Raw genomic sequence first — 144,179 nt, forward strand, 5'->3', positions numbered from 1 at the left:
AAACAAAGAAGGGCTCTAGTAGTAGTAGTAGTACCAAAAGATTCAAAGGCCATTTTCTCAAAAAGTGAGTTTACAAGTTTATCAACTTTCAAAGCAAAATTACTTTCCCATTCTTCCTCAACTGTAGTGTATGATATACCATTTTGTAGCTCTGAGTCTCTTTTTATTCAATGTAAAAAACACAATTTCAAATGTTGCTACATAAGACCGATTTGAGCTGGTGGGTCACATTTTCACTTCTCCAGAAATAGCAATTGAATTGCATTCAAGCCATGTACATTTTCACTATAAACCCATGGACGGTGAATCTTTTTAATACGTTTGGTTTATAATCAAATTAAACGAAAAACAATCTGCAACAGCAATGTTTCTAAATAGGATCGGGTCAGAAGCATATCATAAATCGCTTCTCTCATTCCATGCGCACACGTAGGCTTAAATGTCTTTATGCATAACAGTCACGTCTATACAAAATACTAGGCTCCTGTCAATTGTATCGTGGCCTGTGTGAGGCAGATCCTCAACAAAAATCTGCAGTTGATATTGAGGACTGAATAGTTTGGAGGAGCGTGTCTTTGGAAATCAGACGAGGGGCGCTCTTTGAAAATGGGGATGGTTAGCCTACTTGAACAAGCGAAATGTAGGTATGTGAATTGTGAATAATGAAAAAGCATGAGGGCAAAAACCTCAAATATTTCAAAGCACTCTCAGTAGACCATTTAAAACCCCTTAATTCATAGGCTAGTTTTGGCTAACCCCGCTCTATCCCAAATGTAAATTCTATTACTCCAATGTTTACAAACAAGAATTTCCGTAGCCCCATGATTCAGCTGTACACCAAAACAAGTAGTGGGCTGCCATTTTGCTGAAAGATGAATCCCAGACTGTAGCTTTAAATCTTTGAACAGATGAGGGGCTCTAAATTGAAGGACAGACTCACTCTTCCATATATGACTTGTGAGAGAAACCTCTACCTTGCAACTGTGCTCTGCTTGACCATTTTCTGGCGTGCACTCCTGGAACCTGAGGCATCAACCACAGAGAAACCCCCGGAAGAGTTGGGGAATCCATGAGCTGCCACATATTTGCGGTAGGCTTCACGAATAATACGAAAGGCTTGTGTGTTGGCATAGGGGATGTCTGTAACTGGGTCTCTGTACAGTGCAGCCTTGTGGGTGACAGGACAGACTTCCTGGGTGGGGGGCTGGGAGCCGGTCCGCACTGCCTGGGGGAAGGCAGCCTCAAAGGCCTCCTCATCGCTAAAGGTGATGTAAGTGCGGGAGCAAAGACCTCCCAAGGGTTGCTGGGAAGGCATGGGACTTGGTGCCACAGCAGCAATGGGCAGCGGTGTGTCCTGGTCTAACCTTTAAAAAAACAAATACAAACATTTGAGTTAGTGGTACATAGACTCCCTGGCTAAATAAAGGTTAAATATGTAATAAAACATCAGCCTACCGACAAAGGGCAATAATAGCTTTATTGTAAACAATGCTGTACTCTACTCCAGGTTTAGACTGTGCCCATTGCCAAGTAGCCTAGGATACAGTGGCTACTTGGGCATAAATAACAAATGAGACAAAAAAATACATCCAATATTATTTTCACATCCAAACTTGATTTCAGCAAAACGGCTGCTGCATCCTGTCTGCGTGTTCGTTTGATTTAAGATAGCAACGTTGCTTTTCATTCTAAATATGGTGTTCCAAAATCAATGGAAATAAGGTACGCAGTTAGGGCTGTGGCGGTCATGAAATTGTCAGCCGGTTGTCATGCCGGTCTCACAGTAATTGACCGGTAATTAACATAAACACGTTTAGCATCTCCAAACCTCCATGCATACAAGCCGCTGTCTAATAAATCAATTGAATATACACCATCACAATAAATCCAGTATTTATTTCAGGCAGGTCTAAAGAAACATGAAGAACAGAATATAATGAGTTGGCCTACCGTATGTTATCTGGCTATGCGCTTGTTCATGTAGCTGACAAGATATGCAAATAAGTCCTTTATTTGATATTATATGATTTTATAGTAAGAAGATAATTGAACTTAGCTCAATAAAATAGAAATAATATTTTTCACATTCTGGAGCGAGAGTGCGCATTCTGTAGCTCAGCTGGTAGAGCACGGCACTTGTAACGCCAGGGTAGTGGGTTCGATCCCCGGGACCACCCATACACAAAAATGTATGCACACATCACTGTAAGTCGCTTTGGATAAAAGCGTCTGCTAAATGGCATATTATTTGAAGTGGCTACGTTGAGCGTAAAAGTGATCATTTGAAACAGGTCCTATATGCTAGTTTTAGAGTTATTTGGCAACTTTAGCTGTGAATGATAAACCATAGAATAGAATAGAATGCCTTAGAAATCAAAATATATTTGGGCTGCATGACGCGACTATAGGCTATTGATCATTTGAGAAAGTCGCAAAAAAAAGCTTGCGCTCTGTTCCTTGCGAGCTGTCCTCTCATCAAGTGATAATATTTTCATCCATCAGACTATTCTCAATTTAATCTTGTCTTTACGAATATGTAAAATTAGTTTAGATTTAGAATGGCCCATTATCAAATGGGCAGGAAGAGGGGCAAAAGAAAAAAAGAATGTAATCCGTATGCACTCGAAGAGCGAAAGGAGGCCACTTTATCCGCTGGATCGTTTTACTCATGTCGAGTAGGCTACTCCAGTTGTTTCTCGGTGCGACAGGTGATATTCTGCCCAAACTCTGTATGCCATGTGCTCTCCAACCCTGTTCCTGCAGCTACTCAGTGCTTAATTTGGGAAACCAAGTGAAATCTGTTCAGGGACATCGATAGTAAAATGTTTTCACAACTAAACATATTCCATTAAACTGTTAACAGCCCCTCTCTCTGTGCACTGGAGAAAGGAATGAAAGAGAGAGGAGGAGATGGAAATGCACGGTGGTGAGATTACCTTTAGCTAAAGGTAATGTGTCAGCCTATTAATTATGAAAATAAAAAAGCCCAATTACGAGGCTATTCTAAATCAAATACAAATTCACTATAATTGTAGGCTAACTCTGAATTAGTTTAATTTAGGCTAGACCAATTATGTACCAAAGATATCTTAAATCTGTATGTTTTTCTTCCATGTGTAATATGCAGTAGGCTATGTATTGTTTAACGGCACAATTATTTTAATTCAGGGGTCTCTCAGGCTTGGGCTCATATTGGCCTATGCATATGCATAAGCTTTAATATGCATATGGTTGTTGTTAATTAATCATCACCTTAGAAAGCACTGTCTATTTCGTTGTGTTAGGCTTTGAAACATCCACAATGACCATGTTTTCCACTCAGTTTCAACCGGTTGTTTAACTTCTTTCTTCAAATTGATTAATCACAGTGAGGTGGGTTTTAAAAGCACGTACTGTTTTGATAAGTGTTTGATGTGATTTTTGATTGCATTTGCATTGATGTCAGAATGGTTAGAGGGACAATAGAGCCCTTAGTACCAGGCCATTAGCGACCTGGTGATCATTAGTGAGTTGGGTACTACTAACATGTCTAGAGTGCATAAGAGATTACCGTGACTCACCGGTCACATAGAATTTCACTGCCAAATCACCATTAAGTAACGTCAACCAAATAATTGAGTTGTTTTATTTTTACTGGTACCGCATGCCTCCATCCCTTCCATATTTTTGCTAGTGGTGGCTAAAGTTAGTGGAAGTTTGTTGTGGCTGTTTAAAGAACACTGAACCTTAGATTACAGTTTCTCCTGGCCGAGGTTTCTTGGGTCCCAGGTCGGGTCTAGGGTATGGATGGACCCGTGAAGACCTCTAATTCACACAAAAGAATGCATCAAATGCATCGTTAAAAATGACGCAAACTTTTGAAGAAAATATTGTGTATTATGTATTTTCTAACCATTTATCCAGGGCAGGCATTATGGGCAGGCCTTAGGGGGCTGTACCTCCTTGCCCGTCCAAATAAAATATTGAAATATTGATCATTTATTTGTCCGAGTCTCTCGCCGACACAAAGACGCATCAATCTCAGATAACGCATCCGAGTGAGCGAAACAGCGCCCCTCTGTCTCAGTATGTGTAGACCATGTATCTGATGCTGTCTGGACAAAAAGAGTATGGTATGTCATACTATTTCTGGCCAGACAGGATCAGATACATGGGCTACATATAGTACGACAGAGGGGCGCTGTTTCGCTCGCTCGGATGCTTTGTCAGGTGATAGTTTCAGCAGAGAGGAAGAGGCGAAGCGAAAGGGCTCACTCACCAAAATCTTTACAGAATAAGCCCAATGAGTTTTTATGGACATATTACGCAGACCTAAACTTGTAGCCTGCCTTCCCGCCTTTGTGACAATGACTCCCATTGTCAGGACGGACACGTGCATCTCGTCATTATATACAGATCTCTGGTTTCAGCCTCATGCGAATTGGAAAGAAAAAGTTGTCGATTGCACAGTTCAGATGCTGGCTTCCCCTAAAGTAAATTGATGTTTTGCCAAAACTATATAATTGCCCATCTAAATAAAATAATTCACCAGAGCATGACTTAGCTTAGGATCATTGTTTTGAAAAAAATAGCTGTGGATTGTTTCAAATCACAAGTGCATAGTTCTGCAATTTGGGCAGCGAGTGTGGCAATAGGCCTAGCTGATTGAGTTGCTGCTGTCAGTGAAAAGCATCTAAAATGTATGTCAAGATAATGTTGCAACAAGAAGGGGAGGGGTGCGTTGCGAAGATATGGCACTTCTTTCTCCAGAATACATGCACTCAGCTCTCCAGAATGCGCTCAGCTGTTTCACGCCAATTCCTGCTCACTCATTCATCCTGCTCATTCAATTGTTTGCTCTTTGTATATTTTTTATAAATTCCCCATTACGTCACCAGTAGGTCTAGTAAATGTACCGTTAATCCTCCGTCATTTGGTTACATTCATTTCTGTTAATGCATGTATTAATTACAGTCATTTAGCCTACCATTCTTGTTATTGGAGTGGAAATGTTGTTTGCAGAGTTCACAACCTGCTACACTTGTGAGAAACAAGTTTTGGTTAATTTCATAACAATCATTTACGAGTTTTGTAATTTATTTTATTGTGTTTTGTTTGGAGTGCTTCATGTGAGCAATGAGCATGTGTCTGGTTTCTCTCTAGGAACATACAGCGGGAGCGCGCGTGCCTGAACACACATAGAAGTAGGCCTCCCTGGCCTGCTGCTTGCATATGTAGAAACGTGCCCATTTGGGATGTCTGATTTCTGATTGTCTTAACTCATGTGATAGAAAAATTACAAGACTGTGTTTAATACTATTTATGCATCAAATGGTTGTTTTATGCAATAGAATACGGTTCTTAGAACTCTCATCTGTGTCTGTGTGAACCGAGAGGAGCATCTGAAGCTTGGGCTGGCAACTGATTAAGTGATGGCTAGGTGATAAAACCAACAGCCACATTCCATTCTATGATTAGTGGTGCGTGAAAGGGAGATGTCTCCAGTCTGACTGAGTCTACATTTCCATAGACTGAATTGGTGTCTGTAAGGTACCAGGGACGAGATCTGTTATGGATAGTTGATAAGAACCTCGTCTTGGAGGCCAAACCCTGGTTTCCATTCAATAAGAACAGTCTTCACAGCAGATACTGTCTTCTGTGAATTATTCATTTATTTCATACAAGTCTCACCTTTTGACCCATTCCACACATCTGCTGTTTGTCATGTAGACTAAGAGGGTGTATCTTTGCTATAAAATATCTTTGTATTCTTTGTATGTCAGAGCTCTCGGCCCAACACTCAAGAGTGTTGGGTCGACCAGCCTCAGTATTACAGAGCACTCACTCCATTCACGTGTGTGGGTTATTAATACGTTTTGAATAAAGTAATATCCTGATTGGTGATTGACCTTGTCTCTCCTCATTATTGATTAGAATTTCCACGACACTCACCATGTCCACCACTAATAAGCTGAGCTTCTCAGCCATTTCTTCTTCACCTCACACAGTAAGTAATCAAAGTCCGTTTTTTGTTTTTACATCCTTTGCAAATAATAACAGTTCTTCGCAGTACTTGAACAATCTTTCCAACACTCTCCCAGCCTCGATGTGAAAGAAAACCATCTGATGATCCCCTATTTCCAGTGGAAACGTCAAAAAACAGTCTGTCCTGAGCTCACTGGTGCGGGAAACTCTAGGCAGACAGGCGTAGCAGAGCGAATCATGTTATTTGAAAGAATCCGAATTTTCATCAGGATATTTTCTTGTGTTTTTATTTGTCGGCATTAGGCTTATGTATTTTATTTAGTTGAAGATTGAAGTTATAGGCCTACTGCTGCATTGGCTATCTCGGAGTTCAATTTCTTTAGCCCCAATGGATCACAGTGTAGGCTATCAATGTGTCCATATGGCAGAGGCTGGTGCTCTCGCCTTAGTTGCATTTTAACTTTCAGATTTGTATCATTTTTAATTCAGATTCAGATGTGCAAGCGCGTGCACACAGGAGGTCCCTTGAAAAAACGTGCCCGCCTATGGAAATCAAAGGCCCGTCTGCCGCCAGCCCTGCATTTATCCAGATACCGGAATGATTTTAATGATCTGTTTCTAATAGCATTGCTACATTCTCCAAAAATGTTAGCCAGATTGTCTTGTAAAGAATACTGAAACTCAATGCAGACATTTTGCCTATTTTTTCAGCAAAGCAAAACACTCCCACCCTTAAAAATGAGTCTCCTTACCCTTCCACATCCACATTTTCCTCTTTTAAGATGGAGTGGGGCACCAGGGCCATGAGGACAGAGTGGTAGCGGATGGTGGGGCCCTCAAATCGCCGCTTCTTATGGACCTGTTTTTTCTTGTCGGCCTCAAGACGCTCGTAGTTCTCTTTAAAATAAAAACATACAGAAATGGTCAATTAACACGACCCTAGCCAAGCTACGGACATATTTTCTCACATTGTTCAGTATGCACAGCCATGTGTTGTGTCTTTTAGCACTAGGTATTTTTCCTAACCCTAACCCTATTCAGGTAGTCTAAACATCTGCAATTACGGTGTGCACTTCCTTGTATTTTTGCACAGTTTCTTGTTACTGTTTCACTGTGCCTATATATGATGGCCGCTATGGACCGTGATGTTATGAATCAGTAAACTTAGTTGAACTTGAACCACATCATCATTATTGGGAATTGACATGGCAACTCTTGACTATTGAGATTCCCCCTTTAGTCTTACCCAGTGATCGGAGGTTGACCTCAGCAGTTATTTTGGCCTCAGCCAGCAACTCTTCCTGGGTCAGGGGTCGGTCGTGGTGGGCTCCCCTCCGCCGTCGTGGGGCATCCTGTCTTTCTTGCAGTCGCAGGTTGGTCTTCCGCGTATGCTCGCTGGTCGACTGGCGCACAGACTTCCGAGCTGGGGAAGAGTTGCCAGTCAGTGACAAGGCTTACAGGGATGTTCCACTCAAAATACAATTTAACATGACTAAATTAGTTAATTCCCCAATAGCTGTCTGCATTAGATTTGACACTATTGGCTAAATCAGAGTTAGAAAAGGTAGAGGACGCACCTCCTATCTTTGCCATTAGTCGCTTCTGTGACAGCATGTGTAACCTTGTGGGTGGCTATCTCCCTTGTAAAGTAGTCAAATGCCTTATTATTTGGGGGTTTTAAATGGGCATTAAGCCAACGTTAATGATTTACTGCCCACAGCAGTGCTGGACTGTTGCTCAGGCGTATAATTAATTGGCTGTTCCCTCCTGGATGGAATTCTGTGATCCCCATAACCCATAGCAAGTTCCACCCAGCTGCAAGTTCCACCAAGTTATGTTGCATGCTATGAGTCTTTTGTCCCGAGTGTGCCCTGTACCATTTCTTACTATGTGTTCTTACATATGACTATTTTCACAAATTTAATGTAGCCACATTTTTCAGAAAGGGATACTGACAACATACAATATGACTATTAAATACCTAGAAACAGTCGAGGAATCGTCTACAGCGAAGGACAGTGGAAAAATCATGTTAGGTTGAATTTTGACTGGAACATCCCATTAAGAGACAACAGCACATACTTTAGACAATTATTTCACTTTCCTTTCTTGAGATTATTTAAAGCTACAATCTGCGATTGGTCCATCCATTTCAGAACTTTTAAATGAATGATTCTTAAAGCCATTGATTCTTGAAGAATATAACTTATAAATGCCTTTTGAGTACAATTGTCTTACCCTAATTGAACCCAAAATATATGCATGTCAAAATACAAACTATTTTGATCTCATGGATGGTCAGTCACACCCCTCAGCAAGTGGCAGGGTGGCCGTTTTTGTTTTTTCTTTGGATCCCATACTGTAGCTTTAAGTGTGGCAACAGCATTAAACATACCCTGAGGAAAGAGTCATTGCTTTTTACAATTATTGAACTTATGTGGCTACATTGACAAACCAAACGCAATAGTATATTTTGCAATGCCACATGATGCTATAGCTTAGGGGATGCAATACATGGAAATTGCATTAAAAAATATTGATAATTTTAATAGAGTTCTTGGCATTCAAAAGTTAAATTTTTTAAATCCCTTGCTGCAGCATACTACATTGCTCGTGTAAAAAAATCTATCGTAGAGCGATACAAAGTTAAATAGCCATCATCGAAAGCTGAATTTACAGTGCATCCGGAAAGTATTCAGACCCCTTCACTTATTCCACATTTTGTTACGTTACAGCCTTATTCTAAAATTGATTAAATCGTTTCCCCCCCCCATCAATCTACACACAATACCCCATAATAAAAAATCAAAAACAGGTATTTCGAAATGTTTGCAAATGTATAAAAAAATAAATAAACTGAAATATTACATTTACATAAGTATTCAGACCCTTCACTCAGTAATTTGTTGAAGCACCTTTGGCAGCGATTACAGCCTTGAGTCTTCTTGGGTATGACGCTACAAGCTTGGCACACCTGTATTTGGGGAGTTCCTCCCATTCTTCTCTGCAGATCATCTCAAGCTCTGTCAGGTTGGATGGGGAGCGTCGCTGTACAGCTATTTTCAGGTCTCTCCAGAGATATTCGATCGGGTTCAAGTCCGGGCTCTGGCTGGGTCACTCAAGGACATTCAGAGACTTGTCCCGAAGCCACTCCTGTGTTGTCTTGGCTGTGTGCTTAGGGTCGTTGTCCTGTTGGAAGGTGAACTGTCGCCCCAGTCTGAGGTCTTGAGCGCTCTGGAGCATGTTTTCATCAAGGATCTCTCTGTACTTTGCTCCGTTCATCTTTCCCTCGATCCTGACTAGTCTCCCAGTCCCTGCCACTGAAAACATCCCCACAGCATGATGCTGCCACCACGCTTCACCGTAGGGATGGTGCCAGGTTTCCTCCAGACGTGACGCTTGGCATTCAGGTCAAAGAGTTCAATCTTGGTTTCATCAGACCAGAGAATCATGGTCAGAGTCCTTTACGTGCTTTTGGCAATCTCCAAGCGGGCTATCATGTGCCTTTTACTGAGGAGTGGCTTCCGTCTGGCCACTACCATAAAGGCCTGATTGGTGGAGTGCTGCAGAGATGGTTGTCCTTCTGGAAGGTTCTCCCATCTCCACAGAGGAACTCTGGAGCTCTGTCAGAGTGACCATTGGTTTCTTGGTCACCTCCCTGACCAAGGCCCTTCTCCCCCGATTGCTCAGTTTGGCCGGGCGGCCAGCTCTAGGAAGAATATTGGTGGTTCTAAACTTCTTCCATTTAAGAATGATGGAGGCCACGGTGTTCTTGAGGACCTTCAATGCTGCAAAAATGTTTTGGTACCCTTCCCCAGATCTGTGCCTCGACACAATCCTGTCTCGGAGCTCTACGGACAATTCCTTCGACCTCATGGCTTGGTTTTTGCTCTGACATGCACTGTCAACTGTGGGACCTTATATAGACAGGTGTGTGCCTTTCCAAATCATGTCCAATCAATTGAATTTACCACAGGTGGACTCCGATCAAGTTGCAGAAACATCTCAAGGATGATCACTGGAAACAGGATGCACCTGAGTTCAATTTCGAGTCTCATAGCAAAGGGTCTGAATACTTATGTAAATAAATTTGCACAAATTTCAAAAAACCTGTTTTCGCTTTGTCATTATGGGGTATTGTGTGTATATTGATGAGGAAAACATTTAAATTTAACTTAGCTGAAAATAAAGCCCGTACAGATAGAGGCCTCTTACTCTCTCCAAACTCCTGAAACTCTTGCGGTGCCCTCCTCTCCACTTTGGCTTTCTCAGTCTTCTTCAGCTCCTCTGAGGGCCTCTTTGGTTTAGGCTTAGTCACCTTCAGAGGTTCCTTGGAATAAAACATTTATTATTTTTACAAACACTTGGCCTCATCTATCAACATGTGTATGAAAAATGCATGCAAAACCCACAAAATATATTCAAGTCCATTCACCTCGGAAGTTCATACGTTGATAAATCTCACTTTTCATAAATTGCATTATCTAAAACGATTAAGGCTGTCCCCAACAAAGAAAAAAACTTGGTTGACCAAGAGTCCGTTCTTTTGACCAAATTGTAAAACTTGTATTTTTCCATATATTGACATCCTATAGTGCACTCGGAAAGTATTCAGACCCCTTCACTTTTTCACATTTTGTTACGTTACAGCCTTATTCTAAAATGGAATAAATAAAGTATTTTCCTCATCAATCTACATACAATACCCCATAATTACAACGCGAAAACAGGTTTTTAGAATTTTTTCAAACCTAGCGCTCAGGCCCTCAGACTGGGGCGCAGGTTTACCTTCCAACAGGACAACGACCCTAAGCAAACAGCCAAGACAACACAGGTGTGGCTTTGGGACAAGTCTCTGAATGTCCTTGAGTGGCCCAGCCAGAGCCCGGACTTGAACATCTCTGGAGAGACCTGAAAATAGCTGTGCAGCGATGCTCCCCATCCAACCTGACAGAGCTTGAGTTGATCTGCAGAGAAGAATGGGAGAAACTCCCCAAATACAGGTGTGCCAAGCTTGTAGCGTCATACCCAAGAAGACTCGAGGCTGTAATTGCTTCAACAAAGTACTGAGTAAAGGGTCTGAATACTTATCACATTTACATATGTATTTTTTTGTTTATTTTTTTGTTGTTGCTACAATTCAAAAAACCTATTTTTGCTTTGTCATTATGGGGTAATGTGTGTAGATTTGAGGGAAAAAAACAATTTAATCAATTTTAAAATAAGGCTGTAACGTAACTAAATGTGGAAAACCTGAAGGGGTCTGAATACACTGTAGGTAATATAACCATATACAATTTCAATGTCTTAGACTGATGGACTGTGCCATCCCCACGGCCTCCACAATGGATCAGTCCACTCAGACAGGCGCGAATAAGACAGGTGTCTTGTACACCATGATATTTTGTTTTTTGGCTACTGCTCGACTAAAATAAATCTTGGTCGACCAACCGAATTGGGTAAGCCCTAAAAACGATAGCAAAATCAAACTATGCATATCAATGATGAGGATATTGATGTCTCATGGTAGGGTAGCGGGTCCAAAATGGGTTAACTTTGAGCATCTTCTGCTCTTGAATGGATGGTCATACTGGAGTTTTATGCCAAGATGATGTTCTATCAATGGGTTTGCTAAAGTCTGTTAGGCATACACGTGGCCCTGATTCTAACCATTTCTCTCATGGGTAAATGTGCATGGGAATTTTTGTTAAAATCAAAAGGTTATTAATACAATATGGAGTGATCCAATATGGACTTTTAGTTGTAGTCTAGTGGTTATCAACACTTTATGATTTAAAAGAAATGGTAGCTCACAGTAAACATGATTCAACAAGGTAAAATGGATCGCCTATGTTCGCTGAGTTAGCACACTCACTGTTAAGTTAGCTCATCCTGATAAGTCCTATTGTCAAAATATTGGCACTGCCTTTCACTGGAACTGGTTTTGAAAAGGTCTACTTTGTTTTCTCAGCAGAGCATACAAAGTTTGTAAAGAGCCTTTCTTTATACTAGTATTCTTCAAGCCTGTTTCTGAGGTCCCCCAGGGGTGCACATTATTGTGGATGTTCGGTAGAAGTAGTGAGGATGCAAGTGCATTAAGTTACCTTATAAGCTTTGGTGACAACTCGACTCTTCCTGCGAGGAGCATCGTCCTCCTGGTCACTATCAGGCTCGTCACCCTCATCTATGTCAAAGTCACTGTCGACCTCGTCCTCTGTGTCCGAGTGCTCCCCTCTGTACTCATCATCTCCTGATTCCTTGAGGGAGAGTCCAAATCAAACATACATATTAATAATGGTCGATAGCGAATTGGGAACAAGCATGGCCGAATACATTTATTAAAAAAAAAATTACATGGTACAAATGCACCCATAAAGCAACACATTCTACTTAAAGTTTTTTAAATTGCCGGTGTCCAGGAGTTATAATTGGGAGCATACATACTCTTTGCTAATGCAGTTACAAAAACAGAGAACCAGAGGGCAAGCTACAATACGGCAAAGAAAGCAAACAAGTAAGTGCATTGAGGCCTCCATCTTTATGCATGCCAGCTAGTAGAAATAAGCTCAAGAGAGAAATATCTAAATTTTCAGTGCGACCCTCCGGACCTTGTTGAAGACCGAATGCGGCCCCGGGGCAAAATGAGCTTGACACGCCTGCATTAGGCCTAAGTGCTTTAAATCGTTCTGTAGTTTAAGGAATGTCCATTTTGAAACATTTGCTGTATACTCACATCTGTCCTTTGTAGCTATATGTTGCTGTAATTGAACGTGAATGAACAAATGTTTGTTTGTGCTTTTCTAATAACCAATATCTGTGTTCATGCAAGTGACTGATTGAACGAATTCTCTCTATCAGCATCTGCAATTTTGCAGTACGCCTTGAACCTTGTTTTGAGAACGAAATATCTCAGTTTCGAGGTCTCAGCTTAGAGAGAAAAAGCCTTGTGGGGTATTGGTCTGACATGCATGAACCAGTATTGGTCGGTCACATGAATGAAGCAAACGTTAATGATGAATTAATTATAAATGAGCTAAATCATGCAAATATAACCCTAACTAACAGGACTGCCCCGGGAGAGCTCCTGATCGACATGTGTACATTGAGTTGGTTGGAACCTCTCCATCGTGCTGATAATAAAGAATGATTCATTTAAGATTGACTTCGAGTGTCCCTGTGTAGAATTTCCACGACAATGGCATAATGGGTGGACTGGTGGCCATTGCGAGTGTACCCATATGAGCAAAACAGGAAGTAAAATATGTGCTAAAATATGTGCTGTGATTTCTTGATTCACATTACAAAAAATACATTACATTGCATGAGCTAAATCAGTTATCATTTGAATTAACATTCTACATTACCATTGAAATTATTGCATCACGAGTGTAGCCATGACTTAACCAGTACAATTGCCAGGGTTAGAGGTTCCTAGCCTGTGTGCTGCTGCATTGTGGTCATTCGATCAGCTGTTCGTTCAACAAATATAAATAATCACACATGCCAGTTTATAAGGTACACCACCCTGTTCATGAAAAAAGGTAGCTCCTAAAGACAGTGAGTCACGTGGCCGTGGCTTGCTATATAAAGCAGGCAGACAGGCATCGAGGCATTCAGTTACCATTCGTTTGAACGTTAGAATGGGCAAAACGAGTAACCTAAGCGACTTTGAGCGTGGTATGACCATCGGTGCCAGGCACGCCAGATCCAGTATCTCAGAAACAGCCACCCTCCTGGGCTTTTAATGCACGACAGTGTCTAGGGTTTACCGAGAATGGTGCGACAAACAAACAAACATCCAGTCAACAGCAGTCCTGTGGGCGAAAACAGCTAGTTGATGAGAGGTCAAAGGAGAATGGCAAGAATCGTGCAAGCTAACAGGCGGGCCACAAAAGGCATCTCGGAACGCACAACTCGTCAATCCTTGTCACGGATGGGCTATTGCAGCAGACGACCACACCAGGTTCCACTCCTATCAACTAAAAACAAGAAGAAGCGGCTCCAGTGGGCACGCGATCACCAACACTGGACAATTGAGGAGTGGACAAACATCGCCTGGTCCAACGAATCCCGGTTCCTGTTGCGTCATGCTGATGGCAGAGTCAGGATTTGGAGTAGGCAGCATGAGCCCATGGACCCATCCTGCCTGTTCTCAACGTTACAGGCTGGTGGCAGTGGTATACCACTGTCCAATGTGCAGCAACTGCGTGATGCCATCATGTCAGCGTGAACCAACATCCCTGTGGAATGTTTCCGACTTGTAGAATCCATGCCCTGAAGAATTCAGGCTGTTCTGGAGGTAAAGGGTACTTGATTGGTGTACCTAAAAAATAAAAAACTGTCCAGTGAGTGCATAGATCCTACAAGTGTCTGGAACTCTATTGGAGGGATGGGACACCATTCTTCCACAAGAAATTCCATCATCAACCTACCATTAAAATTATAGACTGATCATGTCTTTGTCAGTGGGCAAACGTACAAAATCAGCAGGGGATCAAATACTTTTTCCCCTCACTGTGTATGTATGTATATATATATATACATATATATACACATACATACACACTTTTTAATTTTTTTAAGTAATTTAGCATATACACAAATATATACACACACATACATACATAACCAGTCAAAAGTTGACACACCTACTTAATCAAGGGTTTTTCTTAATTTTTACTATTTTCGACATTGTAGAATAATAGTGAAGATATCAAAACTTTGAAATAACACATATGGAATATGTTAAACAAATCAAAATATATTTTATATTTGAGATTCTTCAAAGTAGCCACCATTTGCCTTGATGACAGCTTTGCACAATCTTGGCATTCTCGCAACCAGCTTCATGAGGTAGTCACCTGGAATGCATTTCAATTAACAGGTGCGCCTTCTTAAAAGTTAATTTGTGGAATTTCTTTCCTTCTTAATGCGTTTGAGCCAATCAGTAGTGTTGTGACAAGGTAGGGGTGGTATACAGAAGTTAGCCCTATTTGGTATAAGACCAAGTCCATATTATGGCAAGAACAGCTCAAATAAGCAAATAGAAACGACAGTCCATCATTACTTTAAGACATGAAGGTCAGTCAATACGGAACATTTCAAGAACTTTGAGCGTTTCTTCAAGTGCAGTCGCAAAAACCATAAAGCGCTATGATGCAACTGGCTCTCATGAGGACGCCACAGGAATGGAAGACCCAGAGTTACCACTGCTGCAGAGGATAAGTTAATTAGAGTTACCATCGTCAGAAATTGCAGTCCAAATAAATGCTTGACAGAGTTCAAGTAACAGACATCTAAACATCAACTGTTCAGAGGAGACTGTGTGAATTAGGCCTTCATGGTCAAATTGCTGCAAAGAAACCACTACTAAAGGACACCAATAATAAGAAGAGACTTGCTTGGGCCAAGAAACACGAGCAATGGACATTAGACTGGTGGAAATATGTCCTTTGGAGTCCAAATTTGAGATTTTTGGTTCCAACCACCGTGTCTTTGTGAGACGCGGTGTGGGTGAACGGATGATCTCCGCATCTCCACTGTTTTGCTGGTGACACTGTGATTTATTTAGAATTCAAGGCACACATAACCAGCATGGCTACCACAGCATTCTGCAGCAATATGCCATCCCATCTTGTTTGGGCTTAGTGGGACTATTATTTGCTTTCCAACAGGACAATGACCCAACACACCTCCAGGCTGTGTAAGGGCTATTTTACCAAGAAGGAGAGTGATGAGGTGCTGCATCAGATGACCTGGCCTCCACAATCCCCCAACCTCAACCAAATTGAGGTGGTTTGGGATGAGTCGGACCGCAGAGTGAAGGAAATGCAGCCAACAGGTGCTCAGCATATATGGGAATTCCTTCAAGACTGTTGCAATTCCAGGTGAAGCTGGTTGAGAGAATGCCAAGCTGTCATCAAGGCAAAAGGGTTGCTATTTGAAGAATCTCAAATATAAAACACTTTTTTGGCTACTACATGATTCCATATGCGTTATTTCGTAGTTATGATGTCTTCACTATTTATTTATTTTTTATCTACCTGCCACAGTGGCTGGTGGACCAAACAGTTCATTTTAGGCCCTGTCACTAAAGATCACATGGCACTTATCTTAAGAGTAGTGGTGTTAACCCTGGTGTCCTGGCTAAATTCCCAATCCGGCCCTCATACCATTATGGCCACCTAATCATCCCCAGCTTCCAATTGGCTAATTCCTATCCCCTGTAACTATTCCTCAGGTCGTTGCTGTAAATGAGAAGGGTTAAATAAAATACAAAAGTATCTTTGTTTGAAGAACTGCAACCTCAACAGTTTCCCATGTGTATCAAGAATGGTTCACCAGCCAACTTGACACGACTGTGGGAAGCATTGGAGTCAACATGGGCCAGCATTAAGTGGAACGCTTTCGACACCTTGTAGTCCATGCCCAACGAATTGAGGCTGTTCTGATGGCAAACGGGGGTGCAACTCAATATTAGGAAGGTGTCCTTAAGTTTTCTACACTCAGATATGGAACAATTATTAAATATCTTAATTTAGGATGATAGTGAATGAAGCAAACTCACAGATTTGTTAAATAATCACATATTCCTCACTCAGTAGTTAAACCATTTAGAGATGTAAAAAATGCTCCTATGCACAATTTAACCAGGGGGTCTGTGCAGCAGCAGGATGAACGTTTGACGTCCCTACTCTATTCTCTGTCTCTTGAAATGAAAACACTGCAGCTGAAGTAGAAACCCCCTGAATTTAGAAAGCGGACCATCTCTTCCAAATCCTGTGATCTGGGGACTGTGTAGTGCTAGCTCCATTGTTACGGTAAGGTCCGTTTCCCGATCACTACTGCGACGCGACAGCTAGCCAGCTAAAGTAGCTACTTACGTCGTTGAATCCGCCGTATGTGGTCTTGTAGAATTCATCTTCTTCTTCAGCATCTAATAACTTAGACATGCGGTTCCCCGCCGTCTTACGGGGCTCTTTGCTAAATGCTACACTCATTATGACCTAGCTCAGCTAGATTAATAGGGAATGTGCTACCTAGCTCAGTAATATAACGTTTTTGTTGTTAGCTAGCTACCACAAAAGACAATGCATGCAGCTAATGACGTCGATATGGTGCGACATGCTTTTTCTTCTTCAGGTTAGACGGCACTACAGAACATTCTTCTTGTTCTTCTTCGAGGAAGTTTAACGGCGGTTGGCATCCAATTTGTTGCATTACCGCCACCTACTAGACTGGAGTATAATGCCCTTACATTTTGTTTGAAAAATAAAATAAAGAAATACCCTACCATCTAACACTACACTCACAAATTCAAAAATATTATTAATAATTAACACCACCCTACTCCACTATTTAAATATATGTATTCCTACCTCATGCCCTCAACCTGAAATGATGGGACATCACCACTTAACACTCCCTGTGACTCTTCTGATGTCAAGTCTCGCACACCCAAATACCTCTCTGCAGCTGCCAACACAACCTCAATTTTCTTCGACTTACATTCCATCCCTGCAGTACAATTAATAACCATTGCTATGAATGCTAAAAATCCAATCTTACTGAAACATACACTACTGTTCAAAAGTTTGGGGTCACTTAGAAATGTCCTTGTTTTCGATTAAAATAACATCAAATTGATCAGAAGTACAGTGTAGACATTGTTAATGTTGTAAATGGCTATTGTAGCTGGAAACGGCTGATTTTTAATGGAATATCTACATAAGTGTACAGAGGCCCATTATCAGCAACCATCAGTCCTGTGTTCCAATGGCACGTTGTGTTTGCTAATCCAAGTTTATCATTTTAAAAGGCTAATTGATCATTAGAAAACCCTTTTGCAATTATGTTAGCACAGCTGAAAACACTGAAAACCCCAGTCTCAATGTCAACAGTGAAGAGGCGACTCCAGGATGCTGACCTTCTAGGCAGAGGTGCAAAGAAAAAGCCATATCTCAGACTGCCAATCTTAATCTTTTATTTTTATTGGCCTGTCTGAGATATGGCTTTTTCTTTGCAACTCTGCCTAGAAGGTCAGCATCCCGGAGTCGCCTCTTCACTGTTGACTTTGAGACTGGTGTTTTGCGGGTACTATTTAATGAAGCTGCCAGTTGAGAACCTGTGAGGCGCCTGTTTCTCAAACTAGACACTCTAATGTATTTGTCCTCTTGCTCAGTTGTGCACCGGGGCCTCCCACTCCTCTTTCTATTCTGGTTAGAGACAGTTTGCGCTGTTCTGTGAAGGGAGTAGTACACAGCGTTGTACGAGATCTTCAGTTTCTTGGCAATGTCTCGCATGGAATAGCCTTCATTTCTCAGAACAAGAATAGACTGACGAGTTTCAGAAGAAAGTTCTTTGTTTCTGGCCATTTTGAGCCTATAATCGAACCCACACTAGTCTCAAGAAGGCCAGTTTTATTGCTTCTTTAATCAGCACAACAGTTTTCAGCTGTGCTAAGATAATTGCAAAAGGGTTTTCTAATGATCAATTAGCCTTTTAAAATGATAAACTTGGATTAGCAAACACAACGTGCCATTGGAACACAGGACTGATGGTTGCTGATAATGGGCCTCTGTACACTTATGTAGATATTCCATTAAAAATCAGCCGTTTCCAGCTACAATAGCCATTTACAACATTAACAATGTCTACAGTGTATTTCTGATCAATTTGATGTTATTTTAATGGATTTTTTTTGTTGCTTTTCTTTCGAAAACAAGGAAATTGCTAAGTGACCCCAATACTTTTGAACAGTAGTGTAAATCACTTGTTGGCCTATCCCACTGTACTGGTACATATCTACTACTCTCACCACTCCTCCCCCTTGACCCATCTTCCTCTACTTTCTTCACTGCCTCAGCATATGACAACATCTTCACTACTCTTACCCTGGAAACCTCAACCTGCCTCTCTCGCACGGGACATTTCTGATCCCCAATGCTACACATTCCTTTGTCTCATGCCCTTCTGCACACTTCTCACACATTGGAACCTCCCTCCTACACACTGCTGCCACATGCCCATAAGTTTGACACCTGTAACATCGTAATGTATTCGGAACATAAGCTCGAACAGGATAACTTATATATCCTAACTTCACTTTGTCAGGTAAAGACTCAACTTCAAAACTCAAAAGAACAGACAATGACTCTTCTGTTTCCCCACTCTCGCCACCCTGTTTGCGTCGCACCAAACGACGAGCATCACAAACACCGGGAATCTTCCCCTTCAGTTGGTAAACTTTTACATTTACTGCTACCCCAGTAATCACTCCTTTCAATGGCGCCCTTTTCTTGAGAGCGAAACAATTCACAATTCTTTCCCCCATTTGTTTAACTCTGAGCACCTTCTCCCTCTGACCAACAGAAACACAAACAATTATCACTAGACCACTCCTGGTTACTGTCACACCCTGACTTATGGGACTCATGTATGTTGAGTCAGGGTGTGGAAATCTATGTTGTATATTCTATCTTTAGTTCTAGTTGTTCTATTTCTATGTTTGGCCGGGTGTGATTCCCAATCAGAGTCAGCTGTCGCTCGTTGTCTCTGATTGGGGATCATACTTTAGTAGCTTGTTTGGTATCATTAGTTGTGGGATCTTGTTCCGTGTAGAAGCTTGTATTGTGTTTATCCTGAGGACTTCACGTTACGTTGTTTTTGTTTGTGTGTTTAGTTTATAAATAAACATGTATGCATTTCACGCTGTGTCTTGGTCTGACCCATCCTTCAACGAACGTGACAGAAGATCCCACCAAAAATGGACCAAGCAGCGTGCCCAGGAGCAGACATCCTGGACATGGGAGGAGATCCTGGACGGAAAGGGATCCTGGACATGGGAGGAGATTCAGGCTGGGATGGATCGCCATCCTTGGGAGGAGACAGTGGAGGCCCGGTTTAGAGAGGAGCAACGGCAACACAGAAGGCGCCGGCCGAGGAGGAAGCCCGAGAGACGGCCCCAATAAAAAAAAATTGGGGGGCTAAAAGGGTGGTCGGGGATCGATGGAGAAGAGCCCCGACCACTGCACTCGTGGGGGCTCAGGTAGGAGTCCTCACGGGAGGAGGACTGGGCGCGGAGAGTGAAAGACTGGTACAGTCGGAGATCTCTAACGTCAGTTCCCAGTCCGGTACACCTCCTGCCTGTGTCTCGCACCAAGCTAGTGGTGCGTGTGCCCAGTCCGGCCCGTTCCTGTTCCTCGCACCAAGCCAGTGGTGCGTGTTCCCAGTCCGGTACGGCCCGTGCCTGCTCCCCGCACCAAGCCAGTGGTGCGTGTTACCAGTCCCGTACGGCCCGTTCCTGTTCCTCGCACCAGGCCAGTGGTACGTGTCTCCAGTCTGGCCCGGCCCGTTCCTGCTTCTCGCACCAGACCAGTGGTGCGTGTTCCCAGTCCGGCCCATTCCTGCTCCTCGCACCAGACCAGTGGTGCGTGTTCCCAGTCCGGCCCGTTCCTGTTCCTCGCACCAAGCCAGTGGTGCGTGTCGCCAGCCCGGTACGACCCGTACCGGCTCCCCGCACCAAGCCAGTGGTGTGTGTCCCCAGTCCGGCCCGGCCCGTTCCTGCTCCTCGCACCAGACCAGTGGTGCGTGTTCCCAGTCCGGCCCGGCCCGTTCCTCGCACCAAGCCAGTGGTGCGTGTTCCTAGTCCGGTCTGGCCCATGCCTGCTCCTCGCACCAGACCAGTGGTGCGTGTGTCCAGTCCGGCACAGCCCGTGCCCGTTCCACCGGTGCCTGGTCCGGCTCCGGTCAGCAGCTCCACTCCGGAGTCAGAGCAGTCCGCTCCACCTGGGTCTAGTCCAGCTCCGGTCGGCAGCTCCACTCCGGAGTCAGAGCAGTCCGCTCCACCGGGGTCCAGTCCAGCTCCGGTCAGCAGCTCCACTCCGGAGTCAGAGCAGTCCGCTCCACCGGGGTCCAGTCCAGCTCCACTCCGGAGCCAGAGCAGTCCAGCAGTGCGCCGAGGTCCAGACCAGACCAGGGGCGCAACGGGGAATGCCCGCCCGGACCCTACCCTGTTATGTCAGGTTTGTGCGGTCGGAGTCCGCACCTTTGGGGGGGGGGGGTACTGTCACACCCTGTCTTATGGGACTCTTGTATGTTGAGTCAGGGTGTGGAAATCTATGTTGTATATTCTATGTTTAGTTCTAGTTGTTCTACTTCAATGTTTGGCTGGGTGTGATTCCCAATCAGAGGCAGGTATGCATTTCACGCTGCGCCTTGGTCTGACCCATCCTTCAACGAACGTGACAGTTACCCTCATCGATTCCACTATACCCAACGCTTTTTTCACCCATCCTGAAACCACAAATGGATCAGCCAAAAGGCCAGGGTCCACTCTTTCCAAAAACTTCACTCTTACTGTCAGACTCATCTTTATCCTGACCCTCTGTGCAAGCGTCGGTCTCCGATACTTCACCCTCCTTCACTTACATTTCTCCTCCTGTCTTCAGCTCACTTTGCTTACATTTTCTACCATTCTTCTTTAACAAACCTTCTCCCTTTCTGCCATTTTCTACTGACTCAAGCTCTGTCTTCCCCCCTCTCTCTCTTAGACCTCCTCTGCCTCTCTTTTTCCCTCCATTCCTCCTCCATCATCCAAGTATACGTCTCCTGATAATACTGCACTTCTCCTGACATACATCTGTTTCTTGCTTTCTCAAGGGACGCCATTTACGAGGCACCGCAAGTCCTGTGATCTGTTGGTTGAGTTTCGAAAACTCTTTCTCTCGACAAAACAGAATCCAAGGAGAAGGGGAGTGTCGTCACTGATCCAGATTCACTTTCCCGTCTTGGCTTGCGTCTTGTTGATGTTCTTGCCCCCCAAAAAACTACAGAACCTTCTTCTTCTTCTGTGGTTTTTATGGCCGACTGCAACCCAAAAAGGTGTATGGCCGCCACCAACTGGACAGGGTGAAAAAAATAAACAAGGTAAAAATCTAATCCATACTTGATAGGGAAACTTAATCCACCCAAATAAAAATAGTAAATTGAAAAAAACAAAACCAAACTCCCACTTCTTCCTTCTTTCAAATCTCCATATCTCCCTTCTCAGACTCTAGGGCCTGAGAGGGTGGTCCGGCTTGTGACAATATTCCATGTAACTCCTCCGCTGAGAAATCTTTGAGTTCCAGAAACTGCTCCGCCGCATTCACAATATCTATTTTCCTGGACCTTCTCTCCACCTTGGCAGTGCCATTAATCACCATAGCTATAAAGGCCACAAAGTCCACCGTCTTAACCTTTAAAATATCAGGGTCCTGCTGGTGAAAGGCAACCTCTGCAGCCTGCAGTAAAGGCCTATCCACCACCATGGACTCTTCAGGAGCACCATTCAAACCCTCAACCCTTTTAACAGCTGGTGCATATGAAATGCTTTGGACAACCCTGACTTTGGCCACCTCATTCTCTTTCACTCGTTAAGCATTTCGAAGACCTGGCTTCATGGTTCCCACCACAATTGCAACATGTCACATTTTCATCACTTTTAAAACACATGAAATGATCTTTTACACAATTTGGACATCTCAGTTTCTCCCTTCTGCAAACACTTGAAACATGACCAAAAGCTTTACAGTGATCACACTAGACCGCTAGTTCTTGTCCCGGAATCCTGCTTAACTGATAGGTTAGTCTGCTTGAAAGAGCCCCTAAGCTTCTAACATTAGCCATCAAGCTAACTAAGTTAGTCCCAGATGAGTTTTCCAATGGAGCCCTCTTTGTCTGGAGAAGTAAATTAACGGTTCCAGCGCTGTAGGAGCTGTATCTACTACGCTTTATTTCGGGACAAACTGGATCACTCAAAGTTCCAATTGTTTGCTTGCCGAGGATTATAGGCTTGAGGTGGCTTCCTTGATCACACAGGTCACCAGCCTACGTAAGAAACTGGGGGAAACGCAGAGTGGAATGTTAACCTTTTCTACGCTGGTGGCTGGACGGTGTTCGCGGATGTTGGATGCATCTCTGTCTTGACGTTTCTCGTTATCAGACTGGCCGGTGTTGCCCAGAGTTCGTCCGCCAGGGGAGCCATCTCCTGCCTCTCCTCATCTGACAGCGGAGTCGAAGTAGCACAGCAAGAGGAGGATGGCAATAAACGATGGTCGCATGTCACGAGCCGTGGAAGCCAAAGACAGCGGCCTCCCGCAAAGCAGTCTACACTCCCAATGAGAGGCCCAGAGCGGATACAAACGACAAATAGTTTCGCCGCCCTAGAGCCTGACTTTCCTGCACCTTCTTCGCTGGGGGTACCTGTGTCTGCGGCCGCTGTGCCTACTCCTACTCCTTCCCCTACGATTTCGAAGTCGACGTCAGACCTTCCGTCCCTGCACTGGATCGTGCGGGGCTTCTCCATCTGTCTTAGGCCTGCACCATCCTGTGAAGCGTCGGAGTGGGCGGATTTCCTCGTCCTTCTCGCCAGCCGTGATTTTGGGCAGCTCAATGGTAAGAAATGTGACTGTTCCTGGTGCAAAAACAATGTCCTATCCCGGAGCACGAGTAAATGACATTACTAAGTTGCTCCCGAATGTACTACGGCAGGACATGGACATCGATTCTATCGTAGTCCATGTGGGTTTTAATGACATTATGAAGAGCAGCTCTGAACAGTTGAAACTTGATTTCAAAGAGCTGATTGACTCTCTGCTAGACACTAATAAAATACCCATCATATCTGGCCCTGTTCCCTCTCTGAATTGTGGCATTGAACGCTTTAGCAGGATTATTTCTCTTCACAAATGGCTACGTGATTATTGCAGCTCAATGGGTGTAACTTTTGTTGACAATTTCGATACATTTTGGAAAATAAACACGTTTTATAAGGAGGATGGAATCCACCCAAATCATTTGGGTTCCTGGATCCTTTCACAGCATTATAAGGCTGCATTGAGACAATGACTTATCAATGACCCAAGCCCAGCTCAGTTAATCCCTACCATTGTGTCGCTGAGTCATCCTTATGCTTTAGTAAATGTACATTATACCACAGGCATTGGTAGACACAATGTAAGTAACCTAATGTATGTCCCTCTAACTGCCCTGAATGCCTCTGCTGGTCCTCTGTAGCTCAGCTGGTAGAGCACGGCGCTTGTAACACCAAGGTAGTGGGTTCGATCCCCGGGACCACCCATACACAAAAATGTATGCACGCATGACTGTAAGTCGCTTTGGATAAAAGCGTCTGCTAAATGGCATATTATTATTATTATTATATCCTACAGCTATCGTATGCAGCAATCATGTGCATATGAACCAGATTTATGCTGTTAGCACTGAGGTGGTGTGCCTTAGTAGGAAGTCCACTGTGTGTGCTCACCCTGCACTAACATAAATAACATGAGAATATCTACTTCTGCTAATCTTCCCAGTAAAGCAATGAAAACAAGCAAGCATCCCAGAAAAACCCACGTTAACATATGTGACCGACCGGCTTGATTCGTTCATATGTGACCCACCGGTTCGATTCCCTCAGGCCCCTACTCCACTATCATATATGTGACCGACCGGCTCGATCATATGTAGCAAAATTTGAAATTTGTGTTTTTTATATTTTATAAAAGTAGAGACTCAGAGCTAGAAAATTGTATCATATAGTTGAGGAACAATGGGAAAGTAATTCTGCTTTGAAAGTTGATCAACTTCTAACCTCACTTTTGAGAAGATGGCCTTTGAATGTTTTGGTACCTACTGGATAGCTCTTCTTTGTCTACACCCATTCAGCATCGTTCACACCCTCTTAAGCTTTAGCCCCACCCATCTCTTTAAGAGTTGATCTGAGCATTCTGTCTTAAAAACATCAGTCAAGCACCCAAGCTAACTGGCTAACGTTGGCTAGCTTGGTAGATACTTCCAGACACAAATGAGAGAACAGCTCACTCTGACCATTTTACTTGCACTAGCAGAGCTGGTTAGGCTGTTTTTATGTTATCCAGAGCGTTGGTGACTGCAACTGTGCTGCTGGCAACAATTTAATTACGCTTTTTTGCCAACTTTTACTGACACCGGCCATATTCAACGGGTGTTGAGCGTTCGTAAATTTGTCAGTAATTCTGTGCTCTGGCACACTCAGATGAGAGTGCTCTGAAATCGTAGTAGTTAGCCAGAGCGAATTTACCAGCTAAGCTGTCATGTCACAGTGACATCATGAACATTCTATTGAAATGGATACTTGCATAGTGGAGTCTTTTGTTAAGACATGTAGCTAGCTAGCTAAACAATGAACTCATGACGTTACTACCCTGCATGAATCTGCAGGTAGCTATCCAACCAGGTTCAATGTTAGCTAGCTAACATTAGGCTTTAACTAGCAAAGCAAATGGCTCTGAGATACGAATAATATTACTACACAGATCATACACCTAACGTTAGCTAGCGAGCCAGCCAGCTAACGTTAGCTAGCTTTCTAACAGTACACTTTATCTTGAAATGAAAACTACTTTCTGACAAAATTAGAAACGTGTAATATCTGATAATGTAGCTAGCTAGACAATCTTACCCGTATACATGGATGGACGCTTCTAGCTCTCTGTCACGGATGCCATAGTTGCCCTTAGTTTAAAGATGTAATCTGGAGACAGGTGTTCTCTCCATCTCCTTAGCTATCATACTCTAATTCCACTGATTTCAAAACTCGGTCCTCCAGAAAGTGGAGAGCAACACTTATGCAGTTCTACTACGCAATATATCTTTTTTGAAGCCGCATTAGACAGCATTACCTACACATACTGACTAGCTTAAATAGACAGAAGCGTGCTACATGGCAGACCAATCCGAACTCATCTCTCGGCATGTCCAGCCCACTCATTATCTCAGCCAATCATGGCTAGCGGGAAGGTTGCTGTCTTCTTCTGTGGCTAAACCAACTAGACTCGAAATTTTACCATTTTATTCGTATTTACAGATGGCATCCAAGGTTGTTATTAAGGCACATGAAAGTTCACATGTTCCAGAAGGCATTTCTAACAAAAAAGTTTACGTTCAAATGACTCTCCTGTGAAGTAGTGACACGCGACATATGCCTAGTTTCCTGAAACAAGTCACATATGTAGCTCAAGAAACAAGGTTCATGAAATTAATAGCTTGCTAACAGATGACATTCATTTTCTGACTATATCTGAAACTCACTTAGACAATACCTTTGATGATATAAGGTTATAACATTTACAAAAAATACAGAAATGCCAGTGGTGGAGGTATTGCTGTTTATATTCAGAACCAGATTCCTGTAAAGATTAGAGAGGATCTCATGTTAAATACTGTTGAAGTAATATGGCTACAGGTTCATCTGCCTCACCTAAAGCCCATTCTTGTGGGAAGCTGCGATAGACCACCAAGTGCTAACAGTCAGTATCTGGATAATATGTGTGAAATGCTTGATAATGTATGTGATATCAACAGAGAAGTATATTTTCTGGGTGATTTTAAATATTGACTGGCTTTCATCAAGCTGCCCACTCAAGGAAAAGATTCAAACTGTAACCGGTACCTGTTACCTGGTTCAGGTTTTCAGTCAACCTTCCAGGGTAATTACAAACAGCATAGGAATGAAATCATCAACATGTATTGATCACATCTTTACTAATGCTGCAGAAATGTGCTTGAAAGCAGTATCCAGATCCATCGGACGTAGTGATCACAATATAGTAGCCATATCTAGGAAAACCAAAGTTCCAAGGGCTGGGCCTAATATAGTGTATAAGAGGTCATACAATACCTTTTGTAGTGATTCCTATGTTGTTGATGTAAAGAATATTTGTTGGTCCGTGGTGTGTAATGAGGAGCAAACAGACGTTGCACTTGACACATTTATGAAATTGCTTATCCCAGTTACTAATAAGCATGCACACATCAAGAACATGACTTTAAAAACTGTTAAATCATATTGGATTGATGAGGAATTGAAAAATTGTATGGTTGAGAGGGATGAGGCAAAAGGAATGGAAAATAAGTCTGGCTCCACAACCAATTGGCAAACGTACTGCAAATTGAGAAATCATGTGACTAATCTGAATAAAAAGAAGAAGAAACTACACTATGAAACAATGATAGTAAAACGCTTTTTCATTAGCAAACTTAGGCAGCAAGAAACACTGACTCTACACATCCAAGTATATCTGACCAAATTATGAAAGACAATAATTGTAATTTTGAATTCCATAATGTGAGCGTGGAAGAGGTGAAACAATTATTGTTGTCTATCAACAATGACAAGCCTCCGGGGTCTGACAACTTGGATGGAAAATTACTGAGGGTAATAGTGAACGATATTGCCACATCTTCAAATTAAGCCTACTAGAAAGTATGTGCCCTCAGGCCTGGAGGGAAGCAAAAGTCATTCCGCTACCTAAGAATAGTAAAGCCCCCTTTACTGGCTCATATAGCTGACCAATCAGCCTGTTACCAACCCTTAGTAAAGTTTTGGAAAAAATTGTTTGACCAGATACAATGCTATTTTACAGTAAACAACTTTCAGCACGCTTATAGGGAAGGACATTCAACAAGCACAGCACTTACACAATTTACTGATGATTGGCTGAGAGAAATTAATGATAAAAAGATTGTGGGGGCTGTTTTGTTAGACTTCAGTGCGGCTTTTGACATTATCGATCATAGTCTGCTGCTGGAAAAAACGTACGTGCTATGGCTTTACACCCCCTGCTATATTGTGGATAAGGAGTTACCTTTCTAACAGAACACAGAGGGTTTTACTTTGTTTCTGAAATCATCTGACGTATGTTGTTTGTTGTTGAACGCAGAAAGCTGAACGAGAGACCACGGTGGATTGTTTTTGTAAAGGTGACAGTGTTTTGATATACTTTTATTTTATTTTGGATACTGCGGTTCTGTTGGGCTTAGTTGCTGTGAGCGCTGCTGTCAGTCCCGGGATCCTGCCAGATTCCGCATAGGGGGAGAGACACTGAAACCTGGCTAACCTAGCTGGCTCGGCGGTCTCAAATGGAGGTCGCTATTGAATGTTTCCAGCGCTGCAGGAGCTGTGTTTATTTTGCTTTGTTCCGGGACAATGTGGACCGTGCTGACTTTCAATGTAGCAACTGCTTGCTTGCGGAGGACTACAGGGGCGAAGTGGCTACTCTTATCAAGCAAGTAGCAAACCTACACAAGCTACTGGGGAATCCACGCCCGCCTACTTTTTATTTTTCTTCCACCCCAGTAGCCGGACGCCGCTCTGGTGGAAGTGTCGCCGCCGTGTCGGCTCTCCACAGCCGACTGGCCGGCAGCAGGGATCCATCTCCCCCTTCCCTGGAGAAAGGAGCTGTTCTCGGCCCAACCAACCAGCCATGGAGATACGTCACTCGCCGTGGATATCGAAGAAAGCATCCTCTGGCAACGGGCGTCTCCAAAGAGATGTTAAGCCCGGACCTGACACAGACCAGAAATGGCTTTGCCGCCCTGGATCCAGAGCTTCCGGCACCTTCTTCCTTAGGGGCTTCCCATTCAAGATCGGATCTCTCCGGGGGCTTCTACCTCGGGTTCAGATCCTCAGAGTTCCCACCCTCAACAAACCGTGAGGCTGCCTGAGAGACCGGCCCATTCAACATCACCAGGTGTCATCATCGGCAGCTTTATGGTGAGAAACTTCTCGGTTCCCAATGCAAAAACCCTGTGCTACCCAGGAGCACGAGTACAGGACATCACAAGGCTGCTTCCGACTATTCTTCGACAGACACCGGGAGCTGCCGCTGTCATAGTCCATGTGGGGTTAAACGACATCAGGAGGGCTAGCTCGGAACATCTGAAAATTGATTTTAAAGAACTGATTTTGGCATTAAAAGACTAAAAAAAACGGCCAATCATTTAATCGAGGGTGTGAAAGATTTAGCAAGCTACTGGCATTACACATCTGGCTAAAAGATTACTGTAGCTCTGCTGGAATCACTTTTATAGATAACTTTGACGCCTTCTGGAAACAAAATATACTCTATAGGAATGACGGAGTCCATCCAAATCATCTTGGCTCCTGGACTCTGTCCACGCATTTCAAGACTGCGTTGAAACAATTACTTATCATTGACCCAAGACCAGCTCAGTTAATCCCTAACATTGTGACAATGAGTCGTCATAATGCTGCATCAAATGTACATTATCCTAGGGGCGTTGGTAGACACAATGTAAGTAACTTAATTTATGTCCCCCTAGCTGTCCTGAATACCTCTGTTGATCCGACAGCTATTGTATGCAATAATCATGAGCCTATGAACCAGAGCCTCACCTAAAGCCCATTCTTGTCAGAAGCTGCTATAGACCACCAAGTGCTAACAGTCAGTATCTGGATAATATGTGTGAAATGCTTGATAATGTATGTGATATCAACAGAGAAGTATATTTTCTGGATGATTTAAATATTGACTGGCTCTCATCAAGCTGTCCACTCAAGAAAAAACATCAAACTGTAACCAGTGCCTGCAACCTGGTTCCGGTTGTCAGTCAACCCACCAGGGTATTTATAAACAGCACAGGAATGAAATCATCTACATGTATTGATCACATCTTTACAAATGTCTGCAGACATTTGCTTTAAAGCAGTATCCAAATCCATAGGATGTAGTGATCACTATATAGTAGCCATATCTAGGAAAACCAAAGTTCCAAAGGCTGGGCCTAATATAGTGTATAAGAGGTCATACAATAACTTTTGTAGTGATTCATATGTTGATGATGTAAAGAATATTTGCTGGTCTGTGGTGTGTCATGAGGAGCAACCAGACGCTGCACTTGGCACATTTATGAAATTGCTTATTCCAGTTACTAATAAGCATGCACCCATTAAGAAAATGACTGTAAAAACCGTTAAATCCCCTTGGATTGATAAGGAATTGAAAATTGAGAGGGATGAGGCAAAAGGTATGGCAAATAAGTCTGGCAGCCCAACTGATTGGCAAACGTACTGCAAATTATGAAATAATGTGACTAAACTAAATAAAAATAAACTATATTATGAAGAAAAAAAATACATAAAGAATGACAGTAAAAAGCTTTGGAGCACCTTAAATGACATTTTGGAGAAAAAGGCAAACTCAGCTCCATCATTCATTGAATCAGATTGTTCACTCATCACAAAACCCACTGATATTGCCAACTACTTTAATGACTTCTTCATTGGCAAGATAAGCAAACTTAGTTATGACATGCCAGCAACATCCAAGTATATCTGACCAAATTATTAAAGACAAGAATTGTACTTTTGAATTACGTAAAGTCAGTTTGGAAGAGTTGAAAAAAGTATTGTTGTCTATCAACAATGACAAGCCACGGGGTCTGACAATCTGAATGGAAAATTACTGAGGATAATAGCGGACGATACTGCCACTCCTTTTTGCCACATCTTCAATTTAAGCCTAGTAGAAAGTGTGTGCCTGGAGGGAAGCTAAAGTAATTCCAATACCCAAGAATAGTAAAGCCCCCTTTACTGGCTCAAATAGCCGACCAATCAGCTTGTTACCAACCCTTAGAAAACTTCTGGAAAAAATGGTGTTTGACCAGATACAACGCTATTTCACAATAAACAAACTGACAACAGACTTTTGGCATGCTTATAGGGATGGACACTCAACAAGCAATTACACAAATGACTGATTGGCTTAGAGAAATTGATGCTAAAATGATTGTAGGGGCTATCTTGTTAGACTTCAGTGGAGCTTTTGACATTATCGATCATATACACCCCCTGCTATATTGTGGATACAGAGTTACTTGTCTAACAGAACACAGATGGTGTTCTTTAATGGAAGCCTCTCAAACATAATCCAGCTTTGAGTAAAGCCAGTGTGTCTATGTATGCGGATGACTCAACACTATACACGTCAGCTACTACAGTACAGAAATAACTGCAACACTTAACAAAGAGCTGCAGTTCGTTTTGGAATGGGTAGTAAGGAATAAGTTTGTGTTAAATATTTCCAAAACTAAAAACATTGTATTTGGGACAAATCATTAATTAAACCTTAAACCTCAACTAAATCTAGTAATGAATAATGTGGAAATTGAGCAAGTTGAGGTGACTAAACCGCTTTGTGTAACCATGGATTGTAAACTGTCATGGTCAAAACATATTGATACAACAGTAGCTAAGATGGGGAGAAGTCTGTCCATAATAAAGCGCTACTCTGCCTTCTTAACAGCACTATCAACATGGAAGGTCCTACAGGCTCTAGTTTTGTCACACCTGGACTACTGTTCAGTCGTGTGGTCAGGTGCCACAAATAGGGACTTTGGAAAATTCAAATAGCTCAGAACAAGGCAGCATGGCTGGCCCTTGGATGTACACAGAGAGCTAACATTAATAATATGTACCGGTATGTCAATCTCTCATGGCTCAAAGTGGAGGAGAGATTGACTTGTATTTGTGAGAGGTATTGATATGTTGAAAGCACTGAGCTGTCTGTTTAAACGACTAGCACACAGCTCAGACACCCATGCACACCCCACAAAAAAAATATGTGGCAAATAAAATTTGATTTGATTTGATGCCACCAGAGGTCTCTTCACAGTCCCCAAGTCCAGAACAGACAATGGGAGGAGCACAGTACTACATAGAGCCATGACTACATGGAACTCTATTCCACATCAGGTAAGCAGTAGAATCAGATTTAAAAAACAGATAAAAATACACCTTATGGAACAGCGGGGACTGTGAAGCAACACAAATATATAGGCGCAGACACATGCATACACACACATGATAACATACACACTATACACACTATACACACACGTACACATGGATTTTGTGTTGTAGATATGTGGTAAGGGTCCTTAGGGCACACACATAGTGTGTTGTGAAATCTACATTGAATGTATTGTAATGTTTCACATTTTTTATAACTGCCTTAATTTTGACGGAACCTAGGAATCCATAATAAATACAAATACAAATAGAAACTGGTGTGTTAGTTTGCCCCGGTGCTCCTAGTTGGCCTATAGCCCTAAATCCCAGCCTTTTTATATACAGTTAAAGTCGGGAGTTTACATACACCTTAGCCAAATACATTTAAACTCAGTTTTTCACAATTCCTGACATTTAATCCTAGTACAAATTCCCTGTTTTAGGTCAGTTAGGATCACCACATTATTTTAAGAATGTGAAATGTCATAATAATAGTAGAGAGAATTATTTATTTAAGCTTTTATTTCTTTCATCACATTCCCAGTGGGTCAGAAGTTACACTCAATTAGTATTTGGTAGCATTGACTTTAAATTGTTTAACTTGGGTCAAACGTTTTGGGTAGCCTTCCACAAGCTTCCCACAATAAGTTGGGTGAATTTTGGCCCATTCCTCCTGACAGAGCTGGTGTAACTGAGTCAGGTTTGTAGGCCTCCTTGCTTGCACACACTTTTTCAGTTCTGCCCACAAATGCTCTATAGGATTGAGGTCAGGGCTTTGTGATGGCCACTCCAATACCTTTACTTTTTTGTCCTTAAGCCATTTTGCCACAACTTTGGAAGTATGCTTGGGGTCATTGTCCATTTGGAAGACCCATTTGCGACCAAGCTTTACCTTCCTGACTGATGTCTTGAGATGTTGCTTCAATATATCCACATAATTTTCCTTCCTCATAATGCCATCTATTTTGTGAAGTGCACCAGTCCCTCCTGCAGCAAAGCACCCCCACAGCATGATGCTGCCACCCCTTTCTTCACGGTTGGGATGGTGTTCTTCGGCTTGCAAGCCTTCGCTTTTTTCCTCCAAATATAACGATGGTCATTATGGCCAAACAGTTCTATTTTTGTTTCATCAGACCAGAGGACATTTCTCCAAAAAGTACAATCTTTGTCCTCATGTGCAGTTGCAAACCGTAGTCTGGCTTTTTTATGGCGGTTTTGGAGCAGTGGCTCCTTCCTTGCTGAGCGGCCTTTCAGGTTATGTCGATATAGGACTTGTTTTACTGTGGATATAGATACTTTTGTACCTGTTTCCTCCAGCATCTTCACAAGGTCCTTTGCTGTTGTTCTGGGATTTATTTGCACTTTTCGCACCAAAGTACGTTCATCTCTAGGAGACAGAACGCGTCTCCTTCCTGAGCGGTATGACAGCTGCGTGGTCCCATGGTGTTTATACTTGCGTACTATTGTTTATACAGATGAACGTGGTACCTTCAGGCATTTGGAAATTGCTCCCAAGGATGAACAAGACTTGTGGAGGTCTACAATTTTTTTTCTGAGGTCTTGGCTGATTTCTTTTGATTTTCCCATGATGTCAAGCAAAGAGGCACTGAGTTTGAAGGTAGGCCTTGAAATACATCCACAGGTACACCTCCAATTGACTCAAATGATGTCAATTAGCCTATCAGAAGCTTCTAAAGCCATGACATAATTTTCTGGAATTTTCCAAGCTGTTTAAAGGCACAGTCAATTTAGTGTATGTAAACTTCTGAATTGTGGAATTGTGATACAGTGAATTACACGTGAAATAATCTCTCTGTAAACAATTGTTGGAAAAATGACTTGTGTCATGCACAAAGTATATGTCCTAACTGACTTGCCAAAACTATAGTTTGTTAACAAGAAATGTGTGGAGTGGTTGAAAAACGAGTTTTAATGACTCCAACCTAAGTGTATGTAAACTTCCGACTTCAACTGTATCTTCTGTATACCACCCCTACCTTGACACAACACAACTGATTGCCTCAAACGCATTAAGAAGGAAAGAATTTCCACAAATTAACTTTTAACAAGGCACACCTGTTAATTGAAATACATTCCAGGTGACTACCTCATGAAGCTGGTTGAGAGAATGCCAAGTGGTGTTTTTGCAAATGGCATCAGCAACCACTGCCCTATTGCTTGCGTAAAAAAATGTTTTTTTGAAAAACTCGGATCCTCATATAATTGTAAAGAGAAATTTAAAAAATTATCTCACCCCAAGCGTTCCTTCATGGTCTATATTATTCCAAGCTTTTTTCTACTAGCTGCATACTAGACCCTGTTTTGGCACTTGAAATTTTCTCATCCATTTTTACCTCTCTGGCTGATAAACCTGCCCCTTTCATGCGATTCAGTCAAAAACCAAAGTAATCCAAGGTACTCTCCTGTACTCTAAGACCTCCTCTTGATAAGAAATCAAGCCTGGGGCAAAGCTAGACAAAATTGTTTGTTAGCTGATTGGCAGCTATTTAGGAAATTGAGAAATACAGTAGGTGCACTGCCTCAGTTAAACAGGCCAAATCAAACTACTTCCTTAGTGTTATGACAGATCAACTAGCAAGTTGGTGCTGTAAGAAGCAAGCAGTAAATTGAGGGCAGTGAGCCAAAACACTGCTTTATTGCCCCCTTGAGAAGATTCTAAAAAATTACAAGACAGTCTCGAACCTCTCAATCCGTATATAACGTGAGACACATTTGACAGAAGTACCGAAAGTAACTACAATTCTAGTACTGAACCGTTTTTCATGTTCTAGTATAAAAAAGTACAGAAGTTTCGGTATACCATGCAACACTAGTTTCTGGTGTCGTCCCTAAGATCTGGAAAGTGGCACATGTCCTCCCCATACATAAAGGAGGACATCCTTCTGACTTAGATAACGACAGTCCAATTTCCAAATTATCTTGCCTTTCCAAAGTTTTAGAATCCCTGGCCAACTCTCAGCTAGGAACAATTTTAACTTCTCACTCTATTCTTAATGTGCACCAATTCGGTTTTAGACCTGAACACAGCACTGTTTCACCTGCTACACTTGTTTTGGATGATGTGTTAAATGGCTTAGATCATAAAAATCATTGTGCTGCCTTATTTATAGACCTTTCCAAGGCCTTTGATACTTTGGCAATATTTTATTTAACCTTTTTTGACAAACAAAAACATACATAGACAAAAACAATAGACAACTTAACATACATTTCAACAAACATTAATGACATCACACTTGCTCAGACTCACATGTTCCCACCGTATCCACACACAATGTTGTTTCCAATGCTTGTAAGACTCTGCCCCATATGACTTCAGATTGTGTTATCTTGTTTCTGTCTGTAGCCAGATTTGTTTTCTCCAAAATGTTCAATAATAAAGTATTTGATTCTTCCATTCTCATAACAATGGAGTATCATTTGACTTCCATTATTTAAATAATAGCTTCTTCTTGTAGTAGATGAGTGACACTCAATAATGGTTGGCAGCCGATGGACAGAAGTAGCTCGGAGAGCATAATATAAACTGAGAGATTTTCTATGGAAGTCATTCACATGACAAGAGGCTACGCACGTACCGCCTGTCATTGAATCCAGTACTGTTACCAATAAATAAAGATGAATCAACTCTCCAGCTGTGTGTCGAATACTCTCTTGTATCCTGAACTTCTCGATACCAGAGAAACTCGTCATAACAGCATGATACAGGAGAATGATCCGTAGAGCATGGCTTTTGTAGAGCCTGGCTACTACAAAATATGAACAATCTATCATTTCCAATGAACCTGGCTAATTTGACTTCACCTATCTCTTTCTTTACAGCATTGGTTAGTTGGATAGGGTGTAAATGAGGCCTTGTGGTCTCATGAAACACCATCACCACTTTCCACTCCAACACATTATTACGCTTGCTTCCTACCTTGGCCCTCTTTATGCTTCCTTTACTAGACACTCCACTGCTTTCTGTATCATGATCTCGCTTCTTCCTATGTCTTTCCACTACAGACTATTCTGGTCCTTGACCCACATCCTCCCGCTCCATATCATCAGAACTGACACCCATATTGTTCACATTTCAGAACAGCTGTTGCTTCTCCAACCTTTTATCCATTTCCTCCATTTAGTCCGCACTACTCGCCACTCGCTAGATACGTCTGTAAGCTGAAGTTGACAAGTGCAAAGTACCGTCATCTCTTGTTGAATGACAAAGACTTTATTGAAGGATCCCTATTGTTGACCAATCACAGACGAAGCGGTGTAGACTTCGGCTCTGGACTTCGGCCTTCCTCCAGAAAAAAATGTGTGTGCCCAAACAGCAAAAAAAACAACTAACCTAAGTCCAAAACGAACAAAAACATTACAGAATGTCATCATAATATATGCACAAACTCCCGCCCCCACCAACCGTCAACTAATCATGTCAATGCGGAGCACTGGTACAACATTTGTCCGGCGCATGGTGATGCGGTACGGAGCTCAATTTGGCCTCTGCATGCCTCCAGAGGCTCTGCAATTGCATCATACCATCCATACGGCTCCTCCGACCACATTTTCGGATCAAGCATAAATTGGCTTTAAGACAGATAGGCCTAACATTATCACAACAGCATGTTTCCAATACAAGACGCATCAAACTGGTTCTGCTATTGAACAATTCACGTTGAACAGGCCCAAATAAACATGTTCTTTAGTGATTTACTTTTGTTTATATTGCTTATGAAAGTAGACATGGAATGGAAAGTAGTCGATAGAAGATTCCCACGACTTGTGCACGCTAGACTAAACAGAAAAAAATAGATACTCAACTTTGACTCAAAATAAGATTGCTTCCAGTAGCTTAGAACGTGACCATTTTCCATCTACTTCTGCCTGAATCTTCAATGCGCAAGCGCAAATTACAGGAAGTAATGGAATTGTTGATTACATGTCAGACGCAGTGTTATATAATATATTTCACAGGTCGAGATACATTTTTGTAATCAAGGTGACAGACATTGACACGTTCTATACCGCCTTGCACACTTTTGCCTGCATCTAGCTGATCTAGAGTGTAATCCTTAGTCCAACAGTTGCAAACGAGAGAAAGGTTTTTCAACAGAATCGGCGGAATGAATACACCCCTGATCACACACAAACACAGTTAACTTTCATAGCAGCCACATACAAACAGCATGATCCCTTTGATCGTTGTATAATTCCTTCTCGCATATACAGTGGGGAGAACAAGTATTTGATACACTGCCGATTTTGCAGGTTTTCCTACTTACAAAGCATGTAGAGGTCTGTAATTTTTATCATAGGTACACTTCAACTGTGAGAGATGGAATCTAAAACAAAATCCAGAAAATCACATTGTATGATTTTTAAGTAATTAATTTGCATTTTATTGCATGACATATGTATTTGATCACCTACCAACCAGTAAGAATTCCAGCTCTCACAGACCTGTTAGTTTTTCTTTAAGAAGCCCTCCTGTTCTCCACTCATTACCTGTATTAACTGCACCTGTTTGAACTCATTACCTGTATAAAAGACACTTGTCCACACGCTCAATCAAACAGACTCCAACCTCTCCACAATGGCCAAGACCAGAGAGCTGTGTAAGGACATCAGGGATAAAATTGTAGACCTGCACAAGGCTGGGATGGGTTACAGGACAATAGGCAAGCAGCTTGGTGAGAAGGCAACAACTGTTGGCGCAATTATTAGAAAATGGAAGAAGTTCAAGATGACGGTCAATCACCCTCGGTCTGGGGCTCCATGCAAGATCTCACCTCGTGGGGCATCAATGATCATGAGGAAGTTGAGGGATCAGCCCAGAACTACACGGCAGGACCTGGTCAATGACTTGAAGAGAGCTGGGACCACAGTCTCAAAGAAAACTATTAGTAACACACTACGCCGTCATGGATTAAAATCCTGCAGCGCACGCAAGGTCCCCCTGCTCAAGCCAGCGCATGTCTAGGCCCATCTGAAGTTTGCCAATGACCATCTGGATGATCCAGAGGAGGAATGGGAGAAGGTCATGTGGTCTGATGAGACAAAAGGAGGATGAGTACAACCCCAAGAACACCATCCCAACCGTGAAGCATGGAGGTGGAAACATCATTCTTTGGGGATGCTTTTCTGCAAAGGGGACAGGACGACTGCACCGTATTGAGGGGAGGATGGATGGGGCCATGTATCGCGAGATCTTGGCCAACAACCTCCTTCCCTCAGTAAGAGCATTGAAGATGGGTCGTGGCTGGGTCTTCCAGCATGACAACGACCCGAAAACACACAGCCAGGGCAACTAAGGAGTGGCTCCGTAAGAAGCATCTCAAGGTCCTGGAGTGGCCTAGCCAGTCTCCAGACCTGAACCCAATAGAAAATCTTTGGAGGGAGCTGAAAGTCCGTATTGCCCAGCGACAGCCCCGAAACCTGAAGGATCTGGAGAAGGTCCGTATGGAGGAGTGGGCCAAAATCCCTGCTGCAGTGTGTGCAAACCTGGTCAAGACCTACAGGAAACGTATGATCTCTGTAATTGCAAACAAAGGTTTCTGTACCAAATATTAAGTTCTGCTTTTTCTGATGTATCAAATACTTATGTCATGCAATAAAATGCAAATTAATTACAATGTGATTTTTTGGATTTTTGTTTTAGATTCCGTTTCTCACAGTTGAAGTGTACCTATGATAACAATTACAACCTCTACATGCTTTGTAAGTAGGACAACCTGCAAAATCGGCAGTGTATCAAATACTTGTTCTCCCCACTGTACGCGCTTTCCTCCTCTCACCTTTTCCCTTCACTTGTGGACTTCAGTGCACAACACTTCAGCTGTCTGTGACCAGGCCAAAAAAACTTTCCAAGCCAAACCTTCATATCATCACCGCTAACCACTACACACAGCCTACATTGTCACCATATTAACGTCATAGTCAACATAGCTACTAGAACTAACATGTTAGTAAACCCGCTACAGTCATGCTGTACAGTCAGCAGCAAGCAGTTTAGCAGTTACACCGGCGGGCCCCGGTGACAATACATTAATAAAACCAAATGCTTACCTTGACTTGGAAGAGTTCCAGTGTTGGATAGCCATAGCCAGCTAGCTAACATAGCATCCCTCTCTGTTTGAGCCAGGTGTTTGAGTAATCTAAACTAGCTAGATGCATTCGTTAGCTAAGTAAGTGAAAATGACCCAAAAAAATACAATGAAATATAGCTAGCTCTTTCTCTTTTGCTTCTTCATTTTTGAAGAAATTAATTTTGATCAAAACTGTTCAACTATTGTCTTTCTCTTTGAGTCAACTACCCACCACATGTTATGCACTGCAGTGCTAGCTAGCTGAAGCTTATACTTTCAGTAATAGATTCATTCTCTGATCCTTTGATTATGTGGACAACATGTCAGTTCATGCTGCGAGAGCTCTGATAGGTTGGAGGATGTCCTCCAGAAGTTGTCATAATTACGGTGTAAGTCTATGGAAGGGGGTGAGAACCACAAGCCTCCTAGGTTTTGTATTGAACTCAATGTACCCAGAGGAGGACGGAAACTAACTGTCCTCCGGCTACACCATGGTGCTGTTGAGGCTACTGTAGACCTTCATTGCGAAACAGTGTGGTTTAATCAATTATTTGGTGACATGTGAATATACTGTATTTACTATAGTTTTATCTAAAAAGGATAACTTTAATGTTTCACTCATTTTTGGGGGGTGAAATTCACTGGGGAAGATGGTCCTCCCGTTCCTCCTCAGAGGAGCCTCCACTGGTGTATGAGGAACTTGGTGTGTCTCAGTTTCTTTTTAGTTTATAGTGTTGCTGTCCAGCGGTTCTGAAGTTGCGATGCACTCGACTGTCCACATTTTTCTGTGCAATAGCCTTTTGATTTGAACATTTGGTGTGTGTTATAGGTTATTTCATTTAATTTATATATGTTACAGCACTTTGGTTTCACTAATAAATATGATGAAATAGAACCAAATTCTGTTTCTGTCTTCAGTCCTTTTTAAATATGATAATAGGCTTTATGGACTACGGTATAGGTCGAATGTGGTAGTCTGCCTATAACCAGCCTGAGTAGGCCTATAACTCCATTCCTATTCTATGCAGAGTTTAGAGAAATTAATCAAATTGGAAATGAGCTATTATCAGGCTGGTTAATGTGACGCATGTCTGTTGAATTTGGAAAAATCCACCCGCACTCGACTTGCGAGTTCGAATCTCATCACAGAAAACTTTAGCATTTTAGCTAATTAGCAACTTTTCAACTACTCACTACTTTTTAACTACTTTGCAGCTACTTAACGTGTTTGTTAACCCTAACCTTAACCCTTTTAGCTAACCCTAACCTTAACCTAACTCCTAAACGTAACCCTAACCCCTAGACTAGCTGACGTTAGCCCCCTAGCTAGAAATCGTAACATATAATACGTTTTGCAATTTCATAACATATTGTACGTTTGGCAAATTCGTAACATAACACTTTAGTCAAATTTGTAACTTATTTTACATTTCGCAAATTCGTAACATAATACGCCTTGTAATTCGTAACATATAATATGAAATGGGTGATGGACATCCACAAATTAATACATACCATACCAAACGTAACATATCATACTAAATGGAGTATCTCCGATTTACGTACAGAATAATACTAAATGCTCTGAGACCAGGTTGCCTACTCAGCCAGTCACGAGCAGCTAGTGCAATGCGGCCATGGCATACTGCATACTTTTTACTAAACTGTACAGTGCTAAACATTATGTGACTATGAGTACATAGTATGCAGTTTAAGTATGTAGTACGCTGGTATGTGTATTCGGACATGGCTGCGGTCTGGATTCGGGCCCAGAACGGGGTCAATACAGACCGTGGGCCCGACAGAATGTGAATTACACTATGACAAATGGGGGGGTCTCTATATCGAGCACATGCATACATTTTTTTATGGGCCTAATAATAAAGACATAATTTCAAATGTACAAAAATAATTACCTTTTAATGTGGCATGACCACAACCAGTCATGATATTTTAATCTCATTGTCCAACAAATAACTTCAAAAAGTAGGCATGTTCGTCCACTCCAAAATAATTCCAGCATCCAAACTGCCATTTGATGAATGGAAATAGACATCTGTTGCAAAACACCAAGAAGTGTGCCTAATGACATTCAGCGATTACCATTGATTAGGCCTGCATTAATTGATGCGTCTTGCTGACAAATTGATATTTTTTTGTAGCCTGAAAAGCCGGGACACCTGAAATGGGGCTGAAATTGTCCCAGGAAAAACAGGATGGTCACCCTAATACATGGTGAACTTACAATACTAGGCTACAATGTGTATTACCATGAACTTCAAATAGGCCTACCGGTAGCCAGTGATGTAGTGTTAAAAATAATAGGTGGGTAAACTTTTTGCCGGTCGCGGTGAAAAAAGTAACGCTCCCTATACTTCCAATGCATTTTTTGGAACAAGGTGGGTAAACTGCGTTTGCTTGTGTTTACCCTCCACTTGGCCTGCAACACTGCCGGAAGCCTACCCTCTATAACACTTGAACTTACGCAGAATAGGTAGCCTACATTTAATATAATACATGTTTTGCACCCTAGTTCATGAATTGTCCATAATTCATGAGTTAAGGCTTGGAGTCTTCACAGATCATGTGATATAAAACACTACCTTTCTTTCATTACATGAATCACATTTATGACCGTGTTATTTAGCATTTAACAATTGAATTAAAATATTGAACTTAACCCCTGTAAGTTAACCCCATGGATCTTGGAGATCTCGGAAAATGAACTGGAAGTGTAACTATGCCTATGTAACATTTCATTATGTTTCGCCATGAAAACAGTACTCACACAAAAAATAATGTAGGCATATGCGATTGCAAAATCGAATGCTTCAAACCAAAAGAGTCAACTATAGGCCTACTGTCATTAACATATGACATACACTGAACAAAAACATAAACACAACATGTAAAGTGTTGGTCCTATGTTTCATGAGCTGAAATAAAAGATCCCAGACATTTTCCAAATGCACAAAAAGCTTATTTCTCTTAAGTTTAGTGCACTAATTTCTTTACATCCCTATTAGTGAGCATTTATCCATTACCAAAATAATCCATCCACATGATAAGTGTGGCATATCAAGAAGCTGATGTTGTAGAATTACAACATTATGTTAATCACATTACTTTTATATTACATTCATACTGTCTGTTCTTCTGAGAGGCAACATAATAGGGTTTTTAGAACTCTCCTGTGTCTGTGTGGAACTGAGATGAGCCTCAGAATATTTAAACGCTGACAGTTAATTTGCGATGACTTGGTGATAAGACAACATTCCATTCCATGATTAGTGTCTGTGTGCCTGTCTGTTGGTGACAGGGAGACCCAATCTCCAGTTGATTTATCCTATATGGATTAATTAACACTGAACTTCATAAATTAAGGCCAAGACTTAGTATCCTATGTTGCAATAGTATGTCTGTATAAACAAGCAGTAAATGAACTAGAGACAGAAATTTGGCTTTTGTAGAGGCACCTTTTTCAGCAATTACAGCTGCAAGTCTCTTGGGGTATGTCTCTATAAGCTTGCCACATCTAGCCACTGGGATTTTTGCCCATTCTTCAAGGCAAAACTGCTCCAACTCCTTCAAGTTGGATGGGTTCCGCTGGTGTACAGCAATCTTTAAGTCATAAAACAGATTCTCAATTGGATTGAGGTCTGGACTTTGACTAGGCCATTCTAGGACATTTAAATGTTTCCCCTTAAACCACTTGAGTGTTGCTTTAACAGTATGCTTAGGGTCATTGTCCTGCTGGAAGGTGAACCTCCGTCCCAGTCTCAAATCTCTGGAAGACTGAAACAGGTTTCCCTCAAGAATTTCCCTCTATTTAGCGCCATCCACCATTCCTTCAATTCTGACCAGTTTCCCAGTCCCTGCCGATGAAAAACATCCCCACAGCATGATGCTGCCACCACCATGCTTCACTGTGGGGATGGTGTTCTCCGGGTGATGAGAGGTGTTGGGTTTGTGCCAGACATAGCGTTTTCCTTGATGGCCAAAAAGCTCAATTTTAGTCTCATCTGACCAGAGTACCTTCTTCCATATGTTTGGGGAGTCTCCCACATAGCTTTTGGCAAACACCAAACGTGTTTGCTTATTCTTTTCTATAAGCAATGGCTTTTTTTCTGGCCACTCTTCCTTAAAGCCCAGCTCTGTGGAGTGTATGGCTTAAAGTGGTCCTATGGACAGATACTCCAATCTCCGCTGTGGAGCTTTGCAGCTCCTTCAGGGTTATCTTTGGTCTCTTTGTTGCCTCTCTGATTAATGCCCTCCTTGCCTGGTCCGTGAGTTTTGGTGGCGGCCCTCTCTTGGCAGGTTTGTTGTGGTGCCATATTATTTCAATTTAAACACTGACAGTTGATTTGCGATGACTTGGTGATAAGACAACATTCCATTCCATGATTAGTGTCTGTGTGCCTGTCTGTCGGTGCCAGGGAGACCCAATCTCCAGTTTATTTATCCTATATGGATTAATTAACACTGAACTTCATAAACTAAGGCCAATACTTAGTATCCTATGTTGCAATAGTATGTCTGTATAAACAAGCAGTAAATGAACTAGAGACAGACATTTGGCTCCATGTAAATCTTGATGTCTGTTGCATGAGAGCACAATGTACCTTTTGACCCATTCCACACATCTGCTGTTTGTCATGTATTCAGAAGGATGTGTCTTTGCTATAAAGAGCTGTAACCTCAGTTCTGCTCTTCTGAGTTCTCAGTGATCACCTCCAGGGTGGTTACCGACCAACTCCATTACTGCAGTAATTAATAAAGTTCAATTGTTTAGAGGAAATCTAGAAGTCTCTCCTTTGATTAGAATAGTGGGTAAGAGCGTTGTGCCAGTAACCAAAAGGTCGCTGGTTCTAATCCCCGAGCCGACTAGGTGAAAAATCTGTCGATGTGCCCTTAAGCAAGGAACTTAACCCTAATTGCTCCTGTAAGTCGCTCTGGATAAGAGCGTCTGCTAAATGACGTAAATGTAATTAAAATGTAAATCAATTTATAACATTTTTGACATGCGTTTTTCTGGATTTTTTTGTTGTTATTATGTCTCTCACTGTTCAAATAAACCTACCATTGAAATTATAGACTGATCATGTCTTTGTCAGTGGGCAAACATACAAAATCAGCAGGAGACCAAATACTTTTTTCCCTCACTGTACAAGTATCCCGGATTAGTCCGTAGAAGGGGCTCCCACATAAGTAAGGCCTGTTCGTGTGTGTTTTTGACCTACGATTTACCACACACACACACATACACAGACCAGTACGCACACACAACTTACAGGTTATGTCTATGGGTTAGTGCCGAGGTATCTTAAAGGGGCACACACATAGAATTTTCAGAAGTTTTTCTTTTCTGGGTTTTAATTGAACATGTGAATTATTTTGATAAGAAATGTACTGGCAACTTACTGTAAACCTGGGATATGAAATGTATGAAATGTTTGACTCTTTTTACATAATTAGTCTAATAGAGAAAGCAACAATTCTTTGAAGGGTTTGAATGACCTCTGACCTTTGACCTCTGTCCTGACTTTCTAGTTTGGTTTGATCGCCCTCACTGGAAAGCCGAGAGACATTGGATGATACATTTAAGGTAATTTGTAATACTGATTTGAAGGTAATTTGTAATATAGCCCTATGCCTTTCATTAAGAGTAGGCTGTCTTAAGTCTATATTCCTATGATCGTATGGGTACAAGATTTTTCTTTATGGAGTTATTAAGGGTAGTGATTATTATTCAATTCTTTTTTTTTTTTTACCAGTAGTACTGTTTATTTTTTTACACATTACTCACATTGTGAGTCGTATCAAAATGGGGGAATTACCAGTCCTTTGAAGTTTTGGGATTGAAGTTTAGACACCTTGAGTAATAGGGGGGAGTGCATCGAGTGATATATGAAGGAGTGTATTGTTGTATTTGTTCTGTTTTGTTTCGATACGAATCTCACCAGATTGGGTCTGCTGGATTGTTGGGATTTCTCCCGATGGGTTAGAGGTCTAGCTTCCTGATCCTGTGACTCTGCGGTGAAGCCGACAGTGTGATAAGGGGAGTATATTAGAAATTGGTATAAAGAATAATTGGTAAAAGTAATAATTTGTCATATAGTGAATGCTTGTCTGGATTTCCTGAATCAGAAATGAACTCAACTAAACTGTTGTTCTGATCTGTCCTCTCTCGATGTTACTACAGATGGAGTCTTGATGCATAGCAGGGATAATTCGGCCGAGAACGGTGTGAACCTCAAAAACCCCTCTAACCAGCTGAAGAAGAGAGACAAAGGCGTTCAATACGGCTCTGTCCGCACCACTTCTACCGAGAGACCTGAGTCAGAGCCAGAGACCTCTATTCAGCATCCAATCGAAGCTATCAACTGCTTTTTCTCTCATGCCTTTTCTCTCAGGGGTGTGACAGGAGTCCACGATGAGTGAGCATGGAGAGAGATCCGTTCCAAAACTTCTCTCATGTTGCTGATATACTGATTGGCAAATAGACAAGACATAATGGGTGGTAAAGGTGGTGGTGGCCCAGGTGCGACATTGAAATTGGGACATCATCATGGGCCATCCATTTTGAACTATAAAGCTGTCTGAAGAAGAAAATGGGGAGACGCCAGAAGATTGAGTGCCGGGGAAGCAAGGGGTTGGTCAACTGTGCCCATAATTGATTTAGACTTGCCCAGAATTGTTATTTGGGGTATCAGGTTGATGGAGGAGGTCTATACACTGCTAAATTTATAGTAATTTAGACTAAGAATGCATTGAGAAACTGATCTGTAATTATAATCGTGATGTGGAAGTTAATACTAGAATTATGGATATTTCTACTGTATGTTAATATAAATGTACATTCTGCCAGTGTCGATATGTGCTAAGTTGAGGGTTTTAACTTTGAGTGATAGGACCAATGTGAATCACTAAGAATTGTCATTCTAAATTTGGTTTGGATAATTAATTGGGTTTTGATTACGATTTGTAAACTGACTGATTGATTTGAGTAAGTTGTTAGTATGATAATAACTATATGAGTGAAGCAATTAATGTACAGTGGCTTGCGAAAGTATTTACCCCCCTTGGCATGTTTCTATTTTGTTGCCTTACAACCTAGAATTAAAATAGATTTTTTGGGGGGTTTGTATCATTTGATTTACACAACATGCCTACCACTTTGAAGATGCAAAATCTTTTTTTTTGGTGAAACAAACAAGAAATAAGACAAAAAAACTGAAAACATGAGCGTGCATAACTATTCACCCCCCCAAAGTCAATACTTTGTAGAGCCACCTTTTTCAGCAATTACAGCTGCAGGTCTCTTGGGGTATGTCTCTATAAGCTTGCCACATCTAGCCACTGGGATTTTTGCCCATTCTTCAAGGCAAAACTGCTCCAACTCCTTCAAGTTGGATGGGTTCCGCTGGTGTACAGCAATCTTTAAGTCATAAAACAGATTCTCAATTGGATTGAGGTCTGGACTTTGACTAGGCCATTCTAGGACATTTAAATGTTTCCCCTTAAACCACTTGAGTGTTGCTTTAGCAGTATGCTTAGGGTCATTGTCCTGCTGGAAGGTGAACCTCCGTCCCAGTCTCAAATCTCTGGAAGACTGAAACAGGTTTCCCTCAAGAATTTCCCTCTATTTAGCGCCATCCACCATTCCTTCAATTCTGACCAGTTTCCCAGTCCCTGCCGATGAAAAACATCCCCACAGCATGATGCTGCCACCACCACCATGCTTCACTGTGGGGATGGTGTTCTCCGGGTGATGAGAGGTGTTGGGTTTGTGCCAGACATAGCGTTTTCCTTGATGGCCAAAAAGCTCAATTTTAGTCTCATCTGACCAGAGTACCTTCTTCCATATGTTTGGGGAGTCTCCCACATAGCTTTTGGCAAACACCAAACGTGTTTGCTTATTCTTTTCTATAAGCAATGGCTTTTTTTCTGGCCACTCTTCCTTAAAGCCCAGCTCTGTGGAGTGTATGGCTTAAAGTGGTCCTATGGACAGATACTCCAATCTCCGCTGTGGAGCTTTGCAGCTCCTTCAGGGTTATCTTTGGTCTCTTTGTTGCCTCTCTGATTAATGCCCTCCTTGCCTGGTCCATGAGTTTTGGTGGCGGCCCTCTCTTGGCAGGTTTGTTGTGGTGCCAAATTATTTCAATTTAAACACTGACAGTTGATTTGCGATGACTTGGTGATAAGACAACATTCCATTCCATGATTAGTGTCCGTGTGCCTGTCTGTCGGTGCCAGGGAGAACCAATCTCCAGTTTATTTATCCTATATGGATTAATTAACACTGAGCTTCATAAATTAAGGCCAAGACTTAGTATCATATGTTGCAATAGTATGTCTGTATAAACAAGCAGTAAATGAACTAGAGACAGACATTTGGCTCCATGTAAATCTTTGATGTCTGTTGCATGAGAGCACAATGTACCTTTTGACCCATTCCACACATCTGCTGTTTGTCATGTATTCAGAAGGATGTGTCTTTGCTATAAAGAGCTTTAACCTCAGTTCTGCTCTTCTGAGTTCTCAGTGATCACCTCCAGGGTGGTTACCGACCAACTCCATTACTGCAGTAATTAATAAAGTTCAATTGTTTTGAGGAAATCTAAAAGTCTTGCCTTTGATTAGAATAATTACTACGACACTGATTAAACAGCATGATCAATACACAGGTGCACCTTGTCCTGGGGACAATAAAAGGCCACTCCAAAATGTGCAGTTTTGTCACACAACACAATGCCACAGATGTCTCAAGTTTTGAGGTAGCGTGCAATTGGCATGCTGACTGCAGGAATGTCAACCAGAGCTTTTGCCAGAGACAGCCTGACCAACTCTTGCAAAGGAGATGAGTCGCACTGCACGAGGCAAATGGTGGTCACACCAGATACTGACTGGTTTTCTGATTCACGCCCCTACCATTTAAAAAAAAAGGTATCTGTGACCGACAGATGCATATCTGTATTCCCAGTCATGTGAAATCCATAGATTAGGGCCTAATGTATCCATTTCAATTGACTGATTTTATTGTTTTTATATTTTTGTTCAGTATACTTGTTGGATGGATTGGATGCACAATGGTGTCTAGCAGCAGGCTAGTTGTCTAGTGAGATTGTCGACCATCATCAGGTGATCCAGTAAAGAAAACAAATATTGATAGCAATACAGGTACGAACATTAGTCCTGAATTGGTCAACAACAATGCTTACTGTTGACTTTGAGCATTACAAATTTCACCTCATATCCCAACGAAGAAACAAACAAGTTAGCAGGATGAATGCTTTATTTTGATTTTCTACATGCAGTAAACAGTTATGTTTATATAATAATTTTTTCAACATATCACTTTAACCAAAAAATAGCACAAGACAATTTGACATGCATCTTCTCACGTAACAGCTACTGAAATTGAAATAAATATACACAGTGGCACAAGTATTCTCAGTACCAAAACAGTAACAAAACAATAAATACAACAAACATCTGTGGATGTTATACAATGTTTCGTCTTCAGAAAGAGGTTCTCTGCAATTTACTTTTCCTTTTTATAAATAAAATGCTCTTGCTATGATCACGCATGAGAACACATCCGTACCTTTCAATAGGAAAGGAGTTACACAGCCTCCCATTGAACTGAAATGAAACAAACATACCATCACATGGTAAGCCACAGATACTCAGAGCCCTCACCCTCACCCTCACATTCCCTATAATGAAGGAGAAGAAACTGACATTAAATAACGCTGACAGACATCTTTAAATCTCGTCTAGCTTTTCACAGGCTCTAGATTGTTAATTTCGTCCGTACTCTATACTTGGTCTCTCTCGTACCATTATTCTTGAACATAAAAAGGCAGCTTATTTATTCTGCTTCATCCCAAATTAGTGTGAGAAGAAGAGGAACAGAACGGCAGGTGCTGTGGTTGTGTTGTATACAACTCAGTTCCACTCTGCTGCACGTGTCTTCTTGCTATGGAGTCCATTCAACTTTTCCTCGGCTAGACAAAGTCAAGGTTGAGTAGTTCTACTTCCCAGTTCCCAGGCTGAGCTGGAACTCCCAAGGGAAAAGTCTGGAACTGGAACATGGAGGGGAAGAGGGGGGAGGTTGGGCAGAGAATGTACCATCTGATGAATACACCAAGAAGACTGCAATACAGTACGAACTACAGGCTTTTCAAAAACACACTTGATCTTAAAACGGGGCATAAAAATGACATTTACCACCCGCCCTCTTCCAGATAAAATAAATGGCAAGCTTTGACAGGGACGGTCCATGTTGACAGTCAGTTGAGTCATACCGTAACGTCCCTTAGGTTAGAGCTATTAGCAGAGCAGAAGTAACTCGTCATCACTATTGGTCTCCGTCTTGCCTGTGGCCTCCAGACAGGCGTCTGGGATCTGTGCGGTATGAACCATGCTACAGTGTTCACAGGGCCCGTTCCGGCACAGGGACACCCGGCCTGACCTGAGGGAGGCTGGGGACGATAGGTGAGGGGCAGCCTGATCCAGGCCTACCACCAGGTTGAGGAGCCTGGAGGTCTCGCTGGTGGAGTCAGTGTCTGAGGCAGCATCCAACACAGGGATAAGCAGCTCCACGTCGTCTTCGTCCTCCCTGGTCCCTGCTCCATGCTCTAGGTGCCTCAGAGGGCTGTGGTTCTGGGTTCCCCCACCTGAGGAGCTTCCAGAGCGGCCCAGGGATAAACGTACCCAGCGCAGGCTGCGGGTGACCCTGCTCAGGGCACTGCTCAGCTGGCTCCTCCCGGTCGCAGTACACTGAGGCTCTGCTGCCTCTCCCCCTGGGGTCTCCACGGTGTGTGTCTCCACCACTGCCGGGCTGGCCCTGTCCCTGGCCCGGTGGCTGTCCCTACGGCTGGGCAGCAGGGCGGGGGTGGTGGAGCTCGTCGACACAGAGACAATGACCTCCACTGCGGTTGCAGGAGGGGTCTTTACGGGGAGGGGGGCTACAAGGCCCCCCACGGCCCCAGGCACGTCCCGGCGCTCGCTCTCCGTATCTGTGTCGTCTGAGTCGAGGGGCAGCAACCCCCGGAGGGGTCCAGTCCTGTCGGGCTCGCGGGCCGAGCAGCCGCCGTTACCGCGGCTGGTGCTGTTGTCCTCGCCGTCGGCAGATACCAGGGCCAGCGAGCCGGAGCGCCGCGAGCGTGTGAAGTTGAAGAGGCGACGCCAGATGTTGCTGTGGCGACCGGAGGTGGGCAGGTGGATGGAGGTGAAACCCAGCTGGGAGCGAACCGCCAACCTCAGGTTCTCCAACACAGACACCTGGACAACACACAGTGAGAACAGCAAGACTGTTAGTATCATCAATCAAATAATAAAACCCTTTTTAAATCAACAGTTTTCACACAGTCCTTTACAGTAAGTAACCCAATTTATTATAGACGACAATAAACATGAAACTCCTGAGATGTGTATATGAAGGTCATTGGGAAATGTGTCTCCCAACAGAAACCAGGAAAGACTACAGTTAATCCCACATAGCTGTAAACTAGCGGCAAACGGGACTGTTTGTTTGGAAAAGAAGAGAAAAGTTGTTGCTGAACGAAGTTGTTGGAGGAGTGGCTACATACAGTGGGGAGAACAAGTATTTGATACACTGCCGATTTTGCAGGGTTTCCTACTTACAAAGCATGTAGAGGTCTGTAATTTTTATCATAGGTACACTTCAACTGTGAGAGACGGAATCTAAAACAAAAATCCAGAAAATCACATTGTATGATTTTTAAGTAATTAATTTGCTTTTTATTGCATGACATAAGTATTTGATACATCAGAAAAGCAGAACGTAATATTTGGTACAGAAACCTTTGTTTGCAATTACAGAGATCATACGTTTCCTGTAGGTCTTGACCAGGTTTGCAAACTGCAGCAGGGATTTTGGCCCACTCCTCCATACAGACCTTCTCCAGATCCTTCAGGTTTTGGGGCTGTCGCTGGGCAATACGACTTTCAGCTCCCTCCAAAGGTTTTCTATTGGGTTCAGGTCTGGAGACTGGCTAGGCCACTCCAGGACCTTGAGATGCTTCTTACGGAGCCACTCCTTAGTTGCCCTGGCTGTGTTTCGGGTCGTTGTCATGCTGGAAGACCCAGCCACGACCCATCTTCAATGCTCTTACTGAGGGAAGGAGGTTGTTGGCCAAGATCTCACGATACATGGCCCCATCCATCCTCCCCTCAATACGGTGCAGTCGTCCTGTCCCCTTTGCAGAAAAGCATCCCCCAAAGAATGATGTTTCCACCTCCATGCTTCACGGTTGGGATGGTGTTCTTGGGGTTGTACTCATCCTTCTTCTTCCTCCAAACACGGCGAGTGGAGTTTAGACCAAAAAGCTCTATTTTTGTCTCATCAGACCACATGACCTTCTCCCATTCCTCCTCTGGATCATCCAGATGGTCATTGGCAAACTTCAGACGGGCCTGGATATGCGCTGGCTTGAGCAGGGGGACCTTGCGTGTGCTGCAGGATTTTAATCCATGACGGCGTAGTGTGTTACTAATGGTTTTCTTTGAGACTGTGGTCCCAGCTCTCTTCAAGTCATTGACCAGGTCCTGCCGTGTAGTTCTGGGCTGATCCCTCAACTTCCTCATGATCATTGATGCCCCACGAGGTGAGATCTTGCATGGAGCCCCAGACCGAGGGTGATTGACCATCATCTTGAACTTCTTCCATTTTCTAATAATTGCGCCAACAGTTGTTGCCTTCTCACCAAGCTGCTTGCCTATTGTCCTGTAGCCCATCCCAGCCTTGTGCAGGTCTACAATTTTATCCCTGATGTGCTTACACAGCTCTCTGGTCTTGGCCATTGTGGAGAGGTTGGAGTCTGTTTGATTGAGTGTGTGGACAGGTGTCTTTTATACAGGTAACGAGTTCAAACATGTGCAGTTAATACAGGTAATGAGTGGAGAACAGGAGGGCTTCTTAAAGAAAAACTAACAGGTCTGTGAGAGCCGGAATTCTTACTGGTTGGTAGGTGATCAAATACTTATGTCATGCAATAAAATGCAAATGAATTACTTAAAAATCATACAATGTGATTTTCTGGATTTTTGTTTTAGATTCCGTCTCTCACAGTTGAAGTGTACCTATGATAAAAATTACAGACCTCTACATGCTTTGTAAGTGGGAAAACCTGCAAAATCGGCAGTGTATCAAATACTTGTTCTCCCCACTGTACGTATACTAAGCCAAGTGGCTATACAGAGAAGCAGGCAGGACAGCTTGATGCGTGGCTGAGGCTCCGGACCTGTCCGTGTTTGGCTTACTGACTGTGACTCCCCTGGCTGCTACCGTGATCCTCCCTCCACTCAGAGACAAACGATGCTTCCTCCCGCCACGCCAGTCCCAAACTGCTTTAATAAATTATTTAATCAACACTTAATTTCACCCTAAAATCTTATCTTTCTTTTCTTTCCTTTTTGTCTGTAGACTGTAATTCAGCTTTCAGCTGTGAATGTGTACAAGCTCAAATAAACCTTACTATATATAAACGTTGATATACTGCAAACAGCCATAATGTTCTCCATGAAGCAGTTACTGTTTAACTAAACAATCCCAGTCACTGAGTAACTCACTTCACAGTGCTTCAGAAGGAAGTTCAAAAGAACTTCCTCATAATGAATCACAGTTAAACCGCTTCAACATCTCTTTTGTTACTGAAGTCAGGTTGTTAGACATTACACAGTTGATTATGTGGTCCTCTGTAGCTCAGCTGGTAGAGCACGGCGCTTGTAACGCCAAGGTAGTGGGTTCGATCCCCGGGACCACCCATACACAAAAATGTATGCACGCATGACTGTAAGTCGCTTTGGATAAAAGCGTCTGCTAAATGGCATATTATATTATTATATATTATTATTATTGGTGTCTACAATCCCATGACAAAGATAGGCATTCACGGCTGGACTTGAAATGTGCACTCTTAACACAGACTTAAGCTTAAGTCATGCATGGACAAGAGGATCACATCTTCTGAGGAGAACAAGAGGGCAGTGTGATCTAGCTGTAGACTTGCCTGGTTGCCGGAGCACACAGGGAAGTCCTCCACAGAGGGTATAAGGCCCTGGGCGATCAGCTGGCCATAAGACGGGGGAGCCTCCCTCCTCAGGAGCTCAGCCTCAACCCTGGACAGCTGGGTCTCAAATGACCTGAGGAAACAGTTAGAGGGACTCAAAGGAATGGAAGAAACACACACAACCAGATCAGTTAGAGGCACAAAAAAAAAATGCATTTCAAAGTTCATTCAGTGTCCTTTGATGGAGATCAAAGACAGAAATCAGAGAGCTAACTAGCTATATGAATCCAAAGATAAAGGCCTAAAGACTAGTCTGGATTACCAATCATCTCTCGTAGTAGGTGTGAAACATACTAAAGCGGTCCTAGCAAACCACACAGACAGAAACAAAGTCTTATGACTTATGTGGGCACCATATAATTGTTTAACAACTGTGTAATAACAAGAGTAATAGCATGGGGTCTGAGTTTATTACCTGCGTTCAAACATCCGGAGAGAGTAGAGTTTGCAGGTGCAGCCCAGAGCGATGACCAGCAGCAGGCCGCAGATGAGACTTCCTATAACCGCCGCCGTGATGACCCGTGTGGGCACGATGACCGGACAACTCTCCTCGTCGCTCCCGTCGCCGCAGTCGTCCTGCGCGTCACACACCCAGCTCTCGAACACACAGCGGTTGTTCTTGCAGTGGAAGTTGCCCGGCTGGCAGAAGAAGCAGTTCTTCTCGTCCGAGCCGTTGGGGCAGCGGTTCTGGTAGTTGCAGCGGTCCGAGCGTGGGTAGCAGGCGCCATTCCTGGAGCAGGGGAACTCATCCTCCTGGCAGGTGCTGCAGTTGACCTCGTCGCGGCCATTGGGGCAGTGCCAGTAACCGTCGCAGCGTTGCTGCTCCGTGTAGCAGCCCCAGTTGCCCCCACACGGGATCTCCCAGGGCAGACAGAAACCGTCCACCTGGCAGGAGAGATGAGGTAGATTCAATTAGTCGATTTGAGGGCGTCCGTAATGATTCCAAAATAAAGAAATGGATACATCTATGAAAGGGTTTAAAGGGAAATGTCAGAAGCACTTCTAGGTCAGTGAGATGTGTTTTACACATAATTGGTCTCAAAGAAAGCGGGTCTGGGTTTCATGCGGCGAATGATACACACAATGACAACAATACGGTATTGATGGGGTGGACGAGATCAGAAAAGGAAAGTCGTCCTGCTTTGTGGCATTTCGCAAAGCCTCTGATATATCAAGTGCACTATACATTTGTGTGCGTGTAGATATTGTTGTACTTGTTCGATAGAGCCATTGGACATCTTTCAGCAATGTTCCTATCAGCGGATTCATTGCTATATATACACACACGACTACACATTTTTTCAGGTCTCTGAAATACTACAGCTCAGTGTGCGGCGGTGCTTCCTGCTCTGGTCCCGTTGTGCATTCGGTATGAATGCTGGGTCTTGTGGTACAGTATGAGCAGAGAAATAGAAGTTGAAACGTCCTGATATTACCGGTGAAATTAGAACAAGCTCGTTCAAGCTTTTGGCAAGGATATTTTTTATGTTTATGAAAAAACGTAACGTTGATAATATTGTTATGACTATATTCAGTGGCAGCGCTAAGGTGAAATTTCACTTTAAATAAACAAGATTGTTTGTTTTGATTAAAAAATTGTAGCTTTTCTCCCCCCGCAATAAATAAGCAGCTAGTATGCAACAATGTAAGTACCTCTTACTATATATTTCCAGGAAAACTATTCATTGAATCACTCGGCCCTAGCAACCAAACCAACAGCAACTAATCGATTCAGAGAAACTTGGGTTGAACTCATGCGACTACCTGGTAGGTGACGTTGAAGCCCCTTGCCGCATTGATCTTGTCAGCGTAGAAGTGAACGCGCAGCTGGCCCGAGGACGAGACCACGGCCACGGGGGCGTGGGAGTCGAAGGCAGTGAGGACGCGGAGTAGATGGCGAGGGTTCTCCTCCAAGCCGTCATACACCTTGACGTAGTCCCCGTAGCCCGTCCCGTCCAGCTTGAAGTCCATGAAACGCAGGATCACCTGGAATCAATCCATTAAAGAATGAATTAATGAAGATTTTAAAATACGTATAGTCTACGTCTGGTGAGCCTGTCAAAAATAGTTTACCATATAGGGATAGCGTGTCATTTCAGACAAACCCATTGTTGTCTCAGCCATGTGAATACCGTACAACAATACACACATAAACAAAAACATTGAGGATTTTTTAAACACAAAATCTACATCCATTTTGGTCGGTTCTCGTTTGTTCTCAGACAGGCAAAAGAACCAGAGTACCAACCTTGCGGTGGTCGCCCGTGTCGATGAGCCAGGTGCAGTTGCTGCCTGGTGGGTAGAAGTCAGGGTAGTTGGGCGAGCTGAAGGTGCCGTAGAAGTTCCGCAGCCACTCGCCGCAGGTGGGCACGTCACAGTCGATCTCGTCACCAAGGTCCTGGCAGTCGATGCTGCCGTCACATTTGAGCGACTCGGGCAGGCAGGTGTAGACGCGGGTGTAGCGGGACAGGCAGGGAAACTGAATGAATAAATTAATGAAATAATTGTATTTGACAAATTTAAAATACATATAGTTGCCTCGGCTAATGGGAGTACAACAACACATACAACAAAAATCGTAGAGGATTCAAAACACAAAGTCTACAAACTTATTTCCATTGTGGTCCTTGTTTTTATCAGGTGTGCAAATTAATGGACAGCTTGCGCAAGATTGTCTGTACATTAGACACCCCAAAAGGACTTTATATTCAATAAAATTGGAAAATACATACAGAAAGTATTCACAGGCCTTGACGTTTTCCACATTTTGTTGTGTTACAGCCTTAATTTAAAATCGACTAAATTGAGATTGTCACTGGTCTACACACACACACACACAAACACAAACAATACCCCATAATGTTAAAGTGGAATTATGTGAAAAACTTTTTCTACAAACTAATTTAAAATGAAAAGCTAACAATTCTTGAGTCGATAAGTATTCAACCCCTCTGTTATGGCAAGCCTAAATAAGTTCTGGAGTACAAACTTGCTTAACAAGTCACATAAGTTGCATGGACTCACTCTGTGCAATAATAGTGTTTAACATGGTTTTTGATTGACTACCTCATCTCTGTACCCCACACATACAATTATCTGTAAGGTCCCTCAGTCGAGCAGTGAATTTCAAACACAGATTCAACCACAAAGACCAGGGAGGTTTTCCAATGCCTCGCAAAGAAGGGCACCTATTGGTAGATGGGTAAAAATACAGACATTGAATATCCTTTTGAGCATGGTGAAGTTATTAATTACCCTTTAAATACACCCAGTCACTACAAAGATACAGGCGTCCTTCCTAACTCAGTTGCCGAAGAGGAAGGAAACTTCTCAAGGATTTCACCATGAGGCCATGGTTACAGAGTTCAATGGCAGTGATAGGAGAAAACTGAGGATGGATCAACAACATTGTAGTTGTAGGTCCCATGTGGCTCAGTTCGTAGAGCATGGCGCTTGCAATGCCAGGGTTATGGGTTCGATTCTCACGGGGGACCAGTACGAAATAGTATGAAAAATGTATGCACTCAATACTGTAAGTCGCTCTGGAGAAGAGCGTCTGCTAAATGACTAAAATGTTAAATTTAGTTACTCCACAATACTAACCTAAATGACAGAGTGAAAAGGAGGAAGCCTGTACAGAATCAAAATATTCCATAACATGCATCCTGTTTGCAATAAGGCATTTAAGTAAAACACCAAAAAATGTGGCAAATAAATTAACTTTCTGTCCTGAATACAAAGTGTTATGTTTAGGGCAAATCAAGCACAACACGTCAATGAGTACGACTCTTCATATTTTCAAGCATGGTGGTGGCTGCATCATGTTATGGGTATGCTTGTCATCAGCAAGGACTAGGGAGTGAAAAGCTCTTAGAGACTTACTCAAAAAGACTCAGCTGTAATCGCTGCCAAAGGTAATTCTAACATGTATTGACTCGGGGTGTGAATACTTATGTAAATGAGATACTTGACCTAGACTACAAAAAGTTAGCAATCTCTACCTGGTTGAAGGCACAGGGCTGGAAGGAGAAGGCTGCCGAGGGGTTGGGCTGGACGCACAGCTCCTCGTCAGAGTTGTCACCACACTCGTCCATGGCGTTGCACTTCCATGACTCCGGGATGCACTTTCCGTTGGAGCAGTGGAACTGGTCTGAGTCGCAGCTGATCATCTCCGATTTTCCTGAAATTAGGAATATTAGGAAATACTAGGGCTGTGGCGGTCACGAAATTTCGGCAGCCGGTGATTGTCAAGCAAATAACTCATGGTAATTGACCATTAATTAACATAAGCACATTTAGCATCTCCTGGCTTCCACACACAGCCTACAAGCCACTGATGCAGACCTTTGGAACACCTACATAAAAAAAAGTCTAATAAATCCATGTAATATAGCCTACGCCTTCACAATAAATCCATTATTTATTTTAGACAGGTCAAAGAAACATGATATGAAGAAAATGTAGTCTATTTCAGAAGAACAGAATAGCATACTTTGAGTTGTCCTTATGTTAGCCATTTTGCATAGCCAGATCAGGACCTGTGGATTACACTAGTTCATTTAGCAAACAAGATTTGCTTAGAATTCCGTGACATTATTTTATAGTATGAAGAATACAATTGAACAAAGCTGAATAATATAAAGGATATTTTCTCCAAACGATTTGAGGGAGTGCGCACATGCGGCTATTCTGTGTTGAGCGGTTAACAAACAAATATTCCTATATGCTTAATTTAGAGTTATTAATGCAACTTTAGTTGTTCTACAAACGTTGGGCTACATGTTTTGATTTTTAATACATTGTAAGGCTGCATGATGCGACTCTAAAAAGTTGCTTGAAAGGCATGAGCTCTGCTTTGTTTAATGCGCAGGCTGTACACACTACATCAGTAACTCATTCACAATTTGACAAGCACTTGATAATGCCTAGAATTTCACGGCAGCATCCTATGTGTGGCCGTAATGCACCCTTAAAAAAATCTGTGCCATTTGCGCCCAGTGGCTGTTGTGCCCTTCTCCCTGAGTGCAGGACGCTCCGAATCACCTCTCACTCACATGGCTCTCCATCACGTGTTCGGGTCTTTCTCACAGGCTACAAGTGAAGACAGGCACATCGGGGACGCAACTGCGTGCGTCCTTATCCAATTCCGAGGTGCATATTGAAGATATTGGAAGAACTGTCCACATTTACTTTTCGTCTGCTAACAAGATGAGTAGGCATAACGAACAGCAAAAGCACTAGCCTATGTCAATCTTCTATCCCCCATAGTACAAAAGTCGATCTATTCTATTTTGTGCGAGACTAAACGGTCACGTGGAATTTGACTGCCTTCATGACTCGTGACCGCCGGTGTGGCGGTAATATGGTCACTGCAACAGCCCTAGGAAATACCACCATTTAATGTACTGTGTGACCATTTAAAAATGTTTTACCATTAGTGATAATCGAGGGAAAACGATGTGGGATCATTTAGTTAAATTATGTACAATGATAGTGCCTATTGATCAAGCTGTGCACCATCAACATTATATAAGCAGCCCAAATTTCTTCATAAGTTCATTTATAGACCTACACAGTCCATGAGCCTCTGATCCTCTGTCATAGAAACATTTGAAAATCCAATGCTTGGAGACAACAGAGAGAAAAGCATAGCGAGAGGACAAAAAAACAAAAAGCTGCTTTCTCTTTTCTCTTGGGGGAGGGGACATCCTCACCACCAGTAGACGTCCGTCCACATGACACCGGGTGTCATCTTTGACCAGACCGTACAGTAGCCCTCGCTGACAGATATAAATAGCATGACTCTGCGAGCTGTGCTACCTGTTATATAAGACAGCCTGAAGCCCTTGCCGGTCATGATGTTGTCCGAGTGGAACTTGATCCACACGTGGTCCTGGGAGGAAATGTAAGGGGCTGGGATGGACGAGCCACATGCCCGGTAGCCGTCCAGGTTCTTGTAGGTGCCAATGGAGATCCAGTCCAGGCTGCAACGGTGAGAGCTCTGGATCTCAAAGTCCTGGAAGCTGGGGGGAGAAATGGCAAAGGGTTAAAAGAGGTTTCCAGGCAGTAAAAATGAATAATGTACTGTACATATCACATTTTAGCAAGTTAAAGATCGAAGCCGCATTTTGGGAAACAGCACCACTGTTCGCCCCAGCGTCTTTGTTATTGTTTTGGTTTTGCTGATGAAACAATGGAGAGGAGTGTCTAGCAGTGTGGTAAAATAAAATGTGCAGTACATATTCTGCTGTTCTATTGTGCGTGCATTGATGTTCAAGTGTTTGTTGTTTGCAGTAACTTGTTGAAATATCCCAAAAGGACGTGGCAGTTTCACCAATAAGGATTCTAGCTTTATACACACTCTTGAATTACAATAAGTGCATTCAACTGAGGTAGGTAAGAAATCCATTCATTGCTAGTCGAAGTCTGTAAATTGGATGTCATCGATATGAGCGACTTTCATAGGGTACATGCTGGAAAAAAGCAAACAGTTGAAAGAAGTTCCCCCAACAATAAAGAGGATCAATGTATTTCACTGATATGACTGAGTGACTTTCCTCCAGGGTTAGAGTACATTGAATGAGACATAATTACAATAAGTGCATTCACGGTTGACAACTCTGTTGTGTCCTCCTCCCAGAGTGCGAAGAGCCTTGGCGTGACCCTGGACAACACCCTGTCGTTCTCCGCTAACATCAAGGCGGTGACCCGATCCTGTAGGTTCATGCTCTACAACATTCGGAGAGTACGACCCTGCCTTACACAGGAAGCGGCACAGGTCCTAATCCAGGCACTTGTCATCTCCCGTCTGGATTACTGCAACTCGCTGTTGGCTGGGCTCCCTGCCTGTGCCATTAAAACCCCTACAACTCATCCAGAATGCCGCAGCCCGTCTGGTGTTCAACCTTCCCAAGTTCTCTCACGTCACCCCGCTCCTCCGCACACTCCACTGGCTTCCAGTTGAAGCTCGCATCTGCTACAAGACCATGGTGCTTGCCTACGGAGCTGTGAGGGGAACGGCACCTCCGTACCTTCAGGCTCTGATCAGTCCCTACACCCAAGCGAGGGCACTGCGTTCATCCACCTCTGGCCTGCTGGCTCCCCTACCTCTGCGGAAGCATAGTTCCCGCTCAGCCCAGTCAAAACTGTTCGCTGCTCTGGCACCCCAATGGTGGAACAAGCTCCCTCACGACGCCAGGACAGCGGAGTCACTCACCACCTTCCGGAGACATTTGAAACCCCACCTCTTTAAGGAATACCTGGGATAGGATAAAGTAATCCTTCTACCCCCTCCCTTTACTCCAACCCCCCCACTGGCTATAAGGTGAATGCACCTATTTGTAAGTCACTCTGGATAAGAGCGTCTGCTAAATGACGTAAATGTAATGTAAATGTAATAACCAATAACTCAACTTCTTTTACTTAAAAATAAAGCTGGAGTATAACCACATATATTACTAATGTGTAGAACCACGACTTACTTAAACATAAAGCAGGAGTATAACCACTTATATTACTAATGTGTATAACCACCACTTGAGTATAAACACTTACTAACCTATTACTAACACATTCGCTAATTTAGTGAATTTATCAAGTGTTGTTTGCGTACAAGCTCTGTTGCCCATTAATGGTCATTTGCATTTTCAGTTTGTTCTTAGCCACTAAACACGGAGGGTCTATTTCTGTGCTGGTAACCATGGACACAGCACTGGCATAAAGAAATGGCAAGTTCCTGTCAGCGCTCTGGTCGTTCCAGACAGAAAACACAACACATGAACCGATGTGTCGCAAACAAATAGGACACTACAAGCACAATGAGTGCAAATCTGAAGAGCATTATCAAAATGAATAAAAAACACATTACTTCAAAGGACAGGCCAAGACATATAAATCGTATAGAACACGCAATGAGCGCGAGAGAGGGCATTATCATGTGCAGTATACAGCACATGAAGAAAAATCTTTCTGCACACTGAAATTTCATGAGCGAAGCATTTGGTTTAAACAGACCTTCGTCAGATCATTAAACAGCAGCACCTAGGTCTATAGCCTACAGTACAGCAAACCCAAGCCCTAACCATTTCAGCTGGGCTAGTACTCTGAGGCGAACCTAGTGCGCAGGGCTAACAAATCTGTTTGAATGGAGATTATTTTTTTAACCATTTATCACATCCCTACCATGTAGTAATCATGGCAGGGCGCGTGCCCAGGGGCCCGGACTTCCAGGGGGCCCCCATTGATTTTGTTAGTCACTCTTACTCATATAATTGACATAGCTTTAAAACTGAAAAAAATGTGTAGAATTGCAGGAAATGTTATTGTGTAGTTTATTCTCCAGTGATTGCACGTTGGCAAATAGAACGGATGGTAGGGGGTCGACTAAAGTCTTCTGCCTTGCTTAGTGCCCCCAAAAGGCTAGGGCCCGCCCTGAATCAGTTACCCAACCCCACAGGGCCCCCTACCTCCTCTCCTCCCCCATCTGATGATTAGCAGAGCAGCAGCAGGCTATCTACACTTATTGAGCGCAGGCTCCTGTAGTTGGCGGTTGCAGTAAAAAAATTAAAAGAATACATACACTACCAGTCAAAAGTTTGGACACACCTGCTCATTCAAGGGTTTTTCTTTATTTTTACATTGTAGAATAATAGTGAAGACATCAAAACTAGGAACTAACACATATGGAATCATGGAGTAAAAAAAGTGTTGAACAAATTTGAGATTCTTCAAATAGCCACCCTTTGCCTTGATGACAGCTTTGACATTCTCTCAACCAGCTTCACCTGGAATGCTTTTCCAACAGTCTTGAAGGAGTTCCCACCTACAGTGGGGGAAAAAAGTATTTAGTCAGCCACCAATTGTGCAAGTTCTCCCACTTAAAAAGACGAGAGAGGCCTGTAATTTTCATCATAGGTACACGTCAACTATGACAGACAAAATTAGAAAAGAAAATCCAGAAAATCACATTGTAGGATTTTTTATGAATTTATTTGCAAATTATGGTGGAAAATAAGTATTTGGTCAATAACAAAAGTTTCTCAATACTTTGTTATATACCCTTTGTTGGCAATGACACAGGTCAAACGTTTTCTGTAAGTCTTCACAAGGTTTTCACACACTGTTGCTGCTATTTTGGCCCATTCCTCCATGCAGATCTCCTCTAGAGCAGTGATGTTTTGGGGCTGTCGCTGGGCAACACAGACTTTCAACTCCCTCCAAAGATTTTCTATGGGGTTGAGATCTGGAGACTGGCTAGGCCACTCCAGGACCTTGAAATGCTTCTTACGAAGCCACTCCTTCGTTGCCCGGGCGGTGTGTTTGGGATCATTGTCATGCTGAAAGACCCAGCCACGTTTCATCTTCAATGCCCTTGCTGATGGAAGGAGGTTTTCACTCAAAATCTCACGATACATGGCCCCATTCATTCTTTCATTTACACGGATCAGTCGCCCTGGTCCCTTTGCAGAAAAACAGCCCCAAAGCATGATGTTTCCACCCCATGCTTCACAGTAGGTATGGTGTTCTTTGGATGCAACTCAGCATTCATTGTCCTCCAAACACGACGAGTTGAGTTTTTACCAAAAAGTTATATTTTGGTTTCATCTGACCATATGACATTCTCCCAATCCTCTTCTGGATCATCCAAATGCACTCTAGCAAACTTCAGACGGGCCTGGACATGTACTGGCTTAAGCAGGGGGACACGTCTGGCACTGCAGGATTTGAGTCCCTGGCGGCGTAGTGTGTTACTGATGGTAGGCTTTGTTACTTTGGTCCCAGCTCTCTGCAGGTCATTCACTAGGTCCCCCCGTGTGGTTCTGGGATTTTTGCTCACCGTTCTTGTGATCATTTTGATCCCACGGGGTGAGATCTTGCGTGGAGCCCCAGATCGAGGGAGATTATCAGTGGTCTTGTATGTCTTCCATTTCCTAATAATTGCTCCCACAGTTGATTTCTTCAAACCAAGCTGCTTACCTATTGCAGATTCAGTCTTCCCAGCCTGGTGCAGGTCTACAATTTTGTTTCTGGTGTCCTTTGACAGCTCTTTGGTCTTGGCCATAGTGGAGTTTGGAGTGTGACTGTTTGAGGTTGTGGACAGGTGTCTTTTATACTGATAACAAGTTCAAACAGGTGCCATTAATACAGGTAACGAGTGGAGGACAGAGGAGCCTCTTAAAGAAGAAGTTACAGGTCTGTGAGAGCCAGAAATCTTGCTTGTTTGTAGGTGACCAAATACTTATTTTCCACCATAATTTGCAAATAAATTCATTAAAAATCCTACAATGTGATTTTCTGGAATTTTTTTCCTCAATTTGTCTGTCATAGTTGACGTGTACCTCTGATGAAAATTACAGGCCTCATCTTTTTAAGTGGGAGAACTTGCACAATTGGTGGCAGACTAAATACTTTTTTTCCCCACTGTATGCTGAGCACTTGTTGGCTGATTTTCCTTCACTCTGCGGTCTGACTCATCCCAAACCATCTCTATTGGGTTGAGGTCGGGGGATTGTGGGGGCCAGGTCATCTGATGCAGCACTCCATCACCCTCCTTCTTGGTAAAATAGCCCTTACACACCCTGGAGGTATGTTGGGTCATTGTCCTGTTGAAAAACAAATGATAGTCCCACTAAGCCCAAACCAGATGGGATGGCATATCGCTGTAGAATGCTGTGGTAGCCATGCTGGTTAAGTGTGCCTTGAATTCTAAATAAATCACAGACAGTGTCACCAGCAAAGCACCCCCACACCATAACACCTCCTCCTCCATGCTTTACGGTGGGAACTACACATGCGGAGATCATCCGTTAACCCACCCCGCGTCTCACAAAGACACGGCGGTTGGAACCAAAAATATCAAATTTAGACTCCAGACCAAAGGACACATTTCCACCGGTCTAACATCCATTGTTCGTGTTTCTTGGCCCAAGCAAGTCTCTTCTTCTTATTGGTGTCCTTTAGTAGTGGTTTCTTTGCAGCAATTCGACCATGAAGACCTGATTCACACAGTCCGCTCTGAACAGTTGATGTTGAGATGTGTCTGTTACTTTAACTTTGAGAAGCATTTATTTGGGCTGCAATTTGAGGCTGGTAACTCTAATGAACTTATCCTTTGCAGCAGAGGTAACTATGGGTCTTCCATTCCTGTGACGGTCCTCAAGAGAGCCAGTTTCATCATAGCGCTTGATGGTTTTTGCGACTGCACTTGAAGAAACTTTCAAAGTTCTTGAAATGTTCCGTATTGACTGACCTTCATGTCTTAAGGTAATGATGGACTGTCGTTTCTCTTTGCTTATTTGAGCTGTTCTTGCCATAATATGGACTTGGTCTTTTACCAAATAGGGCTATCTTCTGTATACCTTGCCACAACACAACTGATTGGCTCAAACACTTTAAGGAAAGAAATTCCACAAATTAACTTTTAAGAAGGCACACCTGTTAATTGAAATGCATTCCAGGTGACTACCTCATGAAGCTGGTTGAGAGAATGCCAAGAGTGTGCAAAGCTGTCATCAAGGCAAAGGGTGGCTATTTGAAGAATCTCAAATAGAAAATCTTTTTTGATTTGTTGAACACTTTTTTGGTTACTACATGATTTCTTATTTTCATAGTTTTGATGTCTTCACTATTATTCTACAACGTAGAAAACTGTAAAATTAAAGGAAAACCCTGGAATGAGTAGGAGTGTCCAAACTTTTGACTGGTACTGTATATATATAATTATTTCCTGCCTCAAGTGCCCCCTACGGGCTTGGGCCCGGGGGCTTCAGCCCCTGCATTAATCAGGCCCTCTTAGTGCATGGGCAGTGTATGTATCCAGCTTGACTGATGAGGGTACAGACTGAGGGAGGGAGATACTGAGGGAGGAGAGGAGGAAGAGAAGAGAGGAAGAGGGGGAGCGATGGAGAGAAGTGCTTAGGGAGAGAAGGTATAGATTGTGTAGAGGAGATGGTGTAGAACTGTACCTGATGGTGATGATTTCCCCAGGGCTAGCCCTGATGTTCCAGCTGCAGTTGATCCTGGAAGGGTACTGGAAGGGCCAGCCAGGGCTGGTGATCACTCCACTGGACGCCCTGATCTGCTCTACCACATCTCCACAGGCTGGACAGACACACACGGAGACAGACAGGCGTGCGCACACACAAACACAGGCACACAAATTAGCATTTAAAGTGATCATTTTGTTCGGTAGTTTTGAAAGTAGTGCTCACAAGCCAAAACGGGTCACCAAAGATTGTGTACCATCTTACATATGTGTATCATGTCATTGTTCTCGAACCCTGCAGTGTGTGCAAAAAGAGAGTAAAAAAAAAAAACTGATGTGCATGTGCTTGGACCCACCATGCAAACTCATTGGAAAATACTGGGCCGACCTGATCCCGCCTACCATTTTTACCTTGCAACCTAATTGGACATGATTCCACCTGCCAATAAACATTGTCCATCACGCTAGGTTGTTGTAGGCTACTGATTTTCTACCACCCTTTGTTGCATGGTCTGATCAGACTATGGGAAAATATAATAACATCTGAGGACCTTCAGAAAGAATTCACACCCCTTGACTTCTTCCACATTTGTTGTGTTACAAAGTGGGATTAAAATGTATTTAATTTTCATTTTTGGTCAACAATCTACACAAAATACTGAAAAAACAAATATATCTTGATTAGATAAGTTAGAAACATCTCTCTTAAGAGCTTTGCACACCTGGATTGTACAATGTTTGCCCATTATTATGTTTTAAATTCTTCAAGCTCTGTCAAGTTGGTTGTTTATAATTGCTAGACAGCCATTTTCAAGTCTTGCCATAGATTTTCTACACAGTGTACAAAACATTAAGAACACCTGCTCTTTCCATGACTTAAGCCCTATTTGCACGGGACTAGTATTACTATAGAACGTCGGTTATGTAATTATTACCCCAGCATGTCCGTTTTTCTAGTGGACGATTCGGACGGGATTAGTTTTACCAAACTGCCCCTGTAATTCTTTTTTTTCCTCATTCAACATTGACCGTTATGAAGGAAGCCTGGAGGCTCTTATAGGTGTGATCAGGAGACACGATCAATAAGGATTTTTAAGCCTTGAAACAATTGAGAAATAGATTGTGTATGTTCTCCATTCGGAGGACGAACAGGCAAGACAAAATATTAGTATTTTATTAGGGATGGCAGCAGCTACCCTTCCTGGGATGAAAACACATCAAGACACTTACAAACCAAAAGATAAAACAGTACATCATATAACATCGCTACTCCACTACACATCCACAACACAAAATACAAGATACCACCATACAACAATACCACAATGTTCATCTGTGGAGTGCGTATGCGTTTGTCTGGACCTGTATTACAAGATTTAGTTGAGCAAGGGGCCTAGACAGCTGCCCTGGGGAATTCCTCGAGAGGCTTCCATTAAAGAACACCCTCTGTGTACTGTTAGACAGGTAACTTTTTATCCACAACATAGCAGGGGGTGCAAAGCCATAACACATACGTTTTTTCAGCAGCAGACTACGATCGATAATGTCAAAAGCTGCACTGAAGTCTAACAAAACAGCCCCCACAATCTTTTTATTATCAATTTCTCTCAGGCAATCATCAGGCATTTGTGTAAGTGCTGTGCTTGTTGAATGTCTTTCCCTATAAGCGTGCTGAAAGTCTGTTGTCAATTTGTTTACTGTAAAATAGCATTGTATCTGGTCAAACACCATTTTTTCCAGATGTTTACTAAGGGTTGGTAACAGGCAGATTGGTCGGTGATTTGAGCCAGTAAATGGGGCTTTACTATTCTTAGGCCTCCTGTAGCTCAGTTGGTAGAGCATGGCACTTGCAACGCCAGGGTTGTGGGTTCAATTCCCCCGTTGTCAGACCCCGCTGGCTTATCATTGTTCATAGGCAACAAAAAAATGCACCTCTTCCACACTCACATTACGGAATGTAAAATTTGATCAGTTATACTTGTGTGGTGTCAGCGTTTGTTGCTGGCATGTCATGCCTTAGTTTGCTAATCTTGCCAAAGAAAAAAATCATTAAAAAGTAATTGGCTATGTCAGTGGGTTTTGTAATGAATGAGCCATCTGATTCAATGAATGATGGAGCTGAGCTTGCCTTTTTGCCAAAAAATTCATTTAAGGTGCTTCAGAGCTTTTTACTATCAATCATCTTTGTTTCATAGTATAATATATTTTTATTCAGTTTAGTCACATGATTTGATCAATTTGCAGTATGTTTGCCAATTGGTTGTGCAACCAGACATATTTGCCTCAGCCCTCTCAACCACACAATTTTTCAATTCTTCATCAATCCATGGGGATTTAACAGTTTTTACAGTCATTTTCTTAATGGGTGCACGCTTATTAGTAACTGGAATAACCAATTTCATAAATTTGTCAAGCGCAGCGTGTGGTTGCTACTCATTACACACCACAGACATACAAATATTATTTACATCAACAACATAGGAATCACTACAAAACGTATCGCATAACCTCGTATGACTTTGGTTTTCGTAGATATCAGTACTATATTGTGATCACAACATTCAATGAATCTGGATACTACTTTCAAGGAAATGTCTGCAGCATTAGTAAAGATGTGATCAATACATGTTGATGATTTCATGTGCTGTTTGTAACTACCCTGGTAGGTTGACTGATAACCTGAACCAGGTTGCAGGCACTGGTTACAGTTTGAAGCTTTTTCTTTACTGGGCAGCTTGATGAAAGCCAGTCAATATTGAAAATCACCCAGAAAATATACCTCTCTGTTGATATTACATACAGTGGGGAGAACAAGTATTTGATAGACTGCCGATTTTGCAGGTTTTCCTACTTACAAAGCATGTAGAGGTCTGTAATTTTTATCATAAGTACACTTCAACTGTGAGAGACAGAATCTAAAACAAAAATCCAGAAAATCACATTGTATGATTTTTAAGTAATTCATTTGCATTTTATTGCATGACATAAGTATTTGATACACCAGAAAAGCAGAACCTAATATTTGGTACAGAAACCTTTGTTTGCAATTACAGAGATCATACGTTTCCTGTAGGTCTTGACCAGGTTTGCACACACTGCAGCAGGGATTTTGGCCCACTCCTCCATACAGACCTTCTCCAGATCCTTCAGGTTTCGGGGCTGTCGCTGGGCAATACGGACTTTCAGCTCCCTCCAAAGATTTTCTATTGGGTTCAGGTCTGGAGACTGGCTAGGCCACTCCAGGACCTTGAGATGCGTCTTACGGAGCCACTCCTTAGTACAATTTTATCCCTGATGTCCTTACACTCAGTTGGTATAGCGTGGCACTTGCAATGCCAGGGTTGTGGATTCGATTCCCACGGGGGACCAGTACGAAAAAATGCATGAATGCTGAAATGACTAAAATGTAAAATGTATGCATTGCTACCACTGTATCAAAGGGTATTATCTATTATCCATCCTCCTTATAAAACATGTTTTGTTTCCAAAAGGTATCGAAATTGTCAACAAAAGTTACACCCATTGAGCAGCAATAATCACGTAGCCAGTTGTGAAGAGAAAGAATCCGGCTAAAGCGTACGATTCAAAGAGGGCACAGGGCCAGATATGATGGGTCTTTTATTAGTGTCTAGCAGAGAATCAATCAGCTCTTTAAAATCCTGTTCAGAGCTGCACTTCATGATGTCATTAAAACCCACATGGACTACGATGGAATCGATTCCCATGTCCTGGCGTAGAACATTCAGGAGCAGCTTAGTAATGTAATTTACTCGAGCTCCGGGATAGGACATTGTTTTTGCACCAGGATCAGTCACATTTCTTATCATGGAGCTGCCCAAATCACGGCTGGCGAGAAGGACGAGGAAATCCGCCCGCTTCCACACTTCACAGGACGGGCGACAGGCAGGATAACTTGAGCCCGTAGCTCCCTGTGCCTGGTGCAGGCCCGCCTGATCCAGAGTAGGGACGGAAGATTGCCAACGCCGACTTCGAAATCGTAGGGGAATGAGTAGGCACAGCGGCCGTAGACACAGGTACTCCAAGCAACGAAGGTGAAGATCAGGCTCCAGGGTGGCGAAACTATTAGTTGTTTGTATCCGCTCCGGGCCTGTCGGAGGGAGTTTAGCCAGCTTTACAGGAGGCCACTGTCATCAGATTCCACGGCTCGTGACATGCGACCATCGTTGATTTGCATGCTCCTCTTGCTTTGCTCCTTCGACTCCGCTATCAGATGGGGGAGGAGAGACAGGAGAAGGCTCCCCTGTCGAACGAACTCCGGGCAACACCAGCCAGTCGGATAACAACAAACGGCAAGGCAGAGATGCATCAAAACAAGCGCGAACACTGTCCAGCCACCGGCGTAGAAAAGGTCAACATTCCAATCTGCGTATTCCCAAGTTTCTTACGTAGGCTGGCGATCTGCTTGATCAAGGAAGCCACTTCAATCCTATAATCCTCGGCAAGCAAACAATTGCTACATTGGAACTCTGAGGGATCCAGTTTGTCCCGAAACAATGCGTAGTAGATACAGCTCCTACAGTACTGGAACCGTTCATTTACTTCTCCAGACAAAGAGGGCTCCATTGCAAAACTCATCTGGGACTAACTTTGTTAGCTTGATGGCTAGCTAGCTTAGCTGCTAGCTAAGGTAAGCAGCTCTGTTAAGCAGGATTCCGGGACAAGAAATAGCAATCCTAGCTGTTAAAAGCTAACCGTGTCAAGGAATCCATGCAAAAACAAGTTCAGTATTTATATCTAACGAAGATTGGTTATTTTTTTTGACAAAAACAACAAACCGAGTGTTTCCAGCATACAGTGTTCAGCTGCGCACTCTGATGACGTATTGAGGACTGTGCACCGGTACCGCTTCAGGGAGGAAGCAGAGAGCCCTTTGAAAGGGGTATGGTAGTAGGTGCCAGGCGCACCGGTTTGAGTCTGTCAAGAACTGCAACATTGCTGGATTTTTCACGCTCAACAGTTTTCTGTGTGTATCAAGAATGGTCCACCACCCAAAAGTGATCGAGCCAACTTGACACAACTGTGGGAAGCATTGGAGTCAACATGGGCCAGCATCCCTGTGGAATGCTTTTGACACCTTGTAGAGTCCACGCTTCGACGAATTGAGGCTGTTCTGAGGGCAAAAGGGGGTGCAACTCAATATTTGGAAGGTGTTCAGTGTATATTTGGCCTTGTGTTTTAGGTTATTGTACTGCTGAAAAGTGCATTCATCTCCCAGTGTCTGTTGGAAAGAAGACAACCAGGTTTTCCTTTAGGATTATGCCTGTGCTTAGCTGCATTCCGTGTCTTTCTATCCTAAAAAAAACTCCCTAGTAATTGCCGATGACAAGCATACCTATAACATGATGCAGACACCACCATGCTTGAAAATATGAAGAGTGGTCCTCAGTGATGTGTTGGACTTGCCCTAAACATTTCAGGACAAAAAGTTTATTGCTTCTCACATTTTTTGCAGTATTACTTAAGTGCCTTGTTGCAAACAGGATGCATGTTTTGGAATATTTTTTTTATTCTGTACAGGCTTCCTTTTCACTCTGTCATTTAGGTTAGTATGTGTAGTAACTACAATGTTGTTGATCCATCCTCAGTTCTCATATCACAACCATTAAACTCTGTAACTGTTAAAATCACCATTGGCCTCATTGTGAAATCCCTGAGCAGTTTCCTTCCTCTCCGGCAACTGAGTTAGGAAGGACGCATGTTTCTTTATTGTGGCTAGGTGTATTGATACACCATCCAAAGCCTAATTCATAACTTCACCATGCTCAAAAGGATAATCAGCGTCTGCTTTTTTTTATTGTTACACATCTACCAATCGGTGTCCTTCTTTGCGAGGTATTGAAAACCTCCCTGGTCTGTGTGGTTGAACCTGTGCTTGAAATTCACTACTCGATTGAGGAACCTTACAGAGATGGGGTAGTATTTCAAAAATCATGTTAACCACATATTATTGAAAACAGAATGAGTTTGCAACTTCTGTGATTTGTTAAGCCCATTTTTTATCCTGAACTTACTTAGGCTTGCCATAACAAATGGGGTTGAATACTTATGGACTTAAGACATTTCAGCTTTTCATTTTTTGATTAATTTCTAGAAACAAAATTCCACTTTGACATTATGGGGTATTGTCTGTAGATCAGTGAAACAAAATCTCAATATAATACATTTTTAAATTCAGGCTGTAACAACAAAATGTGGAAAAAGTAAAGGTGTGTGAATACTTTCTGAAGGCACTGTATAGGCTAAAATAAAATATTATTTATTCAAAAAATGTATTATCCTCGTTTTTCATTAGGCTAGATGCCACAACCACCAGAGAGTTTCTGACAGGGAAAAATAAATAAAATCAGCCTCAAAATAATTTCCCTACTCCAATAGATATTGATGTGTGCAGCTATGGAAATACAATTTATGCTCACTGTCAATTTTTTTGTAATTGTTGGGTAATAATATACATTTGTTGGCCTACTGTGGGTTAAAACGCTAAGAAAAGGTTCAAAACGGGAGGTAAAAAAAAGACAGAAGTCGTTTTCAGGCCTCCGTAACGCCGCTTAATGTGCATTGGAAGAGTGCACAGCAAGACAAGAGAGTAGGCCTATCCCACTCCCGACTAAAAACACAGTACTAACTCACCACTGACACACTAAATGCTATTTCAATGTCTTCCATTTCTAGTGTCCCGAGGGTATAGGAAATGAACAGTGTTCTGTTCATGCAAAAAGGCTATTCTGAAAGTCTGCTGTGGGCAACAAATGTACTGTTTGGTTCTTCGCAGACAAAAACAAGGGCTGAGTTACTGCCTACATTACGAGCTCAGAGATAAATGATAAATCATGTGATCTAGGCTAACCCAACTTACCATTAGAAATCCCTGATACGTAAACGTTCTCGTTGTGCTCCGAGCAAACTGCATTTCCTAGAAAAGATAAGACAAAAAATGTAAAGGTTATTTTTCTAACGAATGATTGTGGGATCACGAGATGGAGCTTTGGACTAATCTTTTGTGTAAACATGATGTGGAAATTGGGCTTATTCATAACTCTGGCCCCTCTGAGGCAAATGTAAATGTTGAGCTATTTAATCAATGAAACCCAAGACTGACCACGATCAACAGGCAACTGAAATTACATCTGTAGTCTTGCAGCAGGAGAATTTGAGCTTTGAGAAAGTGTGTAGGCTAATGTATATGGGAACATGAGGCAGTTAGGGAGGACGATTACACTAGCCCAAAATGTCACACGTAAACAGTCAACAACTGAGTGGTAAAGAGTGGAAAGTGGAAAACTAACTAGGCTTAACATTCTTGCAGGTTACGAGGATCAAACAAAATGAAGAAAAAATACATGACTGAAATAATTAAATCTACATACCTATAGAAATACGTATGACTGAACAGGCTAGGCTAATGGAAGACTTGTTATTAGCCAAGCTTAGGCCGTTTAGGCAATGGTCGGGTGTGTGTATTATTATTATTTTATTTTTCTTTCTTGGGGGTAGATTAGCTTTAATATTGCAGATAGATTGTAACTTCCATCAATGTAATTGTCTGCATCACTTCCAATCCCCTATATGTTTTTTCTCTCGCATATACAGTATCTCACAAAAGTGAGTACACCCCTCACATTTTTTTAAATATTGGAGTATATCTTTTCATGTGACAACACTGAAGAAATGACACTTTGCTACAATATAAAGTAGTGAGTGTACAGCTTGTATAACAGTGTACATTTGCTGTCCCCTCAAAATAACTCAACACACAGCCATTAATGTCTAAACCGCTGGCAACAAAAGTGAGTACACCCCTAAGTGAAAATGTCCAAAATGGGCCCAATTATCCATTTTCGTTCCCCGGTGTCATGTGACTCGTTAGTGTTACAAGGTCTCAGGTGTGAATGGGGTGCAGGTGTGTATACATTTGGTGTCATCGCTCTCACACTCCCTCATACTGGTCACTGGAAGTTCAACATGGCACCTCATGGCAAAGAACTCTCTGAGGATCTGAAAAAAATAATTGTTGCTCTACATAAAGATGGTCTGGGCTATAAGAAGATTGCCAAGACCCTGAAACTGAGCTGCAGCACGGTGGCCAAGACCATATAGCGGTTTAACAGGACAGGTTCCACTCAGAACATGCCTCGCCATGGTCGACCAAAGAAGGGGTGGGGGGTCAGCCTTTCAGTGCTCAGACCATACGCCGCACACTGCATCAAATTGGTCTGCATGGCTGTCGTCCCAGAAGGAAGCCTCTTCTAAAGATGATGCACAAGAAAGCCCGCAAACAGTTTGCTGAAGACAAGCAGACTAAGAACATGGATTACTGGAACCATGTCCTGTGGTCTGATGAGACCAAAATAAACGTATTTGGTTCAGATGGTGTCAAGCGTGTGTGGCGACAACCAGGTGAGGAGTACAAAGACAAGTGTGTCTTGCCTACAGTCAAGCATGGTGGTGGGAGTGTCATGGTCTGGGGCTGCATGAGTGCTGCCGGCACTGGGGAGCTACAGTTCATTGAGGGAACCATGAATGCCAACATGTACTGTGACATACTGAATCAGAGCATGATCACCTCCCTTCGGAGACTGGGCCGCAGGGCAGTATTCCAACATGATAACGACCCCAAACACACCTCCAAGATGACCACTGCCTTGCTAAAGAAGCTGAGGGTAAAGGTGATGGACTGGCCAAGCATGTCTCCAGACCTAAACCCTATTGAGCATCTGTGGGGCATCCTCAAACGGAAGGTGGAAGAGTGCAAGGTCTCTAACATCCACCAGCTCCGTGATGTCGTCATAGAGGAGTGGAAGAGGACTCCAGTGGCAACCTGTGAAGCTCTGGTGAACTCCATGCCCAAGAGGGTTAAGGCAGTGCTGGAAAATGATGGTGGCCACACAAAATATTGACACTTTGGACCCAATTTGGACATTTTCACTTAGGGGTGTACTCACTTTTGTTGCCAGCGGTTTAGACATTAATGGCTGTGTGTTGTGTTATTTTGAGGGGACAGCAAATGTACACTGTTATACAAGCTGTACACTCACTACTTTACATTGTAGCAAAGTGTCATTTCTTCAGTGTTGTCACATGAAAAGATATACTCAAATATTTACAAAAATGTGAGGGGTGTACTCACTTTTGTGAGATACTGTATATACAAACACACACAAATATATATATATATATATATATATATATATATATATATATATACATACATACACACGTTGGGTGTGTGTTGCTGTGAGTGAGCATTAGAACAGTTATGAGGGAGCATCAATAATCTTCAGACAAACCCTCCAACATGTCCCAACAAAGGAAACAATGTTGTTAAACGACTAGTTTGACTACAGAACCAATGCTCCTTCCCTGAGGTAGCCTAGGAACTGATTAACCCTTTGACTAGACAAACTACTTAGAGGTATTAGCCTATGGCATACTATTCAATCAACTCTTTGAACTAAGGCTAGCCACTAGGCCTACATGACCATTATCGATGGTAGTGAGAAAAAACAACAACTCAGTAGGCATATTGCATTCATTTGTTAGTTGGGTTGCAATAAAATGCAAATAAATTCCTTAAAAATCATACAATGTGATTTTCTGGATTTTTGTTTTAGATTCCGTCTCTCACAGTGGAAGTGTACCTATGATAAAAATGACAGACCTCTACATGCTTTGTAAGTAGGAAAACCTGCAAAATCGGCAGTGTATCAAATACTTGTTCTCCCCACTGTATATTCATATATTATAGTACCTAACATCCGATTTGGATGGTCAACGAGTATACAGTATCAAGTAGTATGGAGCTGCGGCTCGGAGTATTTTTTCTTCATCCTATGTAATGTATTCTCAGTAAATTTGGTGTTTTTTTTCCCCCTCAGTTCAGAGAAATTAGTAAATGAAGATGTTGGGTTTATGTCCCATCCTACATCCTGATATTACCAGGTGCTGTTCCTGTTATTAGATGATACTTTAAAGAATGATCCCTTTTCTTAAAAGTACATATTGGTTTTCTTACCCTGTAAACAGTCCACGGACCAGGTATGACAGCAGCCCATGCTATGCAATTGGGGTGAACTATCCCTTTAACAATGGGGGAGATCTTTAAAATGGGGCATAAACCCAACAACTTCAATTACTAATTTCTCTGAACTGAGGGGGAAAAAACACCAAATTCACTGAGAATACATTACATAGAAGCAATACTCCGAGCCGCAGCTTCATACTACTTTTCAACCATAGAGAACTGGTACTATATCCTTGTTGTTGGGGTGGAATTGGCGTAAGATGTGGAGGGTCCATGGATGGCTTTTGACCACTTCTTTGGATTCCTAATATCTAACTCATTGTTAGAAAAATGTTAGGTACTATAATTACTTAATATTATATGAATCCTATAAATTAAAATGGCCAATTTGGGTGCAATCAATCAGCTTAATTTCACAGAGATCAAATTATATTTCAACAAAATAATGTTTCCGGAATGCTTATCTTATCTGTTTCTAACTACAGAAACGATTCCAGAACAATCTGAGATTATGGGTGTGGATTTAAATGCAAATGTAATAGCTGCCTTTCACATGGGCTGAAATAACAGCTCAACTAATTAGAAAGGTGACAAACCCCATTGAGACCTGGTGCTGCTGATCAATATTTAAAAGTAACCCATCCAATGACAATCAAATCAAATGTTATGTCACATGCGGCGAATACAAGGTGCGCAGACTTTACTGTGAAATGCTTGCTTAGGGGTCCTGCCAAATGATGCAGTGTTTTTTTGTTATCCAGGTTTCTCATTAAGATCAAAATCTATTTTTCCAAGAGAGACCTGGTCCAACCAAGACAGCAGCAGGGGGGAACAATGTTTGAGACAAATATCAGACATAACAACTTATAAACATAGACAATATAAAACGTAAATAAACACATACAGATGAAGTCAGAAGTTTGCATACACCTTCGCCACATACATTTAAACTCAGTTTTTCACAATTCCTGACATTTAATCCTAGTAAAAATTCCCTGTTTTAGGTCAGTTAGGATCACCACTTTATTTTAAGAATGTGAAATGTCAGAATAATTGTAAAGATAAATATTTTTTTCCAGCTTTAAAAAAGGAAACTGGTTTTTGGTAACTTTCTCATTATAAAAACAGCGATGGTGAGATTCAAATGGTGAGATTAATGCTACCGCTATTCATGGCTTTATTATATGTCCCTGTGTCGACCACATAGGCTACAGAAAAATCACCATGCATGCATCCAATCTATTTAGTCAGGCAATGTCCACATTATTCTCACATATTTTAGAATGTAATAATGATAGTGAAATTATTATTACATTCTTTCAATGCATTGGCAAGGCCTAAAAAGTATTATTCTTAAAGTGGTAATGGCTACTTTTTGCATGCTTTGGGGGGATTCCATATTATGTACAATTATATAAATTACAATGAAGTGCTTGAAAAATTCAGTGAAAGTCCTTGAATTTGACTTGCCATGTCTTTATGAACCCTGCTTAAAGGATGTATAGTCCTAGGCCTATGTTGTTGTATAGGTGGAGTTATGGCCAATTTGCATATATTCACTTTTTTTCCTTCTAAGTACACATGTGGAACGGCATGAAAATCCTTTAAATTTTTGTTTCAAACCATTTAGAAATGTTGATCCAAATGTGACACACTGGCCCAATTATTTATAGAAAGACCCACAAATGTCATTCTCTTCATGGTGATGTACAAAGGTAGAAAAATGTAATATCCTCCTTTGCGTGTTTGGGTATTATTCTACACACTGGCTATCATTCTAATGAGCTCGGCCCCCAAACAAGACCAGATTTGGTTGGTCCAGACCGGACCAAATATCTGCCAATCTTAGACGTGACTATGTTCCACAAGTTTGGACATCACAGTATAGCAGAGTAGAGTACAGCACAGAAGAGTATAGTTCAGTACAGCAGAGTATAGTTTAGTACAGCAGGGTCACATTAGCTTTCAGAAATCTGCATTTTAAAAACGCAGACCATAAAAAAGTCGATATTAAAAGTCAACAGTGTTTTTTTGCTTCAATAGAGTGATCAGGGGCGTGCAACTATGGTTTATCATCACAAAAATAAATTAATGCCAAACATTCGGCAGAAAATGGCTTCATTTTCATCAGATGACAACAGAAGTGCAACGCTACTTGACTAGCAGCCACACAAGTCAATTAGCTTACAATGAAAAAGCTAGGTATTCTTTTGCAAAACGAAGCACGTGCATCATATTTCTAATGTTTATCATAGAATGAATGTAGCCATCTATATTCCCTAATGTTTTGCTTGAAGATAATCTTGCATTTTAAAGGAGAAAAATACACAGAAAATTAGCTACACATCAGTCAGAATGCTGTCTGCTGATAGAATGCCCGTTCGTGAATACGTGAATTTGCTTAGTCTGACGACGACAGCACAGATTTCTCATCCGAGTGGAGAAGTGCAACTGAAGCACAACATTTGTCTGAAGCAGATATTACAATAAGAAGCAGTTTAGATGTGCGTTTAAAAAACACAGCAAGATGTGTTTTATTTTTTATTTTATTTTAAATATGCAGAATTCTGTGTTAACGCGACCCCTGGTACTGTAGAGTACTGTAAAGAGTAGCGTATAGTTCAGTAGAGTACAGAAAAGTAGAATCAAGTACAGTATATTATATTATACTGTACCCTACTCATTTGTGCTCTACTGTACCATACTCTAATGCAACTGTGGTTTGGGACAAATAGGATTCCCCCATTGTGGCCAATTCAATTGAAGTCATTCTGTTGCAGATTTTTCGGTCACTGTTACCGATTTGGTAATACAACTCAAACAAAATTGTTCTCAGTTAAAACACTAACTAAATGGTAGGTCTATCTATACTTGTTACTTGCATGAACTTTCATAATTCTCCCTCATGCGGGAGAGAAATTAGAAAATATCTTAAAGATATGTGGGTTTTTCGAAAGCGATGGGGGGGAAATCGATACAGTTACATATCGCAATATTATTAAGGACTATATTATATCGATACCATGACTCAGACTATCGATTTGTTTAAAAAAATAAGTTGCCAGGTAGCGTTAGCACTAGTTGGCTGTACCTGCACTGAAACTCATATACTTCTTATCCTATAACTTCCTCTACATCTTTTTGAATAGTGTGCCAACATGTTTCTAGCACTTTTATTTCCATGACTGATCAAAACTAATTTTCTCATCTCTCTGCAGCAGACATATACAGTGCATTCGGAAAGTATTCAGACCCTTTGACTTTTCCACATTTTGTTACGTTACACCCTTCTTCTAAAATTGATTAAATTGTTTTTTTCCCCCTCATCAATCTACACACTATACCCCATAATGACAAAGTAAAAACACATTTTTAGAAATTTTTGCAAACTTATTAAAAATAAAAAAGGGAAATATCACATTTACATAGTCTGATGGCCTTGAGATAGAAGCAGTTTTTCAGTCTCTCTGTCCCAGCTTTGATGCACCTGTACTGACCTTGCCTTCTGGATGATAGTGGGGTGAATAGGCCGTGGCGCGGGTGGTTGATGGCCTTCCTGTGACATCGGGTGCTGTAGGTGTCCTGGAGGGCAGGCGGTGTGCCCCCGGTGATGCGTTTGGCAGAACCTGCGAGGCCGAAGTTAATTGTGCATCTGTAAAATTTGTGAGGGTAGCAAAAAATGATTCAGCTTAGGTGAAGAGGCGCTGTTGCGCCTTCTTCAACACACTGTCTGTGTGGGTGGACCAGTTCAGATTGTCAGTGATGTGTATGCAGAGGAACATGAAGCTTTTCACTTTCTCCACTGCGGTCCCGTCGATGTGGATGGGGGCGTGCTCCCTCTGCTATCTCCTGAAGTCCGATCAGCTCCTTCGTTTTGTTGACGTTGAGGGAGAGGTAATTTTCCTGGCACCACTCCGCCAGGGCCCTCACTTCTTCCCTGTAAACTGTCTCGTCATTGTTGGTAATCAGGCCTACTACTGTTGTGTCGTCTGCAAACTTGATGATTGAGTTGGAGGCGTGCGTAGCCATGCAGTCATGGGTGAACAGGGAGTACAGGAGGGGGCTGAGCACGCACCCTTGTGAGGCCCCTGTGTTGAGGATCAGCGAAATGGAGGTGTTGTTTCCTACCTTCACCACCTGGGGGCAGCCCATCAGGAAGTCCAGGACCCAGTTGAACAGGGCGGGGTTCAGACCCAGGGCCCCGAGCTTAATGATGAGCTTGGAGGTTACTATGGTGTTGAAGGCTGAGCTATAGTCAATGAACAGCTTTCTGACAAAGGTATTCCTCTTGTCCAGATGGGATAGGGCAGTGTGCAGTGCGATGGCGATTGCATCGTCTGTGGATCTACCTTGCTTTCTCAGGTACAGCAACAATGGTGGACATCTTGAAGCAAGTGGGGACAGCAGACTGGGATAGAGAGAGATTGAATATGTCCGTAAACACTCCAGCCAGCTGGGCTGCGCATGCTCTGAGGACACGGCTAGGGATGCCGTCTGGGCCGGCAGCATTGCATGGGTTAACAGGTTTAAATGTCTTACTCACGTCGGCCACGGAGAACGAGAACCCACAGTCCTTGGGAGCGGGCCACGTCGGTGGCACTGTGTTATCCTCAAAGCGGGCGAAGAAGTAGTTTAGCTTGTCCGGGAGCAAGACGTCGGTGTCCGCGACGTGGCTGGTTTTCCCTTTGCAATCCGTGATTGTCTGTAGACCCTGCCACATATGTCTCGTGTCTGAGCCATTGAATTGCGACTCCACTTTGTCTCTGTGCTGACGTTTTGCCTGTTTGATTGCCTTATGGAGGGAATAACTACACCGTTTTTATTAGACCATAGTCCCAGTCACCTTGCCATGGTTAAATGCGGTGGTTCACGCTTTCAGTTTTGCGCGAAATGCTGCCATCTATCCACGGTTTCTGGTTTGGGTAGGTTTTAATAGTCACCGTGGGAACAACATCCCCTATACACTTCCTGATTAACTCATTCACCGTGTCCGTGTATACGTCATGTTATTCTCAGAGGCTACCCGGAACATATCCCAGTCCGCGTGTTCAAAACAATCTTGAAGCATGGATTCTGACTGGTCAGACCAGCGTTGAATAGACCTTAGCACGGGTACTTCCTGTTTGAGTTTCTGCCTATAGGAAGGGAGGAGCAAAATGGAGTCATGATCTAATTTGCCGAAGGGAGGGCTTTGTAGGCATCTCGAAAAGGCGAGTAGCAGTGGTCTAGTGTTTTTCCCAAGCGAGTAATACAGTCAATGTGTTGATAGAACTTTGGTAGCGTTTTCCTCAAATTTGCTTTGTTAAAATCCCCAGCTACAATAAATGCGGCCTCAGGATCAGACCAGAGAATCTTGTTTCTCATGGTCTGAGAGTCATTTAGGTGCCTTTTGGCACAGAGATGGTTGTCCTTCTGGAAGGTTCTGCCATCTCCACAGAGGAACTCTGGAGCTCTGTCAGAGTGACCATCGGGTTCTTGGTCACCTCCCTGACCAAGGCCCTTCTCCTCCGATTGCTCAGTTTGGCCAGCTCTTGGAAGAGTCTTGGTGGTTCCAAACTTCTTCCATTTAAGAATGATGGAGACCACTGTGTTCTTGGGGACCTTCAAAGCTGCCATTTTTTGGTACCCTTCCCCAGATCTGTGCCTCGACACAATCCTGTCTCGGAGCTCTACGGACAATTCCTTCGACCTCATGGCTTGGTTTTTGCTCTGACATGCACTGTCAACTGTGGGACCTTAAATAAACAGGTGTGTGCCTTTCCAAATCATGTCCAATCAATTGAATTTACCACAGGCACCTGAGCTCAAGTCTCATAGCAAAGGGTCTGAATACTTATGTAAATACGGTATTTCTGTTTTTATTTGTAATACATTTGCAAAAAAATCTGGTTTTGCTTTGTCATTATGGGGTATTCTGTGTAGATTGATGATTGAAAAATTATCTAATCCATTTTAGAATAAGGCTGTAAAATGTGGAAAAGGTCAAGGGGTCTGAATACTTTCCGAATGCAATGTAGTGAGCAATATGTTTGGAACATCAAATCGCAAGAAAATCCCAGTATCGAATCGCAATACATATAGAATTGTGAGAATCTCCCCAAAAATATACTCTTAGCTTTCATTTGACACCAAATGTGATATGCTCCTATAAACCTCACGTTACATTTTAGTCATTTAGCAGACACTCTTATCCAGAGCAACTTACAGCATACATATTCATACTGGTCACCCATGGGAATCGAACCCACAACCCTGGCGTTCCAAGCGCCAGGCTCTACCAACTGAGTTACACTGGACTACGTTGGTGTTCATGGGTCATTTTAGATGGAAATGAACATATCCTGCTGTGTGCTTGAGTGGCTGTGGTATAGATTGTATGCGAGTTGTAACAAATATTTAGTTATTATAAAATACTTACCAGTGAATATGAGGAGGACCATGTGTAGAGATATCCATGATGAGATCCCATTTGAGCCCAAAGTGTAGTAGGCCATTATAGCTAATGAACTAGGCCTAATATATTTGTTGCTACTTTGTTACAATGTTCCCAAAAATGTAACTAAGCAAGCTCTTCTTTGGTGTCCCGAAATCACTTAAGCAGTGACAAAAACAAAATAAACAAATGAGATTGCTTTGATTTAAAGATATTCTAACTAACGTTTACCAATTCCTTTCTGGCCAGACAACACACTGATTTTCAATCAATTATACAGCCAATACAGATGAAGTTATCTTGCTAGCTTGATGACAATGAAGAAACAATAGCTGTCTTGACAAAATACTGCAATCAAACGGTTAAACACAACAGTGCGTTGTAACTGGCTAGTTATCTAGCGTAACAACAAAAGAGCGACATTGAATTTTAGATAACCAAACTGCTAGCTAACGATTACTCTAACGTAAGCTATCTATCTATTCCTAGCCAATATTAATCCATCTTCACATTACATGTGTAGATATATGTCTGAGTGGCGCTCCATCTCCTAGTATGATAAGCGTTGTGTTATGCATTGTGCCAGAACAGAGGAAAATACAAAGGCATTGCTAGCAATACAGTCAACTCCACCGTTAACTAACTAGCTCCTTGAACTCCCCTTTGTGTTAGCTAGCTAGCTAACGTTAGTGATCAACGCTAACGTTAGCTATCGTTAACAAAGCTAGCTAGCTGCGTTAGCACAATTACGTTTCATTACCAACATTGAAATCGAACATAAATATGTCACCATATATAAACTAAAAAAACAACAACAATATAACCGAAAGAAAACTGTTACCTAAAAAACAAACGAGCGTTGCAACCCGCTCTTCTCCTGTTTTACGCCTCCACAGCCTCGCAAATGCTAAATACAAGCTAGCCTGCTAACGTTAGCTAGCTTCCAAAGCAATGGCAGAACGGAACGAAAATATTATTGAGGTATCGTTTAAATGTCACTTCACTGTCTTCTTCTAGTGAAGGTGGCGAAAATGTTCCTTCAGAGTTTCATCATCATTGAAAATGTTAAAGCATGAGCCCCTAACACTACGGGCTCTAAACTGTTTGTAACAGTACATCCCGTGTAGCCACAACTACCTATGCATTGGCTGAATGTTGTTACAGCCGGGGTATCATTATCATCAGCGTCGTCGTCTTCTTCTTCTTCTTCATCTTGTGCGTTTCCGGCAAACTAAACTATGTATTGCGTATTGCTGCCTTCCTCAGGTCGGAGTGCGAATTACACATTTAAATATCTAAACGCATCACCCGTAGGTGCAGGCCGGTAGAACAGAGAAACGACAACAGCTTCCTTGCTATTTCGCTCTGCCTGTCATTTGAGGCCAAAATTGTTACAAGCTAAAATGTGGTTACACCCGACTCAGCCAGGTATGAAAAATAAAATAGTATGAAAAATAAAAAAATTATGTATGCACTCACTAACTGTAAGTCGCTCTGGATAAGAGCGTCTGCTAAATGACTAAAATGTAAATGTAAACAAAATATTTGAAATATCTCAATCAAATTTTATTGGTCACATACACATATTTAGCAGATGTTACTGCAGGTGTAGCGAAATGCTTGTGTTCCTAGCTCCAACAGTGCAGTAGTATCTAACAATTCACAATAATACACACAAATCTAAAAGTAAAAGAATGGAATTAAGAAATATATTAATATCAGGATGAGCGATGTCTGAGTGGCATTGACTAAAATACAGTAGAAAATAATACAGTATATACATATGAGATGAGTAAAGCAGTATGTAAACATTATTAAAGTGACTAGTGTTCCATTATTAAAGTGGCCAGTGATTCCATGTCTATGTATATAGGGCAGCAGCCTCTAAGGTGCAGTGTTGAGTAACCGGGTGGAGGCCGGCTAGTGATGGCTATTTAACAGTCTGATGGCCTTGAGATAGAAGCTGTTTTTCAGTCTCAGCTTTGATGCACCTGTACCGACCTTGCCTTCTGGATGATAGCGGGGTGAACAGGCCGTGGCTCAGGTGGTTGATGTCCTGGCCTTCCTGATGGCCAGGACATGATGATCTTTTTGGCCTTCCTGTGACATCGGGTGCTGTAGGTGTCCTGGAGGGCAGCCAGTGTGCCCCTGGTGATGAGTTGGGCAGAACGCACCATCATCTGGAAAGCCCTGTGTTTGCGGGTGGTGCAGGTGCCGTACCAGGCGGTGATACAGCCCGACAGAATGTTCTCAATTGTACATCTGTAAAAGTTTGTGAGGGTCTTAAGGGCCAAGCTGAATTTCTTCAGCCTCCTGAGGTTGAAGAGGTGCTGTTGTGCCTTCTTCACCACACTGTCTGTGTGGGTATCTATTTACTACTGTGAAGTGGGTCCAATTAAATGAGAGAGGGACGAATGGTAGCCTATCCTAATTTGTTGTAGGCCTATAGGCTATTTTGCGAATATGAAACCATCACAGTCAGAAAAGGTGAGGAATTTATTCTGCAATGATCATTGAAATTAAATAAATAATAGGAAATAGATGCCTATTTCTAATTATTTTAGAATGCAAAGATAAAATAAATAGATTTGAACTCTTCTCACTAACAGCAAATGATTGCATCTTGTTATTATATTTAGCTACCTGTTTTTTGTTACGAATAAGAGTGTCATCAAATATTCTTGCACAAGGCTACTAAAAAGGCTACCCTTTCCTTCTTGCAATGCAATACTTCAACCACTGTGCATATGCATGATCTGAAGTTTGCGGGAGGATAAGCACATTCTCACGTCAAGTAATTTCTTTATAAATTCCCAATTTTGTGTGAAAACTGGCGCATGCATGTTTTGGGGCATATTTTGTGCGTACGCAACGTTTATAAATGAGGCCTCTGATACCTACTGACCTTCCTCACAGAATTCTGGATAGAGAAAAACTGCCTTCCCCGCTCCTCTCTATCTCACTCACGTTACCGCTCCTGGGTTAACCCCTCTACTATGATGCTTCTACATTCCATCCCCCCTAATGGGACCACCACATCTACCTCCTCCCTCTTCAGAGCTGCCTTCGCTACCTTATCTGCTGCCTCATTTCCCCTACCCCAACATGAGCTGGGATCCACAGAAAACCTACCTTACACCCTTTCTGACCCACCCTATCAGGTCTGGCCATGCCTTTGACTTCCCTTCTCTCAGCGAGACCAGGCTAGCAGCAGAGTCTGAACAAAAAACCCTTTAGGCCCCATTTCTTCCACCCACCCCAATGCCCACACTAGTGCTAGCGTTTCAGCAGAGAAGACTGAACCTCCATCAAACAGCCACTGAGGAACACACGGCCAGCAGACAGGGACCTCCACTTCCAGACCTCCCATTCTTAACTCCTCCCGCCATTCCTGCACTTGGGTTACATAGCTTGGCCTACCTCTTCTCACTCCATTTCCCTCACCTCCCCATTCCCATACCTCTCCCAACAGACCCCTTGCGAGGGAACTTGAGTCATGCCCCCATACTTTCATCCCGTAGCGCATGGCCAGATTAGCTCGTCGCAGCCTCAACTGAACCTCCTCCATTTCAACAAACAACACAGGGATAGGGGTAGTTCGAAATGCCCCACAACACAACCTCAGCACCCTTGCCTGTACCACATCCAACATCCACAGTGTTGTAGCCGTCGCCGCTCCAAATGCCATGCTCCAATAGTCCAGTACCGAGCGGATCATCGCTTGTTAAATAATTTGCATGGTGCTTCTATCTGCTCCCCATGATATCTGGGTCAGACACTGCATTATATTAATGACATTACAACACCTTTCAACTACTTTTTTCACTTGAATCCTCCAGGACATTCTCTCTTCCAACCAAACCCCCAGGAATTTGATCATCTTGACCCGTTCCAGCAGTGTATCATACATTTCAAGCCCTTGCTCCACCTTCCTTTTTTAATATAAAAACATAAGGGCTTGGTCTAAATCCCCACTTATCTGCTCAGTACAACACCCTTCCCAATGCATCCTGCACCTTCTGGATATTCCTTCCTCTTTTCCAGAGCGCCCCATCATCAGCAAACAGGGAGAGGCCAAAACCAGGCTCGAGATCCTGGAACATGTCATTCATCATTATATTAAACCCAATTGGAATAATTACACTTCCCTGCAGTGTCCCATTCTCTATCCCCACTGACTCAAAATAGGCCCCACCAACTCTGACCTGGATCGTCCGGTTCTTCAAGAAATCCTGGATCCAATTAAACAGATGTCCCCGCACCCCAGCAGCATACAACTTCAGCAGCAGTCCCCCTTTCCAGAGCATGTCATATGCCTTTTCAATGTCCAGAAACACCACCACCACTCCCTCCTTGTTGGCCAGCACCTTCTTTATGTCACATGGTACACCGTCCTAACCCATATCCACTCTGGTACGGGGAAAAGAGACCTTTACTCTCAAACATACAGTATGTTTTAATCTGTCTGTGCTCATTCTTTCCATTACTTTACACAGTACAGAGGTCAACGCTATGGGTCCATATGAGCCCGGGTGGGATGATTATTTTCCCGCTTTCACAATTGGCACCACTATGTGCATGTTTCCAGGCTGCTGGTAACTTCCCTCCTCCCATACTGTATTCATTAACGGCAGCACCTCCTCCAGTACCAAATCATACAGGTGTTGAAGTTGTTCACAGCATAGCCTATCCTTACATGGGGCCGTTTCCTCCTCCTTGTATCGCCCGATGCAGATCATTCATTGTAAAAATAAACACATTGCTCGGGTCAATATTGTCATAGTTGGGCTCAAGCTTTTTATGTGGTAATAGTCTATTAACCTTACTCATTCCTTCTGCACGTTCTCTGTAAATTCCTCCTGTAGAGTCCAGGGGTCTAGGTCTTTCATCCACTTCATCAACCAATCTCCAGCGCGAGGCATGGGTTGTAAAAGTGAATTACTGTAATTCTACCCTGGACACTCCACACTTCAATCGCTATACAGTACATTCCAACTAGAGATTAATATTTTCCAGAAAATCTACCATGTTTCAAAACCATGAATAATTAATATTTATCCCGAGAAATGCAGCAAATATCGGAAGTGCCCATTTAAAGCATTTAAAAACAAGATATGGTCACTATGCCAGGGTTCTCCCAAAATAAGATTGTTGCTGCGCCACTTTGCCAGCTTGCCTGCGCCACTATGTGAAGATTTTACAGCAAGTGAAACTGATGTTTAGTAATGATAGAGTAACTTTGATCGCCAATAACATTGTTGTGAATTGCGAAACAGGCCATTCATAAAATCAGAGCGTTATCATGTTCCTTAATTTTGGAGTATTTTGGTATTTTATTAGGATACCCATTAGCTGTTGCAAAAGCATTAGCTACTCTTCCTGGGGTCCACACAAAACAGCTCAAGGACAGAACTACGTCATTGAAAAATAAATGTATAAAAAGGCACTCGTAGCCTACATATCAATACATACACACAAACTATCTAGGTCAAATAGGGGAGAGGCGTTGTGCCGTGAGGTGTTGCTTTATCAGTTTTTTAAAACCAGGTTTGCTGTTCATTTGAGCAATAAGAGATGGAATGGAGTTTCTGACACACACTTACCCCACCAGACATGCCACCAGGGGTCTTTTCACAGTCCCTAAATCCAGAACAAATTCAATAAAGTGTACAGAGCCATTATTGCATGGAACTCTGACACACACTTACACCACCAGACATGCCACCAGGGGTCTTTTCACAGTCCCCAAATCCAGAACAAATTCAAGAAAGTGTACAGAGCCATTATTGCATGGAACTCTGTTTGACTATGCAAGCAATTTGGGGTTTTCAACACTTTGTTTCTTATAAAAAGTAGAAGTGATGCAGTCAGTCTCTCCTCAAGTCTTAGCCAAGAGAGATTGGCATGCATAGTATTTATAATCAGCCCTCTGATTACAATGAAGAGCAAGACGTACCGCTCTGTTCTGGGCCAGCTGCAGCTTAACTAGGTATTTCCTTGCAGCACTCAGCCACACAACTGGACAATAATCAAGATAAGACAAAACTAGAGCCTGCAGGACTTTTTTTTTGTAGTGTGGTGTCAAAAAAGCAGAGTATCTCTTTATTATGGACAGACCTATCGCCATCTTTACAACCATTGAATCTATATGTTTTCACCATGACAGTTTACAATTTAAGGTAACGCCAAGTATTTTAGTCTCCTCAACTTGTTCAACAGCCACACCATTTATTATCAGATTCAGCTGAGGTCTAGAACTTAGTGAAGAATTTGTACCAAATACAATGCTCTTAGTTTTAGAGATGTTCAGGACCAGTTTATTACTGGCCACCCATTCCAAAACAGACTGCAACTCTTTTATAAGGGATTCAGTGACTTTATTAGCTGTGATTGCTGATGCGTATATGGTAAAATCATCAGCATACATGGACACACATCAGTGGTGGTCAGTGGCGTTTAAGATGAGGGAGGACGATTATTTTTTTCATGAGCATGAACTCATTTCTATTACAGCATATTGGATGACTGTCATTCATATTTCATTCACCCAGTTCAATGTAACAGCGTTAGGTTTAGGCTACTACATGATACTCAAATTTTCCCTATCATTAGTCCAACATTTGCAAACTAGAGTTTCTGTTGGACAAATTCAGGTATGTTTATCCATTTACATTTACATTTTAGCCATTTATCCCCGTTTTGTTCCGCTTGCTTCCGTTTAAGAAACTTTTTTCAACAGAATCGGTGGAATGAATACACCCCTGATCACGCGTAAACACAGTTCACTTTCATAGCAGCCATGTTGTATTCCTTCTCGCATCTATGTACTCTCCTCCTCTCACCATGTCCCTTCGCTTGTGGACTTCAATACACAACACATCAGCTGTATGTGACCAGGCGAAAAAACCTTTCCAAGACAAACCGCTACACAAAGCCTACATCTTTGTCACCATATTAGCTAAAGTAACGTCATATTCAGCATAGGTAATATAACCAATACAACCGGCTCTGATCGAGCAGAATTCATGGTTCCTTCTATTGGGCAAGTCGTCCAGGTCCTGAGGCAGCAAAGCATCCCCAAACCATCACACCACCACCATGCTTGACCTTTGGTATGATGTTCTTACTGTGTAATGCAGTGTTTGGTTTTCGCCAGGCATAATGGGACCCATCTCGTCCAAAAAGTTGACTCAAGTTTGCCAAAAAGCACCTGGATGATCATCAAGACTCTTGGAAGAACGTTCTATGGACAGATGATTCAAAAGTATAACTTTTTGGACGACATGGTTCCAGTAATGCCTGGCGAAAACCAAACTCTGCATTCCACAGTAAGAACATCATACCAAAGGTCAAGCATGGTGGTGGTGGTGTGATGGTTTGGAGATGCTTTGCTGCCTCAGGACCAGGACGACTTGCCTTAATAGAAGGAACCATGAATTCTACAGGAGAATGTCAGACCATTCGTCTGTGAGCTGAAGCTGAAGCACAGCTGGGTCATGCAGCAAGACAATGATCCAAAACACACAATCAAGTCTACATGAAAATTAATAGAAAGCAACAAATTGGAAGTTTTGGAATGGCCTAGTCAAAGTCCAGACCTAATCCCAATTGAGATGTTGTGGCAGGACTTGAAAGGAGCAGTTCATGCTTGAAAACCCACACGTCACTGAGTTAAAGCAGTTCTGCATGGAAGAGTGGGCCAAAATTCCTCCACAGCGACGTGAGAGACTGATCAACAACTACAGGAAGCATTTGGTTGGAGTCATTGCATCTAAAGGTGGCACAACAAGTTATTGAGTGTAAGGGGGCAATTACTTTTTCACACAGGGGAATTGGGTGTTGCATAACTTTTGTAACGATCCCGGCTGTCTGAGTCGGGTCCTGGTCGTAATCTCCAGTTTCCCGAGGGTTCGGGGAACGCTCCGGGGAGCGCTCTGGTTTCGCACCTGCTTCCCATTAGCAATCTGCACACCTGGGCCTAATCAGCACCTTTCTTAGGCTCTGGCCCAACATCCAGTTCCTGCCGGATCGTTAGCCATGAACAGTAGGTGTATCTGCGTATCAGTTTTGAGTGCTAGCGTGAGTTTTGGTTGTTTTGTACTTTGTCGAGTTTTTGTGTCCTTACCTCCGTTTTTTGTTCCACCTGCAGTCACACGTCCGGAACCTTCACCCCACCTCTGCCTGATGGTCGGCGGCTGCCGAGCCATCACTGGACCAAGTACTGCACCCCCAACTACTCACCCACGCCGCCCGCTCTGTCCCTGGATTATTCTGCACCTTTTTGTTATCTGAATAAACCCTCACTTTCGTTCAACTCTCCTTGTCCTGGTCTGCTTCTGGGTTCTGGCTGAGGGAACTGTGACAGAACGATCCGGCCAATTATGAACCCAGCGGACCTGGACTCCGTTCGCCATGCCATTACCCAGCAGGAGAAGATGTTGGGCCATCATAGCACGGTACTACAGGAGATCGCGGTGTCAGTTCGGAACCTTTCTACCGGCCTGATGGAGGTCCAGAACCAACGCCAGTGTCCGGTGGAGGACCCACTACCGGTTTCACCCATCTCGCCTGCCGCTTCTGAAGTTGTGTCCCTCCGTGAGCCCAAGGTTCCGACGCCGGAGAAATATGAGGGGGAGCTGGGAAGATGCCGTTCCTTCCTTATGCAGTGTGGATTAGTGTTCGATCTACAGCCCTACTCTTATGCCACTGACAAGGCTAGGATAGCCTTTTTGATTGAGTTGCTGCGTGGTCGAGCGCTGGAGTGGGCTTCAGCCGTTTGGGAACGACAGGATCCCTGCATGGCTTCATACCAGGGGTTCACGGCCGAGATGAGGAAGCTCTTGACCATTCCGTCCGAGGAGGGACGCAGCTAGGCGTCTGTTTTCTCTTCACCAAGGAACTCGCCGCGTGGCCGACTTCGTGATCGAGTTCAAGACGTTGGCTGTGGAGAGTGGGTGGAACGAGGAGTCTTTGCAAGCGGCCTTTTACCAGGGCCTGTCGGAGCAGCTCAAGGATGAGTTGATCTCCTATCCGAGCCTAGTGACCTGGACAGCTTGGTAGCCTTGTCTATTCGGGTGGATAATCGAGTCCGAGAGCGAAGGAGGGAGAAGCAATGGGGGTCCGTCCAATCGATCAGCTTCTCAGTTCCCAGTCGGGTCGGGTGGTGGACCAGAACACGTCGATCATTCTCCACCACTAAGGATTAGTGGAGAGGACCTCTCTCCCGATTCTGAACCCATGCAAGTGGGGCGGCACGGTTAACCAAGGAGGAGCGTCAACATAGACGTAAGACCAACTGCTGCCTCTACTGTGGTCGCTCGGGACATTACATCTCCACTTGTTCCCGGCGGTCGTCAAACTGCCCGGCTCGCTAAAGTTGGGAGGACTTTTAGCGAGCCAGTTTCAACCTCTCAGTACCTCTGTCAGACCCCGCTTCCCGGCTACCCTTGTGAACAGGAATCAGAGCTTAGCGCTTAACGCTTTTATCGATTCAGGTGCCGATGGAAGCTTTCTTGATGCCGAGTTGGTGGAACAGCTGGGGCTTTCCAAGGAGCAATTGCCGGAAGCCATTGGGCGACCACTCTGAACGGCAGTAGTCTGGCACGTATCACGATGAGGACTGAACCGGTTAAGATGCGGTTGTCGGGGAATCATTCTGAGATGATTTCATTTTCATTCTGCCGTCTTCCCATGTTCCTCTGGTCCTTGGATACCCCCTGGCTGAAGGAACACAATCCCACGTTCGATTGGGTGACGGGCAAGGTAACGAGTTGGAGCCTTGATTGTCATGCTAACTGTCTCAAGACTGCCTGCCCCCATTCGGTTCCCAGTCAGGTGATTGAGGCTAAACCCCCAGATTTGTCCCTGGTTCCCGAGACATATCACGATTTGGGGGAAGTTTTCAGTAAGCAGAAGGCTCTGTCACTTCCTCCCCACCCGACCATATGATTGTGCCATCAACCTGGTTCCTGGAGCTGTCTACCCCAAGGGAAGGTTATACAGTATCTCCCGACCTGAACGTGAGGCGTTGGAGACCTACATCAAGGAGTCCCTAGCTGCTGGTCTCGTTCGTCCCTCGTCATCACCCCTGGGGGCAGGATTCTTCTTTGTGGGAAAGAAGGATGGCTCTCTTCGACCGTGTATTGATTATCGGGGTTGAATGACATCACGGTCAAGAACAAGTATCCCCTGCCCTTGATGAGTTCTGCCTTCGACTCCTTACAGGGTGCTACGGTGTTCACCAAGCTAGACCTACGCAATGCGTATCACCTGGTCCGGATCAGAGAGGGGGACGAGTGGTTGACGGGTTTCAATACACCCGATGGGTCACTTCGAGTATCAGGTGATGCCGTTTGGACTGACCAATGCTCCAGCGGTATTCCAGAGTATGGTGAACGACGTCCTGAGAGATATGATCGGTCTCTTCGTGTTTGTTTACCTGGATGACATTCTGATCTTCTCGAAGGAACCTTCCGACCACGTCCAGCATGTCCGGCAGGTTCTGCAGCGATTGTTGGAGAATCGCCTGTTCGTGAAGGCCGAGAAGTGCGAGTTTCACGCCCACACTACATCCTTTTCGGGTACATCATCTCCAGGGGTGAGATTAGGATGGATCAGGAGAAGGTTAGAGCGGTTCTGGAATGGGCCCAGCCCGGTACGAGATTGCAACTCCAGAGATTTTTGGGGTTTGCGAATTTCTACCGCAGATTCATCCGGGATTACAGCCGTGTGGCCGCTCCATTAACTGCCTTGACTTCCAGCATCAGGACCTTCAAGTGGAATCCGGAGGCGGATCGAGCGTTTCTGGATTTGAAGAGGCGATTCACCAACGCACCGATTCTCTCTCAACCGGACACGGCCCGTCAGTTCGCCGTTGAAGTGGGACGCGTCTGATGTGGGAGTTGGCGCCATCCTGTCGCAGCGATGCTCCACGGACAGTAAACTCCATCCCTGCGCCTACTACTCTCGTCGCCTTTCGCCTGCGGAGAGGAATTACGATGTGGGTAACCGGGAGCTTCTCGCGGTGAAACTTGCCTTGGAGGAGTGGCGCCACTGGTTGGAGGGGGCGGAGCAACCGTTTATTGTCTGGACTGACCACAAGAATCTTGCTTACGTGCAATCGGCTAAACGTCTCAACTCCGTCAGGCCAGGTGGGCGTTGTTTTTCGGACGATTCAAGTTTGTCCTGACGTTCCGACCTGGATCTAAGAACGGCAAGGCGGACGCCTTGTCCCGGATGTTCTCAAGACGGAGGAGAGTGGGTCCAAGACCGAGACAATTCTCCCCCGGAACTGCGTCGTGGGAGCAGTTATGTGGAGGATTGAGGAGGAGGTGCTGGCGGCCCTTCGGACTCAGCCCGGTCCCGGTAACGGTCCACCCGGTCGGTTGTTTGTGCCTGAGTCGGTTCGTCCTGCTGTTCTCAAATGGTCCCACGCCAGTAAGATGGCTTGTCACCCTGGCGTGGCTCGGACAATGGCGTTTCTTCGCAGACGTTTTTGGTGGCCTGCCATGGCCGAGGATACTCGGGGTTTTGTGGCTGCCTGTCCAGTGTGTGCGCAGAATAAGAGTACCAATCGGCCCAGCTCTGGACTACTTCACCCCCTTCCTATTCCCCGGCGTCCATGGTCGCATCTGGCCCTGGACTTCGTCACGGGGTTGCCCGCTTCTGAGGGGAACACGGTCGTTCTGACTATCGTGGACAGGTTCAGCAAGTTCGCCCACTTTGTGCCTATTGCCAAGCTTCCCTCTGCCTCGGAGACGTCCGAGATCCTGGTCAGGGAGGTTTTCAGGGTCCACGGTTTGCCCAGTGATATCGTTTTCCGACCGTGGCCCTCAGTTTACCTCTGCTGTCTGGAAGTCCTTCTGTTTGGCCATTGGAGCTACAGTCAGTCTCACATCTGGTTTTCACCCCCAATCCAATGGTCAGGCGGAGAGAGCCAACCAGAAGATGGAATCCACGCTACGCTGTCTGGTCTCTTCCAACCCCACCTCCTGGGCCTCTCAGTTGCCTTGGGTTGAGTATGCCCACAATACTCTCCCTACATCTGCCACTGGGATGTCTCCCTTCCAGTGCCTGTATGGCTACCAACCTCCCCTGTTCCCTTCTCAGGAGAAGGAGCTCTCTGTGCCTTCTGTTCAGGCCCATATTCGTCGTTGCCACCGGACCTGGCATCGGGCCAGAAAGGCACTCCTTAGAGGTTCGGACCGGTATCAGCTCCAGGCGAATCGTCGCCGGACCCCCGCTCCCACCTATACCATCGGAGATAGGGGTTTGGTTGGCACACGGGATCTTCCGTTACGGACTGAGTCTAGGAAGTTGTTACCGAAGTTTATTGGTCCGTTTGTGGTGGAGAAGGTGATCAATCCAGTGGCAGTGCGACTCAAACTACCGAGGACGCTCAGAGTCCATCCCACCTTTCATGTCTCCTGCCTCAAGCCTGTCTTCCTCAGTCCTCTGTTGCCTCCTCCGCCTCCTCCTCCTCCTCCTCGGATGATCGGAGGTGGTCCTGCCTACACGGTGCGTCGCATTATGGATTCCAGGCGGCGGGGCCGGGGTTTCCAGTATCTCGTGGACTGGGAGGGTATGGTCCTGAAGAGAGGAGTTGGATTCACGGCGACAGGTCCTAGATGCGGATCTCATCAGGGACTTTTACCGCCTCCATCCTGGCGCTCCGGGGAGTCCGCCCGGTGGCGTTCGTCGGAGGGGGGTACTGTAACGATCCCGGCTGTCTGAGTCGGGTCCTGGTCGTAATCTCCAGTTTCCCGAGGGTTCGGGAACGCTCCCGGGAGCGCTCTGGTTTCCGCACCTGCTTCCCATTAGCAATCTGCACACCTGGGCCTAATCAGCACCTTTCTTAGGCTCTGGCCCAACATCCAGTTCCTGCCGGATGGTTAGCCATGAACAGTAGGTGTATCTGCGTATCAGTTTTGAGTGCTAGCGTGAGTTTTGGTTGTTTTGTACTTTGTCGAGTTTTGTGTCCTTACCTCCGTTTTTGTTCCACCTGCAGTCACACGTCCGGAACCTTCACCCCACCTCTGCCTGATGGTCGGGCGGCTGCCGAGCCATCACTGGACCAAGTACTGCACCCCCAACTACTCACCCACGCCGCCCGCTCTGTCCCTGGATTATTCTGCACCTTTTTGTTATCTGAATAAACCCTCACTTTCGTTCAACTCTCCTTGTCCTGGTCTGCTTCTGGGTTCTGGCTGAGGGAACTGTGACAACTTTGTTTATGAAATAAATTAAATAAATATGTAATTGTTGTGTTATTTGTCCACTTATGTTCCCTTTATCTAATATTAGGTTTTGGTTGAAGATCTGATAACATTCAGTATCACAAATATGCAAAAGTAGAGAAAATTAGAAAGGGGGTAAATACTTTTTCATAGCACTGTAGCTCCTCAGACCTGGCCTTGGTCGGCAGGATCACTGGACAGAGAGTAGCAGTCCCAGCAACTGATGCCAACTGCGTCGCGGGATCCAAACTCAAAAGTTAGCTAGCTACTAAGAAACCTTCCAATACACTTTCAGAACAACAAACTTTCCAAAACAGCAAACTGAGCTCTCCCTCGTTCCGCATTTCAGCAGTAGGCCTGGGCTATCTCGACACAGAGCACGATCAGGACACACAGAGTGCACCTGTAGTAGGCTATAGCGTTGTCGGAAGGGCAGTCAAACAAAAGTAAAATGACCAAAGTTGCTAAGCTTGCTAGATAACCTCCAACGAATGACAGAATATGTCCTATTTGGCAAAATCGAGTTGATGATTATACAGATAGCAGATCAGCTCATGAATAACGGGGCGATGAAGAGAGTAAATTGTTTAAATATCAAGGTATCTTAACGGGGACCAATTCTGTTGGTATCCATATCTACTCTCTTACCGTTTGTTGATCACACATTCTCTATCGAAGCTCTCATAATAATAATATGCCATTTAGCAGACGCTTACAGTCATATGGGCAGCAATACGAGACAGCGCAGAGAAGCGGGGAAATGTTATAGCGGTATTTTGACATGCAACAGCGAGACATGCTTTGATAAGGCGACCTATGGATTCAAATCAAATCAAATCAAATGTGATTTGCCACATGCACCGAATACAACCTTACAGTGAAATGCTTACTTACAAGCCCTTAACCAACAATGCAGTTTTAAGAAAGAAAATAAATTGATAAGTAAAAAATCAAAAAAAGCTAATAATTAAAGCAATTAGAGCCGCAGTAAAATAAAATAACAGTAGGGAGGCTATATACAGGGGGTACCGGTACAGAGTCAATGTGCGGGGGCACCGGTTAGTCGAGGTAATTGAGGTAATACAGTGGGGGAAAAAAGTATTTAGTCAACCACCAATTGTGCAAGTTCTCCCACTTAAAAAGATGAGAGAGGCCTGTCATTTTCATCATAGGTACACGTCAACTATGACAGACAAAATTAGAAAAAATATCCAGAAAATCACATTGTAGGATTTTTAATGAATTTATTTGCAAATGATGGTGGAAAATAAGTATTTGGTCAATAACAAAAGTTTCTCAATACTTTGTTATATACCCTTTGTTGGCAATGACACAGGTCAAACGTTTTCTGTAAGTCTTCACAAGGTTTTTCACACACTGTTGCTGGTATTTTGGCCCATTCCTCCATGCAGATCTCCTCTAGAGCAGTGATGTTTTGGGGCTGTCGCTGGGCAACACGGACTTTCAACTCCCCTCCAAAGATTTTCTATGGGGTTGAGATCTGGAGACTGGCTAGGCCACTCCAGGACCTTGAAATGCTTCTTACGAAGCCACTCCTTCATTGCCCGGGCCATGTGTTTGGGATCATTGTCATGCTGAAAGACCTAGCCACGTTTCATCTTCAATGCCCTTGCTGATGGAAGGAGGTTTTCACTCAAAATCTCACGATACATGGCCCCATTCATTCTTTCCTTTACACGGATCAGTCGTCCTGGTCCCTTTGCAGAAAAACAGCCCCAAAGCATGATGTTTCCCACCCCCATGCTTCACAGTAGGTATGGTGTTCTTTGGATGCAACTCAGCATTCTTTGTCCTCCAAACACGACGAAGTTGAGTTTTTACCAAAAAGTTATATTTTGGTTTCATCTGACCATATGACATTCTCCCAATCCTCTTCTGGATCATCCAAATGCACTCTAGCAAACTTCAGACTGGCCTGGACATGTACTGGCTTAAGCAGGGGGACACGTCTGGCACTGCAGGATTTGAGTCCCCTGGCGGCGTAGTGTGTTACTGATGGTAGGCTTTGTTACTTTGGTCCCAGCTCTCTGCAGGTCATTCACTAGGTCCCCCCGTGTGGTTCTGGGATTTTTGCTCACCGTTCTTGTGATCATTTTGACCCCAGGGGTGAGATCTTGCGTGGAGCTCCCAGATTGAGGGAGATTATCAGTGGTCTTGTATGTCTTCCATTTCCTAATAATTGCTCCCACAGTTGATTTCTTCAAACCAAGCTGCATACCTATTGCAGATTCAGTCTTCCCAGCCTGGTGCAGGTCTACAATTTTGTTTCTGGTGTCCTTTAACAGCTCTTTGGTCTTGGCCATAGTGGAGTTTGGAGTGTGACTGTTTGAGGTTGTGGACAGGTGTCTTTTATACTGATAACAAGTTCAAACAGGTGCCATTAATACAGGTAACTGTCACGCCCTGGCTCTGGGGACACTGTTATGTTGAGCCAGGGTGTGTAGATCTATGGGTGTTTATTTCTATGTTGGCCAGAGTGACTCCCAATCAGAGGCAACGAGTGTCAGCTATCGTGGGTTGTCTCTGATTGGGAGCCATATTTAAACTGTCTGTTTTTCATTTGGGTTTGTGGGATTTTGTTCGTGTTTGGTTTGTTTATTGACCATTGACTGTCACGTCATCGTTTTGTTGTTTTGGTCGTGTGATCATTTATTAAATAAATATGTTCACGTTCAACGCTGCGCCTTGGTCCGCTTCATCATGTGTCAACGATCGTGACAGTAACGAGTGGAGGACAGAGGAGCCTCTTAAAGAAGAAGTTACAGGTCTGTGAGAGCCAGAAATCTTGCTTGTTTGTAGGTGACCAAATACTTATTTTCCACCATAATTTGCAAATAAATTCATTAAAAATCCTACAATGTGATTTTCTGGAAAAAGATTTCTCAATTTGTCTGTCATAGTTGACGTGTACCTATGATGAAAATTACAGGCCTCTCTCATCTTTTTAAGTGGGAGAACTTGCACAATTGGTGGCTGACTAAATACTTTTTTCCCCCACTGTATAAGATTGCATAGAACTGCACCATTTGGTATATCCCTATTAGTAATAGAGGAAGGAGTAGAAATTTGAGTTACTTTTCCAAGATTAGCACCATAGGGCCTGAGGCCGCAGCCTATGTCAATATGGGGAACTCTCAGAGTAACAAATGATGGAATGTTAAAAACGGACTTACATGGGCTGTGGTTGCTATCGTGCAACAGCACAAGCCCTCTTCGTGATTTGAAAACTGAGGGGGTATTCAAGTTGATATAATTCACATTTGAACCAAAAGCACTGGGTGAGCAGACCACAGTGGGCTTCTCTTTTGAGCTAACAATTAGCAGATCTAAGAGTCGAGTTCAAATGAATGGGTACAAGATTACAATTTACAACACACCTGGCAGTACAGACAACAGTACGACGATAATGCTTAGAAAGGATTGAAGGTATTACCTGAGCGGGGCTTGGTATGTCTCTGAGTCAATATCTTAATGCAGCCTTGAAGTGTGAAGAGAGGATCCAGGCTCCTAGATAGTTTGGGTGGAGTCCATCATCTCTATAGAGCATATTTTGTTTCCAAAAAGTGTTGAAGTTGTCAATAAAAGTCATGTCAACAGTGGCAGTAGTCTTTAAGACAGATATGAAGACCTAAGTGGCTGTTGAACCTTTAGCTGCCGTGACCCAGCGACGGCACGGGACCAGAGATAATCGGCTGCTTTTCAGAGCCTTTCAGGGTGTTGATCAGCTCATTAAAATCCTGTTTCATTAGCTCTGATTTACCCTTCGCCGTAGCCCCTGGGTAGCACAGGGTTTTTGCTCCAGGAACCAAGATGTGCCTCACCATGGAGTTACCAATGATGATGGCTGGAGGAAGGTGCCTCGATGATGATGGCAGCATTATCAACAGCACCTGTCTCTTTGCTCAAGAAATGCGATAACTTCTTCTTTCTTTCTTTTTCTTTTCTCTACCCTGCTCTGAAAGCGGCTCACTGCTGCAACTTAATATCAATGAAAGTCAAGTTTAAAATAATATTGTGTGAAACAATGCACGGGAACTCTGTCAGGGTGAAATAGTTCATTATTATGAACCAGTCCGTGGGTAATTAATGACACTTGTTTCTACTGTTATGAGAAAAACGTGAATTATATTAATATTGATATGAAATGTATGTATATGTATGGAAATCAATTATTTATCTATTATTAATTATTATTTGGGTGTATGGATTAATTCTTGGAGGCCTTATCTGTCAACAATGTGGCCTCATTAATCTGGGTACTGTGGCCAGGCAAAACCCCCTCCCTCCCCATTTCCTTTGAAACTTTTACGCTTATTGCAGATTTTGCTGCTGCTGAACCAACCTGCTGAAGCAAGACAGAATGAGAGCGATGACCATGACAGTGGGTCGTTTGTCGAGCTGAGAAATTATATTTTAAAAAATGATTAATTATGCCCAGCTCACGAGGTCTCTTGAGGATGTGAGGCCTGAGGCAATTGCCTCTTCTGCCTAATGGTAAGTCCGCCACTGCATAGGATGATGCTCTCTCTAAATCCAGTGCTGAATATCAGGGAGGGGAACGAACACATCATGCAGGATCAAGGGGATTGTATTCTGTTCACCAGTGATGCTAAAGTTCTACCTCCTCTCTCAATTTTGGGATAGCCATCTCATTTGGGATTTAATTTGGTGGCAGATAATGATTCTAATACAAGGGACTTTGTTTTCCTTATGTAATGCGTGGAGCTTGTATCAAAGCCACTATTTAAGAACACACAACAGATTAGAAGCAGATTCAGTAGCCTACTGTAAAACAACAACTACAACAGCACCAACATACCTTATCCTTCTTTGACTTGTTTTAATTACTACTTTTTTTTAATTTTTCCAATATAGCATTACAACTAATACTAATTTCTCAAATGTTGCTCATGTAGTTAAATGTAAACAAAGTTTTCTAAAATGTATAAAATGGTTTGAAAGCTGCATACTACCTATTAAATGATGCAAGCAAAGAAGAAAATAATTCAGCTTTTGTTTCATTTACATTTTAGTCATTTAGCAGACACTCTTATCCAGAGCAACTTACAGTTAGTGAGTGCATACATTTTTCATACTGGCGCCCCGTGGGAATCAAACTCACAACCCTGGCGTTGCAAACGCCATGCTCTACCAACTGAGCTACATGGAGCCAGTATTGTTTCAGTATTGTTAAATTATTTGATAATTGGTAGTTGACGGTCCTGCGGAGAAATGATTCATGGACGTGTCAGTAAGCTATATTCTATATTTTGTTCTGAAGTTGTAATTTGGGTGTATTTCTAGTTGAAAACACACAAACATGTCTATTTTAGGAGAATATTGGAATATTTGGCACATTAAGAGACCAGTAACAGTATCACATACAATATAGTCTCAAATGCAGCCTTATCTGTGGCCCCTGCAACTTCCAGCTTTGACAAAGCAGAGGTGGATGTTGCTGTAATAACAGTATATCTTTGTCATGAGCCTGCATCCAAATGTGTGATATTCTAAGGGTCTACGTCTTGCCAATTACCACAGCAGGATTAAATAGTTGGTTGTCTTGGAAACTGGTGAAAGTACTGAGGTGAGAGGGATTGGTACACCATGTCCAGATACAGAACGCAAAAGAGAACAGCAGCCATCTTTGTTTAAAACGGGACATGTTCACCTGTGTTGAGAAGTCACCCTGATAGACCATCATTTCATATACAGTACCAGTCAAACGTTTGGACACACCTATTCATTCAATGGTTTATCTTTATTTTTACTATTTTCTACCTTGTAGAATAATAGTGAAGACATCAAAACTATGAAATAACACATATGGAATCATGTAGTAACCCAAAACATTTTTTAAAAATCAAAATATATTATATATTTTAGATTCTTCAAAGAAGCCACCCTTTGCCTTGATGACAGCTTTGCACACTCTTGGCATTCTCTAAACCAGATTCACCTGGAATGCTTTTCCAACAGTTTTGAAGGAGTTCCCACATATGCTGAGCGCTTGTTGGCTGCTTTTCCTTCACTCTGAGGTCCAACTCATCCCAAACCATCTCAATTGGTTAGAGGTCGGGTGGTTGTGGAGGCTAGGTCATCTGACGCAGCAGTCCATCACTCTCCTTCTTGGTCAAATAGCCCTTACACAGCCTGGAGGTGTGTTGGGTCATTGTCCTGTTGAAAAATAAATGATTGTCCCACTAAGCCCAAACCAGATGGGATGGCGTAACGCTACAGAATGCTGTGGTAGCCATGCTGGTTAAGTGTGCCTTGAATTCTAAATAAATCACCAAGTGTCACCAGCAAAGCACCCCCACACCATCACACCTCCTCCTCCATGCTTCACGGTGGGAACTACACATGCAGAGATCATTCATTCACCTACACTGCGTCTCACAAAGACACAGCGGTTGGAACCAAAAATCTCCAATTTGGACTCCAGACCAAAGGACAGATTTCCACCGGTCTAATGTCCATTGCTCTTGTTTCTTGGCCCAAGCAAGTCCCTTCTTATTATTGGTGTCCTTTAGTAGTGGTTTCTTTGCAGCAATTCGGCCATGAAGGCCTGATTCACGCAGTCTCCTCTGAACAGTTGATGTTGAGATGTGTCTGTTACTTGAACTCTGTGAGGCATTTATTTGGGCTGCAATTTCTGAGGCTGGTAACTCTAATGAACTTATCCTCTGCAGCAGAGGTATCTCTGGGTCTTCCTTTCCTGTGGCGGTCCTCATGAGAGCCAGGTTCATCATAGCGCTTGATGGTTTTTGTGACTGCACTTGAAGAAACTTCTTGACATTTTCCGTATTGACTGACCTTCATGTCTTAAAGTAATGATGGACTGTTGTTTCGCTTTGCTTATTTGAGCTGTTCTTGTCATAATATGGACTTGGTCTTTTACCAAATAGTGCTATCTTCTGTATACCACCCCTACCTTGTCACAACACAATTGATTGGCTCAAACGCATTAAGAAGGAAAGAAATTCCACAAATTAACTTTTAACAAGGCACACCTGTTAATTGAAATGCATTCCAGGTGACTACCTCATGAAGCTGGTTGAGAGAATGCCAATAGTGTGCAAAACTGTCATCAAGGCAAGGGTGGCTACTTTGAAGAAACTCAAATATAAAATATATTTTGATTTGTTTAACACTTTTTTGGTTACTACATGATTCCATATGTGTTATTTCATAGTTTTGATGTCTTCACTACTATTCTACAATGTAGAAAATAGTAAAAATTAAGAAAAACCCTTGAATAGTATGTAGTAAACTATGTATGTAAACTCTTTGACTTTCAAATAATTACAGTTTTAGACAAATATCATATGTCATATCATCGAATTCCCAGTCCGATTGGAATCTTTTAGATGGTTTACTTTGCTCATTCAATAGTGCATCATTGTGTCAAACAGAGACCCCTGGTGGCTGTATACATAAAGGTTTCTGAAAATATAAAATAAATTGAATCAGAATGACTAGAATGTGGCTAACATTACACTAGATGGCAGCATTGACTAAAATGTCAAATTTCTCACCTCTGTTCTACCATCATTAGCAAACTATCAGTCTCCCCCTTCAAATGAGACCTTTATTAATTGAGAGATGAGAGGAAGAGATTTATAAAGGGCATATCTGTAGATCCTTGACAGATCTCAAGAGACACAGTAGTCACCTGACAGAGACAGGCAGAATACTATTTGTTCTTATCTCCCTCTCTTCAGCAAGGACATTTACAGTGCTCAAAGTTTCCAGATAATGTTGAAAACAGCCTTTCACAACCATCACAGTCACCGGTTCTCAAATGTCAACATGCTCTTGTATCTAAGAGAAGAATGGAAAAAGATAAAGTCAAAATTGAGAAATCTATACAGTACATCACAGTGGTTTTGTGAATCAATAGCTTACTGTCTCCTGTTCATGTATCTTTGGTAAACTCGTTGGTCATTGTAAGATCTTCAGATAGAAGAGGAATCTGATCGAAGTTGATAGCTACAATATCCTTACTTGCATCATGGCAAGTGAATGAGACTCCCTCCAAGAGTACAGTTTATCATGTCTGCCTGATATAGCCTCTGTCACAGGCTTTCACCTTACCTTGAGCGAAGCCTGGGCATCCGAGGCTAGTCCTGATGTAATTTCACTGAAGTTAAATGAGGGGAACATTTAGGGTGCATCAGGTTAGTTAGATAGATAGAGTGATAGTATAGGCCTGTCAATATGTCTTAGTAAGGTAATAAGGAATGCAAAAAAGAGATAACATTGTTAATTTTCATATGGTGTTTTATACACCTGACAATGATGGAAAAAGTGATGCAAACCAACACTGCAGTAATACTAATGTGGTAACACTTTACTTGACACCTAGCGTCATATCATGTTATGATACGGTCATAACCATGTCATAAATGTCATAACAGCTGACATAACTTGTCATAACCGGTCATAACATGGTCATAACACCTTCATGACCTTAATATTTACACCTGTTGTGACATATATTGTTATTTTATGGTTGTTTATGACACCTACATAAAAGTGTCAAAACCCACATTTGTTCAAATGTATTTTGCCAATAAGTTTTCTTTTGTTTGAAAGTTTGTTTCTTAAAGCCTTTATTGTTGTTGTAATGAATTCTTTAAAGTTTTTACACTTTATGACACTGTCAAGAAGCATTATGACCATCCTGTGTCACTTTACTTGGACTAAGAAAATACACTTTATGACACTGTCAAGAAGCATTATGACCATTAGCATCATACAAGCCAGATAGGCCTATCACGTACAGTACATGCCATTATGTCAGTCATCAGTCAAAAAGAGGGTGTCTTGTCCCACTCCTGAAATCTGCTCCTGCATTCATCCCAGTAATCAGCAACAGAGAATTGATGTCTGACATCAATGTGTGAGCAATTACAATGATAATTCAATATGGTCCATTTCAGAAAATGTTAGACAGTATAACTAAAAGACTGTTGACAAGTAGGCTATCGTGTAATGGAATGTTTCTCCTTGTGTGTTAGGTTTTGTGGGTTTTGACACTCTTATGTAGGTGTCATAACCAGCCATAAAATAATGCAATATATTTCACAACAGGTCTAAATATATGTGTCATGACAGTGTTATGACAATATTATGACAGGTTATGACAAGTTATGTCAGCTGTTGACATGTTATGACAAGGTTTTTTTTTTTTTAATTTTTTAGTCATTTAGCAGACGCTCTTATCCAGAGCAACTTACAGTTAGTGAGTGCATACATTATTTAAAAAATTTTTCTCATACTGGCCCCCCGTGGGAATTGAACCCACAACCCTGGCGTTGCAAGCGCCATGCTCTACCAACTGAGCTACATGACTGTGTTATTACACTGGGTGTCAAGTAAAGTGTTACCACTAAGGGGTAAATGTAGTTTTATTCAGCTAAACATAGCACCATAGATTCCAATGTGAGAGATATATAAACATCACCTGTAAAGTGTAAAGTGGTTGAGTGACAGGTGTGGACTCCGCTAGTTGGAACAGCCATTTGGGAATGAATATTTCCAGATGTCTTGCAGCGTTTACCCAGACAGTTTCGAGGGGGGATAGAGAAACAGCACAGAGAGAGTACCATGCAAATGATCACAGAGATGCAAATCTTTACTGGCAAGTCGTATATTTTGACAGCCATCTGTGCAGATGCCTTTTCTCTTTCAACATAATGAGCAATTAAAAGTAGTCCCACTTAATTCTGCAGTACCAGTGTTGCTGCATGGCTGGTTCTGGGAGCATATATCTACTGTATAGAAATATTGGTAGTGGATTCAGACAAAGTCTCAAAACACCATGATTGTGTAATGAAATCATGGAAAGTAGTGGGCCTAAGCTGAAATCTGGTGTTTGGAGGCTGTTTGAATGTAAACTCAATGTAAGTGTTTTAAAACAGAAATGAATGACTCTAAAACACCCAAAGCGGTTAATCAATGTGAATAATGTTATTTTTGAGAGTGTTGTGAAAACACTTTGAGGGTTTAAGTGCATGTAAAATGCAGCATCAAAACACAAAAACGGTGGAATTCCACCTTTATTTTTTCAATGCTTTATTTAGACATATTAGAAAAAGGAGGGGCAGTAAGATGGAATTTGACCCACTCAACCACACAGCCACACTGTAAGAAATTATTCAGGGCTGACAAAAAACAAAACAACTATCACATAATGAATAAAACATGAATGCAAGTCGTGCAGAGCCTGTGGTCTAGCATTAACGAACCCGGCTTAGACTCGCCATCCCTCTCCCCACCGAAGACCGGGGTTAAATTCCCCACTCCAACCCTTCAATCTGTTTCTCCTACCTATCTGTATCTCCTCTGTCATTTCATAACTGTCTCAATAAAGTGTCAAATGTATGCAAGTAGTTTATCATTTTTAATTTCATTTTACCAAAATATTCTAAGAATTAATCCAACTAAATATGTTGCTCAAAATGTAAGTATCTTTCTTGAGGATCACCTTGAAGGATTGTGGGTAAAACATTTTTTTAAACTTTAGGATTCTTTCACACAACGTTGTATACATGTTTGAAGAAAGAAAAGTATATTTCTATATTACTATTAAGCTTGTTGTGCCATGAGGTGTTATGGATCATGATAAACCGTCAGGCAAATTGACGTTCAATGAGGACAGCACCGATTACCACATTCATGATCATCAACAGAAGAGGTGCAGAATCCACAATTCTTGCAGTTCAACCTCCAGTTAGTGTTGGTGATTTGATCACTGAGCTTGACAATACCTGCCAAAATAGTATAAAATGGCAAATGATCAAATACATAAAATAATTTTAAACATTAAGACACCTCAGAAAAAAATGATTTTTTCCACTAGACAGGATTCAAAACATCATCATGGTGTTTATAAGCTTTAGAGAGAGGAAATGACACCAAAAGAAAAGGTTTCTAATTCTGCACTAAACAGGACTCAAAACACCGAAATAGTGTTTTCAATCTTTTCTGTTAGTGCCCCCAGTTCCTGGCAAGGTGCTGCACAACACTTGATTAAGTGGTGTTACAACACACCATGTTATGTTTCAAAACATCGCAGGATGATTGTTTCAATACTCCAACAAAGTTAAGGTTTCGTCTCCTTCAAGTTGATGGCAGCTCAGTTACCATTAGTTTTGGTGTTACAAAGCACTTAATTTCAACAGTGCAGTGCCATTCTAATTATTTAATATCAGTAGATATGCAAAAAAAAAGGACCAAAAGAATTAACTTTTGTGATCAGAAATGCTTTGGCATTGCTGTTTAGGAATTCACTGCATTTTGAACTGGGAAATTCTGGTGATTTATTAACACTTATCAGGACCTGGAAAGGCCTTTCCACTGTGATTGTCACATAGGGAAGGATAAATAGTTGAGGTGCTATGTGTGTTCAAATTTGGCTCAAGATCGTCAGTTAAAAAGTCCCCTTTAATTTATCTTCTCTCAGTATGCACATGCAAACAATAAGACTGATTTTCAAATATTCTAATGATTTCTGATAAAATGCAAGGCTATGATTGTGCCAGTTGAATGCTGACTTATTGTTGGACTACATGTTTTCATAAATCATAATACTGGTATCTTCTTCTGAAACACATTTGAGAAATGATCATTAATAATAATAAGACAATATGTATTTCATTTAATAATTTCCGCATATGCCTCAGTGCAATATGCAATAGAGTGCATTGGATCCTTTTGTCTTCTATCTGTGTGGGTGTTCAATTAACCCAATCAGCCAAGGGCTAACCCTGGCTCTAAACTCTGGTCTGAGGACAGATAAGCACTGGACAGATCGTTATGGCTGTTCTTAAGGTTAACTGATGTGATGTTGTGTGTTGTTCTTGCACTGTCGATGATATTGACACTCTCCCTCAAGTGAGAAACCCATGTTTAGTAAAACAATACAGTCATTCCAGGGAACATTCTGATGGAGGTTCTGGGAACTGGAAAATAAAGCAGAGATAGATTATCACTTTTTTTATGTTGTCATTTAGCAGACACTCTTATCCAGTGCATTCATTTTAAGATAGCAACATATCAACAATGACAAGCCACCGGGGTCTGACAAATTGGATGGAAAATTACTGAGGATAATAGTGGACGATATTGCCACTCCTATTTCAAATAAAATGAAATCAAATTTCATTGGTCACATACACATATTTAGCAGATGTTATTGCGGGTTAGCAAAATGTTGTTCCTAGCTCCAACAGTGCAGACTTAGTATTTAACAATTCACAACAATACACACAAATCTAAAAGTTAAAGAAAGCCATTAAGAAATATATAAATATTAGGACGAGAAATGTCGGAGTGGCATAGACAAAAATACAGTAGAATAGAAGACAGTAAATACATATGAAATGAGTAAAGCAGTATGTAAACATTATTAAAGTGACTAGTGTTGCATTATTAAAGTCTCCAGTGATTCCATGTCCATGTATATAGAACAGCAGCCTCTCAGGTGCAGGGTTGAGTAACCGGGTGGTATCCGGCTAGTGAAGGCTATTTAACATTCTGATGGCCTTGAGATAAAAGCTGTTTTTCAGTCTCTCGGTCCCAGCTTTGATGCACCTGTACTGACCTCGCCTTCTGGATGATAGCGGGGTGAACAGGTCGTGGCTCGGGTGGTTGATGACCTTGATGATCTTTTTGGCCTTCCTGTGACATCGGGTGCTGTAGGTGTCCTGGAGGGCAGGCAGTGTGCCCCCAATGATGCGTTGGGCAGACCGCACCACCCTCTGGAGAGCCCTGCAGTTGCAGGCGGTGCAGTTGCCATACCAGGCGGTGATACAGCCCAACAAGATGCTCTCAATTGTGTATCTGTAAACGTTTGTGAGGGTCTTAGGGGCCAAGCCGAATTTCTTCAGCATGCTGAGGTTGAACAGGCACTGTTGCGCCTTTTTCACCACACTCTCTGCGTGGGTGGACCATTTCAGATTGTCAGTGATGTGTACACTGAGGAACTTTAAGCTTTTCACCTTCTTCACTGCGGTCCCGTCGATGTGGATAGGGGCGTGCTCCCTCTGCTGTTTCCTGTAGGCTGTCTTGTCATTGTTGGTAATCAGGCCTACTACTCGTGTCATTTGAAAACTTGATGATTGAGTTGGAGGCGTGCATGGCCACGCAGTCGTGGGTGAACAGGGAGTACAGGAGGGGGCTGAGCACGCACCCTTGTGGGGCCCCTGTGTTGAGGATCAGCGAAGTGGAGGTGTTGTTTCCTACCTTCACCACCTGGGGGCGGCCCGTCAGGAAGTCCAGGACCCAGTTGCACAGGGCGAGGTTCAGACCCAGGGCCCCGAGCTTAATGATGAGCTTGGAGGGTACTATGGTGTTGAAGGCTGAGCTATAGTCAATGAACAGCATTCTTACATAGGTATTCCTCTTGTCCAGATGGGATAGGGCAGTGTGCAGTGCGATGGTGATTGCATCATCTGTGGTTCTATTGGGGTGGTAAGCAAATTTAAGTGGGTCTAGGGTGTCATGTAAGGTAGAGGTGATATGATCCTTGACTAGCCTCTCAAAGCACTTCATGATGACAAAAGTGAGTGCTATGGGGAGATAGTCATTTAGTTCAGTTACCTTTGCTTTCTTGGGTACAGGAACACTTGAAGCAAGTGGGGACAGCAGACTGGGATAGGGAGAGATTGAATATGTCCCTAAACACTCCAGCCAGCTGGTCTGCGAATGCTCTGAGGACGCGGCTAGGGATGCCGTCTGGGCCGGCAGCTTTGCGAGGGTTATCATGCTTAAATGTCTTACTCACGTCGGCCACAGAGAACAAAAGCCCCCAGTCCTTGGGAGCGGGTCATGTCGGTGGCACTGTTTTATTCTCAAAGCGGGCGGAGATGGTGTTTAGCTTGTCCGGGAGCAAGACGTCGGTGTCCGCGACGTTGCTGGTTTTCCCTTTGTAATCCGTGATTGTCTGTAGACCCTGCCACATACGTTTCGTGTCTGAGCCGGTGAATTGCGACTCCACTTTGTCTCTGTACTGACGTCAATTTGCCATGGTTAAATGTGGTGGTTCGCACAGTTTTGCGCGAAATGCTGCCATCTATCCACGGTTTCTGGTTTGGGTAGGTTTTAATATTCACAGTTGGAACAACATCCCCTATACACTTCCTGATGAACTCAGTGACCATGTCCGTATATACGTCAATGTTATTCTCAGAGGCTACCCGGAACATATCACAGTCCACGTGATCAAAACAATCTTGATGCATGGAGTCCGATTGCTCAGACCAATGTTGAATAGACCTTAGCATGGGTACTTCCTGTCTGAGTTTCTGCCTATAGGAAGGGAGGAGCAAAATTAAGTCGTGATCTGATTTGCCGAAGGCAGGGCGGGGGAGGGCCTTGTAGGCATCCCGGAAGGGGGAGTAGCAGTGGTCCAGTGTTTTTCCAGCGCGAGTACTACAGTCAATATGTTGATAGAACTTCGGTAGCGTTTTCCTCAAATTTGCTATGTTAAAATCCCCAGCTACAATAAATGCAGCCTCAGGATATGTGGTTTTGAGTTTGCATAAAGTCCAGTGTAGTTCCTTGAGGGCCGTCGTGGTATCGGCTTGAGGAGGAATATACACGGCTGTGACTATAACCGAAGATAATTCTCTTGGGAGGTAATACGGTCCGCATTAGATTGTGAGGTATTATAGGTCGGGTGAACAAAAGGACTTTAGTTTCTGTACATTATCAGAATCACACCATGAGTAGTTAATCATGAAACAAACACCAGCGCCTTTCTTCTTCCCGGAGAGTTCTTTATTCCTGTCTGTGCGATGTACTGAGAACCCAGCTGGCTGTATGGACGGGGACAGTATATCCGGAGGGAACCATGATTCTGTGAAACAGATTATGTTACGGTCCCTGATGTCTCTCTGGAAGGAGATCCTTGCCCTGAGCTCGTCTACTTTAATGTCCAGAGTCTGAACATTAGCGAGTAATGTACTCGGAAGCGGTGGATGGTGTGCCCGCCTCCTGAGTCAGACTAGAGGTCCACTCCGAATACCTCTTCCATGCCGGTGGCGTCTTGGAGCAGCCTCTGGGATAAGTTAAATTGCCCTGGGAGGTATGAACAAAGGATCCAATTCGGGAAAGTCATATTCCTGGTCATAATGCTGGTGAGTTACCGGCAGGCCTATCCAAAAGTTATTTCCGGCTGTATATAATAACACAAAAAACGTTCTGGGCTAATAATGTAAGAAATAACACACAAAAAAACATAATACTGCAAAGTTGCTTAGGAGCTAGAAGCAGAGCTGCAATGTCTGTCAGCGCCATCTCTGGCGAAATGTGTATAGGGGACAGATTGCAGTGGCAGCAAGTCTCAAACCTTTAATGGGTGAGTATTTGCCATGTCCTTTGGTCTGTTTTGCCTTGTAGTCACTGCCAGTTTGGAAGCCTTTGTTAAGGCCTCTAGAAGTGCAAGCGTTATAAAACACCAACATTTTGATATGCATTCATTGATATGCTGTAATATGTAATATGTAAACACATTACCAATTGCCATATCTTCATTTTAAGTCTACTACAAAATGTGTTCCCTCAAGCCTGGAGGGAAGCAAAAGTCATTCCGCTACCTAAGAATAGTAAAGCCACCTTTAATGGCTCAAATAGCCGACCAATAAGCCTGTTACCAACCCTTAGCAAACTTTTGGGAAAAAAATAGTTTGACAAGATACAATGCTATTTCACAGTAAACAAATTGACAACAGACTTTCAGTACGCTTATAGGGAAGGACATTCAACAAGCACACGACTTACACAAATGACTGATTATTGGCTGAGAGACATTGATAATAAAAAGATTTTGGGGGCTGTTTTGTTAGAGTTCAGTGTGGCTTTTGACATTATCGGTCATAGTCTGCTGCTGGAAAAACTTGTGTTATAGCTTTAACATAGGGTGTTTTTTAATGGAAGCCTCTACAACATAATCCAGGTAGAATCAGAAATTCCCCAGGGCAGCTGTCTAGGCCCCATACTTTAAAAAAATCTTTACTAACAACAGTCCACTGGCTTTGAGTAAAGCCAATGTGTCTATGTATGCGGATAACTCAACATTATACACGTCAGCTACTACAGCGACTGAAATGACTGCAACACTTTAAAAAGAGCAGTTAGTTTCAGAATGGGTGGCAAGGAATAAGTTAGTCCTAAATATTTCAAAACTAAAAGCATTGTATTTGGGACAAATCATTCACTAAACCCTTAACCTCAACTAAATCTTGAAATGAATAATGTGGAAATGGAGCAAGTTGAGGTGACTACACTGCTCGGAGTAACCCTGGATTGTAAACTGTCATGGTCAAAGCATGTTGATACAACAGTAGCTAAGATGGGGAGAAGTCTGTCCATAATAAAGCACTGCTTTGCCTTCTTAAAAATTATATCAACAAGGCAGGTCCTACAGATCCTAGTTTTGTCGCACCTGGACTACTGTTCAGTCGTGTGGTCAGGTGCCACAAAGAGGGACTTAGGAAATTTACAATTGGGTCAGAACAGGGCAGCACGGCTGGCCCTGGGATGTACACAGAGCGCAAACATTAATAATATGCATGTCAATCTCTCCTGGCTCGAAGTAGATTAGAGATTGACTTTATCACTACTTGTATTTGCAACAGGTATTGTCATGATGAAAGCACCGAGCTGTCTGTTTAAACGACTAGCACACAGGTGCTAGCACATGCACTCTACACACACACGTACATTGTAATATTGTTGTATGGTGGTATTATACATTTTGTATTTTAGATATGTAGTGGTGTAATAATGTTATATGATGTACTGTTTTATCTTTTGTTTTATGTGTATTGTAAGTGCCTTGGACCCCAGGAAGAGTAGCTGCTGCCTTGTATATAAATACAAATACAGTTGGCCAATCAATTCCTGCAAATTATTATTTTCTCAGAAAATGTTTGTTATGTGATCCCCAAAAATTATACTTTGGTCTCAGAATTATTTGCGTTTATTCTAACAAATTCTCAAATCCTGTAATGTCTATTGCAATCTTCTAACAGACGCACAGTGGTGCTTTAGAAACAATTAGCCTACTGTCATCACCAATGTTCCCTCAAAAAATGTTTTGGCACTGAGTAAATTTCAGGTCTGCTGAGTGCAAACTTGAATGTTGTGAAAATTCTGTGCAACTTCCAGCGCGCGTTTACTGTGAACACTGAGGCTGTACCCGTTTAAATTACAGTTTTAACAGCGGCCAAGTGGGCTACTGTGGCCATTTGATCATAATGTAGGCCTACCAGAGTGGCCTACCATAAAAAACAATTCAGTAGCAGCCAATGTGTGGTGTTCAATGTAGGCTTACATTCCATGAGGCTTTTAAAAAAATCATGCAGGGCTTGACGTTAACCTGTTTATGCACTTGTCCTTCAGAGGTGACTGAAAGCGTTGTGTTATTTGATGCAAGAAACCACTTTACAAAATAAAATGCATTATTATTCCCATACCATCATTACAGAGAATCAGACAAATTATGCTACCCTCTGCCTATTGGCTACTTAGCTTATTCAAGCCTGTCTAAAAATACACACTTAAAGACAAAAAAAAAGCTCTTTACCTGACTTGCTTTTCAAAGATGTTTAGAAATGTACATGTTTTGTGCTGTTGTAGGAAGCAATCACTCCCCTATTGCTGACTACAAATTATCTATAACTGGGCTAATGACTCACTAACTAGCAAAGGATATGAATAAAATGTGCACACCTGGCTCTCGCTTCGATCTCAAAACAAGCGCATCTACTTAACGCCGCTCATGCTGTAAACTGTCCAGTTCAAAGTAAATGGCACAGATCCATATATGGCAATGGTCGATTTGTGTATAGGCCTACTGCAGCTCTAATTGGTTTTGCCGCACCGGTCTGTGTAGAGTATGGGCTGAGTCATGTGTGTCAATGCAATAGAATCCTATTACAATGCGTTCTGCCTACAACATTCTTGCATAGTTCGTTTTGTTTCGGTATGATGCATTGAAAGTGGCTAATATTGCGTTGATTCGACCACAATTGCCACAGTAAAGGGAAACGTTGATAGTGTTAACTAACAGGGAAAACTCTAGAAAGTTGAGTGAAGTTCAATCTCTGTGCGGCAGTCTCGGGGCTACAGTCTCGCACGCGCACAGTTTAGAGGGAACATTGGTCATCACTGTAGTTATGGAAACCAATAACCAGTCCCAACAAACAAACAGCCAACACTGCTGGAAGAACAGCCAATTTAGAAACAAAAACAAAAGACGACTCATTTTGCTTTTGGAAAAATGACAGCGTGACGAGAACACACAAAATACACACTTCGCTTTACTTTTTTTTTTTAATAATGTTTTACCCAGAATTCAGAAGGAATATCATAAATATTTGCGTTCACTTCCTTATCTGTGTTTTCACGTCTGTTATCAGTCCTCTAGCCAAGCATGCTTTGATAGGGAGAGGAAGAGAGACAGCAGCAGCACACCATATGTGACTCGTTTCAGGAAACTAGACATATGTCGCACGTCACTACTTCACCGGAGCGGCATTTGAACATAAACATTGATTTTTTTATCAAAATGCGTTTTTTGGCAGAAATGCCTTCTGGAACATATAAACTTTCATGTGCCTTAATAACAAACTTGTATTTATTCCATAAATACGAATAAAATTGTTAAAATACGAGCCTATTTGGTTTAGCCACGGAAAAAGACAGGAACCTTCCCGCTAGCCATGATCGGTTGAGATGAGTTTGGATTGGTCTGCCATGTAGCATGCTTCTGTCTATAACATGAGCTATTCAGTATGTGTTGACAGTCCTTTCTACTGCACCGTTTTGAAAGATATATAACGTTAGCAATCGAGAACTGCATAAGTTTTGCTACTTTTCTCAACAACATTGATGCCCTGAATTTAGCAGGCGCTATCGACAGATCAGTTGTAGAAAGTAATGAGCTACTTTCGGCACACTCCACGGTCAGTGTGAACCGGAGTGACTTGACACAACGCTGGCCAAATAAGATGTAGCTACAAACAAAACGGAGTTAAATGGTTCCAGTCTGCCATGAAGCATTCATCCATGTATACGGGTAAGAGTCTAGCTACATTTTCAGATACACAGTTGAAGTCAGAAGTTTACATACACTTAGGTTGGAGTTATTAAAACTCAATTTTCAACCACAAGTTTCTTGTTAACAAACTAAAGTTTTGGCAAGTCGGTTAGGACATCTACTTTGTGTATGACACAAGTAATTTTTCCAACAATTGTTTACAGACAGATTATGTCACTTATAATTCACTGTATCACTTTTCCAGTGGGTTAGAAGTTTTCATACACTAAGTTGACTGTGCCTTTAAACAGCTTGGAAAATTCCAGAAAATGATGTCAAGGCTTTAGAAGCTTCTGATAGGCTAATTGACATCATTTGAGTCAATTGGAGGTGTACCTGTGGATGTATATCAAGGCCTACCTTCAAACTCAGTGCCTCTTTGCTTGACATCATGAGAAAATCTAAAGAAATCAGCCAAGACCTCAGAAAAAATAATGTAGACCTCCACAAGTCTTGTTCATCCTTGGGAGCAATTTCCAAACGCCTGAAGGTACCACGTTCATCTGTACAAACAATAGTACGCAAGTATAAACACCATGGGACCACACAGCTGTCATACCGCCAGGACGGAGACGCGTTCTGTCTCCTAGAGATGAACGTACTTGGTGCGAAAAGTGCGAATCAATCCCAGAACAACAGCAAAGGACCTTGTGAAGATACTGGAGGAAACAGGTACAAAAGTATCTATATCCACAGTAAAATGAGTCCTACAGTGGGGAGAACAAGTATTTGATACACTTCCGATTTTGCAGGTTTTCCTACTTACAAAGCATGTAGAGGTCTGTAGTTTTTATCATAGGTACACTTCAACTGTGAGAGACGGAATCTAAAACAAAAATCCAGAAAATCACATTGTATGATTTTGAAGTAATTAATTTGCATTTTATTGCATGACATAAGTATTTGATCACCTACCAACCAGTAAGAATTCCGGCTCTCACAGACCTGTTAGTTTTTCTTTAAGAAGCCCTCCTCTTCTCCACTCATTACCTGTATTAACTGCACCTGTTTGAACTCGTTACCTGTATAAAAGACACCTGTCCACACACTCAATCAAACATACTCCAACCTCGCCACAATGGCCAAGACCAGAGAGCTGTGTAAGGACATCAGGGATAAAATTGTAGACCTGCACAAGGCTGGGATGGGCTACAGGACAATAGGTAAGCAGCTTGGTGAGAAGGTAACAACTGTTGGCACAATTATTAGAAAATGGAAGAAGTTCAAGATGACGGTCAATCACCCTCGGTCTGGGGCTCCATGCAAGATCTCACCTCGTGGGGCATCAATGATCATGAGGAAGGTGAGGGATCAGCCCAGAACTACACAGCAGGACCTGGTCAATGACCTGAAGAGAGCTGGGACCACAGTCTCAAAGAAAACCATTAGTAACACACTACGCCGTCATGGGTTAAAATCCTGCAGAGCACACAAGGTCCCCCTGCTCAAGCCAGTGCATGTCCAGGCCCTTCTGAAGTTTGCCAATGACCATCTGGATGATCCAGAGGAGGAATGGGAGAAGGTCATGTGGTCTGATGAGACAAAAATATAACTTTTTGGTCTAAACTCCCCTCGCCATGTTTGGAGGAAGAAGAAGGATGAGTACAACCCCAAGAACACCATCCCAACCGTGAAGCATGGAGGTGGAAACATCATTCTTTGGGGATGCTTTTCTGCAAAGGGGACAGGACGACTGCACCGTATTGAGGGGAGGATGGATGGGACCATGTATCGCGAGATCTTAGCCAACAACCTCCTTCCCTCAGTAAGAGCATTGAAGATGGGTCGTGGCTGGGTCTTCCAGCATGACAACGACCCGAAACACACAGCCAGGGCAACTAAGGAGTGACTCCGTAAGAAGCATCTCAAGGTCCTGGAGTGGCCTAGCCAGTCTCCAGACCTGAACCCAGTAGTAAATCTTTGGAGGGAGCTGAAAGTCTGTATTGCCCAGCGACAGCCCCGAAACCTGAAGAATCTGGAGAAGGTCTGAATGGAGGAGTGGGCCAAAATCCCTGCTGCAGTGTGTACAAACCTGGTCAAGACCTACAGGAAACGTATGATCTCTGTAATTGCAAACAAAGGTTTCTGTACCAAATATTAAGTTCTGCTTTTCTGATGTATCAAATACTTATGTCATGCAATACAATGCAAATTAATTACTTAAAAATCATAAAATGTGATTTTCTGGATTTTCGTTTTAGATTCTGTCTCTCACAGTTGAGGTGTACCTATGATAAAAATTACAGACCTCTACATGATTTGTAAGTAGGAAAACCTGCAAAATTGGCAGTGTATCAAATACTTGTTCTCCCCACTGTATATCGACATAACCTGAAAGGCCGCTCAGCAAGGAAGAAGCCACTGCTCCAAAACCGCCGTAAAAAAAGCCAGACTACGGTTTGCAACTGCACATGGGGACAAAGATAGTATTTTTTGGAGAAATGTCCTCTGGTCTGATGAAACAAAATTATAACTATTTGGCCATAATGATCATCGTTATGTTTGGAGGAAAAAGGGCCGAAGAACATCATCCCAACCGTGAAGCACGGGGGTGGCAGCCTCATGCTGTGGGTGTGCTTTGCTGCAGGATGGAGTGGTGCACTTCACAAAATAGATGGCATCATGAGGAAGGAAAATGATGTGGATGTATTGAAGCAACATCTCAAGACATCAGTCAGGAAGTTAAAGTTTGGTCGCAAATGGGTCTTCCAAATGAACAATGACCCCAAGCATACTTCCAAAGTTGTGGCAAAATGGCTTAAGGACAACAAAGTCAAGGTATTGGAGTGGCCATCACAAAGCCCTGACCTCAATCCTATAGAAAATGTGTGGGCAGAACTGAAAAAGTGTGTGCGAGCAAGGAGGCCTACAAACCTGACTCAGTTACACCAGCTCTGTCAGGAGGAATGGGCCAAAATTCACCCAACTTATTGTGGGAAGCTTATGGAAGGCTACCGGAAACGTTTGACCCAAGGTCAACAATTTAAAGGCAATGCTACCGAATACTAATTGAGTGTATGTAAACTTCTGACCCACTGGGAATGTGATGAAAGAAATAAAAGCTGAAATAAATCATTCTCTCAACTATTATTCTGACATTTCACATTGTTAAAATAAAGTGGTGATCCTAATTGACTTAAGACAGGGAATTTTTACTAGGATTAAATGTCAGGAATTGTGAAAAACTGAGTTTAAATGTATTTGGCTAAGGTGTATGTAAACTTCCGATTTCAACTGTAAGTTTCTAATTTTGTCAGAAAGTCGTTTTTATTGCAAGTTAAAGAGTACTGTTAGTTAGCTTGCTGGCTCGTTAGCTAACATTATGTATATGATCTGTGTAGTAAATAACTATTTGCATTGGTAGTTATAGCCTAATGTTAGCTAACTAACATTGAACCTAGTTTGTTAGCTTCACATGTGAATCCTTAAATAGATGGGTGGGGCTTAAGAGGGTGTGAATGATGCTGAATGGGTGTAGTCAAAGAAGAGGTGGTCCTCTGTAGCTCAGCTGGTAGAGCACGGGGCTTGAAACGCCAGGGTAGTGGGTTCGATCCCCGGGACCACCCATTCACAAAAAAACTGTATGCATGCATGACTGTAAATCGCTTTGGATAAAAGTGTCTGCTAAATGGCATATTATATATTATATTAAGAGCTCTCCAGTAGGTGTACCAAAACATTCAAGGGCCATTTTCTGAAAAGTGGGGTTACAAGTTGATCAACTTTCAAAGCAGAATTACTTTCTCATTGTTCCTCAACTGCAGTGTATTCATATACCATTTTCTAGCTCTGAGTCTCTACTTTAATCCAATGTAAAAAATACATAATTTAAAAATCGGTCACATATGCATACTGCTAATGAATGTATTCTACTGAGGCTGATGTCATGCCATAGCTAGAACTTTATCTAGTTTGTCTCATCTCAGAAATCTCTTTGAATTGAATGCAACTCAACTGTATTACAGTATTATGAAAAATGCCTGATATTTTCCTGTTTCACTGGGGTAGCAGTGTCCCTATCAGTATCATAGGCACTCTGATTACTAACTCTCCGGTCTATGAATATTTCCATTTTATCTGCATATTTGTGACCGACTGGCTCAATTCGGTCTTTTATGTAGCAACATTTGAAATTGTGTTTTTTACATTGGATAAAAGTAGAGACTCTGAACTAGAAAATGGTATATCGTAGAGTACAGCTGAGGAATGGGAAAGTAATTCTGCTTTGAAAGCTGATAAACTTGTAACCCCACTTTTGAGAAAATGGCTCTTGAATATTTTGGTACACCTACTGGAGAGCTGTGCTTTGTCTACACCCATTCAGCATCGTTCACACCCTCTTAAGCCTTAGCCCCACCCATCTATTTAAGGTTTGACATGTGAGGCCATGTGTAATACAGAGTGAGTACGGTAGTGTACTAAACAACCAAAGCTTTCAAGACAAAAAGCTGGTTTATACTATGTCTATCAACATGTCTGTACACAGTTCTTAACATTCTATTGTTGTCCGACATCAAACTTATCATTGTCGTTATGAAAAAGTGTAAACACAAAAATGGCAGGCTGCATGACATCCGCAGCCTGGTGGTCCAACAAATCATAACTGGTGTATTTTAACACCAATAAACGTATCCCATTTAAAAATGAATTTAGTATATGTCAACTTAGCAAAACAGGCAACTAAAAGCAACTTTCTAAACAATGTATTGGTTAGTTTCTAGCTTGTTAGCTAGTTAGCTAAAGTTAAGTTAGCTGGCTAGACAGTTCAAATAATGACAATATCATATAGCTGACAAGGTCTTAACTTTAGCTAACTTGTATTCCTTATTACAGGAAAACAAACTCACAAGATAATTATTTACAATTTAATGGTTAGCTAATTACAGAAAATAGCTTACGGTTGTGAGTGTGACGAAATAAAAGCAGGGCATTCTACCAGAGAATTTTTGAACACTGTCTCGTTGGCCTAATGTTATATTCTAATTTTAGTTTGGTGCAGGTCATGTTGTTCTTCACATTACCGTCTTTGGTAAACAAACACAATATCAAATCAAATCTAAGTTTATTTGTCACATGCACAGGATACAGAAGGTGTAAATGGTAAAGTGAAATGGTTACTTGCATAGTGTTGTCTTTTGTTTAGACATGTACAGTGGGGAAAAAAGTATTTAGTCAGCCACCAATTGTGCAAGTTCTCCCACTTAAAAAGATGAGAGAGGCCTGTAATTTTCATCATAGGTACACGTCAACTATGACAGACAAAATGAGAATTTTTTTCTCCAGAAAATCACATTGTAGGATGTTTTATGAATTTATTTGCAAATTATGGTGGAAAATAAGTATTTGGTCAATAACAAAAGTTTCTCAATACTTTGTTATATACCCTTTGTTGGCAATGACACAGGTCAAACGTTTTCTGTAAGTCTTCACAAGGTTTTCACACATTGTTGCTGGTATTTTGGCCCATTCCTCCATGCAGATTTACTCTAGAGCAGTGATGTTTTGGGGCTGTCGCTGGGCAACACAGACTTTCAACTCCCTCCAAAGATTTTCTATGGGGTTGAGATCTGGAGACTGGCTAGGCCACTCCAGGACCTTGAAATGCGTCATACGAAGCCACTCCTTCATTGCCCGGGCGGTGTGTTTGGGATCATTGTCATGCTGAAAGACCCAGCCACGTTTCATCTTCAATGCCCTTGCTGATGGAAGGAGGTTTTCACTCAAAATCTCACAATGCATGGCCCCATTCATTCTTTCCTTTACACGGATCAGTCGTCCTGGTCCCTTTGCAGAAAAACAGCCCCAAAGCATGATGTTTCCAACCCCATGCTTCACAGTAGGTGTTCTTTGGATGCAACTCAGCATTCTTTGTCCTCCAAACACGACGAGTTGAGTTTTTACCAAAAAGTTATATTTTGGTTTCATCTGACCATATGACATTCTCCCAATCCTCTTCTGGATCATCCAAATGCACTCTAGCAAACTTCAGACGGGCCTGGACATGTACTGGCTTAAGCAGGGGGACACGTCTGGCACTGCAGGATTTGAGTCCCTGGCGGCGTAGTGTGTTACTGATGGTAGGCTTTGTTACTTTGGTCCCAGCTCTCTGCAGGTCATTCACTAGGTCCCCCCGTGTGGTTCTGGGATTTTTGCTCACCGTTCTTGTGATCATTTTGACCCCACGGGGTGAGATCTTGCGTGGAGCCCCAGATCGAGGGGAGATTATCAGTGGTCTTGTATGTCTTCCATTTCCTAATAATTGCTCCAACAGTTGATTTCTTCAAACCAAGCTGCTTACCTATTGCAGATTCAGTCTTCCCAGCCTGGTGCAGGTCTACAATTTTGTTTCTGGTGTCCTTTGACAGCTCTTTGGTCTTGGCCATAGTGGAGTTTGGAGTGTGACTGTTTGAGGTTGTGGACAGGTGTCTTTTATACTGATAACAAGTTCAAACAGGTGCCATTAATACAGGTAACGAGTGGAGGACAGAGGAGCCTCTTAAAGAAGAAGTTACAGGTCTGTGAGAGCCAGAAATCTTGCTTGTTTGTAGGTGACCAAATACTTATTTTCCACCATAATTTGCAAATAAATTCATAAAAAATCCTACAATGTGATTTTCTGGAAAAAGAATTCTCATTTTGTCTGTCATAGTTGACGTGTACCTATGATGAAAATTACAGGCCTCTCTCATCTTTTTAAGTGGGAGAACTTGCACAATTGGTGGCTGACCAAATACTATTTTTCCCACTGTATATGGGGACTGCGGTGAATGATCCTGAGTTGTTAGCTGCAAGTAGAAATAGGCTGTGGAGAGCACTGAAAGATATGTTTCCAACAAATGTGCATCCTGACAACATTCTGATTGACCCACTAGGACAACAAGAAAATCCGAGAGCCTATGTGTCAAGAGCTCATCAAGTGTGGATAAATATTACCGGAAATGATCCAGATGTGAGTCAAATAGAGCAGTCAATTTTGCGAGCTACATTGCAGACGGGGCTGCCCTCACCAGTAAGGAGCAAACTGGCAGAGGTGGTTGGACTTGGAAGCATGGCAAAAGGTGTCTATACAGATCATATAGCCCATCAAGTGGATCTATACAGGAAAAAGGAACACAACCAGAAAGAACAGGACCAAGAAACTCTCAGAAAACCCAATCAAATACAACTGGTGGAGAATAAGAAGAAGGAGAAGAAATAGGCTTTGGTTATGCAGAATCAGTGTTCACCAAATCAACAATCACTGCTACAGCTTCAACCGAACCAGTTCCAACCGCAATTGTCTCAGCCACCACTAGTGGGACCAGTTGTTTCATATCCATAGCCAGTTTTCCGGACAGACACAGAATTGGAGAGGAAGAGGATGAGAAGGTTTAGGAAGAGGAAGAGGGGGAAGATTTAATCCATACTTCCAGCAATCTTCAGAAGTTTGTTATAATTGTGGACAGGTTGGACACTTTGCCCGTGAGTGTAATGGGCCAGGAGGAAACACCAGAGGAAATTTCAGAGGAAGATACAGGGGACAGTCAAGATCATTTGGAGGACCGGTGAACCCTTATAGGGGCCCGGAGCCAGGATTCTAGAGGTGCCCAGAAGATCCGAAAGGGGGGTGTCAGCTGGTAGCATCAGGACCGGAAAAAGATCCAACAATTGAGGTGAAAGTAAACAACCGACCATTGGAAGTGATGGCGGATAGCGGAGCTGCTTTCACCTGTGTTCGGCCTGAAGATGCTACACATCTCCCTATGTCCAATCGACTGATTCGGACAATCGGATTTGAGGGAGTGAAACAGCTGATTCCTCTTACAGAACCAATTGAGCTCTGCTATAAAAATCAGAAAACTACAATACCCATACTGGTATCGGAACATACACCTATTGCATTGTTGGGAAGAGATGCATTGTGTAGATTGAATTGTACAATAAAATGTACGCCAGAAGGCTGTCTGGTAGAAGTGCCAAAAGAAAAAGTTTACCAATTGTTGATGACGACAGAGATTGACTCTTCTTCAGTATTTTGGATTGGAAATCTCAGTGCAGATTTTTTGATGCCGGCTAAGATATGGGAGAAATTCGTTGTGGCAAACATGCCAAATACGAGGCTTCCTGAATATCCATTTCATTGTACGCTCAAGTATTTCAAGAATGCTGCCCAATCGAACTCAGAGGAATGGTTGAGTCATCAACCAAAGAAAGTTCAACTCAACTCATGTTGCATAATTTTAGGACCACAAGCAGCAGCTATGAAGATAAACACAGACGATTATCTGGATAAAGAATTTGAGATTGAGAAGAGTGTGCCACATGTGACCTTGTTGGTTTCTGAAGACTATGAGCAGAAGCATATAGGAGAAATGATGACAGAAGCAGAGAAAGCTGTTTTTGTACCGATGAAAGAGAATTTGGCGATTTGGAGGAGTGAAGATCAGCGATTTCTCAAAATCATGATTTCGGCTCAAGGACAAGGACAGCCACAAGCTGTACGGATGACACATGAATCTATTTGCAGTGTGAAGATGGATTCAGACCCTATGAAAGAGGAGATGTTGCAACAAGTTCCAGAAGGGTTGTGGTCTCAACACAGTACCGATATCAGCCCAACCGGTGAAAGTTGAACTTCGACCAGGAGCCAGACCTCCTTGGAAGAATCAGTATCCATTGAAAGATGAAGCAATCCAAGGGATCGAACCACAAATTGAAGGACTTTCGAAAGCAGCTGTTTTGAAGACAATAAAAAATCCTCAGAGTAACACGCCTTTGTTGCCTGTGAAGAAACCTGATGAGACTTATCGTGTGATTCATGATTTGAGAGCGGTGAATGAGGTAGTGACTGATTTTCCAGCAGAAGTGCCAGACCTGCATACCTTGTTAGCCCAAATCCCTCCTGATGCGACACATTTCACGGTGTTAGACTTATGTGGTACACATTTTTTAGTGTTCCACTTAGTGTAGAAAGTCAGGGTTTATTTGGGTTCACAAATAATGGACAGTTCTATGAGTACAGTCGATTGCCACAGGGGTTCAAGCATAGCCCTCACATTTATTAATAAAGTACTGAAGGACGATTTGGTAGGGATAGATCAGATATTGCAAAGTACTGTCATTCAGTATGTGGATGATATAATTATCTGTTCACAGAATAAGTAAACATGTCATAAAGACTCAATTAAATTGCTACAGGTATTGGCAGAAAAGGGGCATAAGGTTTCACAGAAAAAGTTGCAATATTGCCAGGAGAAGGTTGTTTATTTGGGTCAGAAAATAACGCATGGACACAGAAGCATTTCGGACAGTCAATTGGAAGCTATTCGTAAGGCTCCGAAGCCTAGAACTGTCAGAGAGATGATGACATTTCTTGGTATTGCTGGTTATTCTTCAGCCTGGGTTGAGGGCTATGCTAGTTTGACGGGACCTTTGAGAGCTATGGTTAAGGATACTGGGAATGGTCAACTCCATAGCAATCTTTCCTGGACACAGGAAGGCCTTGTAGCATTTGAAACAATCAAACAGAGGTTACAAGAGGTGTAGCCGGCGCGGTCTGTCTCTTGCCGACTACTGCGTTGTGTTCCGGTGCACTGAAGACAACACACTGGCGTACTTGAAGGCACTTTATTGTGTACAGCTCTCTCACTCTCTCCCAGCCGAGTACAATGCAGACTGTTCAACATCAAAGAGAGAAAATGTTCAACACTCTACCCTCGACCAGAATCCGCCTCTCCCAGCCGAATACAATGCAGACTGAGAAAAGCACAACATCCCTCCGCATATAACCAACTCTAGAGGGCGCACTTACACAACTAACTCTCCCAATATCTGTAGACTACACGAAATGCTGAACAATACAATATTTTGGTGAAATCAACTCACAAAATAAAATAAAAAATAGAAAATGAACGGTTGCAAAAATCTGTAATTCTTTGACCTGTTACATTCACCCCCTCTTTAATTTCACCAAAATCCTTCACACTTCGAGGGGTGGAAAATAACCAAAAACATATAGAATAAAACTCTTGTCCACTTGGTCCAAGATAGCCCTGGGACTCCATTTCCCATATACAGCGTATAAAGCTACTTACAAAGTAAGTTAAAAGAAAACAGCAGTTGATCAGGCTACTGCCCCTTCTAGTGAATATGATGCCTTATACATCATATGAAATCTTGGAACACTTTCCCTCCATTATGAACATCTCATGACTCAGGTCATACTACTGGTAATAAAGAAAAATATCTTAATCTCAAAAATGTATCTAAAATAAAGAACGGAAAGACAGTGACCTTCTGACTCCTGTAACAAAACCCTTGGTGAGTGGTTTTGCACCATGTTCTCTATCAAGCGATCGACTGCCTTAACAACCCTGCCAGTACGTGTTCTGACAACCTGACTTTCAAACCCTTGTACTTGAGGGGGTATCTGACTATCAATCAGTGTAACAGGTGAATTGACGTCCGAAGACCCTGTCTCATCTAAGTCAGGAACATCAATTGGGGCAACAGAGTCAGTGTCAGTCATGTGCAAATCAGGGGGTCACTGGAATCCGACAAGTCTCTCACAGGTGAGTATTCATTTTCCCCTTGGCCTCTGACCTCTTTAGACTGGGCTCTCGTGGGTGTCAGTTGAACAGACTTCCTGGACAGAGAGTGGGGCATCTCATTCTCCATCTCAGACTCATCAGCTTCTCCAATAGACTCAGAGTCAGAGGATGCGTTTAACCACGAACATGTACGGTCCTCAGAAGCGTCTACTGCTAGGCCACTCAAAGCATCAACAGAAGGAGGCTGAAACTCACTGGCCACATCCGAGGCAGCTCCATTCGTCTCTTCATCGCTTAGTTCTGGCATGGGCAAGAAGCTCACGTCCAACATCAAATTCGATGAACAACTTTTGTTTTCCCACCTTCGTCTCTGACTTTGTAAACGTGAGTCTGAGGGTTCCGGTCTATGATGGTATACATAGTGGCTTCCCACTTATCCGCTAACTTCCTCTTCCCTCTCTCTGCTTTATTAGCTAACAAAACTTCGGTCGCCAACGTTCAAGTGGGTTCCACGAACTCTCTTGTTGTAGCCATCAGCTTGATGTTGCTGTCCTTTCCTCGCATGCTGCTGAGCTATGTCGGCAGCCACATGGAGGTTCGCCATCAGTTTCTCTGCATAGGTCTTATAATTCACCACGACTGGATCCCTCAAGACTTGTTTGAAGACCATGTCTACTGGGAGTCTGGGCACTCGACCATACATCAAATAGAATGGAGGATATCCAGTTGTTTCATGAGTGGTGGCATTATACGCAAAAGTCAAAGTCTGTATCTGTTGGGCCCAGTGTTGCTTAGCTGTCAGGGGGTAGGGCACGCAACATACTGCCAAGTGTCCTATTGAACCTTCGGTTTGCCCATTTCCCATGGGATGGTATGCTGTTGTGTGTGTTTTCTTAATCCCTGTGAGGCTGAGGAGTTCAGCTATGAGTTTGCTTTCAAAATTGGCCCCTTGATCAGAATGTATTCGCTCTGGGGAAACCGTAGATGCAGAATACGTTATCCCATAACTTCTTCGCTATTTGCTTTGCAGTTTGGTTTACGCAGGGAAAGGCATGAGCCAATTTTTGTAAAGTGGTCTGTTATGACTAACACATCGACAGATCTTTGCTTAGAGTCCTCAGCACTCCAAAAATCAATGCACACCAGCTCCATGGGTGCCGAAGTGCGAATGCTCTCCAAGGGAGCTCGGGCAGCTGGTTCAGGGGTCTTTGCAAGGATACAGCGTTGGCAGCATTTCACATATTCCTTGATGTCTCTTCCCATTTGCGGCCAGAAGAAACGCTGTCGGGCGAGGTGTGCTGTCCTAGCCTGCCCTTGATGCCCAGCGAAGTCATGCACACCAGCGAGAGCTTTGGCCTTCAAGCTAGCAGGCAGCACAAACTGATACCTCTTCTCTCTGCTTAATGGGTCTTTGGTTACCCTATATAGGACTCCGTCCTGGACTTTTAGATGATGCCACTGCTTGCACAGTGTCTGGGTCGTAAGAGCTAACCTCCTCCTCCCTCGCCTAGGTGGTGGCTCACCCCTCTGAATGAGTGGCAGGACTTCCTGATAACTGGATCTATTTCCTGGCTGTGCCTCAGCTCGCCGATGGAGAGGGCTGGAAGTGTGTCTTGTTCTGAGGGCACCGCCTGGGGAAGAACATTGAGAAACTGTGTTGCTCTTATCTCTGCTCCCCTTTCCCACTCTACATGAGCTTCACAAGCAGATTTCACATGAGAGGGTTCTTGACTGCCGGCCAGCCTGTCTTGAGTGGGGTCCATAGTTACACAGCACCCTGCATCAAGTGCCTGGAGACACTGGGTCTTACTCCGGAAGAGATCTTGGACTTTCTCCTCTTTGGTTCCCTCCGCCTCGGCCAAAAGACTTCCATAGGGCTCACTGATCAACCTTTGGCTCACTGATTTAGCAAACGGATCTCTACTCAGGGCATCTGCCACAATGTTCTTTACCCCAGGAATGTGTTTGATACTGAAGGTGTAGGGGGGAAAGCTTTGCCACCCACCTCTGTTCGCAAGCGTCAAGTTTTGGTTTGGTCATTATATAGGTCAAAGGATTATTGTCGGTCCACACTGTAAAAGTGTGGCCTTTCAACCAGTGGCTGAATTTTTCACAAACACTCCATTTGAGCGCCAAGAACTCCAGTCGGTGAGCAGGATACCTCTTTTGTGAGCCAGTGAGGGTCTTGCTGGCAAAGGCGATCGGGCGTGCCTTCGTTTCTCCTTCTGGTATCTGGGACAGAACTGCCCCAAGGCCATCAAGAGACGCATCAATGGACAAAACCAAGGGCTTAGAAAAGTCTGGATGGCTAAGGACCACACAATTCAGGAGCTTCTCCTTAAGGGCCGGCGAAAGCGGAATCGCAGTCAAGGGTCCAATCCGCAGGTTTGAGCTTTCTGTAGACTCCCGCATTCTGACTGTACTTCCCGGCCTTTCCTCTCCGTTTCTGGCCAGCTGTGAGAGCAAACAGGGGTTTTGCGATGGAGGAGCAATTTGGTATGTAGTGTTGGTAATAAAATACCATCCCCAGGAACGACTTCACTCTGCGAACTGAAGGAGTGCAGCCATCATCTTCCATCAAGTCCCTCTTTGACATTTTGGTGATGACCTCGACCTTCTCTGGGTCAACAGCAACACCGTCACTGTCAACGATGTGTCCGAGAAACTTCACAGATCTCCGCAACAGATGGCATTTTTTTGGACTCAACTTTAGATTGTGCTCCCGTAGCCTCTGGAAAACAACCTCTAATCTGCTGAGGGCCTGCTGTTCGTTGGGGGCAAATATCAAGAGATCATCTAGGTAGCACAAGAGACTGCTGAAGTTAAGATCGCCAAAGATACTCATCATCATCCTCATGAAGGACGCTGGACTGTTGCAAAGCCCCTGTGGCATTCTGTTATACTCGTGCAGGCCTAATGGTGTTGTGAAGGCGGTATACTTTTTGTCCTCCTCATGCATGGGCAAGTTATAAAATCCAGACGTGAGGTCCATGGTGCTGAATACAGCATTACCGCCAAGGGCAGCCAAGCAGTCCGATTGATGGGGCAAAGGATGAGCATCCTTGATAGTTCTTGCATTCAGCCATCGAAAGTCTGTGCATATCCGGAGGTCGCCATTTTTCTTCCAAACCATCACGAGTGGAGAAGCATATTCACTCATTGATTTCCGTATGATTTCCTGTTCCTCCATCTCGGTGAGAACTTGGCGCAGCTTTTGATAGTGGGCTGGCGGCACTCTGCGATATGGTGTCACGATTCAGACAGACGACCAGAGGACCACAATTGCGTCACACCAGAAAGTTTATTAAACTTAAGGGAAAAGGGAAGTAGGGAGTGAATGAAGGCTCCAGGGGTAACAGGGATCCCGTCCAATGCGCTGGGTCTGTGCCCCTCCCAGTGGCAGCGATGCGTCCTATGAAGCCGGTGGTGGGTGGTCCAGAAGTCCTGGGGGGGGGGGGGGAGACACAGACACAACAGGGCGGAATGAAACCAGGCAGCAGTACAGTTCAAGGGAAATCCAAAATACGTAGTAGCAAGGCAGAAGGCTGGTCAGAGTTACCGGGATTGAAGAGTAGTCAGGAGTCATAATGGCAGAAGCAGGTCTGGATCTCCTGAGGCAGAAGAGTATCCAAAAAACAGGCAGGTCCGGGGTCACAAAACCAGGGTGAGCCAGAAGCGCGAGCAAACAGGTTCCGGGTGTGAGCTTTGCAGACGATCTGACACCGGAGAGCTGAAAGACAGGGCCTTAAATACTGGGAGAGGTTAGTGGGTAATGCAGCGCAGCTGGCAGAGTAATTAGAGCCGAGCAGAGCAGGGACAGGTGGAGCTAGTTAGGCTGAGTAGAGAGAGGGAGGTGAGCAGAGTGGAAGATAGTGGAAACCAATTAAGGTGGTAACCCGGTGGAGTGAGAGGGCTCATGACAGAACCCCCCAAGGGACGGCCCCAGAAGTCCCAAGAGCAACACCACGCCGGGCGGGAGGAGGGGGAGCCGGAGGAGGGCTAGAACTCCTCCGAACGGTCCGAGTGAACGTCCTCATCCTCGGAGGAAGCCGGAGGGCCGTGGTCGGGAGATGGGACAGGTCCCGAGACAGGATCAGGCACAGGACAGGAAGCCGAGCGGGCCGGACGGTTAGGGACCCCTCTGGGGCGGCCCCCTACGGATTGCAGGTTGATCAGGATGCCGTTGGTGGAAAGCGGTGATGAGAGTCCTATCCACAATCCGACTAGCTGGCACCCAGGTCCTTTCCTCAGGTCCATAGCCCTCCCAGTCAATGAGGTACTGGAGACCCCTACCCCTCCGTCTGGACCGAAGCAGGCGGCGGACGGTGTAAACCAGACCACCATCGACGAGCCGTGGAGGAGGAGGACCAGGCGCAGCAGGGACCAGCGGACTCTCATGGATGGGCTTAATCTTAGACACATGGAAAGTGGGGTGCACCCTCAGGGAATTAGGCAGTTGGAGCCGGACAGCAGTTGGGCTAATCACTCTTATGATAGGGAATGGGCCAATGAACCGAGGTGCCAGCTTCTGCGACTCCACCCTGAGTGGCAGGTTCTTCGATGACAACCACACCCTTTGACCAACATGGTAGGTGGGAGCAGGAATTCTCCGACGGTTGGCCCCGGTAGTGTAGCTGGCAACGGACCTGAGGAGTGTGGCTCGGGCTTGTGACCAGGTGCGCGCGACATCGACGGGCAAAAGCAAGTGCAGATGGGCAAGTAACCTCCTCCTCCTGGCTGGCAAATAGAGGAGGCTGGTATCCATAAACACATTGGAAAGGGGACATACCGATGGCAGAGCAGGTCAGAGAATTGTGTGCGTACTCCACCCATGTCAATTGCTGCGACCAGGAGTGGGGGTTGCGTGAAGTCATGCATCGCAGTGCCTTCTCGAGCTCCTGATTAGCCCGCTCTGACTGCCCATTGGATTGGGGATGGAATCCGGAAGTCAGACTGACTGTGGCTCCCAGCAGGTGACAGAACTCCTTCCAAAAAGCGGAGGAGAATTGTGGACCACGGTCAGAAACAACATCCCTTGGCAGTCCGTGGATCCGGAAGACGTGTTCCAGGACCACCTGGGCGGTCTCCTTGGCGGTTGGGAGCTTGGGGAGGGGAATGAAGTGTGCCATCTTGCTGAAACGGTCAACGATGGTGAGAATGACGGTCATGCCACTTGAAGGGGGCAGCCCCGTGACAAAGTCAAGGGCGATGTGAGACCAGGGACGTCTGGGCACAGGCAGGGGCTGCAGCAATCCGGCTGGGGGCTGGCAGGACGACTTGTGTTGGTTGCAGATGGGGCAGGCTTGGACGAATTCCCGTACATCCTTCCTCAGAGAGGGCCACCAGAACCTCTGGGCGAGCAGGTTGTAAGTGCGGGTGGAGCCAGGGTGACAAGCTAGGCGGGAGTCATGTCCCCACTGAATGACCTGGGACCTCAGGTCTTCGGGGACAAAAAGGCGGTCAGCTGGGCAAGTGCTGGGACCTGGCTGGTTACGGAGAGCCTCCAGCACCTGTTCCTCAACAGCCCAGGTCAGAGCTGCAACGATGCAGGGACTTGGCAGAATCGACACAGGGTCCTTGGAGGGGTGTCATCCTTCTGGAATTGACGGGAGAGGGCGTCTGGCTTGGTGTTGCGTGATCCAGGCCGGTATGACAGAGTGAAATTAAACCTGGTGAAGAACAGGGCCCAGCGGGACTGCCTGGAGTTCAACCGTTTGGCCGTGCGGATGTACTCCAAGTTCTTATGATCGGTCCAAACGAGAAATGGAATGGTGGACCCCCTCCAGCCAGTGACGCCACTCCTCCAAGGCAAGCTTCACAGCCAGCAGCTCACGGTTCCTATGTCGTAATTGCACTCAGAGGGGGACAACCGACGTGAGAAAAAGGCACAGGGATGGAGCTTCCTATCCTCCGCAGCCCACTGAGAAATCACAGCACCAACTCCCACATCCAGGCGTCCACCTCCACAATGAATTGCCGGTCCACATCAGGCATCTGGAGGATGGGAGCGGAGGTGAACCTCACCTTGAGGGTACTGAAGGCTTTGTCGGCTGCTGGGGTCCAGGTGAAGGGGTTGCTTGGTGCTGGTTAGAGCAGTGAGAGGGGCAGCAACGGGTACTGTAGTTCCGGATAAACTTCCTATAGAGTTAGCAAACCCCAGAAACTGTTGCAGCTTCTTTCTGTTCTCCGGAACTGGCCATGAAGTGACTGCTGATACTTTGGCAGGATCCATTTGGATACTTCCCTCTGCCACTATGTACCCCAGGAAGGCCACTGTCTTGACGTGAAACTCACATTTCTCTGCCTTGGCGTAGAGGGAATTCTCCAGAAGACGATGAAGGACTTGCTGGACATGGCGGGTGTGTTCAGACAGGTTTCTGGAGTAAATTAAGATGTCATCCAGGTAAACGAAGACAAACTTGTTTAACATGTCCCGCAGTACATCATTCACTAGAGCCTGGAACACAGCAGGAGCATTGGTGAGGCCAAAAGGCATAACCAGATACTCGTAGTGGCCTGTTGGTGTATTGAATGCGGTTTTCCATTCATCTCCCTCCCGGATCCGCACTAGGTGGTAAGCGTTTCTGAGATCCAACTTGGTAAAAACAGTGGCTCCTGGAGCAACTCAAAAGCAGAGGTGAGCAGAGGCAGAGGGTAACGGTTTTTCACTGTGATGTCGTTGAGTCCCCTGTAGTCGATGCAGGGGCGAAGAGATCCGTCCTTCTTCCCCACAAAGAAGAAGCCAGCACCAGCAGGAGATGAAGATGAACGGATTAATCCTGCGGACAGAGAGCCATTGATGTAGTCCTCCATGGACTTTCTTTCAGGAGCAGACAACGAATAAAGACGACCCCCTTGGAGGAGCTGTTCCAGGGGAGGAGGTCGATGGCACAGTCGTGACGGTCGGTGAGGGGGCAGAGATGTGGCTCTTGCTTTGTTAAACACCTCTCTGAGACCATGGTAGCATTCTGGGACATTGGAGAGGTCAGGAGCGGAGTTAGTAGGTACTGGCCGAGGGGGTAGTGCGGCAGCAAGCAGGCAGGTTCGGTGGCAGTCCTCTCCCCACTCCCTGATCACCCCGGTCACCCAGTCGAGCTGAGGGTTGTGCCGGGCGGAGCCATGGGTAACCCAGGATGAGGGGTTGGCCTGGAGAGGGGAGCAGGTGAAACTGGATAGTTTCTTGATGGTTTCCGGACAGACCCATCGAGACCGGGGCCGTGACATGAGTGACCGATCCGAGTAAGTGTCCGTCCAGTGCCCGGGCAGGAATAGGAGGTGTCAAACGGAGGTTCTCCAGTCCCAGTTGGCGTGCCAGCTTGATGTCCATTATGTTGGCTTCGGCGCCAGAATCCACCAGAGCAGCCAGGGTGTGAGTTGAGTCAGAGAGGCGGAGGTGAACTTGCAGCAGGGGTTTGCGGTCGGAGGACTGGATGGTCATTGAACTCAACCGGACTCCCCCCTACGCCCGGTGAGCTTCGGCCCTTTAAAGGGCAGGTTACCACACGATGTCCATCACCTCCACAATAGAGGCAGAGGTTTGAGGTGAAGCGGCGCTGGCGCTCTGCAGGAGTGAGGGAGGCTCGCCCAATCTCCATAGGCTCAGACTGATCAAGCTGACCTGGGTGAGTGGCAGTAGATGACAGGAGCCCAGTCGGATCTCTCCGAATGCCGGTAGTAGGTGGACCTTGGCGCCCCCTCTCACGACGACGGGTCTGTATCCTTCTGTCGATCCTGACAGTCAGTGCGATGGCTTCATCAAGAGTGGAAGGCAGTTCATGGGAGACCAACTCGTCCTTGATATAGTCAGCCAAACTATGGAAGAACGCGTCCACCAACGATGGTGTGTTCCAAGAACTTCGTCTAGCCAGGGTTCGGAAGTCGATGGAATGGTCTGCGACTGTACGTCTGCCTTGTCGAATACTGAACAGTTCACGAGACGCTCTGCGGTGGGTGAATCCAGGTCAAACACCTTCAGCATCTCCTCAGCAAACAGGTCGAAGGTTGCACATGCGGGGGGTTTGACGTTCGAACTCTGCTGTTCCCCAGAGTCGAGCTCGGCCCGTCAGGTGAGTGATGGCATACCCAACTTTAGCCCCTCCGTGGCGAAGGTCCTTGGCTGCAAGGAGAACTGAAGTCGGCAGCTAGTCAGGAATGGCCGGACCTGGGTTGAATCGCCCGTTGAACCGCTCGGGGTTTCCAATCTTGGGTTCCGGAGCAGCGGCTGCAATGACCGGGGCAGGTAACTCGGGGGCTGGGCTGGTGGGCAGACTGGCTGGGGTAAGGTTGGTGAGGAGTTGAATGATCATGGCGAGTTGTTGTTGCTGCTGCTGGAACTGCTGCTCATGCTCATCGGTTTCCATGTCGGGGAAAGTGTGCGCTGAGTCCATAATGGTCAGATCGTACTGTCACGATTCAGACAGACGACCAGAGGACCACAATTGCGTCACACCAGAAAGTTTATTAAACTTAAGGGAAAAGGGAAGTAGGGGAGTGAATGAAGGCTCCAGGGGTAACAGGGATCCCGTCCAATGCGCTGGGTCTGTGCCCCCCAGTGGCAGCGATGCGTCCTATGAAGCCGGTGGTGGGTGGTCCAGAAGTCCTGGGGGGAGACACAGACACAACAGGGCGGAATGAAACCAGGCAGCAGTACAGTTCAAGGGAAATCCAAAATACGTAGTAGCAAGGCAGAAGGCTGGTCAGAGTTACCGGGATTGAAGAGTAGTCAGGAGTCGTAATGGCAGAAGCAGGTCTGGATCTCCTGAGGCAGAAGAGTATCCAAAAACAGGCAGGTCCGGGGTCACAAAACCAGGGTGAGCCAGAAGCGCGAGCAAACAGGTTCCGGGTGTGAGCTTTGCAGACGATCTGACACCAGAGAGCTGAAAGACAGGGCCTTAAATACTGGGAGAGGTTAGTGGGTAATGCAGCGCAGCTGGCAGAGTAATTAGAGCCGAGCAGAGCAGGGACAGGTGGAGCTAGTTAGGCTGAGTAGAGAGAGGGAGGTGAGCAGAGTGGAAGATAGTGGAAACCAATTAAGGTGGTAACCCGGTGGAGTGAGAGGGCTCATGACATATGGAAGACGGAAGGGACGGTCGTCAGTGAGGCGGATCCTATGGGCAAAGCCCTTGGCTTCTCCACAGTCAAGATTATGCTTTGAAAATATATCCTGATATTTCTCCAGCAATGTCACAAGTTGGAGCTTGGTGGAGGGGCTCGCTTCACAATGATCAATGTCGACATTTCCTAGACCAGACTTCTGCAGTCTGTCTTTCAGGTCACCGTTGTTGTCCTGTTTCACATGAGTCACTCCAACAGAGCCAGCATCACTCTGACAGGAACCCTGGAACAGTGTGAGATCTTCAGCTGCAACACAAGTAGAGACGTCCGCAAGCTTGCTGTTCCTTTTCAGTGTGAGTGGTTTGTCTGAGATATTAGTGACTTTCATGGGAGTCCAGCCATCTCCCCATAGCGGTGTTACCACTCTCCCCACCATAATGCCCCGAGGCACACACCTGGAGGTTGTAGGCTCCACCATAACTGTACTCCCAGGTGACTTGGGTATATTACTTGGCAGTCTTCCCCACAGCAGGTACTCTTGTTTGGGAAGGAGAGTCACCGCCTGAGTTAGCTTCACTGTCCCTACTTTTCCTGGGACATCTTCACCCCTCCATCTTGTGAGACTGGTCATCATTTCTAGAAACTGTTCGCCATCTGGAGACCCTTTTGTGTTGCTCGAGATAAGTGTCCAATAACTGTTCTCGTTTTTCAGCTGATGCAGTACATGTTTCAACATGTTGGTGCCTACTATTATGTCGTCTTTCTGACCAGTGATCACCAGAACTGGGACCATGCACTTTACCCCATACAGACTTAGTTCCATGTCATACATGCACTTGGGGCGCACTTGTACTCCTCCACAGCCAACAAGGATGATATGCTGTGAGAGTTCTTGATGTGGGGTCAAGACGCTATCCGATAGTAGTCTCTGCTCTGCCTCTTCACTTATCGTGCAGGCCATTGAGCCTGTATCGAGGAGCCCTTGCAACTGAGCACAGCCATTAACTGTCACCGGTGCGTGAAATAACTCACTGAACGTCTCAACTCTGTGAATATTCTGAACAATTACCGTGCAATTATCAGACATTGCTTTACAGACATTGACATACATTTCCTTCAATTCTTCACTTTTTTCAAGGGTTGAATCTTCAACGCTCACACATCCCCTTTCCGTATGTGAGCTATCTAGTTTAAACTGGCTCCAACTTGCTCAGAGTTAGGTGGTGTGTGCGCTAACTGTGGCTGAGCGTTAATTCTTGGCCGGCGCTGTTGGCATTCTCTCTTCCAGTGGCCGGGCTTGTAACAGCCCATACAGAGGTTCGCCTGTCTACAGTGTGCAGTAGTTGAATGTTCGGCAGACTGACAGACTTTACATCTACTCTGAACAATGGCTGCTGGCCCCCTGCTTGGTGGCACGACTGCTGTTGTGTGTGCCGTCTGCTCTAGCACACGGTCCAGCAAGCCAATGAGAGACTGCATGCAGATGCTCTCTGTCTGAGGAGAGGATGGAAGCCCCATTGCCTTTGGGTAACCAGTAAGGTCTGTTGGGTTTTCAGCAGCGACTGTCTCTGTGGTTAATGCCTGAGCATGTGCACCAATGTTCTTTGGCCGATAAGATTTGGCTTGACACATTGTTCTAGCCTCTCTCTGATGTTCAACGAGGTGTTCATGAATCTCATTTGCTGTCCACTTTTCAGCTGTTTTGCACTTTAGGACACTTGTAAGAGCGGGGTCGGGACAGTGTTTCACCAGCATCATTGTGACTTCGTGAGAGGGGTCCTCAATGTTTCGCCCCTGCCTTCTCAGACACTCATCTGCGACATCCACAGCCTTGTTCAAGCGTATCCAATAGTCCATGGGACTTTCTCCAGCCAGAGGAAGTGTGTTATAGAAATCTGCTAAAGGCATAGAGGAGTAGGTTAACTCACTGAAATGTTGTTTCAGAATATCAAAGACGAGCTTGGAGTTCTCAGCTGGCTGCAGCGATGGCATACTGCGCAGGGTAACTTTAACAATGTCTCTAGCCTTTCCCATTAGTCTTGACATTATCTCCTGGGAGTGCTCTTGCGGGTGTACACCCCTCTTATTCAGGTAAACGCTCATAATCTCTTTCCCACTCATGCACTGTGTGTTTGTCTGTTCCATCACCCCTGAAGTACGGCGGCTCTTTGACATCTGTCTTCATGACTAATTTTACTCCTGTCATGTTCAAATCAGACTGTCCATATCCTAAGTTCAGGCTAGGCGTAGGAGTGGTTTGGTTATCTGCACTACCAACAGATCTCTGTAATTGGCTAGCAATGTTCTCTCCTATTTCATGAGCTAACTGTGTGATGAGACTCCCTAGGTCTGCAGAACTCACATGTGAACTAGACACTGGCTGACCGTGGAGAATGTTCATCTGTTTGGGTGTGAGTGTATGAAAATGCAGGACAGCCCACTGAACTAACGCTGCTTGCAATGTCTGGAGCATCTCTTAAGCTACTCATGTGTGGTGCGGGGGAATATTCATCAGTGCGTAAGCGTGTGGACGAGAGTACAGGTCTGCCTAGTATACCAGCACCCCTAACCGGCGTGCTCTCCACCATACTCATAAACCTGCCCCTCCCCAGGCTTACCCCTGCAGCATCTCCAACACTAAATGGTGTCTGCGCATCCTTACCATCAGCCATTTTTTTTTTTTTAAATAGAAAGTTGTAATAGACTATGGTAATGATATGTGAATCACCAGAACATGTGAATATGAAAAAAAAATTGTAAAATGATAGAAGTAGCTGAGGTAAGCAATTAAGAGCTACAATTTACACATTAATGTTTGCCCTTATACTTGTAACGTTCCGAAGAGGTTCCTACTCGTCACAGCAACCACCGGCGATCACCCTGGCGATGATCTGAAGCGAAGATAATCCGGGTCACGGCACCAATGTAGCCGGCGCGGTCTGTCTCTTGCCGACTACTGCGTTGTGTTCCGGTGCACTGAAGACAACACACTGGCGTACTTGAAGGCACTTTATTGTGTACAGCTCTCTCACTCTCTCCCAGCCGAGTACAATGCAGACTGTTCAACATCAAAGAGAGAAAATGTTCAACACTCTACCCTCGACCAGAATCCGCCTCTCCCAGCCGAATACAATGCAGACTCAGTATAATCACATTCAAAAATACAAGGAATAAAATACAACATCATTGGAAAATAAACATTGCATCTGGTGTATATCTTATGTATGTGTCATATTCATGTTATCTCTGCCAAAAACTCTGAGCTTTTAGCCTTTATATTAATACTGTGCAACATGACATAAACCATCTTTCAAACAGGTAATACATACAGTAATATGCACGAAGCAACATGTAATCCTTCACATTTGAGCTTTTCAGTGCCATTAAACACTAATCAATACATGAAAACATTTTAAATGAACACATTTTTAACCTGATATAGGGAATACATACCTGTTCAACATCAAAGAGAGAAAATGTTCAACACTCTACCCTCGACCAGAATCCGCCTAACATAAAAAGAACAACGTGAGCTTCGTCACAAGAGGATAGAATGATGATTGCTAACTTACAGCTAAACAGAACACGAGGTTAGCTAAGTTAGCAATTTCTCAACTCTCAAAAATGGCTATATTCACGACACAGCTTGATTAAATGTACGTACACTCATCATATAATATACATACAAGTTACTATGTGCACTGAAACGTTTTAGTTTTAACAGGTATATCAAGTTTATGTCACGCCGAAGTGAACACGTACCTCTCCCAGCCGAATACAATGCAGACTGAGAAAAGCACAACATCCCTCCGCATATAACCAACTCTAGAGGGCGCACTTACACAACTAACTCTCCCAATATCTGTAGACTACACGAAATGCTGAACAATACAATATTTTGGTGAAATCAACTCACAAAATAAAATAAAAAATAGAAAATGAACGGTTGCAAAAATCTGTAATTCTTTGACCTGTTACAGAGGCACCTGCACTCACACTACCAGACTCCTCTAAGAATTTCTTGCTATATGTGTCTACTTCTACTGGAGGTAAATATGCTTGTGCAGTTCTTTGTCAGCCGACAGGTACAGGGACGAATCCTCAACCTATTTCCTACTACTCTACTGCCTATTCAGAAGTAGAACTAGGGCTACCACTGTGCTATAGAGCAATGGTGGGAGTATATTTAATGTATGACAAAGCATCATCTGTTACGATGGGTTACCCAGTAACAATCCTTACCCATCATAGTCTCAGAAATCTTCTGAACTATGGAAAATATACATTGACTATGCCTACGCTCAGAGACTATCATAGGCTCTTAGAGCAAGAAGATGTCACCCTAGTGAGGTGTGATACGGTGAATCCAGCTGAGAATTTGCCAACTTCAGAGGATGGTGAGCCACATGATTGTGTTCAAGAAGCAGATAAATACTTGAGGCTTAGATCAGATTTGTAAGCCCTTCCATTACGTGAGGCAGACCTGGAGTATTGGACTGATGGGTCTTGTTATCGTGTGGGAGATAAATTGTGTGCTGGCTATGCAGCAGTTAATCCAAGGAACTGGATTTGTTGTTGAAAAGGCTGAAGTAATACCACAGCCTGCGTCCGCACAACTTGCTGAACTTGTGGGGCTAACAGAAGCGTGTTTGTTAGCAGAAGGAAAGCGAGTGACGATATATACTGATTCTGCATATGCACATAGTGTATGTCATTTGTTTGGAGCAGTGTGGAAAGGTCGAGGGTTTAAGAAAAACGGATGGTTCTCCAATACAACATCATGCGCAAATAATGAAATTGTTGCATGCTATGATGAAGCCTAAAGAGATAGCGATAGCTAAGTGTGCAGCTCATAAAACAGATGTGTCAAAAGTCACACAAGGGAATAAAGCTGCTGATGAAGCTGCAAAAGCCATCACAGGAGTGGACAAATTGGGCAAGGTTTTTCTGGTCACTCATAGAGTGGACTTGGAAGACCAAATTACGCTTAAGGATGTGATTTTGATACAGGAAGCTGCTTCTACGATTGACAAACAGTTGGTTATCGACTTTGTTGATATGATAAAAACCAGTTGAAAGGAAAATATATATGTTGGTGGTTGTAGATAGATTTTCACGATGGCCGGAGGCATGTCCAACCAAGCGAAAAGGCGCTAAGTGGGTTGCCAAGTTTTTGTGTAAAGAAGTCATAAGCAGGTGGGGATTTCCCGATCGAATATCCTCAGATAATGAGAAAGAGTTTTGTGGATAAATCATTGAAATTGATTTTTAAAAAATTGGGGAAAAAAGTCAGATCAAAACGTTACGAATACTAGGGTTGAAGTAACTCTAGGAAATTTTGAATATCTGATTGTGCGATAATTTTCAAATTTCTTTGCATATTGTTGTGATATTTCTTGTTTTCTTATGAATCAAAGGGGGGAAATGGAATGTGATTCATTTATATATATCATTTTTATATATTATTTTTGATATTGATGTTTTAATTTTCATGTGTTGCTTTGCAAAAGATACTGGTTGGTGTTTTCTTTTCTTCCAGAAGCATATGGGGAATGTGTAGAGTGGGATTCAAATACTCAAACATGGACAATATGAATGGACTGGAGGAAGTTGAACAAGGACGGTGTGGAAATGTTCAGATTCCATCATCGACGTTGCATTGAAAGTCGACACTGCTGAGGAGCTGCAGTGTAGTGGACTACATTCCAGTGTCTGCAATGATATATAGACATATTTGCATGTGTAATACATAATTTGTGTCATATTCTTTCTGTATAAATTTTTTGAAGAATTATGTTTTCTGTTGTTGGGTACATGTGGGGACCTCAGATGTTTTTGTTTTTTTCTACGCTTAGGGATATTGGGTCTAGGCAGGGACAGAGAGAATCCACAGGAGGGTCCGATGGGTCGACCAGCCTGAATGTGGTGTCACGCCCTGGCTCTGGGGACTTATATGTTGAGCCAGGGTGTGGATTGTCTATGTTGTATTTTCTATGTTATGTTCTAGATCATGTAGATCTATGTTGGCCAGGGTGGTTCCCAATCAGAGGCAGCTGATTCTCGTTGTCTCTGATTGGGACCCATACTTAGGCAGCCTGTTTGGCATAGCTATTTGTGGGATCTTGTTCCGTGTAAGGTTTGTATTTGTTAACCTTGGACTTCATGTATCGTTTATTGTTTTGTTCGTGTGGTACATCTAATAAATAGAATGTACGCATATCACGCTGCGCCTTGGTCCGTTGTGTATGACGATCGTGACAGAAGATCCCACCTCGACTGGATCAAGCAGCGTGACGAGGAGAGAGGATGGACTTGGGAGGAGATGAGTGCAAGTCTGGCAAGAGGGATGAAGGCCTTGAGCACGGGGGAGAGACACCCCCAAGAAATGTTTAGGGGGGGGCACATGGCATGGACGACAGGGCTGCTGGAGGCAGATAAGGGGCGAGTTTGTGGACGAGGAGAGAAGGCCACCGGGGTACGGGAGCCATTGGTGATTAGAGGGAAGGAAAGTGTAGAGGCACGGCGAGAGGTACTGAAGTGTGTTGCCAGTCCGGTCCGGCCCGTTCCTGATCCCCGTACAAGCCTGTGATGCACGTCGCCAGCCCGGCCCGGCCTGTTCCTGCCCCTCGCACCAAGCCTATGTTGCGCGTCGCCAGCACGGCTCGGCCTGTTCCTGCCCCTCGCACCAAGCCAATGGTGCGCGTCGCCAGCCCGGCCCGGCCCGTTCCTGCTCCCCGCACCAAGCCAATGGTGCGCATCGCCAGCCCGGCCCGGCCCGTTCCTGCCCCTCGCACCAAGTCAATGGTGCGCGTCGCCAGCCCGGCCCGGCCCGTTCCTGCTCCCCGCACCAAGCCTATGGTGCGCGTCGCCAGCCCGGCCCGGCCTGTTCCTGCTCCCCGCACCAAGCCTATGGTGCGCGTCGCCAGCCCGACCCGGCCTGTTCCTGCTCCCCGCACTAAGCCTATGGTGCGCATCGCCAGCCCGGCCCGGCCTGTTCCTGCTCCCCGCACCAAGCCTATGGTGCGCGTCGCCAGCTCAGCCCGGCCTGTTCCTGCTCCCCGCACCAAGTCTATGGTGCGCGTCGCCAGCCCGACCCGGCCTGTTCCTGCTCCCCGCACTAAGCCTATGGTGCGCGTCGCCAGCCCGGTCCGGCCCGTTCCTGCTCCCCGCACCAAGCCAATGGTGCGCGTCGTCAGCCCGGTCCGGCCCATTCCTGCTCCCCGCACCAAGCCAATGGTGCTGCGTCGTCAACCGGTCCGGCCCGTTCCTGCTCCCCGCACTAAGCCAGTGAGTGCGCTTCATCAGCCCGGTCCGGCCCGTTCCTGCTCCCCGCACCAAGCCAGTGGTGCGCTTCGTCAGCCCGGTCCGGCCCATTCCTGCTCCCCGCACCAAGCCAATGGTGCGCTTCGTCAGCCCGGTTCGGCCCGTCCCTGCTCCCCGCACCAAGCCAATGGTGCGCGTCGTCAGCCCGGTCCGGTCCGTCCCTGCTCCCCGCACCAAGCCTGTGGTGCGCGTTGTCAGTCCGGCACAGCCCGTGCCCGTTTCACCGGTGCCTGGTCAGGTATCGGTCAGCTGCTCCACTGCGGAGCCAGAGCAATCCACTCCACCGGTGTCCAGTCCAGCTCCGGCCAGCGGGACCAGACCAGGGGCGCTACGGGGGGGTAGCGAGAGAGTGGTGGTCACGCCCGGAGCCGGATCCGCCTCCGAGGCGGAATGCCCACCCGGTCCCTCCCCTGTTGGTTGTGGTTGGCGCGGTCGCAGTCCGCGCCTTTGGGGGGGTACTGTCACGCCCTGGCTCTGGGGACTCTTATATGTTGAGCCAGGGTGTGGATTGTCTAAGTTGTATTTTCTATGTTATGTTCTAGATCATGTAGATCTATGTTGGCCAGGGTGGTTCCCAATCAGAGGCAGCTGATTCTCGTTGTCTCTGATTGGGAACCATACTTAGGCAGCCTGTTTGGCATAGCTATTTGTGGGATCTTGTTCCGTGTAAGTTTTGTGTTTGTTAACCTTGGACTTCACGTATCGTTTATTGTTTTGTTCGTGTGGTACATCTAATAAATAGAATGTACGCATATCACGCTGCGCCTTGGTCCGTTGTGTATGACGATCGTGACATGTGGATGGGTTTTTGATGGTATTTTGTTTTCTGAGGCTTTCATGTGTATTCGATTGCATCATAGCTTAAAATGCATTGATAACGATTTATAAATTGATCTGGAGTACTTAGGTGGTCGCCTGGGGCAGAGGGGCCGTGAGAGAATTTTACTGTCTTGATTGATTGATGGATATTTGGAAAGAAAGCTGCCAGACAGGTATTTCGCTCTTACACTCCATAACAATTTGTTTACACTTCATAAAAATGTGTTCACACTCCATAAACTTGGATTTATTGCTAAAGTTACACAAGATTTGTCATAATCCTATTATTTTAGTTTTCAAGACTTAATTAGTCTCGAAGGGGGGGAATATGTAGTATCTGAACATTTATAGCTTTGGCTGAGGTTTTCATATTGTTGGTTAAATGGACTCTACTTTGCTTTGCTGAAACATCTGAAGTATTACTATAGGGGCCCCCTAAGACAGAGGACATTGGGATATGTGGAGGCCAGGGATTGGTCTATTCAAAACACGCCATCTTATGTTACATAGGATATATGCCATGTTTGAACAAAGGGACGAAGAGAGTGATCATATTTGAGATTGGGTTTGTTGCTCTCCAGATTCTGCAGAAGTCTGTAAATTGATGCTGAAATATTTTGATATAATAAACCTTTATAATCAAAGTACAGTGTCAGCGGATTCCTTATCAACACAGCATTGCAGCATCGTTCGGCCACCACACTCTCAACCAGCGTCATGAGGTAGTCAACTGGAATGCATTTCAATTAACAGGTGTGCCTTCTTAAAAGTTAAATTGTGGAATTTCTTTCCTTCTTCATGTATTTGAGCCAATCAGTTGTGTTGTGACAAGGTAGGGGGGGTAAACAGAAGATAGCCCTATTTGGTAAAAGACAGAGTCCATTTTATGGCAAGAACAGCTCAAATAAGCAAAGAGAAACGACAGTCCATCGTTACTTTAAGACATGAAGGTTAGTCAATGCGGAAAATTTCAAGAACATTTAACATTTCTTCAAGTGCAGTCGCAAAAACGCGCTATGATGAAACTGGCTCTCATGAGGACCGCCACAGGAAAGGAAGACCCAGAGTTACCTCTGCTGCAGAGGATAAATTCATTAGAGTTAACTGAACCTCAGATGGCAGCCCAAATAAATGCTTCACAAAGTTCAAGTATTAGACACATCTCAACATCAACTGTTCAGAGGAGACTGCGTGAATCAGGCCTTCATGGTCGAATTGCTGCAAAGAAACCACTACTAAAGGACACCAATAATAAGAAGAGACTTGCTTGGGCAAAGAAACATGAGCAATGGTCATTAGACCGGTGGAAATCTGTCCTTTGGACTGATGAGTCCAAATTTGAGATTTTTGGTTCCAACCTCTGTGTCTTTGTGAGACGCAGAGTAGGTGAACAGATGATCTCCACATGTGTGGTTCCCACCGTGAAGCATGGAAGAGGAGGTGTGATGGTGTGGGGGTGCTTTGCTGGTGACACTGACTGTGATTTATTTCGAATTCAAGGCACACTTAACCAGCATGGCTAACACAGCATTCTTTTAACAGGGCACACCTGTTAATTGAAATAAATTCCAGGTGACTATCTCATGAAGCTGGTTCAGAGAATGCCAAGAGTGTGCAAAGCTGTCATCAAGGCAAAGGGTTGCTATTTGAAGAATCTCAAATATGAAATATATTTTGATTTGTTTAACACTTTCTTGGTTACAACATGATTCCATTTCATCGTTTTGATGACTTCACTATTATTCTACAATGTTTCTTTGCCCATGTGAGAAGTATATTTTGCCACACAACTTCATCTAAAATTGTTGAATGAGTTTCCTGTAACAATTGATATTATATTCCTTCTCTTTTAGCCAGGTAAATACTGATCGTCTTTTCTTATTATCTGCTAAGCCATTACAATTATAACTGGCTATACTTATTTCAACATTTACCATAATGAGATACAAGTTTCAATTCTATTTATCATAATATATGTTTGTAAACTTACCATTAAAAAGTACCATAATGATTGAGTGTCCATAGAGATGTACCATGATATTTGCATTGCTACTAAGTAAACCTCCAATTGTTTTAGACCATTCCACCCATAAAACCTCCCCCATCCCAAGTTGGGTTATCGTCCTAGTGACCGGCAGACCAACCACGTCCCCCTGGATCCCAGGGCCCCCGAGAGACCGGGACCCATCCTTCAAAAAGAGCACACAGTGCCACCCACAGAACAGAAGTAGATCAACCGCCAAAAGTATTTCCAACGCCCTCACCTCGACTGTATTATATACAGTTCTTAAAAATATATACACAGTTCATTCGGAAAGTATTCAGAACCCTTGACTTTTTCCACATGTTGTTACGTTACAGCCTTATTCTAAAATTGATTCAACTGTTTTTTTTTCTCACTCATCAATTTACACACAATACCCCCATAATGACAAAGCAAAAACCGTTGTTTAATTTATTTGTTTTATAATAAACTGAATTATCACATTTACATAAGTATTCAGACCCTTTGCTCAGTACTTTGTTGAAGCACTTTTGGCAGTGATTACAGCCTCAAGTCTTCTTGGGTATGACGCTACAAGCTTGGCACACCTGTATTTACTCCAGAGATGTTCGATTGGGTTCAAATCCGGACTCTGGCTGGGCCACTCAAGGACATTCAGAGACTTGTCCCAAAGCCACTCCTGCATTGTCTTGGCTGTGTGCTTCGTTGTCCTGTTGGAAGGTGAACCTTCGCCCCTGTCTGAGGTCCTGAGCGCTCTGGAGCAGGTTTTCATCAAGCATCTCTCTGTACTTTGCTCTGTTCATCTTTCCCTCGATCCTGACTAGTCTCCCAGTCCCTGCCACTGAAAAACATCCC

General features: G+C 43.7%; 2 protein-coding genes across 3 annotated transcripts; both read right to left on the reverse strand.

Annotated features, from left to right (window-relative positions):
* Window positions 1-137: 137 nt before the first annotated feature.
* On the reverse strand, window positions 138-17,092 carry LOC121585937 (vacuolar protein sorting-associated protein 72 homolog). Its single transcript, XM_041902288.1, has 6 exons — window positions 16,848-17,092; window positions 12,069-12,221; window positions 10,180-10,294; window positions 7,211-7,387; window positions 6,717-6,861; window positions 138-1,364 (listed from the first exon to the last, which is right to left on the reverse strand). Exons 1-6 carry the CDS (start codon window positions 16,962-16,964, stop codon window positions 971-973), a joined length of 1,101 nt encoding a protein of 366 aa, XP_041758222.1. The 5' UTR covers window positions 16,965-17,092; the 3' UTR covers window positions 138-970.
* A 30,855-nt stretch (window positions 17,093-47,947) lies between these two features.
* Window positions 47,948-82,410, reverse strand: LOC121585938 (low-density lipoprotein receptor-related protein 12). 2 transcript variants are annotated; one of them, XM_041902290.2, is made up of 11 exons: window positions 82,069-82,410; window positions 81,213-81,386; window positions 71,630-71,686; window positions 64,733-64,868; window positions 58,590-58,792; window positions 56,771-56,949; window positions 55,018-55,248; window positions 54,534-54,755; window positions 53,185-53,654; window positions 52,710-52,842; window positions 47,948-49,959 (listed from the first exon to the last, which is right to left on the reverse strand). In XM_041902290.2, the coding sequence occupies exons 2-11, from the start codon at window positions 81,286-81,288 to the stop codon at window positions 49,006-49,008; spliced, it is 2,661 nt and encodes an 886-aa protein (XP_041758224.1). In that variant the 5' UTR covers window positions 81,289-81,386; window positions 82,069-82,410; the 3' UTR covers window positions 47,948-49,005. The 2 variants fall into 2 exon arrangements, with proteins under 2 accessions (XP_041758224.1, XP_045082072.1); XM_045226137.1 differs by lacking the exons at window positions 81,213-81,386; window positions 82,069-82,410 and having other exon boundaries at window positions 71,626-71,683.
* Window positions 82,411-144,179: the final 61,769 nt, after the last annotated feature.

Source organism: Coregonus clupeaformis, chromosome 17 (assembly GCF_020615455.1).
Source record: "Coregonus clupeaformis isolate EN_2021a chromosome 17, ASM2061545v1, whole genome shotgun sequence".
Lineage (NCBI taxonomy): Eukaryota > Metazoa > Chordata > Actinopteri > Salmoniformes > Salmonidae > Coregonus > Coregonus clupeaformis.

Coding starts and splice junctions, on each gene's coding strand:
- LOC121585937 (XM_041902288.1), bottom strand. CDS start 16,964: ATGAGTGTAGCATTTAGCAAAGAGCCCCGTAAGACGGCGGGGAACCGC. Junction 12,222..16,847: donor CATACGGCGGATTCAACGAC/GTAAGTAGCTAC, acceptor CTCTCCCTCAAG/GAATCAGGAGATGATGAGTA. Junction 10,295..12,068: donor TTGTCACCAAAGCTTATAAG/GTAACTTAATGC, acceptor TTTTATTCCAAG/GAACCTCTGAAGGTGACTAA.
- LOC121585938 (XM_041902290.2), bottom strand. CDS start 81,288: ATGGCCTACTACACTTTGGGCTCAAATGGGATCTCATCATGGATATCT. Junction 58,793..64,732: donor GGGGAAATCATCACCATCAG/GTACAGTTCTAC, acceptor TTCTCCCCCCAG/CTTCCAGGACTTTGAGATCC. Junction 56,950..58,589: donor CAGGCTGTCTTATATAACAG/GTAGCACAGCTC, acceptor TCCTAATTTCAG/GAAAATCGGAGATGATCAGC.